General features: G+C 38.6%; 3 protein-coding genes and 1 long non-coding RNA gene across 5 annotated transcripts; 3 read left to right on the top strand and 1 right to left on the bottom strand.

Moving 5' to 3' along the window:
• Nucleotides 1–22498: 22498 nt before the first annotated feature.
• On the bottom strand, nucleotides 22499–35169 carry LOC145550412 (uncharacterized). The gene is made up of 5 exons (XM_081604371.1): nucleotides 34492–35169; nucleotides 34126–34299; nucleotides 28881–29054; nucleotides 24487–24533; nucleotides 22499–23464 (listed from the first exon to the last, which is right to left on the bottom strand). Exons 1-5 carry the CDS (start codon nucleotides 34701–34703, stop codon nucleotides 22941–22943), a joined length of 1131 nt encoding a protein of 376 aa, XP_081460497.1. The 5' UTR covers nucleotides 34704–35169; the 3' UTR covers nucleotides 22499–22940.
• Nucleotides 35170–42552: 7383 nt separating this feature from the next.
• LOC145550411 (uncharacterized) lies at nucleotides 42553–43843 on the top strand. Its single transcript, XM_081604370.1, has 7 exons — nucleotides 42553–42570; nucleotides 42762–42855; nucleotides 42955–43022; nucleotides 43111–43332; nucleotides 43428–43490; nucleotides 43568–43699; nucleotides 43784–43843. The coding sequence occupies exons 4-7, from the start codon at nucleotides 43135–43137 to the stop codon at nucleotides 43841–43843; spliced, it is 453 nt and encodes a 150-aa protein (XP_081460496.1). The 5' UTR covers nucleotides 42553–42570; nucleotides 42762–42855; nucleotides 42955–43022; nucleotides 43111–43134.
• LOC145550413 (uncharacterized) lies at nucleotides 43820–55989 on the top strand. Its single transcript, XR_014086315.1, has 3 exons — nucleotides 43820–44115; nucleotides 45215–45260; nucleotides 55783–55989. It is a non-coding gene; the product is annotated as an uncharacterized LOC145550413 (long non-coding RNA).
• Nucleotides 55990–75929: 19940 nt separating this feature from the next.
• LOC145550414 (uncharacterized) lies at nucleotides 75930–133502 on the top strand. Of its 2 annotated transcripts, none has more exons than XM_081604372.1 (13): nucleotides 75930–76262; nucleotides 119134–119239; nucleotides 119361–119464; nucleotides 119542–119814; nucleotides 120007–120100; nucleotides 120214–120281; nucleotides 120370–120591; nucleotides 120687–120749; nucleotides 120828–120959; nucleotides 121044–121088; nucleotides 121266–121376; nucleotides 122481–122526; nucleotides 133306–133502. In XM_081604372.1, the coding sequence occupies exons 1-13, from the start codon at nucleotides 76212–76214 to the stop codon at nucleotides 133440–133442; spliced, it is 1452 nt and encodes a 483-aa protein (XP_081460498.1). In that variant the 5' UTR covers nucleotides 75930–76211; the 3' UTR covers nucleotides 133443–133502. The 2 variants fall into 2 exon arrangements, with proteins under 2 accessions (XP_081460498.1, XP_081460499.1); XM_081604373.1 differs by lacking the exon at nucleotides 75930–76262 and adding an exon at nucleotides 116931–117129.
• Nucleotides 133503–144179: the final 10677 nt, after the last annotated feature.

The following is a 144179-nucleotide window of genomic DNA, read 5'->3' as shown; positions in this document are numbered from 1 at the left end:
GCAGTATGTTGGCAGCTGGGCAACTGAAGTAGAGATTCAAGCTGCAGCTGATTATTTTGGTGTTAATATTTTCACATTTTGCGATGATAAATGGCTTGAATACAGTTGTCTGAGTAGTTTGACAAATCACGGTATCTATCTGCAAAATATTAGTGGAAATCATTATGAGACGGTTGTTTGTGTGAAGCAGCCTAACTCACAAACATGTTATGGTTATTGCATGAAAAGTGATCTTTCTGGGGGGCATAAAACTCGGCAAGCTAAAACGGAACCAAATACTGCACATATAATGAAAACTGAGACTTCTATTGAAGATGAGTGTGTGGGTATTTTACAAGATAACCAAAAAACTTTACTATTTACTCCTCTTTCTGAAGGTAATGCTAGAACTTTGTGTAAGAACTTCAAAATAGACTTTGAAGAACATAATTTCCAAAAAGTAATATTGCGTGGGCCTTTGGGAAATGTGTGTAAGACTAAAAATATTGTAAATGACGGTAACAGTTTTTTCAGAGCTGTAGCTTATGCACTTAGTGGTTCTGAGAAAAATCACCGTAAAATTAGACTTTCTGTTATTTCACACATGACCAATAATAGAGAAGAATGCGAAAAAAGTTTGACTAAAGATTTTATTTCTGTGACAGAATATGTTAAACAGTCACAGATGAAGTATGTGGGTCACTGTGCTACTGAAATTGAGTTTAAATGTGCCGCCAATATGTTAGGATTGGATATATGTGTATTTAATGGCACACAGTGGACCAAATATAGTTCAAAGAGTATACATTTAACCAATGAAGCTATTTATTTGCAAAAACTTAATGAGCATTTTGATGCTGTTATTTGTGCAAAGCAGGGTGATAAAGACTCTTGCTTTGAACTTTGTGGAGAAAATGTTTTGTTAAAAACCCAACATATGGATACAAGATCTTCACAAGGTCAGAAAAATGCAAAGAAACTTGTTTTAAGTGGTAAAGCAAATTACAGTTTTTCAATGTACTTAAGACATAACAAGAATGAGAGACAAGCCATTAAATATAGAAGTCAAATGATACATAGGCAAAAATTAAAATCTAATCAAAGAAATTTGTATAAGACAAATTTGCTATACAAGGAACAAAAAAAAATTGGACGAGAAATAAATATCGTGAAGATGAGATTTACAAAGTAAAGATTAAGCAATTAAGCATTACAAAATATAATGAAGACGAATCTCACAGAGAAAAAGTGAAACAGTTAAGTAGAAAACAATATCTTAATCCACAGCATAAGAATCACATAATATCACAAGTAGAGCTAAAAAGACAAGAAATTAAAATCAAGTCAAATGAGTTTGATTTTGTTGTTGAGCGATTTTTGGACAAAGTAAAAGAGGGGCCCAATTTTGTGTGTTGCGTATGCTTTCGGTTGTTATTCAAACATCAGGTGTTAAATTGTTGTAAAGATTCTTACAGGAAAACTAAAGAAATGTTTTTAATTGCAGATAAATGTATACATGATGATTATCTGCATAGATGTAACAGTGCGTGCATATCACAATGCAATCTTAAAACCTGTCGAAATAAGTTGTATATCTGTTATTGTTGTCATTATAAAATTAGCAGAGGTCAAATGCCACCAGAAAGTTCATGCAATAATTTGACAGTTGATCCCATCCCACATGAGTTGGCATGCTTGAATACTCTGGAGCAACATTTAATAGCTTTACATATACCGTTTATGAAAATGTTGGCGTTGCCGAAAGGTGGGCAAAATGGAGTTCACGGTCCAGTTACATGTGTCCCTGCAAATATTGTAGAAACATGCAGTCTGCTACCTCGTAGCAATATGGAGGGGTCTTTGTTACCTGTTAAGTTAAAGCGTAAATTGACGTATAAAGGTCATTATGATTATCAGTATGTTGACACATTACATGTCCAGGAAGCTCTTTGGTACTTGAAACATTGTAACTTTCATTATAAAGATGTAGAGTTCAATGAATCTTGGATCAATAAGTTTTCTCGAGAAGAAAATAGTTCTGTTTTAAAGAATGAAAGTGTTAAAGAAGATGAGGACATGTCCATAGATGAAAATGATGATGACCTTTTACATGACAGACAGCAACACTGTATGTTTCAGGACAGTTGTCTTATGCCGGTAGATATAGGCCAAGAAGCTTTGGATGTGTATGTTGATAATGTGTTAAATGTAGCGCCAGGTGAAAATAATAACCCCATAAAACTGCTTTCTGATTTAACCAATGAAGCAAAATGTTTCCCTGTATTGTTTCCATCTGGTTTTAACACATACCATGAAAAGCGGCAATATCGTTTGACTTTGAGTCGTTATTTTAATAACCGACTTCTTCATGCCGATGGTAGATTTGCGCGTAATGTGGAATATATATTCTTTGCACAGTACATGTCAGAACTGGAACAGGTTGTGTCTAAAGTATCAATAGCTTTACGTAAAGGAACAAGTTCTACATCTCAAAATATTACTGAGGTTTTGAAGGATGAAAATTCTTTAAATAAGTTGTTGGAATTTGATGAGGGATATCGCTTCTTGAAACCCATTCGAGGCACACCTGCTTTCTGGCAGTCGGCTCAACGCGACTTGCTAGCTTGTGTTAGAATGTTGGGAAAACCCACATGGTTTGCCTCATTTTCTTCTGCTGATATGAGATGGACAAATCTACTTTATAGCATTTTAAAGCAGGAAGGGCGAACACAGACTTTGGAACAGTTGCAGTGGGCAGATAAGTGTGAATTACTGCGTCGTAACCCTGTTACTGCTGCCAGAATGTTTGATTTTAGATGGCATGTTTTTGTAAAGGAAGTTTTAATGTCTCCTGCAAATCCAATTGGAAAAATTGAAGACTACTATTATCGTGTAGAATTCCAGCAGCGTGGTTCTCCCCATTGTCATTGCCTTTTTTGGATTTCTGGTGCTCCAATTCTCGACAAGAACACGGATGAAGAGGTTACTGCATTTATTGATAAGTATGTGTCATGTGAAATTCCAACTGAAGAAGATGCATTGTTTGAAGCGGTTACATCTGTACAGCAGCATTCAAAACGACATTCAAAAACTTGTAAGAAGAAAAAAACTGTCTGTCGTTTCAATTTCCCACGGCCTGCATCTTGTCGAACCTTTATTTGTCGCGGTGAAAAATATCATGATCCCGTTGAGACTTGTACGTGCAATTTGGATAAAACAAACGATAAAGCACATTGCGTATGTAAGGATAAGACTAGGAAAAAAATGGACAGAGATGTAGCAAGTGAGATTTTAACAAATGTCAAGAAAGCCATCTCAGATGAGAACTGTCCATATAGTACTGTTGAAGAAATGTTTAAAGCTTTGAATATAAATCAAGATTTATTTGAAATGGCATACAAGCGATCCAGTAGGAATACTCATGTCGTATTGAAAAGACAAATTAACGAAATCTGGATTAATCAATATAGCAAGCCGCTGTTAATAGCCTGGAATGCAAATATTGATATCCAGTATTGTGTTGATGCGTATGCTTGTTGTGTTTATATAGTGTCTTACATTTCCAAAAGTGAGCGAGAAATTGGCCTTCTTTTGGGAAATGCACAAAGAGAAGCAGCCAAAGATGGAAATGTTAGTGCTAAAGAGGCTTTAAAGAAACTTGGTAGCGTGTATTTACATAACCGGGATGTTTGTGCGCAAGAAGCAGTATACCGACTAACCAACATGCATTTAAAGGAGTGTTCTCGGAAAGTTGTTTTTGTTCCTACGGGCGATAATATCACAAAAATGAGCTTACCGATATCTATTTTGAGACAAAAAGCTGCATCCCAGGATCTTACCTCAGAAGACATGTGGATGACTGGTATAGTTGACCGGTATAAGAACAGACCAAATGATGATGTCTTTTCTGATATGTGCCTGGCTAAGTTTGCTTCAGAGTATCGTGTTTTGACCAAAAATGAAAAGTGTAGAAATTCAGTAAAGTTGAATAAGGATTTTGGGTTTGTTGCGAAAAGAACTCGGACAAAACCAGCAGTTGTTCGATATGCACGTTTCTCTGAAACAAAACAGCCAGAAAAGTTTTATCAAAGCATAATGCAGTTATTTCTGCCTTACCGCTTTGATAGTGAACTTAAACCTGCACATTGTGAAACCTATGGTGACTTTTACAGGACTGGTGTTATTGGATTTGTTGATGGAACAAAACATTCTGTAAAGTCTGTTGTAGATTTAAATAGGAGTGAATTTGAGTTGGAATCTGATCATTTTGAGGCCATGGACAATGTTACTGGTGATGTCATGCTGGAAGATGCATGGGCTGAGTTGTGTCCAGAGGTTGAATTGGAACGCTTGGAGTGTGTGGAATTACGTAAAGAAACACCAAAAGATAATGATGGTCATGAACATATTCCTGATTTAAGTTCTAACCGTAAAGAAATTGCAGTATTTGAGAAAAAGCAAATTAGTAGATCTGAAGGCCTTGCATTAATTAGATCTTTGAATGAAAAACAGTTTTCTGTTTTTTATAAAATACGGCAGTGGTGTTTAGACAAAGTTAATGGAAAAAATCCAGAACCATTGCACATATTTATTACGGGGGGCGCCGGTACAGGGAAAAGTCATTTAATTAAAGCAATTGAATATGAATCCAAACGGTTATTGTCCACTGTGTGTAGGTTTCCTGATAATACATGCGTATTACTCACAGCTCCCACTGGCATTGCAGCGTATAATTTAGAAGCGACAACAATCCACACCACTTTTTCTATTGGAAAGGATGTACGTCTACCGTATACTCCTTTGGGCGAAGATAAAATAAATTCCTTGCGTGTAAAATACTGTGATCTGCATCTTCTTATTATAGATGAAATATCAATGGTTGATCACAATCTCTTATCATATGTCAACGGTCGATTGCGTCAGATTAAACAAACCACGAACGTCTATGGCGGTATCAGTGTCATAACAACAGGGGATCTCTTCCAACTCCCGCCCGTTAGAGGGAAGCCGATATACACGGAGGGTGTTGCCACAAATATATGGTCAGAGTTATTTCAAATTGTAGAATTAACTGAAATTGTGAGGCAAAAAGATGCTGTATTTTCTCAACTGCTTAACAGGATGAGAACTCGCTCCAAAGATAAACCAATCCTTGCTGATGATTTAAAGATTTTAAAACGTTGTGAAACAGGTGAGGTTAGGTCAGCCTTGCACATTTTTGCAACTAATAACCAAGTAAATGAGCACAATATTAATCGTTTATATGAGATTTGTCCTGAATTTTTAAGGATTGGGGCACAGGATTATGTAAATGACAAAAAAACAGGAAAACTGAGGTTGTTAGATGGGAGTCATGTAAAAGCTTCAAATACTTGTTTATCGGAAGTGCTATTGTTGGGTAAAGGAGCACGTGTTATGCTGTGTAAAAACGTGGACATTAGTGATGGTCTGGTTAATGGTGTTGTTGGTACTGTTACAGAAATATTAATACCAGAAAAGACAAAGTTTCCCAAAGTTGTCTATGTTAAATTTGATGATGATCGAGTAGGCATGAAGAAGAGGAAGAGCCGTCTCAACACATCATCAGATTTTGCTGGATCCACACCTATTGAACCTGAGGAGGACAGAGCCACTGTTAAAGGTGGCTTGCGGCGGCAATTTCCTCTGAAGTTAGCATGGGCATGTACTGTGCACAAAGTTCAAGGAATAACTGTTGATGAAGCTGTTGTTTCTTTTAGTAAAATATTTTCACCGGGACAAGCTTATGTCGCTGTAAGTCGTGTTAGAAGTCTTTTAGGTTTGACGATTCAAGATTTTGATGAAAAAGGATATATTGTAAAGATGACATTGCTGTTGCTCTAAAGAGTATGACGCCCCTTTCGAGTGGATCTTTTCGGTTGGATAGATTTAACACATCTCTTTTTACTGTATTCTTGATGAATGTGCAAAGTTTAAATCGGCATGTAAAAGATTTGGCCTGCTTTACAGAACACTGGAAACCTAAATGTGTTGCTGTCACAGAAACATGGTTGTCTTCAACCCAAACGGATACAGTAATGATAGATGGTTATAGTTTTTCCAACCGACCACGACATTTTTCATATACCAGAATGCATCCTGAATTGATTGCGTTGCAAGACCAACAGCATGGTGGTGTTGGCATGTATTGTGCACATGATGTGGAATTTGAAATTCTACCACAACCAGAGCTCAATTTGGAATGTTTAGTGTATCGGTTTTGTCGTTTTAACATGGTCCTGGGTGTGATTTACAGACCACCATTATATCCTTTGTCACTATTTAAGAAAAATTTAGCAAAGTTACTTGATTGGCTTGAGAAACAAAATGACACAATAGCACTGATTGGAGATTTTAATGATGATATTTTGAAGTCATCAAGTATATCAAAATTTGTTTCTGATAAAGGATACCAGCAAATGGTTGGGGAAGCAACCACTGAAAAGGGTACTTTGATAGATCATGTTTATATTAAATCTCAGATATATGAAGTTGAGGCAGTAGTTGTGCCAACATATTTCAGTGATCATGAGGGTATAATGTGTGGTTTTACATCATCATAATTTTAGTAATCTGAGGGTGTAATGTGTGGTTTTAAGCTGTTGTAATCATGTAACATAATGAACATTAAAAAAGGTTTTGTTTTCTTGATTCGAATGAACATATTTATAAGACATTGAAAATTTCAATATATTATGAAATTTTATTTATAAAATATAAATACAATACGTTATTAGTGAAATATTTCTATTCCAATTTCTTTAAAAGTATAATAGTAGTTGTTAAAGCATCTTTATGTGAAAAGTTAACAAAACCTTTGTAGTTATTTAAAATTAATTTACTTTAAGGGTTTCGTTTCTTGCATTAAGACAGCATTTTTTAAAATTAGACAGTTAAAGTGTTGGATACATACCCAATCTAATAATGAGACATGAAGATTACATTAAGATTTTAGCAATTGGTATATTGTCATTTACATTGATATCTCATTTCCCATTGGGATCAATAAAATATTATGGAAATTCAATAGTTAATCTATATCTTTATTATCTTTGAAGCTGTTCTTAATGCAGGGTTTGCTTTACCTTATCACATAGCACAAAAAAAGCAAAGGCAGGTGTAATGGTACTTCCACTTGGAACAAGGTTCGATTCCTTGAGCTGCCCTACTATTTGTGCTGACAATTTAAGGTAAAAGTATGAAACCTCTTATGCTTTCTTCATTTTCTTGAATTTTTTTACAAATGTAGTTTTAGTTTTCTTCAATTTAAATATAGTATTTAAATAGAAAAATATGAGATTTTTGTTGTATGTAATTTGTTGAAGTCATTACAAAAAGTGAAAAATCTTTAAAGCTCCTCATATGTTAATATAAAAAAAATGTGTTGGGAACTTGGGTTTTGGGGGATTGTTCTCTGCTGTTTTCTGTAGTTATCCACAAGATGCAGCCAGGGGACCACAATTACCTTGAGGATGGACCTTACTCCTGAACCTTTACACAGCTGTAAGTTCTTTACTCCCATCAGTGTTAAGTATAAGAGAAGAAGTCTGCTAGCACGTCAGTGCCTGAGTGTTAACCTATCTAGGTACCTTGCACCGCTCTGAGCTTTTATGTGACATCACATAGCAAATCTGGAAATTTAGCAGGTTCTCTTGTGGAATTCCCCTGTGGCGCCTTGGACCATTCCCTTTTTGTAATTTTTGCATTTCAGCTTCCAATCCAGTAAGTTATCCAGTGTGGTCATCAGATTCCCAGTATGGCGTATATCTGAACTTTCTTTCATCTCTCCCTAGTGTCCTGGCAAGCGTGGTTTGCAGACCGGTATTCAAGAACCCCTTTCATTTGTTTCCCCAATTTCTTAAGTTGTACAATAATTAACGTTTTTCTGATTTTCTGTGTTTCTGTATTTGAGTCAGGCATCTAGCTTCCAATATTACTATATCTCTAAACATGATTTTGTGATGGGCTGCACAGTCGCACAGTTGGTGGAGCAGAGCAAAAATGTGAATAGCGCAAAGAAAGAATTTCACAATTATTCTCCAATGTGCAGAAATATTTTCACAGGCAGCAGTACATGTATTTTAGGGGCTGGGGTTTTTTCTAAACAACCATTATGAATGAAGCAGTACAGATTATTTAGGTGTCACAGCGTACTTCTTATTTATAATGATATACAGAAAGAGGAAAATAAAACATGAGTGTACTTCAACTGTCATGTTCACCCAGAGGTTTTCTTATAAGGCCGTCATATGGTCACTGCACAAAACTTGCCCTCAGGAAGTCAATGTGAAAGAGATAAGTTGGTGACATTTAAAATGAAAGCATAAAAAATAACAAATATTTAGCTGTTCATCATCAGGTCATATTTCTCAGGTGGTAGAAGATTAATTCCATATGTATTACTCAGTAAAAATAAGATATACAGTAGAAAAAACAGCTGAATTCCTGTCAAAAGTGGGGGAGCTAAGGTTACGTCATCATCTGACCATGAGAATGTAATGAGCATTGGTCAGTAGTGAGACATAGGAAGTCTGAAGCAGCTGTGACCTTGTATGTGGAAGTTATTTAAATCTGATGTTTTATGGCGAATAGTCAAAGTTTGGCACTTAGCCACGCACACATGCTTTGTCATACAAAAATACCTGTGATAACTTTAGACCTTTAATCTCTCAACTCTCTGCTGACTGAGTTTGAAGTCTGTATTGAAACGCTGTAGGAGGAGTTCGATCAATACGACGTCTGTGAAAAACAGCAAATGGCGAATTTATCCAAAATGGCCGACTTCTGTTGGTTTGGACCATGGCTCCAAGAGGCTTTTTTGTAGGTCCTGACACATACAAAGTGTACCAAGTTTCATAATTCTAGGTTAAAGAATGGCTTGGGGCTGATTATTTAAAATCTTCAAGGGGGCGCTGTTGAGACATTAGGCCACGCCCACAAAAATAACACTGGATTCCTGTCGAGGGCCCACAAGGATCAAACCTAGTGAGTTTGGTGCAGCTGGGCTTTAAACTGTGGAATTCAAGGCCAAACGTAAGGAGACGGCGTTAAAGGTCACTTCGCCACGCCGCCACGCCCACCTGCTGCATCCAAACCAAAGGGGTTGGACACCCTGACACACCAACATGTCTTCTGTCTGTCGACAGTTTCATGTTGATTAGGTGAAAGGGGTCAGATAGTGAACGTTCGCAGTAAAACATGACACTTCCTGTTCTAAGGGGGCGTGGCTTAGGTAATCTCAAATTTCACAACTGGGTGTCGTAGGTCATCCAAAGGTGATCACACACAGAAAGTTTGGTGGCTCTGTGAGTTTATTTGTAAGAGATATAACAGTTTATTACATTCTGGGAGTCGGTGAACTTTGACCCCTGGTACGACCCCTTGAGCATGCTCGAAAACTCACGAATTTGATAACTTTGAATCGGCCATGCCTTATGAACAATCTGACCGAGTTTGAAGCCGATCGATCGAAATCCCTAGGAGGAGTTCGATCAAATGCGACGTCTGTAAACGGCCAAAAGGGGCAAAATCGGAACTTCAATCCAAAATGGCCGACTCCTAGGATACTTGCACTATGACATTAATTGTAAATTCTGAGTGTCTTGGGGAGCTCTAGAACTGTACCGAATTTCAAGTCTCTACGATAAAGTAAGTGAATAGGAAAGGGTCTTTTGAAAGTTTCTAGGGGCGCCCTTGAGCCGTTTCTTGTGCGATTTTTGCGAGACCTTAAAATACGTAAATTTCACAGGCTCTATGCGGCCGCAAGTTTGGTGAGTTTTTGAATATGATAAAGCCCCCAAAAAGCCATTTATTTACGTTAGAATCATAATAATAATTAAAGCTCCGCGGAGCCTCAAGCGGCCCGAGCAGCCAAGCGCCGCTCCGGCCTATAGCCACCGCGGGGGACCCAGCACCGCCGCCCGCCTGCCACCGCGTACACTTTCGCACAGTTGAGCGCGCCTCCGCCAGGCAGTTCGCACTGTTCACTTCGGCATGGTTCCCTGAGGACACACCACAATTTGGTGCAGATCGGTCGATGTAGAGAGGAGATATTGATGATGGGATAGTCTAGGGGGCGCTGTAGAGTAAAATCACAATTCAAACCCGTTGGGCTCTTTAGCATTTAGCACAGGTCAAACATATCCAGTTTGGTGCCAATCGGAAGATGCGTGTGTGATTCAGAGACAGTTGTATGCATACATGAGCAGAACAGTAGAAAAAACAGCTGAATTCCTGTTAAAAGTGGGCGGAGCTAAGGTTACGTCATCATCTGACCATGAGAATGTAATGAGGGTTGGTCAGTAGTGAGACATAGGAAGTCTGAAGCAGCTGTGACCTTGTATGTGGAAGTTATGTCACTTTGATGTTTTATGGCGAATAGTCAAAGTTTGGCACTTAGCCACGCCCACATGCTTTGACATACAAAAATTCCTGTGATAACTTTAGACCTTTAATGTCTCAACTCACTGCTGACTGAGTTTGAAGTCTGTATCTGAAACGCTTTAGGAGGAGTTCGATCAAACATGACATCTCTGAAAAACAGGAAATGGCAGTTTTGATCCAAAATGGCCGACTTCCTGTTGGGTTTGGACCATGGCTCCAAGAGACTTTTTTGTAGGTCGTGACAGGATAAACAAGTGTACCAAGTTTCATAATTCTAGGTTAAAGAATGGCTTGGGGCTGATTATTTAAAATCTTCAAGGGGGCGCTGTTGAGACATTAGGCCACGCCCACAAAAAATTACACTGGATTCCTGTCGAGGGGCCCACAAGGATCAAACCTAGTGAGTTTGGTGCAGCTGGGCTTTAAACTGTGGAATTCAAGGCCAAACGTAAGGAGACGGCGTTAAAGGTCACTTCGCCACGCCGCCACACCCACCTGCTGCATCCAAACCAAACGGGGTTGGACACCCTGACACACCAACATGTCTTCTGTCTGTGGACAGTGTTTCATGTTGATTAGGTGAAAGGGGTCAGATAGTGAACGTTCGCAGTAAAACATGACACTTCCTGTTCTAAGGGGGCGTGGCTTAGGTAATCTCAAAATTTCACAACTGGGTGTCGTAGGTCATCCAAAGGTGATCACACAGAAAGTTTGGTGGCTCTGTGAGTTTATTTGTAAGAGATATAACAGTTTATTACATTCTTGTGAGTCGATGAACTTTGACCCCTGGTACGACCCCTTCAGCATGCTCGAAAACTCACGAATTTGATAACTTTGAATCGGCCATGCCTTATGAACAATCTGACCGAGTTTGAAGCCGATCGATCGAAATCCCTAGGAGGAGTTCGATCAAATGCGACGTCTGTAAACGGCCAAAATGGGGGCAAAATCGGAACTTCAATCCAAAATGGCCGACTTCCTAGGACAGTTGCACTATGACATTAATTGTAAATTCAGAGTGTCTTGGGGAGCTCTACAACTGTACCGAATTTCAAGTGTCTACGATAAAGTAAGTGAATAGAAAAGGGTCTTTTAAAAGTTTCTAGGGGGCGCCCTTGAGCTGTTTCTTCTGCGATTTTTGCGAGGCCCTTAAAATACGTAAATTTTCACCGGGCTCTATGCGGCCGCCAAGTTTGGTGAGTTTTTGAATATGATAAAGCCCCCAAAAAGCCAATTTATTTTACGGAAGAATAAGAATAATAATAATAATTTACAGCACAATTACAATAGGCCTTCGCAGCGCTTAGCTGCTCGGGCCTAATTAAAGCTCCGCGGAGCCTCAAGCGGCCCGAGCAGCCAAGCGCCGCTCCGGCCTATAGCCACCGCGGGGGACCCAGCACCGCCGCCCGCCTGCCACCGCGTACCCTTTCGCACAGTTGAGGCGCGCGTCCGCCAGGCAGTTCGCACCGTTCACTTCGGCATGGTTCCCTGGCGACACACCACAAATTTGGTGCAGATCGGTCAATGTAGAGAGGAGATATTGATGATGGGATAATCTAGGGGGCGCTGTAGAGTAAAATCACAATTCAAACCTGTTGGGCTGTTTATCATTGAACACAGGTCAAACGTTTCCAGTTTGGTGCCAATCGGAAGATGCGTGTGTGATTCAGAGATAATTGCATGCATATGGCGTAGGACAGCCAGTTGGCCACGCTCCCATGAGTCAGAGGTCATCATCACAGTTCATCATCAGGTCATATAATTTCAGGTGGTAGAAGATTAATTCCATATGTATTACTCTGTAAAAATAAGACATACAGTAGAAAAAACAGGTGACTTCCAGTCAAAAGTGGGCGGAGCTAAGGTTGCGTCATCATCTGACCATGAGAATGTAATGAGTGTTGGTCAGTAATGAGACATAGGAAGTCTGAAGCAGCTGTGACCTTGTATGTGGAAGTTACGTCACTTTCATATTTTTTGGGGAATAGTCAAAGTTTTGCACTTTCCCACGTCCATATACTTTTACATACAAAAATTCCTGTGATAAGTTTAGACCTTTAATATCTGAACTCTCTGCTCACTGAGTTTGAAGCCTGTAAGTCAAACGCTGTAGGAGATCGATCAAACACGACATCTCTGAACAACAGCAGATGGCGGCTTTGATCCAAAATGGCCGACTTCCTGTTGGGTTTGTACCATAGCTCCAAAAGAGTTTTTTGTAAATATTTACAAGATACACCAGTGTACCAAGTTTCATAATTCTAGGTGAAAGCATGGCTTGGGGCTGATCATTTAAAAAATTCTAGGGGGCGCCGTAGAGTGAGATCACAATTCAATCCTTTTGGGCTCTTTAGCATTGAGTACAGGTCAAACGTATCCAGTCTGGTGCCAATCGGAAGATGCGTGTGTGATTCAGAGACAATTTCATGAATATGGCGAAGGACAGCCAGTTTGCCACGCCCCCATGAGTCAGAGTTCATAATCACAATTCATCATCAGGTTATATTATGTCAGGTGGTAGAAGATTAATTCCATATGTATTACTCTGTAAAAATAAGACATACAGTAGAAAAAACAGGTAACTTCCAGTCAAAAGTGGGCGGAGCTAAGGTTACGTCATCATCTGACCATGAAAATGTAATGAGGGTTGGTCAGTAGTGAGACATAGGAAGTCTGAAGCAGCTGTTACCTTGTATGTGGAAGTTATGTCACAGGAATTCAGCTGTAGAAAAAAACAGCTGAATTCCTGTTAAAAGTGGGCGGAGCTACGGTTGCGTCATCATCTGACCATGAGAATGTAATGAGGGTTGGTCAGTAGTGAGACATAGGAAGTCTGAAGCAGCTGTGAACTTGTATGTGGAAGTTATGTCACTTTGATGTTTTATGGCGAATAGTCAAAGTTTGGCACTTAGCCACGCCCACATGCTTTGACATACAAAATTCCTGTGATAACTTTAGACCTTTAATGTCTGAACTCTCTGCTGACTGAGTTTGAAGTCTGTATGTCAAACGCTGTAGGAGGAGTTCAATCAAATACAACGTCTGTGAAAAAAGCAAATGGCGAACTTAATCCAAAATGGCCGACTTTCTGTTGGGTTTGGACCATGGCTCCAAGAAGTTTTTTGTAGGTCCTGACAAGATACACAGGTGTACCAAGTTTCATAATTCTAGGTTAAAGAATGGCTTGGGGCTGATTATTTAAAATCTTCAAGGGGGCGTTGTTGAGACATTAGGCCACGCCCACAAAAAATAACACTGGATTCTTGTCGAGGGGCCCACAACGATCAAACCTAGTGAGGTTGGTGCAGCTGGGCTTTAAACTGTGGAATTCAAGGACAAACGTAAGGAGACGGTGTTAAAGGTCACTTCGCCACGCCACCACGCCCACCTGCTGCATCCAAACCAAACGGGGTTGGACACCCTGACACAACCCCTAACCCCTTCAGAATGCTCGAAAACTCACGAATTTGATAACTTTGAATCGGACATGCCTTATGAACAATCTGACCGAGTTTGAAGCCGATCGATCGAAATCCCTAGGAGGAGTTCGATCAAATGCGACGTGTGTAAACGGCAAAATGGGCTCAAAATCGGAACTTCAATCCAAAATGGCCGACTTCCTAGGATAGTTGCACTATGACATTAATTGTAAATTCAGTGTGTCTTGGGGAGCTCTACAACTGTACCGAATTTCAAGTCTGTACGATAAAGTAAGTGAATAGAAAAGGGTCTTTTGAAAGTTGCTAGGGGGCGCCCTTGAGCTGTTTCTTCTGCGATTTTTGCGAGGACCTTAAAATACGTAAATTTTCACCGGGCTCTATGCGGCCGCCAAGTTTGGTGAGTTTTTGAATATGATAAAGCCCCCAAAAAGCCAATTTACTTTACGGAAGAATAAGAATAATAATTTACAGCACGAAAACAATAGGCCTTCGCAGCGCTTAGCTGCTCGGGCCTAATTAAAGCTCCGCGGAGCCTCAAGCGGCCCGAGCAGCCAAGCGCCGCTCCGGCCTATAGCCACCGCGGGGACCCAGCACCGCCGCCCGCCTGCCACCGCGTACCCTTTCGCACAGTTGAGGCGCGCCTCCGCCAGGCAGTTCGCACCGTTCACTTCGGCATGGTTCCCTGAGGACACACCACAAATTTGGAGCAGATAGGTCGATGTAGAGAGGAGATATATATGATGGGATAGTCTAGGGGCGCTTTAGAGTAAAATCACAATTCAAAGCCGTTGGGCTCTTTAGCATTGAGCACAGGTCAAACGTATCCAGTTTGGTTCCAATCGGAAGATGCGTGTTTGATTCAGAGACAATTTTATGCATATGGTGAAGGACAGCCAGTTGGCCACGCTCCATGAGTCAGAGTTCATCATCACAGTTCATCATCAGGTCATATAATGTCAGGTGGTAGAAGATTAATTCCATATGTATTACTCAATAAAAATAAGACATACAGTAGAAAAAACAGTTGACTTCCTGTAAAAAGTGGGCGGAGCTAAGGTTACGTCATCATCTGACCACGAGAATGTAATGAGGGTTGGTCAGTAGTGAGACATAGGAAGTCTGAAGCAGCTGTGACCTTGTATGTGGAAGTTATGTCGGTTTGATGTTTTATGGCGAATAGTCAAAGTTTGGCACTTAGCCACGCCCACATGCTTTAACATACAGAAATTCCTGTGATAACTTTAGTCCTTTAAAGTCTGAACTCTCTGCTGACTGAGTTTGAAGTCCGTATCTCAAACGCTGTAGGAGGAGTTAGATCAAATATGATGTCTCTGAAAAGCAGCAAATGGCGGTTTTCATCCAAAATGGCCGACTTGCTGCTGGGTTTGGACCAGGGCTCCAAGAGACTTTTTTGTAGGTCTTGACAATATACACAAGTGTACCAAGTTTCATAATTCTAGGTTAAAGAATGGCTTGGGGCTGAGTATTTAAAATATTCAAGGGGGCGCTGTTGAGACATTAGGCCACGCCCACAAAAAATAACACTGGATTCCTGTCGAGGGTCCTACAAGGATCAAATCTAGTGAGTTTAGTGCAGCTGGGCTTTAAACTGTGGAATTCAAGGCCAAACGTAAGGAGACGGCGTTAAAGGTCACTTCGCCACGCCGCCACGCCCACCTGCTAAATCCAAACCAAACGGGGTTGGACACCCTGACACACCAACATGTCTTCTGTCTGTCGACAGTGTTTCATGTTGATTAGGTAAAAGGGGTCAGATAGTGAACGTTCGCAGTAAAACATGACACTTCCTGTTGTAAGGGGGCGTGGCTTAGGTAATCTCAAAATTTCACAACTGCGTGTTGTAGGTCATCCAAAGGTGATCACACACAGAAAGTTTGGTGGCTCTGTGAGTTTATTTGTAAGAGATATAACAGTTTATTACATTCTGGTGAGTTGGTGAACTTTGACCCTGGAACGACCCCTTGAGCATGCTCGAAAACTCACGAATTTGATAACTTTGAATCGGCCATGCCTTATGAACAATCTGACCGAGTTTGAAGCCGATCGATCGAAATCCCTAAGAGGAGTTCGATCAAATGCGACGTCTGTAAACGGCCAAAATGGGGGCAAAATCGGAACTTCAATCCAAAATGGCCGACTTCCTGGGATACTTGTACTATGACATTAATTGTAAATTCTGAGGTCTTGGGGAGCTCTACAACTGTACCGAATTTCAAGTCTCTACGATAAAGTAAGTGAATAGAAAAGGGTCTTTTGAAAGTTTCTAGGGGGCGCCCTTGAGCCATTTCTTGTGCGATTATTGCGAGAACCTTAAAATACGTAAATTTTCACCGGGCTCTATGCGGCCGCCAAGTTTGGTGAGTTTTTGAATATGATAAAGCCCCCAAAAAGCTGATGATGAACTGTGAGGATGAACTCTGACTCATGGGGGCGTGGCCAACTGTCTGTCCTTCGCCATATGCATACAACTGTCTCTGAATCACACACGCATCTTACGATTGGGAAAAAACTGGAAACGTTTGAGCTGTGTTCAATCCTAAAGAGCCCAGGTTTGAATTGTGATTTTACTCGCCCCCTAGGTTATCCCATCACCAATATCTCCTCTCTACATCGACCGATCTGCACCAAATTTTTGGTGTGTCGCCAGGGAAGCATGCCGAAGTGAACGGTGCGAACTGCCTGGCGGAAGCGCGCCTCAACTCTGTGACAGCTTACGCGGTGGCAGGCGGGCGGCGGTGCTGGGTCCCCCGTGGTGGCTATAGGCCGGAGCGGCGCTTGGCTGCTCGGGCCGCTTGAGGCTCCGCGGAGCTTTAATTATTATTACGATTCTGCCCCCCAAATGAATTGCCTTTTTGGGGGCTTTATCATATTCAAAAACTTACCAAACTTGGCGGCCGCATAGAGCCTGGTGAAAATTTACGTATTTTAAGGTCCTCGCAAAAATCGCACAAGAAACGGCTCAAGGGCGCCCCCTAGCATCTTTCAAAAGACCCTTTCCTATTCACTTACTTTATCGTAGAGACTTGAAATTTGGTACAGTTGTAGAGCTCCCCAAGACACTCTGAATTTACAATTAATGTCATTGTGCAAGTATCCCAGGAAGTCGGCCATTTTGGATTGAAGTTCCGATTTTGCCACCATTTTAGCCGTTTACAGACGTCCCATTTGATCAAACTCCTCCTAGAGATTTCGATCGATCGGCTTCAAACTCGGTCAGATTGTTCATAAGGCATTGCCAATTCTAAGTTATCAAATTCGTGAGTTTTCGAGCATGCTGAAGGGGTCGTACCAGGGGTCAAAGTTCACCGACTCACCAGAAAGTAATAGACTGTTAGATCTCTTACAAATAAACTCACAGAGCCACCAAACTTTCTGTGTGTGATCACCTTTGGATGACCTACGACACCCAGTTATGAAATTTTGAGATTACCTAAGCCACGCCCCCTTAGAACAGGAAGTGTCATGTTTTACTGCGAACGTTCACTATCTGACCCCTTTCACCTAATCAACATGAAACACTGTCGACAGACAGAAGACATGTTGGTGTGTCAGGGTGTCCAACCCCGTTTGGTTTGGATGCAGTAGGTGGGCATGGCAGCGTGGCGAAGTGACCTTTAACGCCGTCTCCTTACGTTTGGCCTTGAATTCAACAGTTTAAAGCCCAGCTGCACCAAACTCACTAGGTTTGATCCTTGTGGGCCCCTCGACAGGAATCCAGTGTGATTTTTTGTGGGCGTGGCCTAATGTCTCAACAGCGCCCCCTTGAAGATTTTAAATAATCAGCCCCAAGCCATTCTTTAACCTAGAATTATGAAACTTGGTACACATTTGTATATTGTCAAGACCTACAAAAAAGTCTCTTGGAGCCATGGTCCAAACCCAACAGGAAGTCGGCCATTTTGGATGAAAGCCGCCATTTGCTGTTTTTCAGAGACGTCATATTTGTTCGAACTCCTCCTATAGCGTTTGACATACAGACTTCAAACTCAGTCAGCAGAGAGTTCAGACATTAAAGGTCTAAAGTTATCACAGGAATTTTTGTATGTCAAAGCATGTGGGCGTGGCTAAGTGCAAAACTTTGAATATTTGCCATAAAACATTAAAGTGACATAACTTCCACATATAAGGTCACAGCTGCTTCAGACTTCCTATGTCTCACTACTGACCAACCCTCATGGTCAGAAGATGACGTAACCTTAGCTCCGCCCACTTTTAACAGGAATTCAGCTGTTTTTTCTACTGTATGTCTTATTTTTACTGAGTAATACATATGGAATTAATCTTCTACCACCTGACATAATATGACCTGATGATGAACTGTGATGATGAACTCTGACTCATGGGGGCGTGGCAAACTGGCTGTCCTTCGCCATATGCATAAAATTGTCTCTGAATCAAACACGCATCTTCCGATTGGAACCAAACTGGATGCGTTTGACCTGTGCTAAATGCTAAAGAGCCCAAGAGGTTTGAATTGTGATTTAACTATACAGCGCCCCCTAGGTTATCCCATCACCAATATATCCTCTCTACATCGACCGATCTGCACCAAATTTGTTGTGTCGCCAGTGAACCATGCCGAACTAAACGGTGCGAACTGCCTGGCGGACGCGCGCCTCAACTGTGCCAAAGGGTACGCGGTGGAAGGCGGGCGGCGGTGCTGGGTCCCCCGCGGTGGCTATAGGCCGGAGCGGCGCTTGGCTGCTCGGGCCGCTTGAGGCTCCGCGGAGCTTTAATTATTATTAGGCCCGAGCAGCTAAGCGCTGCGAAGGCCTATTGTAATCGTGCTGTTTATTATTATTATTATTATTCTTGTGCCAAATGAATTGGCTTTTTGGGGGCTTTATCATATTCAAAAACTCACCAAACTTGGCGGGCGCATAGAGCCCGTGTGAAATTTACGTATTTTAATGTCCTCGCAAAAATCGCACAAGAAACGGCTCAAGGGCGCCCCCTAGCAACTTTCAAAAGACCCTTTCCTATTCACTTACTTTATCGTAGAGACTTGAAATTTGGTACAGTTGTAGAGCTCCCCAAGACACTCAGAATTTACAATTAATGTCATAGTGCAACTATCCTAGGAAGTCGGCCATTTTGGATTGAAGTTCCGATTTTGCCCCCATTTTAGCCGTTTACACACGTCGCATTTGATCGAACTCCTCCTAGGGATTTCGATCGATCGGCTTCAAACTCGGTCAGATCGTTCATAAGGCATGGCCGATTCAAAGTTATCAAATTCGTGAGTTTTCGAGCATGCTGAAGGGGTCGTACCAGGGGTCAAAGTTCACCAACTCACCAGAATGTAATAAACTGTTATATCTCTTACAAATAAACTCACAGAGCCACCAAACTTTCTGTGTGTGATCACCTTTGGATGACCTACGACACCCAGTTGTGAAATTTTGAGATTACCTAAGCCACGCCCCCTTAGAACAGGAAGTGTCATGTTTTACTGCGAACGTTCACTATCTGACCCCTTTCACCAATCAACATGAAACACTGTCGACAGACAGAAGACATGTTGGTGTCTCAGGGTGTCCAACCCCGTTTGGTTTGGATGCAGCAGGTGGGCGTGGCGGCGTGGCGAAGTGACCTTTAACGCCGTCTCCTTACGTTTGGCCTTGAATTCCACAGTTTAAAGCCCAGCTGCACCAAACTCACTTGGTTTGATCCTTGTGGGCCCATCAAGCAGAATCCAGTGTTATTTTTTGTGGGCGTGGCCTAATGTCTCAACAGCGCCCCCTTGAAGATTTTAAATAATCAGCCCCAAGCCATTGTTTAACCTAGAATTATGAAACTTGGTACACTTGTGTATCGTGTCAGGACCTACAAAAAAGCCTCTTGGAGCCATGGTCCAAACCCAACAGAAAGTCGGCCATTTTGGATTAAATTCGCCATTTGCTGTTTTTCACAGACGTCGTATTTGATCGAACTCCTCCTACAGCGTTTGACATACAGACTTCAAACTCAGGCAGCAGAGAGTTGAGACATTAAAGGTCTAAAGTTATCACAGGAATTTTTGTATGTCAAAGCATGTGGGCGTGGCTAAGTGCAAAACTTTAAATATTTGCCATAAAACATTAAAGTGACATAACTTCCACATATAAGGTCACAGCTGCTTCAGACTTCCTATGTCTCACTACTGACCAACCCTCATTAGATTCTCATGGTAAGATGATGACGTAACCTTAGCTCCGCCCACTTTTAACAGGAATTCAGCTGTTTTTTCTACTGTATGTCTTATTTTTACTGAGTAATACATATGGAATTAATCTTCTACCACCTGACATAATATGAGCTGATGATGAACTGTGAGGATGAACTCTTACTCATGGGGGCGTGGCCAACTGTCTGTCCTTCGCCATATGCATACAACTGTCTCTGAATCACACACGCATCTTCCAATTGGCACCGAACTGGATACGTTTGACCTGTGCTAAATGCTAAAGAGCTCAACGGCTTTGAATTGTGGTTTTACTCTACAGCGCCCCCTAGACTATCCCATCATCAATATCTCCTCTCTACATCGACCGATATGCACCAAATTTGTGGTGTGTCCTCAGGGAACCATGCCGAAGTGAACGGTACGAACTGCCTGGCGGAGGCGCGCCTCAACTGTGCGAAAGGGTACGCGGTGGCAGGCGGGCGGCTGTGCTGGGTCCCCGCGGTGGCTATAGGCCGGAGCGGCGCTTGGCTGCTCGGGCCGCTTGAGGCTCCGCGGAGCTTTAATTATGCTTCTAACGTAAAATAAATTGGCTTTTTGGGGGCTTTATCATATTCCAAAACTCACCAAACTTGGCGGGCGCATAGAGCCTGGTGAGAATTTACGTATTTTAGGGACCTCGCAAAATCGCACAGGAAACGGCTCAATGGCGCCCCCTAGCAACTTTAAAAAGACCCTTTCCTATTCACTTACTTTATCGTAGAGACTTGAAATTTGGGACAGTTGTAGAGCTCCCCAAGCTACTCAGAATTTAGAATTAATGTCATAGTGCAAGTATCCCAGGAAGTCGGCCATGTTGGATTGAAGTTCCGATTTTGCCCCCATTTTAGCCGTTTACACACATCGCATTTGATCGAACTCCTCCTAGGGATTTCGATCGATCGGCTTCAAACTCGGTCAGATTGTTCATAAGGCATGGCCGATTCAAAGTTATCAAATTCGTGAGTTTTCGAGCATGCTGAAGGGGTTGTTCCAGGGGTCAAAGTTCACCGACTCACCAGAATGTAATAAACTGTTCTATCTCCTAAAAAGAAACTCACAGAGCCACCAAACGTTCTGTGTGTGATCACCTTTGGATGACCTACAACACCCAGTTGTGAAATTTTGAGATTACCTAAGCCACGCCCCCTTAGAACAGGAAGTGTCATGTTTTACTGCGAACGTTCACTATCTGACCCCAGGACTTTATCAGTCTGTTATCATATTGTACTGAATTTTAATCCTGCATGTTTTCTGTCTTCCTCAGACGTTTCACCAACATCTTTAACCACAAAATTGTGAAACTGAGCAAAAACACGAAAACTGAAGGCAAGAAAAGTGTCACTTGTTCTTGTTAAAAACCAACAGCATATCCCATTATCAGACCCTTTCTTAACAGATTTTACCTAAATAGTTTGAAGATGTTGCTTCTTTCAAAACAGAAAAGATTTCAATGAACTTCTAAACCATCATGTTCCTCCTGCACTGTAAAAAGAAATGAGTTGAACCAACTTCATTTAATTGCTTCAACTGGTAACAATTGAATTATGTCTATCCAGCCTCATTTATTAAGTTTATTCAACTCTGTATATAGTGATCATCTGACTCAATGTTTTTATTTTTAAAAAATCTGAATTCATTAAGTTGGTTTAACTACAAAATGTTTATATTTATTAAACTTTCTAACTTGTTTCCTGCAGTTCCAGGGTGAGTCTTTCTTCATGACTCTTTAAGGAACGAGAAGCTCAATGTTTTTATCCAACCTTGTTATTAATCAGTGAAATAAGTTGGAGGAGAGACGTTTGGTTCCTGCTGCAGCTCAGTGTTAATCTGGTTAATCTGAGAGATGAGCTCCAGTCTAACACTGCAGTGAGGATTAAAAGCGGCCAGACAAGGTGAGGGACGGAGGAGAGGTCACCATCAGGAAGTTTGAACCTCTGCAACAAACTGCATTTTAATCACAGCCAGCTGCTGATTTTACTGAGTTTTGGGATTTCCAGTTAAATCCTTTATTTTCCGGTTTGGGTTGAATCAGGTGTGGCCCACGTTGGGCTGTGGTGGGTCATATCCATGTTGGTTTATTCTCAGCTAAAATAGGTTTACTGTTGTTATCAAATGTAAAATATGTCAGAGATGCAGCGATCAGAGCTTTTCTGTCCATCACTGATCTCCAGTTTTCATTCTGCTCTGATCTTCCAGTTCCTGGATTTCTTTTGTCCAGAGAGAAAAATGTTCTGCAGGTTCTGAGTTTCAGGTAGAAGTTCTGAATGAAACAGAGAATATTAAGATTTTATCACTTTATGCTTCAAAGCATTGACCTCTGACCTTCATGGGATGGGAATGTTTTACTTTAATTAGGACTTTCTGAAAGGCAGAGTTGATAAAAAATATTTTTAATGCAAATATTTAAATTTAAACAGAAAAGAACAGAATGAGCAGCAAATGCCGAAGAAAATGCAAAAGAAAATGTTTTTATTTCTCTAAAACACATGAAGAAAAACTGCAGCAAATAAACAAAAAGATTTAATATTCAAATCTGAAGAGTTTAGAAAAATAGGAGCCGACAGAAACAGAAAATGTTCAGTGAGAGAAACTGATCAACATTTCAATGAAATCTGATGAATGAGAGGAAAAAATAAGAGAAACAACATCTTGATATTCAGTGTGAAGCTTTGACTGGAAACAAACAGGAAAACATGAGGATCCTGGAATAATCCTGGAATCATCCTGGAATAATCCTGGAATAATCCCAGCTTCCATCTTTAAAGGACTGGAAGAAGAAAAAGTTTCCAAGGACTCAATCAGAAAAGTTTCACCAAGAAATAGATTGTAGAGATGAACTATCTGTTCAACAGTGAGAGAGTTTCTCTGACAGGAGGAAAATATTTAGACTCAAATCAGCAAAGAAACACTGAGGAATCAAACCAGACTGTAAATCCAGGAATCAGAGGTTCAGTGAATGTGGTGTTGAAGGTGTGGAGGTGGATCAGTGAGTCAGAGGAGACTCTGTCGAAGGACAGAATGCCAGCAGGACAGTCCACACACACTGATACTCTGTTAGAGTCAGAGGAGGAAGAGAGACGAGTTTCTATATTATTGTGATAGACAGAGTAACCATCATTATCAGAGCAGAACAGACTCCAGGAATGATCATTATATCCAAACCAACAGTCTCTACTGTCTCCTTTCCTCCTGATTCTTCTGTAACTCACTGATATATAAACCAATCCTCTCCACTCAACCTCCCAGTAACAGCGACCAGTCAGACCAGTTCTACACAGCAGCTGAGGATAATAATCAAATCTGTCTGGATGATCAGGATATGACTGAAGCTCCATCACTAATGTCACCTTCCTGTTGTCTTCAGACAGTTTGAGTTTTCTGCTCACTGTGTTTGTGTCGATGGTGAGTTGACAGGAATCTGATGGAGAGAACAAACACAATCCAGCTGCAGTTATTGATCATTTATTGATCTTTGATTGTCAGGGTCTGTTTTTTCTCCCCTTTTTCTCTAGTTCCTTAGTTTGTTTTCTATAGTTAGTTTTATTTCCACCTATCCCTGGAACCACCACTTCTCAGGACATCCAGTAGATGTCACCCATGCTCCACCCCTGAGAAGTGATCAGGTTCAACCCGGACACACACCTGCAGCTTGTTTAGAGGGCATGGACCTTCGATATAAGCGGCAGCTTCACTCCGTCTCACCGCCTGAGTGTTTGTTTATCACGGTAATCATCGTTTCAGAAAGAGGCCTTCTGTGACTTGCTCTAGTCTAATCCCTTGTTGTCTCCCTCGTCAGATTCTCCCGCCGTCTCCTCGTTGATCCCAGGAAACCAGCTGTCCCGCGTTCGTGTGAGTCTGTCTCCCCGCTGTGGATCACCTCCCTGCTGTGTGGTTCCCCGACGCTGCCGGTGTTGCCGGTCAGACGCCACCCCTCGTGTGTGTGTGCGTTATCCCCCCTTCGTCGATCCCTCTCCGGGATTTCCCCTTCGGGATGCTACGGGTCAGGAGACCCACACCCGAACTCCCCGGAGAACCGCCTGGACGGATCTAGTTCCAGGCCGTGCCGTCATCGGTGCTACAGACCGCTCGCCAACGAGCTCATTGCCTGCGCTCCGCTTCGCCCATATTACCTCCACCCCAAGTAAGCCCTCCTCAGCCACTTCCTGGACAATCTTTGTTGATTCCCTCTAACCCTGTTTTTCCCTGTTGGCAGTAAGAGGAACCGGTCCGCCAATTCGGCTTTCACCACCAGCTGCCTAACCCTTCAATAAACCATCATTGTATTTGACTCGCTCTGACTGATTGTGTTCTTGCATGTGGGTTCGCAAACTTAATACCAACATGACATTGATGATGATCCTGAATGAGTGATGTGACAGTTTGAAGATGGTTGAATGTGAGCTGCTTTGTTGTCATGAATCAGATGAAAAACACACTTACACTTCCTCAGACCTGGTGTCAAGAATCGGCCTCCAGCAGGCTCCACCCTGAAAGGAGGAGGGGGGTCAGACCATCAGTCTCTTTCAGCAGCAAACATGGACATTACATGTCTCTCAGACATACATTGTCCTCCACTGAGACAGGAACAGTCCAACATCTGGACTGCAAACTGCAGTGGATGTAGGAAGGACAGTTGGTGCTGCAGCACAACTCATTTCTCCAAACACAGGAAAAGCTCCAACAGAGAGGAGAAAGGAAATCCCTCAGTAACAGCCTGAAGAAACTCACTGAAGCCTAAAAGGACATCAGGAAACTAAGGAAACATTTCTGGAAGCTCAACCTGATTTAATAATCAGCATTAAAATCCATGTTGTGTTCAGTTTATTTTCATGATAAGTGAATTTACAATTATATGTTCAGCATAATTTACATGATGATTATTATTGATATGAACATGATTGTATATAATTACAAAGGTGAAGTGAAATATATTTAAGTGGTTCATTTGAATAGAGGAAGTCTTTTATTTTGAAGAATATAAAAACTTCAAATTAAAAGTCTTATATATGTATTGTTATTAATATTTCATATTAAAAACAATATGAATTATTGTTTTTAACTTGCATTGTTTCAAAATGAGCTTCATGTATCACCGAGGCTTAAATACAATTTCTTACTGTAGTTAATTATTTTCACGTCTTTCATTCTCCTGATAATTGATATTCATTACTGATACACATATCAATTGACATGCATTGTGTCCAGAAAACCATTTTATACAGGACAAGGAGAAATCTGTCACAAAAATATTAGTAGCGCCATCATTTGTTATTAGTTATATCTATTAAATACGACTTAAAATAAAGATTAGAAAACTGATGTTTGATCAATTCTCCATGATATAAATCTATAAACAGTTTAGTTTCTGTTAGTTCTGTCAAGATACAAGAAAGGGTGAATATCTACTTATATTGGTCAGTCGTTTTATTTTAAATATGCTGTAGGAGCCGTAGTTTGACGACTGTTATAAATATCACCATGTTTTTAGAACTCAGGGGATTAGCTCAGTTTTTGTCGCTTGTTTTAGGAATTGCAGCTTCTGCAGTGGCGCCACAATAAAGGTACAATAAAGCTGATAAACAGGTGAAGAACCAAACAGATCCACTTCTGACTGTTCGCAAAGCCAAACATCCAGTAAAAGTTCCACCAAGCCACTACTGAGGCACTGGGGTCATGACAAAACAAGGTTCAATGTCCAAACTTATTGATAGTTCTTGGTGATTTATTTTCCTCTTTCACCAAAACAATTACAGACATCAAACTTTCATTTGTTCTCCTGCTACCACTCTTAAAAACCATCGGCCCCAAACCCAAATGCCTGCTGGTTTTTCTCCAGGCCCCTGCACTGATCTATGTGGACTGACCCACATTACTTCCTGTCTGAATTTAGAAAATAAGAAAATAATAAATAAAATCAACAATTATCAACCTACAAATAAACTCTGTAAATAATACAAAAAATATAAATTTAAGAATAAAGTAACAAAATTCAAATGGATAAAGAAATAAAGGAAAAGTAGCTCCAACAACTTTTATTCTCCCTTTTCTCGCTCTGTGTCGCTTTACGCGGAACCGTTGCCATGGCAACCGACAGACAACAGCTCAACGAGCACATAGAGCAGAGATTACCGATCAGGGGAATCAACACCAAAAAACAAACATTTCCCACACAAAAAAGTAGCAAAAACACTAAAACAGAACATCCAGTCTGTTACATTATGCTGTCAGGCTTAATGTCTATATTGTGATTATTAAGTTTTTGCCTGAGCAGAGCGGCGGTTGATCAGCTGATTTAATAAACAGCTGCTCTGCTGATGACGTGGTGGGCGGGTTGACCTGTTTTAGTGCCAACGGAACCAAAACACACCGAACTGCGCAGCACATGCTAAGGTTATCAAAGTCAGTAGCAGGCTAACAGTTAGCCTAGCATAACTGACCCACTGCTCACTTGTTCAATGTTTTCTTTAAATTAAAAGTTTTCCTCACCTGTGAAATCTGAAGCCCTTATTACCATTATCTATGGTTGAATTAACTACTAAACATCGCGTCCGTTGTTCTGATTCTTTGCGTGATTGTAGTATTTTCCTGACCACCGATATTCCTGACTCAATGGACAGAAATGGCGCATCATGTGTGACTTACGATAAATCACATAATGTCCAGTAACATATACATCTATCAATGCTGCTGCCTCGCGCTCTGTCCTTCTCTCACTTCCTGCTACTCAGCAGTAGGTGTCAGGTTACATTGTGTTGCATTCAATGTTGTCGGGGAAAAAAGAGTTTCATGCGCTTAATGTCCGATTTGCCATAACTATTTATTGAATTCATTGTCGCTAGCTGGGGTGGCAACAGGGGTGGCGAGGCTCTGGTTTGGGGTGGCAACTGCCACCCCGCTAGATCCGCCCTTGGACACCATCCATGTTGTTGGACCTATGGAAATTTCGCGCATGCGTACAACGCTGGGGGGCAAAAAGACTAATCTTTTACATTCATCCATAGCCGCGTTAACTCAGTGAAACTTAGAAATGTAGGTATTAATTTCGTGCTATGATCCACAGCAAAGTGATCTGTAGTCGCCAAGCTACGCAGACTCGTTGCCATAGCAACTGACAACAATGCCACTTCATGTTTTAGGATTTAACACCAAAAAACATTCAAGAATTTTGCACACAGATCAGAACATTTAGTTTGTTGTTGTAGTACGTTTTAGGCTTAATGTTTTATTAATAAATAATTGCTGTGGTAGATTAGCTACCGCTTCTACTTTACTGAATTATTTAAACATTAACTGTAGCCCACAAAACGCACATTTAATTAAAAAACTAAACAAAAACATCTTATTGCTGTCTTACCTTTACGTATCAATGAAATCCATGCACCGCTAATTCTGCACAAAAATATCCGTTCATCCAAAGCCAAGTTTATTGAATTGTTTGTTGACAATTGACAAATTGATTGTCAATCAGTGTTGCTTCCTAAGTGGACAGTTTGATTTCACAGAAGTTTGATTTACTTGGAGTTATATTGTGTTGTTTAAGTGTTCCCTTTATTTTTTTGAGCAGTGTACATAAGCAAAATTATGGAAAATCAGTCCATATATTAAATGTTTTTTAACCATTTTATTGCCGGCGTACAGACAGGACGAACATGCTGTCATAATGGCAGCCAGTGCAGTTAGCGAGAGGTTGCCTACCCTGACCCCATGTCACTGATATATATATCAGTTATACATAAATTATTAAGTGACTAAAACATTCTACGGTGTTTAAAAACGTCGTTTAAACTTTGTCTTTGTTTTCCCGTGTTTTTAGATCAGTTTTTGTCTCCTCCGGGAACCGACGGTTTGGGCCATTAACTGAATCTCACACTGGTGGGACGTTATAGTTCCAGGTTTCACCGATTCACAGTGACTCCAGAACTTTCTGATGTCTGAAGACACAATAAATTATCTGTGTGCAAGATTACGCCACGTTTTGGAGTGAACAGATACTACCTTTCTAAAATGTTTAACATTGGAAAAAAAGACTCTCAATTGCTTTATGGAAGCTACAGGCTTGGAATACCGGAGCATCGGACACCTTTTGGAGAGAGTCTTACAACAGTGTGTCCAGGAGTTCAGTGCTGCAATACAAACTGTATTAGTGCCTGAGCTGATTAAAATCCCTTAAGTTCAGGAACAAAGTTCTTGTCCCAACAACCAGGATCAGGTGAAGGACCTCTGCAGTCCATGATGCTTCCTCTCCCTCTTCTAAACCATCTGATGGGCTGATATCATCCCTCTACTTTACAAATAAAATGTTTTTCTTTCTCTTATTACGACTCCATTATTTTTCCTGAATGTGACGTCAGAGCTGTGGATCTGGAATCTGATTGGTCAGATGGATATTTCCCTGGTTTTCCAACATGAAGGGTCTCTGCCTTTTTCCAAGATGTTGGGAATTTTTCCCAAACTTTATTGAACAATCCCAAAAGCTCCTTGGGGCTGATTGGTCTGGAGATCCATCAAATATTGTTTTAAAGTCCTTTCTGTCATCAGTAGATCATCATGGAAATCTAACTGAACTTCACTTTTATTAATTTAGTCAGAGTCCCTATTAAACTCTATTAAATCCATCCCACTCTTTAATTTTCCTTGTGAGCCGTTCTTAGTCAGGAGAATATTCCAGAAAACTGGGTAATGATCTCTGCCTCCAGATGAGGAGTCTAAATATTTAATTATCAAACTAAATATTTATCTTCAAACTAAACATTTCCCATCAGACTGACTAAAGTCGTTTCTCCTCTTCCTCCTCTATCAGACCTTCTCTGCTCCTGCAGCAGGTTCCTCCATACCTGAGAGCTTCCAGTCTCCAGTCTGGATCCTTCAGTCCAGCCGACAGCAGCTTCACTCCTGAGTCTCCTGGATGATTGTAGCTCAGGTCCAACTCTTTCAGATGGGAGGGGTTAAAGGTCAGAGCTGAGGCCAGAGAAGCACAGCCTTCCTCTGAGACCAAACAGCCTGATAAGCTGCAGACACACAATTCATCACATGATGAGAAGATGAGAACATTGAGGTAGAGCCCAAGGTCTGAACTGGACATTTATAGGAGAGGAAAAATGTAATAAATTCTGCTCAACCTGTCAATAAGATGAAATAGTAGTAACACTCTAATTTTGTTCCCTGCGTAATAAAAATCAACTTTTTTCACATGTAGAATGGATCAGCAACAAGTTGAAGGTAAATGGAAAAATCAGACATTGAAGAAAAGGTAAAAACAAAAAATAATAGACTGTAGAGTAATAACACATTTACGACAGAGGAATAATAATGCTGTACATTTACTAAAAACAGCATCATCAATTTGAAAGACGTGAAGCTGAGAAGGGCAATTTATAATCATGTATAAGATGTATATATTTGTATGTTGAAATAGCAATAGAATATTTAAAAGAAACTTAAAAAGACTGCATGTAACAGCCAGGATGTAAATAATTATTGAGTTTGTTGGGAGCAGTTCTGGTTAGAAAGTCTAACAACTGCTGGGAGGAAGGATCTGTAATAATGTTCATTTGTGCACCAAGGATGCAGCAATCTGTCAAGTATCCAGAGTTACACTATCAATGGCAGCCTGACCTCTGCCTTTCTAAATATCTCTGTTCTTGGTTCTCTCAGCCTGCAGTAAATGAAAACCAGCAACGTTTATGTGTAGAGACTTGTTAGCCACTTGTTAGTGACAGGAGGCCACTTGTTGCACATCCTGTCACAGATCCATACTGGAATTCACTAAGTTACTGAGAGTAACCCATTCTTTCACAAATGTTTGTATAACCAGTCTGCATGCTTAGTCTGAACATGGAAGTTATTGAAACACCTGATTCTGATCATGTGGATCATTGGTCAAAAACAGAGCCTTGCTAAAGTATTCAGCCCCCTTGAACTTTTCAACCTTTTGCTGGTTTTCAGGCTTCAGACATAAAGATCTAAGATTTTTATTATTTGTGAAGAATCACCAAGTGGGACACAAAGGTCAGGTGAAGCAAAATTTATTGCATATTTTAAACTTTTTAACAAATAAACTGCAAAGTGGGGCGTCATTTGGTTTTGTCTCTATCAGTTTTGCCCATTCTGGATGGAGACGCTTATGAACAGCAATTTTCAGCTCTTTCTACAGTTTTGTCAATTGGATTCAAGTCTGGACTTTGACTAGGCCATTCTAACACCTGGATTTGTTTATTTGTGAACCATTAAATTGTAGATTTTGCTTTATGTTTGTGTGATGGACCGAGTTAAAACAGGAGGAGTCACAGGATATCAATTAGAAAAATAGGGTTTTTTATTTTAACCCAAAGATTATAAAATGACAAAAAGATAAACTGAGCTCATAAAAGAAGTCAAAGAAAAAAAACTGAACTCAGGAAAAAATGCCAACAAACTGGCTGCACAAACAAACATAACCAACCTAACAAAGAAATGACACACAGGGGTTTATATACAGGCTGATCAGACCAATTAAGACACAATAGGGGTAGCTAAACAGAATACAATTACAAATAACACAAAAACAAATAACAGTACAGCTCAGTTTGGCTAAACTAAAGATTCTCAAATGAAAATCAAAAATATTAAAGTTTAAATACTAATATTTACTTAAATGCAAAACTTATCTAAACAAAGAAATTACAAATTTCCCCTGCCAGCAGGAACTAGTGGTGTAGTCCAATCAGCATTTAAGCCTGCTGAGCCCTGGCCCCCATCTTTTGTCTGGCCACTCCAAGGCAGGTAAGTACCGGCAAAACACAAACAAAAGGTCAGTCTGAAGCAAACAAATAAACTTAAGTTGATACAAATACACATGCTAACTAAATGTGCGCGCCAACATAAAGAACAAATGTATCCAAATCAACTAATAAATGTTTTACTGAAACTAAAGAGTTTGAATGAAAAACAAATTGTGCATAAAAGTTACCGACTTCAGAGTGTGGCCATGGATTTGGCCATCACAGTTTGGGATCTTTGTCTTGTTGGAAGATAAATCTCCGTCCCAGTCTCAGGCAGTTTTAAAGTAGTTTTAAATTCTTGGGGGTACTAGCAATTGAATTGCTACAAAATAAAGCTGTATTTCCTCCTTCAGCCCACTGGCTGCAATGTTGACACCTTGAGATGCCATGAGACCTAAATTCTGAACATCATGGCATGGAGTGCATCCCAGTTTTCCATGTCTGGCATATAACCATTCATTTTAGCTTTTAAACTGGTTCTATTGATCCTGTGTCCAGACAGAGGGATAATCAGTAGCCCAGCATCATGACCTGTTTGTTCTGAAGATCCAACAGCTTCCACTTCTCTTCCTAACATGGCGCCTCCTCACCCTGACTCTCATACTGACAGGAGGAACCACAGAGCTGTTAGGTTAAAGCTCATCTTCTGAAGTTGGGATATTTTTCCTCCAACAGGTTCCAGAGGAATCACCTCAAACCAGATGTTGGACTGGATTTTATTTCACTGTCATTTGTGAATGTTAGAGCCTTATTTTCAACAGTGGAGCTATAAAGGTTGAAAAAGGTTATTATTTTGGACAAAGTCTAATCAACATCAATATTTCCACTAAATAAGAAGTAAAACATTTTTGATATAGGAAAAATGTGTGACTCTGAGCTCAAAGTGAGATGCCAGGGAGCAATAAACAATTATTTTTAAATTACAAAATTTAATTTCACGTAATTATTGCAGTAAAAGCCATTTGTTAGTTAAATACTTAAGACATAATTACCGTGTTTGATGTTTGTTGTGAATGACTTATAGCTACACAGACTAATGAGATAATTAGTCCAACTTTGTCGTTTATTGAATGTTCAGAAATTACAGCGGCTGTGATGTGCCACAGCAAAGGTAACAAAAGGTAAAATAACCTGTACAGGTGATCAACTCTAAACTCAAAACCAGTCGCACCTTTTTACTCTCTGTCTCTCTGTCATTTAAGCACACTCGTTGCCATGGCAACCTCCTGAGCTCCACCAGCCGACCCAAGATTACGTTAAAAACATAACATTCAGTCTGTTACGATATCAGGTTTTCATGCTTGATATTTATTTTGCGATCATTAATAAACCTCCACTGAACACAGCGGTGGTTGATTAGTTAATTTTAAACTGCTCTGCTCCATTATTTTGGTAATGGAATTGCGCAACACTTTGTTGAAACAATAATCACTGAGATTATTATTGTTGTTGGGTCATTAATTTGAACACGTTTTGTTTACTTTTTTGTTGTAGTTCTTTAATAAAATTACGAACGTTTTAAGCAAGTCAGAGGAGGTCGTGCAGGTCTCAGCCTCCTGGCGGCGTTCAGTTTGTCACTTAAAGCCGAGATCGACTCAAAACCTTCTGCAATCGACGTATTGCTCCGCTGCTCTAGCGAAGCACGAACAGTTCAGAAACAATATGAAATAGGAAAAATTTTATTTATTAACTGATTAAGTCGTGTTTTAGATTGTTCTAGAAGAGCTAATCAGTCACGGCTGATTAGTGGGTGAACTCATGGCTGCACAGTGAACCCACTGATTTTATACAGCAGACAGCCGCTCCCCTCTCTCTTGCAGGTACTGCGTACCCCTCCTAAATCTTTTAGGGGTACTCAGTACCCTGCCATACCCCCCTACTTTCACCCCTGGTCTGAGGTCTTTAATGACTCCAACAGGTTTTCTTCCAGAATGCTGCTTCTATATTTGGCTCCATCCATCATCCTTGTCCCTGCTGGAGAAAAGCAGCCCAAACCATGATGCTGCCACCACCATGTTTGACAGTAGGGATGGTGTGTTCAGGGTGATCAGCTGTGTTGCTTTTACACTAAAACATATGATTTTGCATTGTGGTCAGAAAGTTTGATTTTGGTTTCATCTGACCAGAGCTCCTTCTTCCACATGTTTGTGTCTGCCAGGTGGCTTGTGTTAAACTTTAAACCAGACTTTTTATGGACATGTTTGAGAAATGGCTTTCTTCTTCTTACCACTCTTCCTTAAAGGCCAGATTTGTGCAGGTTACCACTGATTGTTGTCCTATGGACAGACTAACACCTGAGCTGTAGATCTCTGCAGTTCATCCAGAGAGATCCTGGGCCTCTTGGCTGCATTTCTGATGAGTTACCGATAAAAGTTTAGAGGGACGGCCAGGTCTTGATAGGTTTGGTCTGATGCTCCTTCCTTTTCAATATGATCTCTTGCCCATAGCTCCTCGAGATGATTAAAGCTTGAGAAATATTTTTGTGTCCAAATCCAGCTTTAAATTCTCCAACAGTATCTGGGACCTGCCTGGTGAGTTCCTTGGTCTTCATGATGCTCTCTGTGCTTTAAACACAACCGGAGACCATCACAGAGCAGGTGCCTTTTTATGGGACTTGATTACACACACGTGGATTCTACTGGATGGGCCATAAGTTTACATACATAGCAGAATGTAAAATATATATTTCTTTTATATTTCAGATTCCCAAGAAGATACGTTTGACAAAAGAGCAAAGAACTGATATTACTGATGGCTGGATCAGGAATCAGTCGCATGGTTACACAAAACTTTAACAGAAAACCTGGATTGAGCATCACACACGACACTGTGGCAAAACTTATCTGCAAGTTTCAGAAAACTGGAAATGTTGCACAACAACCACAAAGTGGTTCAAGACCTGTAGCGATTACAGAGTCCCACAAAAGTACAAAAGGTCCAATATGAAATATTTTTTCTTTTATCATTTAGGACAACATTGGATCATTCATAGATCCTCAATGAACCTCTGGACTTTGCTGCACTGAAAGTAAAGAAGCAGAATAATATTGCTCACCCCACTTTGCAGTTTTAATTTGTTAAAGTTTAAAATATCCAATAAATTTAATTTAACCTCATGATTGTGCCCACTTGTTGTTGATTCTTCACAAAATAATAAAAATTAGATCTTTATGTTTTAAGTCTGAAAAGCGGCAAAAGGTTGAAAAGTTCAAGGACGTTGAATACTTTAGCAAGGCTCTGTACCTTTGGTAGTATAGTTTATCTCTGTTAGCAGCTAATGGACTGAAATCTGGTTTCACCAGCATTGAGAACATTTTACCTGAGAGTTTCCAGGTTGCAGTTTGGACTCTTCAGTCCAGCAGAGAGAAGCTTCACTCCTGAATCCTGCAGGTTGTTGTTACTCAGGTCCAGTTTTCTGAGACTGGAGGACTGGGAGCTGAGAACTGAGGACAGAGCTTCACAGCTTCTCTCTGAGAGGTTACAGCCACTCAGTCTGAGGAGACAGGGAGGAAAATCTGTTATTAAACAATTCTTCAAAATGCATGTTTTACCTTTAAGTTATTGTACTTTTCAGAAATAAAGAAGGAATCTATTGTTCAATCCACTTTTTCAATAGCATTTATAGCATTTCTGATAGCAGCTAGTGGACAGAAATCTGGTTTCACCAGCATTGAGAACATTTTACCTGAGAGTTTCCAGGTTGCAGTTTGGACTCTCCAGTCCAGCAGAGAGAAGCTTCACTCCTGAATCCTTCAAGTTCTTGTTACTCAGGTCCAGTTTTCTGAGACTAGAGGACTGGGAGCTGAGAGCTGAGGACAGAGCTTCACAGCTTCTCTCTGAGAGGTTACAGACACTCAGTCTGAGGAGAAAGAGGGGAAAATGTCTTAAAAAGTTCATCAAAATGAATGTTTTACTTCGAGTCGACAATGTTCTTGTAAAGGTTTAAGTAACTGTTTTATGTCTTTATGTTGCCTTTCGTTGTGAACTGGTTCAGTCTATAGATGGGCCTCCAGCCATGAAGGACCGAACTACAGACAACAAGGAGGCTGGCAGGAGAAACATTAAATTCCTCTATGAACTAAATTAATCCAGTGTCAGTTTTAACAGAAAGAGTCAAATGGAAACCTGAGAATAAAGTCTAGGCTGAGGATCAGCATCAGAGATGGTTTGAGGGAAAACACCAGAATCAATCAAAGCTGAGAGAATCTGATTCCATCTCTCCACTTTTGTAACAGAAATCTGAATCCTGCATGTTGTTGTTAGCAGAAATTGATAAAAGCTGTTCCTTTGTACAACAATCTAATTGCTCAATAGTCAGATTGTCCTAAAACTCCCACAATCTAAACTCAATTTTGTTTGAGAAAATATACATTAGTACATGAGAAAAGTTGAGCAAATGGAAATTTACTGTAGCTTTTATTGTATGAGCTTCTGAAAACATCAACATGACACTAAAGGTGTCACTGAAAAAGGTTTTACCAAACACATGGAAAACAAACTTTCTGAAGCCACCACAAGAAAAACTGAACTCATGAATATCACGTCACTGAATGGTCCTACAAATATGTTTTTAAACATTTCTTTGGAATAGGATGAGAACCCAATATGTCACAGTCCTTATGTCATCACACAGTCCAGACCAGATAATGTTTTATTAAACCCAAGTCTGGACACAAAGTGGTTCTGGAGTCTTGGCTAAATAAATGAGTGAGACGAAACAAACCAGGCAGCAGTTGGTCGTCGGATTCAGGCCGCTGTGGGGCTCACACTGATTCTAATACAACTTTTATATTTATCTCTCGTTAATGTCAGATAATTTATTTTTCTTTCTATTGTTATAAATTTAAATTCAATTCATTTTCTTTTATTGATCCCAAAAGAAAATTAAATCTTGTTGTAACTCATATTAATTAAAAGTGTTCAAAGATTTATTGTAGATAGTTTTGGCTGTTAACGTTAAAGATCTCTTGCGGTTTGTGTAACAGTGAATTTGAAGAAGCCTTTGATTTAATATTATTTACATTTCAGATAATTTCCTCTGCTTGTTTCTCTGAATGTAGACGATCATTTCTAGATGTCTTCTTGTTCATACCTTCCTGTCCTTCCTGAAACATTTCTAATTATTCTAGAATCTTCATTTGCTCTCAGCCATACCTCTTCAATGCCAATAATATCTACTTTATGATGTCATTTATCTTCATATTTTAACTTCCTGTCCATCAGCCAATCAGCTTCTTGTATTCTCTCAGTAGACCAATCAGTGGAAGCCCAGCCCATGATGCTCCTGGTTTGTGAAGACAGAGAGAAACTGAACTCTGATAGGAAAAAGTTTAAACTGATTTTCTCTCTCCAACTTCTTGGTTCCACATGGAGCTATATTTGGCCCCCTGCTGCTCTGACTACCAGGTCATTGTGGTTCCAGTAGATGGGTTGGTTTCCCAGGTTCATTCAGCACCACGGGAAAAATGGTGCTATATCGTATTAGGCTGTTCTTTGCAAAGTTACACAGTCAGAATTAACAGAAATAACTTTAAATGTCATAAGAGACAAAAGGATATTCAGAATATCAAGTTATATTTCACCATGTTATTCCTTTATTTATAAATCAAATGGCTCCAAACTAAATATTTAATTGTAAAACTACATATTTAGCTTCAACTAAACATTTCCCATCAGACTGACTAAAGACATTTCTCCTCTTCCTCCTCTATCAGACCTTCTCTGCTCCTACAGCAGATTCCTCCATACCTGAGAGCTTCCAGTTCTGTAGGTAACAAAAATCAACATCAATCACATGTAGAATGGATTAGGAAGTCTAACAACTGCTGGGAGGAAGAATCTACAAAGGATCTGTAATGATTCTCCTTGTGTCCACCAGGATGCAGCAATCTGTCAAGCCTCCAGATTTAAACTATCAATGGAAACCTGACCACCACCTTTCTAAATATCTCTGTTCTTGGTTCATTCAGGCTGCAATAAAGGCAAACCAACCATGTTTATGTGTCAAGACTTAGCAAGGTTACCCACCGCACAGTAAGACATCTATTGTTAATTAATTATTATATCAATGTTATCATATGTGTTTATATAGACTATCTGGTTTAATTAGAACTGACTGTATTTATTCTCTAATCACAGACTTGGTGGCTGTAAACTCAGAGAGGTTGAATTTGAAGTTGTGGCTTCTGCTCTGAAGTCCAACCAACATCTGACTGAACTGGAAATAAGTCAGATCCAAGTAAATGGAACTAATAGCATCATGGACATGGATTTTGATTTTGTGCTGCAGCTTTAATAAGCCATCTAGCATCATGTCTGCCCGTCTTGATATTGTGCTGCAGGTTCCGCAGCCTGACCACGGCGTTCTTCAGGGACGCCATGGGCTTCCTGCTGATGTTCGACCTGACCAGCCAGCAGAGCTTCCTCAACGTTCGCAACTGGATGAGTACGAAACATTCATCTGACCCAGCAGAGCTTAAAACACATCAGAGGTTTAATATTTCACTTTATAGTTCAGGAATATCCTGTAAATATTTTTATAGATCTATTTTAAGACATTTTTACTAAGTTGATGTTCTAGTTTATGAATTTATTCAGGAAAGAGATTGACTAGAGTAAAATCATCTCCATCCTCGGTGCACAAATCAGCATAAACTCAGATCCTTCCTCCAGAACCATCTCTGCTCACATAAACTCCATAAATATTCACATCCTGACTTTTATTTAGTTTTATTTTCACCTATTTTACATGATATAAAAACACATGAACATTTTCGACAATTTTATATTATTCAGTCTCACATGTATTTCATATAATTTTTCTGTTATTTTACTTCTTTAAATTTATCAAACTTTTATTTTTGTATGAATCTAAATTCCTCAGTTGCTCTTAGTTCTGGGCGACGTGGCTTAACATGTCATCAACAAAAAGGTGTAAAAAGAAAAAGTTAATATTTAAAAGCCATTTTGTTTATATTGAATAATGGCAAACATCTAAATCCATCCATCCATTTTCCTGCACCCTTGTCCCTTAGTGGGGTCGGGAGGGTTGCTGCGCCCATCTCCAGCTGGCATGCAAACATCTAAAAGTATAATTAAAATACTTTGTTGTACATATTTTGCAAATTTACAAAAAATAATTGTAAGAAAAACATGGGGACATGGAATGTTGCCACAAAAAAGAATCAACTTACATATTTTTAAATAAATCTTATTACATTTTGAACTGATGACCAAATCTGCTGCATTTTTAATGAAATTGTAACTTTTACATGTCATGAACACACTTCTAAATTGAACACAATTGAACACAGGTCCTCAATATTTTAATTAAACTTTTCCATAACACTGCCATGTTGCTACAGACATCTGGTATTGGCTTCCTTATTAGTGAGAAGACTGGCATTGCATACAGTGATACAATTAAAATGCAGGAATTAAACAATTTTGTTTTATTTTCTTCAAACGTCTTATTCATATGTATTTATGCTAATTCTGATGTTTTATCCATCTTATTAGTTTCTCCTATGCTGCTTTACGTGAATGATGTGCGCGATTTATGTGTCAAGCCGGAACGCCTATTTTTTTTTACGTTACCCTAACGCTGTTCCGCTTTTGCCATCCCCAATCACTAGACTTTAAATCGTTTGCAGAGCTCCCTGGCAATGCACAAAAAAATCTGGTGCAGATAGGGCCATGTACTGAGATACAGCTGTTTGATTAACCTAGTGGGCACAAGTGTGGACCCTTTTTTATAAGGCAAATTAAGACAAAATGAATTCTGATAATCATAGATCGAGAAAAGTACATTATAGTCGATGTTAAGTAGTCATAGTTTAAAAAGTAGTCATTATTTCATATGCATGTCCAACAGGACTGGTTATATGCCATAATATATTTCACAAAGAAATTGTTATTCAGTAATGCAAACATGAGTCAAAGTTATTAGAGCCAAAAGATCACATAGAAACTCCCGTTTACTTATTTATAGCAGTCTTTCCTCCAGTTAAAAAAATCATCATAATATTTCCACTAAAGTAACATACTCCTAAAGATCTATCATTTATAATATTATTATGGAAATTTAAAATACAAAGGTTGATATTTCAATCGTCAGATTCATGAGATCATTTCCCAACTTTGATATTTAATTATCTAAATAAGCAATTCTCCATTATGAGATGCATAGTAAGGAGCCTAATGAAAGAAAATAAAGGTTAGTTCAAACTTTGAGACCAAAGGTTGTAACAATGTTTTTAATGCATGTGATATTAAAAACATGCAGAATAATCTAACATATCAGATTATTCTGCATATAATCTGATATATTATTTACAGAAGCTCTTAGCATGACTGTTCCAGAAAGGAAGGTTAATAGCTGGAAAAATCACAGTATGACTAGATACATAATTTTATTAAACATGAAAACAAACTTTTATTATTAGTATATAAAAATAGCTAGTTAATTTAATAAAAGAAGTATGACTTGTATAAAAGGAAATGTACATAAATAATGAGGAAAAGTAAAGGTAATTATCAGAATTATATAAATAACTTTTTAAAATTGTTTAGAAGTTTTTTGTGTTTTTCATGATTCTATAAACAGAAATTTCTTTGGAGATTTCTGAAGTAGTATTCCAAAGCACAAACGTATTTCTTTACAATATATGGCATATTCAAAGGTCTTTTAGTCTTTTACAGTTACTAACAATTTTGTGCATGTAATCTGTAATTCTTCAGGCAATTGAATGTTTTTAATGATAGTCATATGAAATGGAATGTATGTTACAACAGCTTTCCAGAGAACCTAAAATTTTCAGGTAACTTTATAGATTGCTTCATGGCATTAGGGAGGGCTCACAAGGAATTTAAGAGATATTGAATTCTTAGTCTTACTAGTCAACGCATATATCGTAAATGTTCATTCTAGATAGTCAAAATGTTGCTTTTTAAAGTGAAAATGCTTTGTAAGATACCTAGAATGTTACACATGAAACCGAATGTATGATAAAACTGCTTACCATAGCCGTTGCTATGCTGTTGCCTTCAAATATGGTTTGCAGCGAATGAGGAACGTGTATAGTCCGGTGACATCATGCACAGTTTGCTCTATTGGTTGAAGTAGAGTTATGCTGTATGTCATTGGTTGGTTTTTTTAAACAATCGGTTGAGTGGCCATTTTTACGGTCTTCCTTGAGAAATGAGTCAGTCTGTACAGACACGCTCTGAGTTAGCTTCGTGTGAGCTTCGAGTTAGCAAACTTTTCAAACACCAGACGGAACTTTACTGAATAGCTTTTAAGCATATTTTGTTGGTTCATCAATTCTTCGAGGATATTTTCGTCGAGGTAAGTCCTTGCAGGTGTTTGTTAAAGATGTTATGACTGACGTTTGTTGCATTTGAAACAAAGTGAATAGCTTTATTCATTTGCATTAACTTAAAGGCTGGTGGCGGCTAGCTACTTGAATGTAGTCGGCTCGTAGCCGCTAGTTACTTCGATGGAGTCGGCTTGTAGCGGCTAGCTACTTTGATGTAGTCGGCTTGTAGCCGCTAGTAGCCGCTAGTTACTTGGATGGAGTTGGCTTGTAGCGGCTAGCTACTTGGATGTTTTCGGCTTGTAGCGGCTAGCTACTTGGATGTATTTGGATTGTAGCGGCTTGCTACTTGGCTGTTTTTCGCTTGTAGCGGCTAGCTACTTGGATGTTTTCGGCTTGTAGCGGCTAGCTACTTGGATGTTTTCGGCTTGTAGCGGCTAGCTACTTGGATGTTTTCGGCTTGTAGCGGCTAGCTACTTGGATGTTTTCGGCTTGTAGCGGCTAGCTACTTGGATGTTTCGCTTGTAGCGGCTAGCTACTTGGATGTTTTCGGCTTGTAGCGGCTAGCTACTTGGATGTTTTCGGCTTGTAGCGGGCGGGCTAGCTACTTGGATGTTTCGGCTTGTAGCGGCTAGCTACTTGGATGTTTTCGGCTTGTAGCCGCTAGTTACTTGCATGGAGTTGGCTTGTAGCGGCTAGCTACTTGGATGTAGTTGGCTCGTATCCGCTAGTAGCCGCTAGTTACTTGGATGGAGTTGGCTTGTAGCGGCTAGCTACTTGGATGTCGTTGGTGTCCAGTGTAGTTGTATCTATTTCTACTATAATATAGAAGTTAATTCAGAATATTGTACACCAAGCACCTTTTGTAGTGTTGGATTTCAGAGTACAGTAAATATTTATCCTTTTGCTTAGGGTTCGAGTGGATTAAATGGAAGAAAAGTTTCTTCAGAGCTACCGTAGACTTCCATATTACTGGGTTGCAGACAAGTGTTATTTACCAGGCGGAGAATTCAGATGTTGCTCAGGAAGAGGATTTATGCAGTTTAAAAAAATGCTTGCTAATAACATTAGCATTCAGGCCTTTGAAAATGTTCATTAGTCTTATTGTATAAGATGAAGTTTGTAACACCAAATGGTTATTTATAATCATTTAATGCTGGGTAAATCCCCAATATTATATCAAGTCATTTTTGCCAAAACATTATGGATCATATGTTAAATTGACACCCTTACTTAACTATAATTTAACTACACTGACCCATTTAGGGCTTAAGCACATAGCTATGATCCATTTTGCTCCGTTTTAACTGAAAAAAACCAGTTACTGATTACCATCTGCATTTTGTTTCATTCAGGTTGTGTATCTGTAGTCGATATTTTTAATTAGTATAATACGTGATATTCACGAGAAACATGGTAGTTTCCTCATTCAAATTTGAGACTTGATGGTATTTTTTGGATTTAATTCATTTTAAGGAACATTAGGGGTTTAAGCTGTGAAAGCTGCATTTTGAGGTTGCTTTTTGTTTGCTTTTAGAATTAACTATTTAGTTGGTACATTTCTACTGCTGGATTCTTTAGTGATTGTCATTTTTACATAATGTAAATTATGAAAGCTATGATTAAAAAAATACATTTTATTTTTATAAAAGCAATGGCCAAAATCTTTAAATTTGTGGAGTGATTAATATTTTTGTTTTTAATACATTTTTCAATTATATTGCTGTCATCATCTATAAATCTGTATGCCACTGAATCCTTTAATGTTTAAATGCAGATGCCTAGAGGAAAATCTTATCGAAGATCTCTGGCTGCTCTCCGACGAATGGAAACAGCTCGAGTCCGAGTAGGAATCCCAGTGACTTCCAGTGATTTTGTTTCACGTCGGTGTTTATTTTAATTACATTTTTAAATGTGATATATTTGTATCATATGAAATATTCAGAGTACATATTTAACTTGTTTAAAATACTTATTTCTATTTTGCTTGTTCTTCACCAGGGAGTGAACCGGCTGGCGACATCGAGTTAAAGACAGGCCCTCTAGTTCATTTACCAATCATTGTCACAAGCTTGTAATTCCGGAGGAGCGCTCTGATGGAAAAGTAAGTGTAATTAGAATTCATTTCAAATGGAATGTTTACATATTTCTCATCTTTCTATGTTTTCTCTGTTTTAAAGTTTGTGCTGCTGATTGGCGCGTCTCATCTGCGATCGTTGCTGATGGGATTGTTAAGATTCGGATGGGTGCATTGATTTTGGAGTGATGTGCACTCCTGGTGCGTCTGCAGCTGACTTGCGCATTGAGGCCTACCACGCTGTTGTTCCCCGTCAGCCTGATGCTGTCTGTGTCACAGCTCCTTCAAATAATCTTACTGCATCCCTTAATCCAGAGGAAGCGGGAGAGGAATTTGAAAAGTACCTTTGACCGTCTTGTATCGTTGGCCTAAGGTATGTACTGTGTTTTCAGCATGAATGTAAAGCAGTGTTCATTAATTTTAGTTTGCAGAGACCACTTTCTAGCATGTTTTAGGTATTTCCCTCTGCTAGACATATGTAAAATGCAGAGCAATGGTCACTGAGGTGTGGAATTGAGAAACGGTGATATAAGCATAAATGTCTAAATGGGTTGTTTTTCTTAGGTTTTTTGTACTGGCTTCCCCCTGCGCTTGACTGAATCCCTAGAGAAGCAAAATTTGTTTCAGCAAGAATTTCATCGCAGGGCAGCAAAGCTTGGTAGGTATTAATACGTTTCTCTTTGGTAAAATGTATTATAGGTCTTTGTTGTGTTTGGTGAACGGAATGTATGATTTTTTTTTATCCTGGTCTTTTCAGGTATCCCCTATTTTCCTGTAGCTGACTACTTTCCTCTGAAGCGTCTCAATCTGTGGAGCCCTGATGGCGTGAGTACATAGTCATTTTCAAAATAGGAAGGTAAAATTGTGCATTTCTATGGAATGTTAATTTTATCTCTCATTGTAATGTGTGCAGATCCACCTCAGCGATGACCACGGCATGCCCATTCTCCAGAAACTCATGTGGATGTTTGCTTATCGATATCTCGAAATGTCAACTCCAAAGCCACCGGTACAGAGTCAGGCAGCTACTGGTTACAAGCCAAGATTTGTTCCTCGCATTGTCGTGAAAGGGGAGGAAAGAAGAGTCCCATCTTTGCCATCTTCAGAGTGGACTCTTGTGAGATCTGGCAGAAAGGTATCGATATATTTGCAGTTTCCTTGCAGTAGAAGAAAGATGTTTCTTTAACTGTTAAATATCTTAAACAACTCATATGTGCTCTATCTTTACAGAGGAACCACTCAGGGGAATTGGAATCTTCTGATTCACTGAAGACAAGGGTGGTTCATCACAAGGTATTTGAGGCTTGTAGCGATTTATAAGATCTAATTGTAAATGTCACTGGTATCTTAATTAAAGTTTTATTTTGCAGATTGATGGGACTCCAGTATCGTTAAGAAAGTGTTCCGTTCTGTTGAATCCTTTACGTTTTTCACCTGATATCTTGGTTGCCATGGAAACGGTCTCTCCATCAGACCTTTCAGATGTTCACACAGGCAATGAGGTAATTTGCAGAAGACTGGAAGTACCATTTACCATTTTAGTATTTTCTTTTATAAAGAATCCAAACCTGAAATGTTTTTTACAGACAAAGTCTGTGGAACATCAAAGAAGTCAGCTGGGAGACAGCAGGTTTGTGAAAGCATAAGTTAATAATTTGTTATTGTAGAATAAAAGTATTTTGCAAATGAAGGTTTAATGTATAACAAATATTGAGTTGTGTTTTAACTGAAAACACGTTATATTGAATCTTTGTTGACTTTGTGCAAAGCAAGTTTAATATTTTGCTTTGGTCTCATTTGGTTTTAGGTTGAGGCTAAAGCTAAAGCAGCCAAGATGTCTGTCTGCAATGTGCTGCCTTGTGAATCTCAGGAGATGTTGAACTGTCTTGGTCTGTCGGCGAGTCCTCCCAGCCAGTTGGTATGTATTGTGATGTTTATCGTTCTGTGTAATAAGAAAAATATTTTCTAATAGTCATAAAATCTAATTTATTTGGAATAATACAGTATAACTTATTTGTTTAATGTGTTATGCATAATGTTGGATATGTTTCAATCCATAAGATTGAAACGTTACATGTAAATATTTTGCAGGGACAGATTATCTGTACAAAAAGTAACAAAGTGTAAGCAATTAATCAGAATCCCCTCAATGAATTACTGAAATGTCAATTGACTATTTAAGATAATGCAAAAGATATTTCTTTGGATTGTAACAATGTTTCAGATGTAGTGTTAGCTTGAGTAGATGTAGAATCTCTAAAATAAAGAGGAAATCTTAGTATATATTTTAGGCCAAAAATGCTCAAGAGATCATGCTTATTTTGATTTGAACATGAATGCAGCAGAAAAGGGTGAGGTTTTCAATTGTGTGGAAGTGTTTGTACATTTTTATTTTTTGGATGTAGCAGTTGTGCATGTCTACTTTCTTAAATACGTTTGAAGGTAATATGCTAAATGATGTCATAGTTTACTGCAAATGCATCATTTGTTTGGAGCTTAATGGTGACTGCTGTGTTGGCACAAATATTTATATAAAAAGTAATGGTACATGTGGTATACTATGTACAAAATGAATATAGATGAGTATCATGTTTAATGTTATCTGATTTGTCTTTTGGAGAAAAAAGTAATGCAAGCTTGCTTTCTAACATATTTTAGGAAAAGAACCAGACTGTAGATGAGAGTTAGACTGTAGGCAATGTTTGTGTCTTCTGACATTATAACCAATTAACAGAATGCAAAGAAAAACACTGATTGCAGGACCACTGTAATACACATTTTAGCTGGAACCTCTCTACAATAATCTTTAATTGCTTGCACATGTTACTTATTTATGTTGTAATAAATGCTAAAATGAAACATTCAAATTATGTGCATATATTTTACAATTATTTGAGATTATTGAATAACTTAAGTAATTGTTTTGTGCAGTTCCGCTAAGCATTTTTCATTTAAGGAAAAAGACTAAATAAAGTGAAAATATAGAAGTCTTAATGTTTTTAAAATTTCCATTCTAGACGCTTGAGAGGAATGATTGCCAGTGCACGCCGACGTCATCCAAAGGTAAAAATGATCTGCTTTGTAGGAGTTCGGAGGGGTTGCAGTCGGCTCTTGTCCCAGGGACATTTATTGGTAGTAATCGGTCTACATCTGGGACCCTCATGTCATGCAGTATTGTAGCCGCAATAAAACATCACATTTCTCCATTTGTACCTGGAAGACGTCAGATGTAGATGAAGTCTCTGTGCAAGGTCGCAAGTTGGCGGAATATATTGCTCGAGAAAGACCCAGCATAGGCTTAAAGCCAGAGTTGTGCAAGTTGGTTCAAGATCAGACTATTTTTGGTGGAAAGTGGAATGTAGGAATTTGTGACATGGTGACATGTGATTTTGACCAGGAGGGGGAACTCTTTGAACTATTACAAATGTATTTGATGAGAAATGGAATGTGTATCTTTTGTCTTCATGATGCAACTACCTTGGTAATCCAGCATGGAGAGTACTTTGCTGTTGTAGACTTTGGAACACGGAATTCGGAGGGCTTAGCATCAGAATCTGGTACGCCTGTAGTGGTGTTTAACACAAGCTTACTTGATTTAATGGTTCATTTGAACAAACTTGGGGAATCCTTATATGCAACCGAATATGCAATCTATGCCATTTCTGTAAAAGAGATGTGCAGTAATATGGAAACATGCACAGCACTGACTGAAGACACACACTCTACAGATGCATGCCATGCTTCCAGTAGCCATGTTGCATCATTCAGTGGGTCATTTCATCAGGGTGAGGATCGCTTTACATATGGTGGACTTCAGTGTGCAGCCATTAGTCTTGTTGCTTTAACAAAGCACACACTGACAAGTGTGTGCTTGTCAGTGTGTGCGTTTTTTCGTGGAATATTGAGATATTGGACAATGTAGTTACTGCAGGTGATAAGCTGTACACAGCTTTGCATGACGGCCATTTAATCAGTGGTGGACATGAGCTTCTTGCTATTCCAGACTTGCCTGAAAATATTCATGTTGATGGACAGCATTTTGAATGTTTTTATCATGCAGATTATGCTTCTGGAGATGTGGATATAATGGGAGGACAGTTAATAGAGGAGGATGTGCTTACTACTCTCTGGGATGGATTGAGTAAGATGTGTGGAAAGTATGAAACGTGCTTTATGACAGTATGTGGCAGTACTTGTGCTCTCATCAGTAATAGTGGGCGTTATGCTATTGTAGACTCCCATGCACGTAACAATGAGGGCATGGTAGATGCACATGGTAAGAGCGTTGTTCTTTACTTTAACTGTATAGATGATGTCTTTGCATATCTTACAAGGCTTTCTGCTGAACTGAATGTCACTCGGAGGTTTTTTGAGATCAGTGGAGTTGATATTGTTCAGATGGACTCAAGTAAAAGTGTATCTGAACATTCAGCTGCTTTTCCAAGTAGCACTAGTCTGTTTGAAGGGAGCAATGGTGATATACAGGAGGATTCTTATGGAGGACCTTCATTCCAACTGCAAACATCAAACAGGGATGATGATGGTGATGATGATGTGGTTGTTACTGATGTCCAAAATAAGGAATTGTATTTTAACCCCATCTCTGAAGACATTGCACGGTCATTGTGTGGCAAGTTTAATGTAGAGTTTGAACGGGCACATTCTGTATCTTGCGTGGTTGGTGAACTGGGTGTGCCATGTATGACAGAAAAAATAGTAGGTGATGGAACTGCTTTTTTAGAGCACTTAGTCAAGCTGTCAGTGGCAATCAGAAATCTCATCGCAAAATTCGGCTTGCTGTCACAAACCAGTTAAAAAAGAATTTCCAAATGTATACAAGTATTCTCAGAAATGAGTATTCTTCCATGTCAGAATATATTAGGACTTCAAGGATGCAATATGTTGGCAGTTGGGCAACTGAAGTAGAGATTCAAGCAGCAGCTGACTTTTTTGACATAAATATCTTTACTTATTGTAGTGATAAATGGCTTAAATATACATCTACAAACAGTTTGTGCAATCATGGTCTCTATTTGCAAAATATTAATGGTAATCATTATGAGAATGTTCTTTGTGTAAAGCAGCCCAAGTCACAAATATGTTATGGTTATTGCACAAATCAAGATGTTTCTGGGAAATGTAAAACTCGGAAAGCTATTGCAAAACAAAAAATCGCTCTTGTAGAGATGGTCAAAACTGAGAGTTTTGTGCAAGAGGAGTGTGTGGGTATTTTGCAAGATGATCAAGAGACTTTGCTATTTACTCCCTGTCTGAAGTTACTGCTAAAACTCTGTGCAACAAACTAAAATAGACTTTGAAGAACACAATTTCCAACCAGTAAAATTGGGAGGGCCTTTAGGAAGTGTGTGTAAAACTAAAAATATTGTAAATGATGCCAACAGTTTTTCAGAGCTATATCTCATGTACTCAGCGGTTCACAGAATAATCACCGTAAAATTAGACTTGCTGTAGTTTCATATATAACCAAGAATATAGAAGAATGTGAAGAGTTTCTGGAAGAGATTATGCTTCTGTGTCAGAATATGTTAACCAGTCACAGATGAAGTACTTGGGTCACTGTGCTACCGAAATTGAGTTTAAATCTGCTGCAATCATGTTGGGATTGGACATTTATGTATTTAATGGCACACAGTGGAGCAAATACAGTTCAAATAACAGTAATTTTACTCATCAAGCTCTGTATCTTCAAAACTGTAATAATCATTTTGATGCTGTTATGTGTGTAAAGCAGGCTAATAAAGACTGTTGCTTCGAACTTTGTAATCCAAATGGTTCATTACAGACAAAATCCATTCAAACAAGATCTTCCCAAGTACAGAAAGATACAAAACAAACTGTAACGAGCAATAAAAGAAACTACAGTTTTTCTATGTATTTAAGACAAAAAGGAATGGGAAGAAAATGATCAAATACAAAACTCAAATGACATATATGCAAAAAGTAAAATTTAAGCAGAATAACAAATACAAGACAAATTTTTTATACAAGGAAAAGAAGAAAAACTCGAGTAGAACAAAATATCATGATGATGAGACTTATCAAAAAAAGGTTCAGCTGAGGACTATTAATAAATATACTAAAGACGAATCTCATCGAGAGAAACTGAAGCAAATTGGCATTGCGAAATATAAGAAAGACGAATCTTATCGAGAAAAACTGAAGCAAATTGGCATTGCGAAATATAAGAAAGACGAATCTTATCGAGAAAAACTGAAGCAAATTGGCATTGCGAAATATAAGAAAGACGAATCTTATCGAGAAAAACTGAAGCAAATTGGCATTGCGAAATATAAGAAAGACGAATCTTATCGAGACAAACTGAAGCAAATGAGCATTAAAAAGTATAATGAAAATGAATCTCATAGACAAAAAGTAAAAGAATCGAGTAAAAAGCAATACCTTTATCCAGGACATAAGTTGCACATAATATCAGATGTAAAGCTAAAAGACGGGAGATTAAAGAAAGTCAAAGGAGTTTGATTTTGTTGTTGCACAATTTTTGGAGAAGGTAAAGAGGGGCCAAATTTTGTTTGTTGCGTTTGCTTTCGTCTGTTGTTCAAGCATCAGATATTGAATTGTCACAAAGACCAGTACAGAAAAACTAAAGAAATGTCTTTAATTGCAGATAAATGTATAAGTGACGATTATGTGCATAGGTGTGATGATGTGTGTGCATCTCCATGCACTCTTAATACCTGTCGAAATAGGCTGTATATCTGTTATTCTTGCCATTATAAAATGAGCAAAGGTCAAATACCCTCAGAAAGTTCATGTAATAATTTATCTGTTGATCCCATCCCACCTCAGTTGGCATGTTTGAATACTTTGGAGCAACACTTNATTGCTTTACATATACCATTTATGAAATGCTGGCTTTGCCCAAAGGTGGACAAAATGGAGTGCATGGACCTGTTACATGTGTCCCTACAAATATAGTTGAAACTTGCAGCCTGTTGCCAAGAAGTAATATGGAAGGCTCTTTGTTACCTGTGAAGTTGAAGCGTAAATTGACATACAAAGGTCATTATGATTATCAGTATGTTGATACAATGCATGTCCAGGAAGCTCTTCGGTACTTGAAACATTGTAATTCTCATTATAAAGATGTGGAGTTCAATGAATCTTGGATCAATGAGTTTTCTCCAGAAGAAAATAGTTCTGTTTTAATAAAGAATAAAGTGTTAAAGAAGATGAGGACATGTCCATAGATGAAAATGATGATGACCTTTTACATGACAGACAGCAACACTGCATGTTCCAGGACACTTGTCTTATGCCAGTAGATATAGGACAAGAAGCTTTGGATCAATATGTTGATAATGTGTTGAATATTGCACCAAGTGAAAATAATAACCCGGTAAAATTGCTTTCTGATTGTACAAATGAAGCAAAATGTTTCCCTGTTTGTTTCCTTTGGGGTATAATACATACCATGAAAAGCGGCAATATCGTTTGACCTTAAGCCGCTACTTTAATAACAGACTTCTTCATGCTGATGGTAGATTTGCACGTAATGTAGAATACATCTTCTTTGCTCAATACATGTCAGAACTGGAGCAAGTTGTCTCTAAAGTGTCTATAGCATTGCGTAAAGGCACAAGTCCTACATTTCAAAATATGACTGAGGTATTAAAAATGAGGACTCTTTAAATAAGTTGTTACAGTTTGATGATGGGTATCGCTTCTTGAAACCTATTCGAGGCACACCTGCCTTCTGGCAGTCGGCTCAACGCGACTTGCTAGCTTGTGTTAGAATGTTAGGAAACCCACATGGTTTGCCTCATTTTCTTCTGCTGATATGAGATGGAAAAATTTACTTTACAGCATTTTGAAGCAGGAAGGGCGAATGCAGACTTTGGAACAGTTGCAGTGGGCAGATAAGTGTGAATTGCTGCGTCGTAACCCTGTTACTGCTGCCAGAACGTTTGATTTTAGGTGGCATGGTATTGTAAAGGAAGGTTTAATGTCTCCTGCAAATCCAATTGGAAAAATTGAAGATTACTATTATCGTGTAGAATTCCAGCAGCGTGGTTCTCCCCATTGTCATTGCCTTTTTGGATTTCTGGTGCTCCAATTCTGGACAAGAACACTGATGAAGAGGTTACTGCATTTATTGATAAGTATGTAACATGTGAAATTCCAACTGAAGAAGATCCATTGTTTGAAGTTGTTACATCTGTACAGCAGCATTCAAAACGACATTCAAAAACTTGTAAAAAGAAAAAAACTGTCTGTCGTTTCAATTTCCCACGGCCTGCATCTTGCCGAACCTTTATTTGTCGCGGTGAAAAATATCAAGATCCAGTGAAGACTTGCAAATGCAATTTGGATAAAACTGATAAGGCAGATTGTGAATGTCTTAGCAAGGACAAGAAAAGTTGGGCACAAATTGAGAGAGATAGAGCAAGTGATATTTTAACTAGTGTAAAGAATGCCATCTCGGATGAGAACTGTACATATACTACTGTGGAAGAAATGTTTCAAGCTTTGGGGATAAGTCAAGGTTTATTTGAAACTGCATATAAGCGATCCAGTAGGAATACTCATGTAGTGTTGAAAAGACAAATTAATGAAGTCTGGATTAATCATATAGCAGGCCGCTGTTAAAGCTTGGAATGCAAATATTGATATCCAGTACTGTGTTGATGCATATGCATGCTGTGTTTATAGTATCTTACATGTCCAAAAGTGAGCGTGAAATTGGCCTTCTGTTGGGAAATGCGCAGAGAGAAGCAGCTAAAGATGGTAATGTTAGTGCTAAAGAGGCTTTAAAGACACTCGGTAGTGTCTATTTACATAACCGGGATGTTTCTGCTCAAGAAGCCGTGTACCGACTGACTAACATGCATTTAAAGGAGTGCTCTCGGAAAGTTGTTTTTATTCCAACAGGTGATAATATTGTGAAAATGAGTTTACCCATCTCTGTTTTGAGAGAAAAAGCTTCTTCTCAGGATCTTACCCAGAAGACATGTTTATGACGGTATAGTTGACCGCTATAAGAATAGGCCGAATGAAGATGTGTTTTCTGATATGTGCCTGGCTACATTTGCTTCAGAGTATCGTGTTTTGTCAAAAATGAGAAATGTAGAAATTCAGTAAAGTTGAACAATGGCTTTGGGATTGTTGTAAAAGAACTCGGACAAAACCAGCAGTTGTTCGATATGCACGTTTCTCTGAAACGAAACAGCCAGAGAAGTTTTATCAAAGTATAATGCAGTTATTTCTGCCTTACCGCTTTGATAGTGAACTTAAACCTGCACATTGTGAAACCTATGGTGACTTTTACAGACTGGTGTTATTGGATTGTTGATGGAACAAACATTCTGTAAAGTCTGTTGTAGATTTGAATAGGAGTGAATTTGAGTTGGAATCTGATCATTTTGAGGCTGTGGACAATGTTACTGGTGATGTAATGCTGGAGGATACATGGGCTGAGTTGTGTCCTGAGGTTGAATTGTAACGCTTGGAGTGTGTGGAATTACGAAAGAGAAACCAATAGAAATGATGCTCAGGAACATATTCCTGATTTAAGTTCTAACCCTAAGACATTTCAGTATTTGAGAGAAAACAAATGAGTAGATCTGAAGGCCTTGCGTTGATTAGATCTTTGAATGAAAAACAGTTTTCTGTTTTTTATCAATCCGGCAGTGGTGTTTAGATAAAGTTAATGGAAAAATCCAGAACCATTGCACATATTTATTACAGGGGGGGCCGGTACAGGAAAAAGTCATTTAATTAAGGCAATTGAATATGAATCAAAACGGTTATTGTCCACTGTGTGTAGGTTTCCTGATAATACATGCGTATTACTCACAGCTCCCACTGGCATAGCGGCGTATAATTTAGAAGCGACAACATCCACACCACTTTTTCTATTGGAAAGGATGTACGCCTACCGTATACTCCTTTGGGCGAAGATAAACTAAATTCCTTGCGTGTCAAATATAGTGATCTTCAACTTCTTATTATAGATGAAATATCAATGGTTGATCACAATCTCTTATCATATGTTAACGGCCGATTGCGTCAGATTAAACAAACCACGAAAGTATATGGGGGTATCAGTATAATTACTGTCGGCGATGTCTATCAGCTCCCCTGTTCGAGGTAAGCCGATATACGCTGAGGGTGTTGCCACAATATATGGTCGGAGTTATTTCAAATTGTAGAATTAACTGAAATTGTGAGGCAAAAGATGCTGTATTTTCTCAACTGCTTAACAGGATGAGAACTCGCTCCAAAAGTACACCAATGCTGGCGGATGATATAAGATTTTAAACATTGTGAAACGGGTGAGGTTAGCTCAGCCTTGCACATATTTGCGACTAATAAACAAGTGAGCGAGCATAATATTCATCAATTATATCAGACTTGTCCTGAATTTGTTAGAATTGGGGCACAGGATTATGTAAATGATAAAAAAACGGAAAATTGAGGTTGTTAGAAGGGAGTCATGCAAAAGCTTCAATACCTGCTTATCAGAAGTGTTGTTATTGGCAAAGGAGCACGTGTTATGTTGTGTAAAAATGTGGATGTTAATGATGGTTTAGCTAATGGTGTTGTTGGTACTGTGACAGAAATATTAATGCCTGAAAAGGACAAGTTTCCTAAAGTGGTGTATGTTAAATTTGATGATGAACGAGTAGGCATTAAGAAGAGGAAGAGTTGCCACTATACATCATCAGATTTGGCTGGATCCACACCTATTGAACCTGAGGAGGACAGAGCCACTGTTAAAGGCGGCTTGCGGCGGCAATTTCCTCTCAAGTTAGCATGGGCATGTACTGTACACAAAGTTCAAGGAATGACTGTTGAGGAAGCTGTTGTTTCTTTTAGTAAAATCTTTGCCCCGGGACAAGCTTATGTGGCCGTGAGTCGTGTTAAAGTCTTTCAGGATTGACAATTCAAGATTTTGATGAAAAGAGGATATATTGTAAGGATGACATTGCTGTTGCTCTTGAGGATATGAGACCCTTTTGAGTGGATCTATTCAGTTGGACCGATTTAACAAATCTCCTTTTACTGTATTCCTGATGAACGTGCAAAGTTTATCTCGGCATGTAAAGATTTGACTTGTTTTACAGAGAAATGGAAACCTAAATGTGTTGCTGTTACAGAAACATGGTTGACTTCAACTCAAACTGATACAGTAAAAATTGATGGTTACAGTTTCTCCAACCGTCCACGACATTTATCTTATTTAACAGGCATCCACAATTGAGTGTGTTGCAAGACCAACAACATGGTGTGTTGGCATTTATTGTGCAAATGACATTGAATTTGAAGTTCTGCAGCAGCCAGAGCTGAATTTGGAGTGTTTGGTGTACCGGTTTAGTCATTTAAAAATGGTCCTTGGGGTAATTTATCGCCCACCATTATATCCCCTGTCACTATTTAAAATAAATTTACAAACTTTGTTTGATTGGCTTGAAAAACAAAGTGACACAATAGCACTGATTGGAGATTTTAATGATGATATTTTGAAGTCATCAACTATCTCAAAATTTATGTCTGATAAAGGATACCTACAAATGGTTGATGAGCCAACCACTGAAAAGGTACATTAATAGATCACGTTTATGTTAAATCAGAGATGCATAAGTTGAAGCCGTAGTTGTGCCTACATATTTTAGTGATCACGAGGGAGTAATGTGTGTTTTGAGCGGTTGTAATCATGTGATGTTTTGAAATATTTGGTTTTTCTTGATGAAAATGAATTAAAAAATGTTTAAGACTGCAAGACATTGAGCTACATTTGAAAGAGTGATGGCACTTACAAAAATTGGGCACTTTAAACACTAAGCAAAGCCACTAACTACATCTTTATTTCTGTTGCTCAAAACATTTTGATGGTTAGTCTGTGAAGCAGTTGTTCCATATGCCGCACTTAAACGGGCAGTGGGATGCTGTTTTCACATGGATGGCCAAATAGGTATCCTTAGGCTTGAAAAGTGAAGCAGTTGTTCCATATGCCGCACATAAACGGGCAGTGGGATGCTGTTTTCACATGGATAGTCAGGGAATAATTAGAAGATACCCACTCCAAGACGACTGCAGCTGTCTCCGAACTACTGCCTCCTCAATTAAATTTGGTTAAGCACATTAATAAGAGGGAAAGACAGGGAGCAAAACAAGGGATGCCACATCCCACTTACACACACCTGACATACAAAGGAAATGGGGAAGATAACCAACCAAGGGTCTTTGAGCCCCGCTTGCACTCACAACACTTGCATATCTACACCACACAATAAATCAGATTCAAGTTCACTGATCAAAGGAGGACAGTTCCTACATAAAATTGGAATTTAAAACTCTCCTTAGAAAAGGTTCGTTTCTTGCATTAAGTTATTTATTAAGCTTTGACAGATGAACAATTGGATACAGACCTAAAGGAATAATGAAAGCAACATTTTAATAATTGGCATATTGATATTTAATATCCTTTGGGATCAATAAAGAATTTTGAATTTGAATATGATTAATATGTACGTGTGTTAAATCTTTGAAGCTGTTCTTAATGCAGGGTTTGCTTTACCTTGTCACATAGCACAAAAAAGCAAAGGCAGTTTATTGGTACTTCCATTTGTGGAACTGGGTTCAATTCCAGGACTGCCCGACTACATTTGTGCTGACGATTGAAGGTAAAAAAAATTAAGTATGAATCCTGATAAGCTTTAAATATTTTTAAAAAATTATATAAATGAACAGTTTAACATTTTTTCCTTAATCTAAAATTGGGAGTTAAATAGAAAATATCTGCATTTGCTTTATGCAATGAGTCCAGATAATTTTGCAAATTATCATGTTAAAGTGCCTCATATTTAAATGTACAAAAATGAAATCCAGGTGTAACTAGAGCTTTTTAACAAACATTTTAGCATTGTACTATTTGTTTTGAAATCATAATTTATGGCTACATTTATTACAAGCAAAACAAATTTGAAGGAGCATTTTAGCAAGATGGTAATGTAAATCATACAGAGGAAAATAGTTGAAATGTACAATTCCACAAATTGGTGATCCAATTCTAGCTTTCTCCTGTTATGTTTAACCTACTATTGTTCAAATAATTGACAGGTAAAGAGTGTATAATTTTTAAAAATGGTTTGTATGATGTGACTTTTATTGCACAACCATGGAACACATTGAAAACAGGCATGAAATTTGAAACCTCTTCTTAATAAATATATATTTTTTTGCATTAAGAAAGTGTAGCCAGGACACAGTATTTCATTTTTGTTAGATTCACGTTAATTTATTTTTATTAAAGATTTGCTTGAGAATAGAATCTTTTTTCTGTAATTCTTTAGCAAAAAATAAACGAAATAATAATCTTGTTTTTGTTCAAATATGGGTTGAGTTCATCTGACCAACTGCACTAAAATGTCTTAATGGACATGGTTAGTACACAGTCCATTCTATGTTGAAATGTATGAGTATTCAAAGGAGTTTAATTATAATATAAAGGCATTTCACTAAAGTGAGGGGAAAATGTTTAAATTTAAGATTTATTTATTTTTATAGACACCCTGGGTTGATAAGGTCTGTTTTTTTTTAACAGGTCAGATTTCTCTTCGGAGTTCAGTTCCAGATTCTGTTTCCAGGTCCAGGACTCTCTCTCTGCTGCAAGTGGACCAGACTGATGAGCTGGACCCATACAGCGCATCAAAGGAACATCACCTCATATCAACTAACAACCAATGAAGCAGTTAAACTGAAACTACTTGAATTGTAGAATACAGTCCATTCTATGTTGAAATGTATGAGTATTCACATGAGTTTCATTATATATAAATGTATTTCACTACAGTGAGGGGAAGAATGTGTTAATGTAAGCTTTTTTCTTTTTATAGAGTACCCCAGGTTAAGGTCTGTTTTTTAAACAGGCAGATTTCTGTTACAGATTCCGTTTCCAGGTCCAGGACTCTCTCTCTCTGTTGCCAAGTCGACTAGACTGATGAGCTAGACCATATGCGCATCAAAGGAACTCACCTCCTGTCAACTTCAACCTGATGGAAGACATTCAGGCAACTGTCAAACATCTTCACTCTGGAGTGGACCATTGTGAATGCAACTGGATTATTTCTGTTTTCATCATTTGTCTCATAATCCATCAATCAACTGATTAATTCCTTCTAGAAAAGGAAAAACATATTGGATTTCAGAACCGATTTAAAGAATTTCTCTTTACAAAATCTCTTTACCAATTGCATTATTAAATTAGGTAAGTTATTTCATTAAAAGTAAAATTTAAACAGTAATGATTTATTGGTTAATGTCAAGTTGTCATAAGGATATTTTGAATGTCAACTTGTATTAAAAGTGTCATAATTTACTGAATCACACTTTAACAAGTTATAATATTCATGAAGGTTTATTTATGTTCATTACAGGTGTTATGTAATGTTTATGAAAGTTTCATGACAGTCTTATTCACCCCCTTCAAATAAAGTGTTACTAATCTTCATCCATCCATCCATTTTCTTCCACTTATCCGGGGTCGGGTCGTGGGGGCAGCAGCTTCAGATGGGAGGCCCAGACTTCCCTCTCCCCAGCCACTTCTTCCAGCTCCTCCGGGGAATCCCAAGGCGTTCCCAGGCCAGCCGAGAGACGTAATCCCTCCAGTGTGTCCTGGGTCTTCCCGAGCCTCTCCCGGTGGGACGTGCCCGGAACACCTCACCAGGGAGGCGTCCAGGAGGCATCCGATGGGCTCACACCTGTCCGAGGGGCCAAAGGGGTCGGGTGCATTGTGCTATGGGCGGCGCCAAGGGAGGGGACCCTGGCGGTCTGATCCTCGGCTGCAGAAGCTGGTTACTAATCTTATTTCATCAATTCATTGGTTATTTTTATATCACTAATATATATATATTAGTGATATTATATTAGTCAATATTTATTGAACTTTGAGCAAAATCATTGAGATCCTTCTCTGCAATGGGGTAATTTTCAAATGAATTTCCCTACTACTCTCGAATTGTTATTAAATAGTGACACTAGATATATTTTAAATATTTTGTTAAAACACTGACATGTTTAACATGAGAAATTAATAGTGTCAAGCTCAGGAATAGATAAATTAATAATTACATGTGTTTTTTTTCACCATTGTCTCTGAATGTGTTCCACCCTGTTATGAACATTTACATATGAACCACAAATAGTTGAACATTTAAATTTTGAAAAATGACTTTTTCTTACAAAGAGTGTGTCCCTTTTACTATATAATGTTTTATTCTTGAAATGGTACACATCATGAAGTTACAAATCATTTATGACTGTATTGTAAAGAAAAATCTGTTTTACTCATTATTACTGAATGCATTGAAAATATTGGTAATTTAAAAACTTATACCAATATTTGCATTTATTGGTCTTCAACTCCCAACATGGTTCAGAAAAATCCACAGTACTTAATGTTTCTGTAACAATATTTAATATTGTTACAGAAACACGTGTGGAATGGAACATAACATGCTGGATGTACCATAACAGGTGGAAAATCAAAGTACTTGATTCTAAAATCTGATGATTTCATTATTAGTTGCAGGATTGGCTCAGTCAAGTACAGGTAGAGTGTTTGTCCTGGTTCTTTTTGGCAAGAACAATTGATATCCCTGTAGTTGATTTTCCCATGACATATACTCATTGTTCCCCTCACAGGAGTCAATGGGGTAAATAGTGAAATGAAAACAGACAAATGGCAAGACATCTGATAGTACCTCAGACTACTCTGCAACTCTATTCCATCAACTCAAATTTTTTATTTGACTTAAAATTATTTATTTTCACCCTAATTTCTACCTTATTTGGTTCATGAACATAACAGGGTGGAAGATAACAGGGTGGAACTTCTCTAACTAATCTACATGTTGCTCTTTATGTGGTCAATATTTAGCTAGCTAACATTAACCGAATAACAAACCTTTAGTGACTAAATCTAGCCATATGTTTTTTAAATTCTGAATAAACATTTTTCACAATCTTTCCTAACAGCGTGGAACTTTAAGCCTAACATATACAGGTTAATATATTTAAGACAGGAAAAAGTACAGAGATGGTGACATTTGAAGCTCACTTTGTTTCCATGTTGAATTCACATCAGAACCATTTGATGTCACTCACTTTAAATGGTTTTTATGGAATTTTAGACTTTTTCAAGGCAGAAATAAAAATAACAGGGTGGAAAGTATTACTGGGACATGTATAATATGAAGAAAATATCAAATGTGAAAATAGTTTCAGTAGATTAAATTGTATATTAAAATAAGGTGTAGTAGTCCAGTCAATCAACTTATTGAGAAAAAAATATTATATATTTTATAGTTTAAATGTCTTGAGGAAGTCTATTACGCTGCACTGTGGGCACATGAAATTGAACATGTGAGTCAATTAAAAGGTGTATAAAGAACAAGTTAATATTTAAAAGCCATTTTGTTTATATTTGAATAATGGCAAACATCTAAATCCATCCATTCTTTTCCTGCACCCTGTCCCTTAGTGGGGTCGGAGGGTTGCTGGCGCCCATCTCCAGTTGGCATGCAAACATCTAAATGTATAATTAAAATACTTTTTTGTACATATTTGGCACATTTTACAAAAAATAATTGTGAGCAAAATATGGGGACATGGAATGTTGCCACAAAAAAAGAATCAACTTACATATTTTTAAATAAATCTTATCACATTTTGAACTCATGACCAAATCTGCTGCATTTTTAACAAAATTGTAACATGTCATGAACACACTTCTAAATTGAACACAATTGAACACAATTCCTCAATTTTTTAATTAAACTTTGCCATGACACTGCCATGTTGCTACTGACATCTGGTATTGGCTTCCTTATTAGTGAGAAGACTGGCATTGCATGCTGTTCACCAGTGCTCTGTAATCCGGTGTGTAACTTGAAACTGCAACTGTGAGTGCGTCTTTCAGATGTGCATCAGTGAGACATGTTCTGTGTTTGTTCTTGATGAAGTTCATGTCAGAAAACACTGATTCACAGAGATCGGTTGAACCAAACAGGCTGGTAACCTTCATAGCTGCTGTGCTTACACCACTGCACCATCTATTTTACTTTCAATACCAGCGGATCTAGTTTTAAATTGTATGTTTAATTTTTTATTATGTTGTGTTTAATTACAGCACTTTGTATCAGCTGTGGTTGTTTTAAAGTGCTTTGTAAATAAAGTTGGTTGGTTGGTTTGGATTGATTCCATTTAACCTACAGGGCACAGTAGAGTCAAGTTATAATGTGTAATATGTTGCTGTAACATTCAGTCTTCAGTTTTTCAGTGGCTACCTGTATTAGATGTGTGCAGGTTTTCCTCCTGTTGCCCATATTGTACTGTGTTGAGATTCTCTTTATAAATATAATCATCATCATCATCATCTTGTCTCCAGCGTTCATCCTCACCACCAACAACAACAACAGTTTATGACAGTTTAAGTTTTGGAAGAAAATATGTGTGTCTGAACAGCTGGATTGATACTTTATATCTATCACTTACGTTGGCATTAGCTGCATTGTTTACAGCAGAACTCCTTGGTGAAGCACACAACATCTCAGGCAGATAGCCAATGTAGAGAGGAGATACAGCTATTTATAACCGAAAGGGTGCAGTAGAGTCAAGTTATAATCTAATCTTTAGAGGTCCACCAGTCGATCATAGAAAATCTGGTGCAAAACGGATGAAGCCTGGTTGATTTAGAGGCAGACAAAAACAGGTGACTTCCTGTTGGAGGGGGCGTGGCTAAGGTGATGTCATCATATGACCTTGTGAATGTGATCAAGGCTGGCCAATAATGATACATGGAAGTCTGATGAAGTGTCACTTTCCTGTAGAAGTTATTGCATTTTAGTATTTCATGGCACACAGCCAAAGTTTGACACTTAGCCACGCCCACACGCTTTGATGTACGAGAATTCTTTTGATAACTTTTCGCCTTCAATGTCTTAGGTGTGTGCTGAGCAAGTTTGAAGTCTGTATCTCAAAAGCTGTAGGAGGAGTTCGATCAGATGCGACGTCTATGAAAAACAGGAAATGACAGCTTTGATCCAAAATGGCCGACTTCCTGTTGGGTTTGGACCATGGCTCCAAGAGACTTTTTTGTACATCCTGACAAGATACACATGTGTATCAAATTTCATAATTCTAGGTTAAAGCATGGCTTGGGGCTGATGATTTAAAATATTCTAGAGGGCGCTGTTGAGACATTAGGCCACGCCCACCAAATATTGCACTGGATTACTGTCCGGATTGGATCAGGATCCATCTCAGTGAGTTTGTGCAGCTGGACCAAAATTGTGGAATACAGAGCCAAACGTAAGGACAGGTATATTCGCCACGCCGCCACGCCACCTGCTGCATCCAACCAAACGGGGTTGGACACCCTGACACACCAACATGTCTTCTGTTTGTGGACACAGTTCATGTTGATTATGTTAAAGAGTCAGATAGGGACCGATCACAATAAAACATGACACTTCCTGTTCTAAGGGGCGTGGCTTAGGTAATCTCAAAATTTCACAACTGGTGTCGTAGGTCATCCAAAGGTGATCACACACAGAAAGTTTGGTGCTCTATGAGTTCTTTGTAGGAGATATAATTGCTGATTATTTTATGGTGAGTCAGTGAACTTTGACCCCTGGTATCACCCCTTCAGCATGCACGAAAACTCACCGTTTTGATAACTTTTAATCGGGCATGCCTATGAACCAACTAACCAAGTTTGAAGCCGTTCCATCAGAAGCCCTAGGAGGAGTTCGATCAAATGCGACGTGTGTAAACGGCCAAAATGGGCTCAAAATCGGAACTTCAATCCAAAATGGCCGACTTCCTAGGATACTTGCACTATGACATTAATTGTAAATTCTGAGTGTCTTGGGGAGCTCTACAACTGTAGCGAATTTCAATCTCTACATAAAGTAAGTGAATAGGAAAGGTCTTTTGAAAATTTCTAGGGGCGCTGTTGAGCCATTTTTTATGCGATTTTTGCGTAGACCTTAAAATACGTAAATTTTTCACAGTCCTATGGGACCACCAATTTTGGTGAGTTTTGAATATGTTAAAGCCCCCAAAAAGGCAATTCATTTGAGGCGAGAAAAATAAAAAATAAAAATTAAAGCTCCGCGGAGCCTCAAGCGGCCCGAGCAGCCAAGCGCCGCTCCGGCCTATAGCCACCGCGGGGGACCCAGCACCGCCGCCCGCCTGCCACCGCGTACCCTATCGCACAGTTGAGGCGCGCCTCCGCCAGGCAGTTTGAACTGTTCACTTTTGCATTGTTCCCTGAGGACACACCACAAATTTGGTGCAGATCGGTTGATGTAGAGAGGAGATATTGATGATGGATAGTCTAGGGGCGCTGTAGAGTAAAATCACAATTCAAACCCGTTGGGCTCTTTAGCATTGAGCACAGGTCAAACATATCCAGTTTGGTTCCAATCAGAAGATGCGTCTTTGATTCAGAGACAATTTATGCATATGGCGAAGGACAGCCAGTTGGCCACGCCCCCATGAGTCAGAGTTCATCACCAGTTCATCATCACTCATATTATGTCAGGTGTAGAAGATTAATTCCATATGTATTACTCAGTCAAAATAAGACATACAGTAGAAAAAACAGCTGATTCCTGTTAAAAGTGGGCGGAGCTAAGGTTACGTCATCATCGACCATGAGAATCTAATGAGGTTGGTCAGTATTGAGACATAGGAAGTCTGAAGCAGCTGTGACCTTATATGTGAAGTTATGTTACTTTAATATTTTATAGCAATATTCAAAGTTTTGCACTTAGCCACGCCCACATGCTTTGACATACAAAAATTCCTGTGATAACTTTAGACCTTTAATATCTGAACTCTCTGCTGACTGAGTTTGAAGTCTGTATGTCAAACGCTGTAGGAGTTCGATCAAATACGACGTCTCTGAAAAACAGCAAATGGCTTTCATCCAAAATGGCCGACTTTCTGTTGGGTTTGGACCATGGCTCCAAGAGACTTTTTTGTAGGTCCTGACAAGATACACAAGTGTACCAAGTTTCATAATTCTAGGTTAAAGAATGGCTTGGGGCTGATTATTTAAAATCTTCAAGGGGGCGCTGTTGAGACATTAGGCCACGCCCACAAAAAACTACACTGGATTCCTGTCGAGGGGCCCACAAGGATCAAACCTAGTGAGTTTGGTGCAGCTGGGCTTTAAACTGTGGAATTCAAGGCCAAACGTAAGGAGACGGCGTTAAAGGTCACTTCGCCACGCCGCCACGCCCACCTGCTGCATCCAAACCAAACGGGGTTGGACACCCTGACACACCAACATGTCTTCTGTCTGTGGACACAGTTTCATGTTGATTAGGTAAAGGGTCAGATAGTGAACGTTCGCAGTAAAACATGACACTTCCTGTTCTAAGGGGCGTGGCTTAGGTAATCTCAAAATTTCACAACTGGGTGTCGTAGGTCATCCAAAGGTGATCACACACAGAAAGTTTGGTGGCTCTGTGAGTTTATTTGTAAGAGATATAACAGTTTATTACATTCTGGTGAGTCGGTGAACTTTGACCCCTGGTACGACCCCTTCAGCATGCTCGAAAACTCACGAATTTGATAACTTTGAATCGGCCATGCCTTATGAACAATCTGACCGAGTTTGAAGCCGATCGATCGAAATCCCTAGGAGGAGTTCGATCAAATGCGACGTCTGTAAACGGCCAAAATGGGTGCAAAATCGGAACTTCAATCCAAAATGGCCGACTTCCTGGATAGTTGCACTATGACATTAATTGTAAATTCTGAGTGTCTTGGGGAGCTCTACAATGTACCAATTTCAAGTCTCTACGATAAAGTAAGTGAATAGAAAGGGTCTTTTGAAAGTTGCTAGGGGGCGCCCTTGAGCCGTTTCTTGTGCGATTTTTGCGAGGACCTTAAAATACGTAACATTCCGTCTTCAGTTCCTTCAGTTGCTACCTGTATTAGATGTGTGCAGTTTTTATTTCCGTGTTGCTCATATTGTACTGTGTTTGAGATTCTCTTTATTAAATTATAATCATCATCATCATCATCTTGGTCTCAGCGTTCATCCTCACCACCACCAACGACAGTTTATGACAGTTTAAGTTTTGGAAAAAAAATATATGTCTGAACAGCTGGATTGATACTTTATATCTAGTCACTTACATTGGCATTAGCTGCATTGTGTTTACAGCAGAACTCCTTGGTGAAGCACACAACATCTCAGGCAGATTAGCCAATGTAGAGAGGAGATACAGCTATTTTATTAACCGAAAGGGTGCAGTAGAGTCAAGTTATAATCTAATCTTTAGAGGTCCACCAGTCGATCATAGAAAATCTGGTGCAAAACGGATGAAGCCTGGTTGATTTAGAGGCAGACAAAAACAGGTGACTTCCTGTTGGAGGGGGGCGTGGCTAAGGTGATGTCATCATATGACCTTGTGAATGTGATCAAGGCTGGCCAATAATGAGACATGGAAAGTCTGATGAAGTTGTCACTTTTCCTGTAGAAGTTATTGCATTTTAGTATTTCATGGCACAAAGCCAAAGTTTGACACTTAGCCACGCCCACATGCTTTGATGTACGAGAATTCTTTTGATAATTTTTCACCTTCAATGTCTTAGGTGTGTGCTGAGCAAGTTTGAAGTCTGTATCTCAAAAGCTGTGGAGGAGTTCGATCAGATGCGACGTCTATGAAAAACAGGAAATGGCAGATTTGATCCAAAATGGCCGACTTCCTGTTGGGTTTGGACCATGGCTCCAAGAGACTTTTTTGTACACCTGACAAGATACACATGTGTATCAATTTCATAATTCTAGGTTAAAGCATGGCTTGGGGCTGATGATTTAAAATATTCTAGAGGGCGCTGTTGAGACATTAGGCCACACCCACCAAATATTGCACTGGATTACTGTCTGGAGTTGGATCAGGATCCATCTCAGTGAATTTGGTGCAGCTGGACTCAAATTGTGGAATAGAGAGCCAAACGTAAGGACAGGTATATTCGCCACGCCGCCACGCCCACCTGCTGCATCCAAACCAAACGGGGTTGGACACCCTGACACACCAACATGTCTTCTGTTTGTGGACACAGTTTCATGTTGATTATGTTAAAGAGGTCAGATAGGGACCGATCACAATAAAACATGACACTTCCTGTTCTAAGGGGGCGTGGCTTAGGTAATCTCAAAATTTCACAACTGGGTGTCGTAGGTCATCCAAAGGTGATCACACACAGAAAGTTTGGTGGCTCTATGAGTTTCTTTGTAGGAGATATAATTGCTGATTATTTTATGGTGAGTCAGTGAACTTTGACCCCTGGTATCACCCCTTCAGCATGCACGAAAACTCACCGTTTTGATAACTTTTAATCGGGCATGCCTTATGAACCAACTGACCAAGTTTGAAGCCGTTCCATCAAAGCCCTAGGAGGAGTTCGATCAAATGGACGTGTGTAAACGGCCAAAATGGGGTCAAATCGGAACTTCAATCCAAAATGGCCGACTTCCTGGATACTTGCACTATGAATTAATTGTAAATTCTGAGTGTCTTGGGGAGCTCTACAACTGTAGCGAATTTCAAGTCTCTACGATAAAGTAAGTGAATAGGAAAGGGTCTTTGAAATTTCTAGGGGGCGCTGTTGAGCCATTTTTTATGCGATTTTTGCGTAGACCTTAAAATACGTAAATTTTTCAGTCTCTATGGGCCACCAATTTTGGTGAGTTTTTGAATATGTTAAAGCCCCAAAAGGCAATTCATTTGAGGCGAGAAAAATAAAAAAATAATAAACATTTGAAAAACAATAGGCCTTCGCAGCGCTTAGCTGCTCGGGCCTAATAATAAACAGCATTACAATAGGCTGCTCGCCTAATTAAGCTCCGCGGAGCCTCAAGCGGCCCGAGCAGCCAAGCGCCGCTCCGGCCTATAGCCACCGCGGGGACCCAGCACCGCCGCCCGCCTGCCACCGCGTACCCTTTCGCACAGTTGAGGCGCGCCTCCGCCAGCAGTTTGCACCGTTCACTTCGGCATGGTTCCCTGAGACACACCACAAATTTGTGCAGATCGGTCGATGTAGAGAGGAGATATTGATGATGGGATAATCTAGGGGGCGCTGTAGAGTAAAATCACAATTCAAACCCGTTGGGCTCTTTAGCATTGAGCACAGTCAAACGTATCCAGTTTGGTGCCAATCGGAAGATGCGTGTGTGATTCAGAGACAGTTGTATGCATATGGCGAAGGACAGACAGTTGGCCACGCCCCATGAGTCAGAGTTCATCTCACATTCATCATCAGGTCATATTATGTCAGGTGGTAGAAGATTAATTCCATATGTATTACTCAGTAAAATAAGACATACAGTAGAAAAAACAGCTGAATTCCTGTTAAAAGTGGGCGGAGCTAAGGTTACGTCATAATCTGACCATGAAGGTTGGTCAGTAGTGAGACATAGGAAGTCTGAAGCAGCTGTGACCTTGTATGTGGAAGTTATGTCACTTTGATGTTTTATGGCGAATAGTCAAAGTTTGGCACTTAGCCACGCCCACATGCTTTGACATACAAAAATTCCTGTGATAACTTTAGACCTTTAATGTCTCAACTCTCTGCTGACTGAGTTTGAAGTCTGTATGTCAAACGCTGTAGGAGGAGTTCGATCAAATACGACGTCTCTGAAAAACAGCAAATGGCGAATTTAATCCAAAATGGCCGACTTTCTGTTGGGTTTGGACCATGGCTCCAAGAGACTTTTTTGTAGGTCCTGACAAGATACACAAGTGTACCAAGTTTCATAATTCTAGGTTAAAGAATGGCTTGGGGCTGATTATTTAAAATCTTCAAGGGGGCGCTGTTGAGACATTAGGCCACGCCCACAAAAATACACTGGATTCCTGTCGAGGGGCCCACAAGGATCAAACCTAGTGAGTTTGGTGCAGCTGGGCTTTAAACTGTGGAATTTAAGGACAAACGTAAGGAGACGGCGTTAAAGGTCACTTCGCCACGCCGCCACGCCACCTGCTGCATCCAAACCAAACGGGGTTGGACACCCTGACACACCAACATGTCTTCTGTCTGTCACAGTTTCATGTTGATTAGGTAAAGGGGTCAGATAGTGAACGTTCGCAGTAAAACATGACACTTCCTGTTCTAAGGGGGCGTGGCTTAGGTAATCTCAAAATTTCACAACTGGGTGTCGTAGGTCATCCAAAGGTGATCACACACAGAAAGTTTGGTGGCTCTGTGAGTTTATTTGTAAGAGATATAACAGTTTATTACATTCTGGTGAGTCGGTGAACTTTGACCCCTGGTACGACCCCTTCAGCATGCTCGAAAACTCACGAATTTGATAACTTTGAATCGGCCATGCCTTATGAACAATCTGACCGAGTTTGAAGCCGATCGATCGAAATCCCTAGGAGGAGTTCGATCAAATGCGACGTCTGTAAACGGCCAAAATGGGTGCAAAATCGGAACTTCAATCCAAAATGGCCGACTTCCTGGATACTTGCACTATGACATTAATTGTAAATTCTGAGTGTCTTGGGGAGCTCTACAACTGTACCGAATTTCAAGTCTCTACGATAAAGTAAGTGAATAGAAAGGGTCTTTTGAAAGTTTCTAGGGGGCGCCCTTGAGCCGTTTCTTGTGCGATTTTGCGAGGACCTTAAAATACGTAAATTTCACCGGGCTCTATGCACCTGCCAAGTTTGGTGAGATTTTGAATATGATAAAGCCCCCAAAAAGCCAATTAATTTGGCGTAAGAAAAATAATTAAAGCTCCGCGGAGCCTCAAGCGGCCCGAGCAGCCAAGCGCCGCTCCGGCCTATAGCCACCGCGGGGACCCAGCACCGCCGCCCGCCTGCCACCGCGTACCCTTTCGCACAGTTGAGGCGCGCCTCCGCCAGGCAGTTCGCACCGTTCACTTCGGCATGGTTCCCTGAGGACACACCACAAATTTGGTGCAGATCGGTCGATGTAGAGAGGAGATATTGATGATGGGATAATCTAGGGGCGCTGTAGAGTAAAATCACAATTCAAACCTGTTGGGCTCTTTAGCATTGAGCACAGGTCAAACGTATCCAGTTTGGTGCCAATCGGAAGATGCGTGTGTGATTCAGAGACAGTTGTATGCATATGGCGAAGGACAGACAGTTGGCCACGCCCCCATGAGTCAGAGTTCATCCTCACAGTTCATCATCAGCTCATATTATGTCAGGTGGTAGAAGATTAATTCCATATGTATTACTCAGTAAAAATAAGACATACAGTAGAAAAAACAGCTGAATTCCTGTTAAAAGTGGGCGGAGCTAAGGTTACGTCATCATCTGACCATGAGAATGTAATGAGGGTTGGTCAGTAGTGAGACATAGGAAGTCTGAAGCAGCTGTGACCTTGTATGTGGAAGTTATGTCACTTTGATGTTTTATGGCGAATAGTCAAAGTTTGGCACTTAGCCACGCCCACATGCTTTAACATACAAAAATTCCTGTGATAACTTTAGACCTTTAATATCTGAACTCTCTGCTGACTGAGTTTGAAGTCTGTATGTCAAACGCTGTAGGAGGAGTTCGATCAAATAGACGTCTTGAAAAACAGCAAATGGCGATTAATCCAAAATGGCCGACTTCCTGTTGGGTTTGGACCATGGCTCCAAGAGCTTTTTTGTAGGTCCTGACAGATACACAAGTGTACCAAGTTTCATAATTCTAGGTTAAAGAATGGCTTGGGGCTGATTATTTAAAATTTTCAAGGGGGCGCTGTTGAGACATCACGCCACGCCCACAAAAAGAGACACTGGATCCCTGTCGAGGCGCCCACAAGGCTCAAACCTAGTGAGTTTAGTGCAGCTGCGATCTAAACTGTGGAATTCAAGGCAAACGTAAGGAGACGGCGTTAAAGGTCACTTCGCCACGCCCCACGCCCACCTGCTGCATCCAAACCAAACGGGGTTGGACACCCTGACACACCAACATGTCTTCTGTCTGTCGACACAGTTTCATGTTGATTAGGTGAAAGGGGTCAGATAGTGAACGTTCGCAGTAAAACATGACACTTCCTGTTCTAAGGGGCGTGGCTTAGGCAATCTCAAAATTTCACAACTGGGTGTCGTAGGTCATCCAAAGGTGATCACACACAGAAAGTTTGGTGGCTCTGTGAGTTTATTTGTAAGAGATATAACAGTTTATTACATTCTGGTGAGTCGGTGAACTTTGACCCCTGGAACGACCCCTTCAGCATGCTCGAAAACTCACGAATTTGATAACTTTGAATCGGCCATGCCTTATGAACAATCTGACCGAGTTTGAAGCCGATCGATCGAAATCCCTAGGAGGAGTTCGATCAAATGCGACGTCTGTAAACGGCCAAAATGGGCTCAAAATCGGAACTTCAATCCAAAATGGCCGACTTCCTAGGATATTGCACTATGACATTAATTGTAAATTCTGAGTGTCTTGGGGAGCTCTACAACTGTACCAATTTCAAGTCTCTACGATAAAGTAAGTGAATAGAAAGGGTCTTTTGAATGTTGCTAGGGGGCGCCCTTGAGCAGTTTCTTGTGCGATTTTTGCGGTGACTTTAAATACGTAAATTTCACACGGGCTCTATGCGCCCGCCAAGTTTGGTGAGTTTTTGAATATGATAAAGCCCCCAAAAAGCCAATTCATTTGGCACAAGAATAATAATAATTAAAGCTCCGCGGAGCATCGAGCGGCCCTCGCAGCCAAGCGCCGCTCGGCCTATAGCCACCGCGTGTGCCCAGCACCGCCTTCCCCCAGCCACCGCCGATGCTCTGACGGAGCAGCCGAACCCGCCCTCCTTGAATTTACTCAGTGTGTCATGTTTGGCTTTGCTCACAGACAATGCACAGAAATCTGTTGCTGATTGGCTGCAGCGAGTAAATCAGGGGTCACCAACCTTTTTGAAACTGAGAGCTACTTCATGGGTACCGAGTCATATAAAGGCTACCAGTTTGACACGCTCTTCTGAAATAACAAATTTACTCAGTTTGCCTTATGCATTATCAATAATGATTAATGATTCTCATCTATGGGAAGAAACGGATCACGTTAATGATTTCTCACAATAAATAGCAATGAAACCAAGGTGGGAAACAGATAATCAATATTCATCACTTTATCTTTTAATCTCAATAATTGTTACATTTTAGATAGCCACTTATATCACTACATTTTGTAGGAAAAATTCCAATTTTACCTTGCCACTCACAAACATTTCTTTTAACAAATTATGAACTATGTTGCACCATATTTCAAAAAGTTATCAGTTATGTAATGTTAAAGAAAAATCAACTTACATGTTTTTAAATAAATCTTACCACATTTTGAACTCATGACTGTAGCATTTTTAACAAAATTATAACTTATATGTAATGAACACACTTTTAAATTGTACACAATTCCTCAATATTTTAATTGAACTTTGCCATGACACTGCCATGTTGCCACTGACATCTGGTATTGGTATCCTTATTAGTGAGAAGACTGGCATTGCATGCTGTTCACCAGTACTCCATAATCTGGTGTGTAACTTGAAACTGCAACCTGAGTGCATCTTTCAGATGTGCATCAGTGAGACATGTTCTGTGTTTGTTCTTGATGAAGTTCATGTCAGAAAACACTGATTCACAGAGATCGGTTGAACCAAACAAGCTGGTAACCTTCATAGCTGCTGTGCATACACAACGGCACCATCAATTTTACTTTCCTTTCAACACCAGAGGGATCTAGTTTTAATTTGAATGTTTTGGTTTTTAACTGTATGTTTTAATATTTTTAATAATATTGTGTTTTAATTTACAGCACTTTGTATCAGCTGTGGTTGTTTTAAAGTGCTTTGTAAATAAAGTTGGTTTGGTTTGGTTTGATTCCACTTAATTTACAGGGCTAAGTGGAATCAAGTTATAATGTAGCTGTCACATTCAGTCTTCAGTTGTTTCAGTGGCTACCTGTATTAGCTGTGTGCAAGATTTCCTGCTGTGTTGCCCGTACTGGACTGTGTTTGAGCTTCTCTTTATTAAATTATAATAAACATCATCATCATCACCTGGGTCTCAGTGTTCATCCTCACCACCAACAACCACAAATCATGGCAGTTTAAGTTTTGGGAGAATGTTTGTGCATCTGAACAGCTTTATTGATACTTTATCTTTTCACTTGTGTTGACATTAGCTACATTATGTTTACAGCAGTGCTCCCTGCTGCAGCCTGCAACATCTCATGCAGATTGGCCAATGTATAGAGGAGATACAGCTATTTCATTAATCAAAAGGGTGCAGTGGAGTCAAGTTATAATCTAATCTTTAGAGGTCCAACAGAGTCGATCATAGAAAATCTGGTGCAAATCACATGAAGCCTGGTTGATTTAGAGTCGATTGTAGACATGGCTGGCATTGCTATTTGCTAATAAGGCATGCCCACATGCTTCAGCTAGCAGTCAACATACACAGAGTTCATCATCATGTCATTTTATATCAATTTGCACATCATAGAACCCATTTGATTGAGAGTAAAAGAAAGACTTCCTGCAGACAAAAACAGGTGACTTCCTGTTGGAGGGGGGCATGGCTAAGGTGATGTCATCATATGACCTTGTGAATGTGATCAAGGCTGGCCAATAATGAGACATGGAAAGTCTGATGAAGTTGTCACTTTTCCTGTAGAAGTTATTGCATTTCAGTATTTCATGGCACAAAGCCAAAGTTTGACACTTAGCCACGCCCACATGCTTTGATGTACGAGAATTTTTTGATAACTTTTCATCTTCAATGTCTTAAGTGTGTGCTGAGCGAGTTTGAAGTCTGTATCTCAAAAGCTTAGGAGGAGTTCGATCAGATGCGACGTCTATAAAAACAGGAAATGGCGGCTTTGATCCAAAATGGCCGACTTCCTGTTGGGTTTGGACGATGGCTCCAAGAGACTTTTTTGTACATCCTGACAAGATATACATGTGTATCAAGTTTCATAATTCTAGGTTAAAGCATGGCTTGGGGCTGATGATTTAAAATATTCTAGAGGGCGCTGTTGAGACATCAGGCCACGCCCACCAAATATTGCAATGGATTACTGTCCGGAGTTGGATCAGGATCCATCTCAGTGAGTTTGGTGCAACTGGACTCAAAATTGTGGAATACAGAGCCAAACGTACGGACAGGTATATTCGCCACGCCGCCACGCCCACCTGCTGCATCCAAACCAAACGGGGTTGGACACTCTGACACACCAACATGTCTTCTGTTTGTGGACACAGTTTCATTTGATTAGTTAAAGAGGTCAGATAGGGACCGATCACAATAAAACATGACACTTCCTGTTCTAAGGGGGCGTGGCTTAGGTAATCTCAAAATTTCACAACTGGGTGTCGTAGGTCATCCAAAGGTGATCACACACAGAAAGTTTGGTGGCTCTATGAGTTTCTTTGTAGGAGATATAATGCTGATTATTTTATGGTGAGTCAGTGAACTTTGACCCCTGGTATCACCCCTTCAGCATGCACGAAAACTCACCGTTTTGATAACTTTTAATCGGGCATGCCTTATGAACCAACTGACAAAGTTTGAAGCCGTTCCATCAAAAGCCCTAGGAGGAGTTCGATCAAATGCGACGTGTGTAAACGGCCAAAATGGGGTCAAATCGGAACTTCAATCCAAAATGGCCGACTTCCTAGGATAATTGCAATATGATATAAATTGTAAATTCTGAGTGTCTTGGGGAGCTCTACAACTGTAGCGAATTTCAAGTATCTACGATAAAGTAAGTGAATAGGAAAGGGTCTTTGAAAATTTCTAGGGGGCGCTGTTGAGCCATTTTTTATGCGATTTTTGCGTAGACCTTAAAATACGTAAATTTTCACAGTCTCTATGGGCCCACCAATTTTGGTGAGTTTTTGAATATGTTAAAGCCCCCAAAAAGGCAATTCATTTGAGGCGAGAAAAAAAAAAAAAAAAAAAAATAATAAACATTTGAAAAACAATAGGCCTTCGCAGCGCTTAGCTGCTCGGGCCTAATTAAAGCTCCGCGGAGCCTCAAGCGGCCCGAGCAGCCAAGCGCCGCTCCGGCCTATAGCCACCGCGGGGGACCCAGCACCGCCGCCCGCCTGCCACCGCGTACCCTTTCGCACAGTCCGCCAGGCAGTTTGCACCGTTGAGTTCGGCATGGTTCCCTGGCTACACATCACAAATTTCGTGTAGATCGGTCGATGTAGAGAGGAGATATTGATGATGGGATAATCTAGGGGGCGCTGTAGAGTAAAATCACAATTCAAACCCGTTGGGCTCTTTAGCATTGAGCACAGGTCAAACGTATCCGGTTTGGTTAGAATCGGAAGATGCTTGTTTGATTCAGAGACAATTTATGCATATGGTGAAGGACAGCCAGTTGGCCATGCTCCCATGAGTCAGAGGTCTTCATCACAGTTCATCATCAGGTCATATAATTCAGGTGGTAGAAGATTAATTCCATATGTATTACTCTGTAAAAATAAGACATACAGTAGAAAAAACAGGTAACTTCCAGTCAAAAGTGGGCGGGCTAAGGTGACGTCATCATCTGACCATGAGAATGTAATGAGGGTCGGTCAGTAGTGAGACATAGGAAGTCTGAAGCAGCTGTGACCTTTTATGTGGAAGTTATGTCACTTTGATGTTTTATGGCGAATAGTCAAAGTTTGGCACTTAGCCACGCCCACATGCTTTGACATACAAAAATTCCTGTGATAACTTTAGACCTTTAATATCTCAACTCTCTACTGACTGAGTTTGAAGTCTGTATCTGAAACGCTGTAGGAGGAGTTTGATCAAATATTACGTCTCTGAAAAACAGCAAATGGAGGATTTAATCCAAAATGGCCGACTTTCTGTTGGGTTTGGATCATGGCTCCAAGAGGCTTTTTTGTAGGTCCTGACACGATACATAAGTGTACCAAGTTTCATAATTCTAGGTTAAAGAATGGCTTGGGGCTGATTATTTAAAATCTTCAAGGGGGCGCTGTTGAGACATTAGGCCACGCCCACAAAAAATCACACTGGATTCCTGTCGAGGGGCCCACAAGGATCAAACCTAGTGAGTTTGGTGCAGCTGGGCTTTAAACTGTGGAATTAGAGGACAAACGTAAGGAGACGGCGTTAAAGGTCACTTCGCCACGCCACCACGCCCACCTGCTGCATCCAAACCAAACGGGGTTGGACACCGTAATACACCAACATGTCTTCTGTCTGTGGACACAGTTTCATGTTGATTAGGTGAAAGGGGTCAGATAGTGAACGTTCGCAGTAAAACATGACACTTCCTGTTCTAAGGGGGCGTGGCTTAGGTAATCTAAAAATTTCACAACTGGGTGTCGTAGGTCATCCAAGGTGATCACACACAGAAAGTTTGGTGGCTCTGTGAGTTTATTTGTAAGAGATATAACAGTTTATTACATTCTGGTGAGTCGGTGAACTTTGACCCCTGGAACGACCCCTTCAACATGCTCGAAAACTCACAAATTTGATAACTTTGAATCGGTGACGCCTTATGAACAATCTGACCGAGTTTGAAGCCGATTCCTCAAATTCCCTAGGAGGAATTTGATCAAATGCAACATCTGTAAACGGCCAAAATGGGGTCAGAATCCGAACTTCAAACCAAAATGGCCGACTTCCTGTCATACTTGCACTATGACATTAATTGCAAATTCTTAGTGCCTTATGGAGCTCTACAAGTGTACCAAATTTCAAGTCTCCATGATAATGTCAGTGAATAGGAAAGGGTCTTTTGACAGTTGCTAGGGGGCGCCCTTGAGCCGTTTCTCATGCGATTTTTGCAAGGACCTTAAAATACATAAATTTCACACGGGCTCTATGAGGCCGCCAAGTTTGGTGAGTTTTTGAATATGATAAAGCCCCCAAAAAGCCAATTCATTTGGCGGAAGAATAATAATAAACAGCACGATTACAATAGGCCTTCGCAGCGCTTAGCTGCTCGGGCCTAAAAATAATAAACATTCGAAAAACAATAGGCCTTCGCAGCGCTTAGCTGCTCGGGCCTAATAAACATTTGAAAAACAATAGGCCTTCGCAGCGCTTAGCTGCTCGGGCCTAATAATAATAAACATTTGAAAAACAATAGGCCTTCGCAGCGCTTAGCTGCTCGGGCCTAATAAACATTTGAAAAACAATAGGCCTTCGCAGCGCTTAGCTGCTCGGGCCTAATAAAAAAAATAATAAACATTTGAAAAACAATAGGCCTTCGCAGCGCTTAGCTGCTCGGGCCTAATAAACATTCGAAAAACAATAGGCCTTCGCAGCGCTTAGCTGCTCGGGCCTAATAATTTACAGCACGATTACAATAGGCCTTCGCAGCGCTTAGCTGCTCGGGCCTAATAATAATTTACAGCACGATTACAATAGGCCTTCGCAGCGCTTAGCTGCTCGGGCCTAATAAACAGCACGATTACAATAGGCCTTCGCAGCGCTTAGCTGCTCGGGCCTAATTTACAGCATGATTACAATAGGCCTTCGCAGCGCTTAGCTGCTCGGGCCTAATAAACATTCGAAAAACAATAGGCCTTCGCAGCGCTTAGCTGCTCGGGCCTAATAAAAAAATAAACATTTGAAAAACAATAGGCCTTCGCAGCGCTTAGCTGCTCGGGCCTAATAATAAACAGCACGATTACAATAGGCCTTCGCAGCGCTTAGCTGCTCGGGCCTAATAAACAGCACGATTACAATAGGCCTTCGCAGCGCTTAGCTGCTCGGGCCTAATAAAAAAAAATAAACATTTGAAAAACAATAGGCCTTCGCAGCGCTTAGCTGCTCGGGCCTAATAATTTACAGCACGATTACAATAGGCCTTCGCAGCGCTTAGCTGCTCGGGCCTAATACACATTTGAAAAACAATAGGCCTTCGCAATCACCTGAGTGAAGTTGGCCCTCCCACCTTCTTCAAATCATACACAATTGATGTCAAACGTTTTTGCTAGTTTGTGCAGCAAAGATTTTTGTTTGTGCCACTATCATTTTAAAGATATAATGAAATGTTTCTAGAGGTCATCCAAGGTCAACCTCTTCAAATCATACAAAATGGGTGTCAATCAACTCAGCTACGTTTGTGCTGGTTTGTGCAGCAAACACTTTTTTGTGCAGTTTTGGCTTTGAAGATATTAATGAAACTGTAAATGGCAAAAGGTCAACCAGCCCCTCAACTTTTATGAAATCCAACTTTCTTTATATCTTTAAAATGATAGCGGCACAAACAAAAAAATTTGCTGCACAAACAAGCACAAACAGCACAAACGTTTGATACCAATTTTGTCTGATTTGAAGAAGGTTGGGGGAGGGGGGGTAAACTTCACTCAGGTTCAAAAATCTGGTGCAGATTGGGCCATGTAGCAAGGAGATAGAGCTGTTTGATTAACTCATTGGGCGCAGTGGAATCCAATTATAATGTAATGCTGTTGGGTTCTTTAGAGATTTAGCAGTCATCTGTAATGTAAAACTCATCAGACCTTTTATGAAAGTCTGATGACTTTTTATGACTTTCATAAAAGTTTGTACTTTTACGAAAGTCATAAAAAGTCTGATTTACACAAGATTTTTTATGAGTCTGATGACTCATAAAAATCTCGTGCAAACCAAACTTTTATGAGTCTCATGACTCATAGAAAGTTTGATTTCTACCAGTTTTGTATAAGTCTGATGACTGCAAATTGGATGATGCATTTGTGTATTATGTCCCTTTCCTCCAGCTCTATTTTAAAAACCTGGCTTGGCTTTGCTCTGTTTTGACGTGACCATGTTTACACCGGCCCAACTTGGCTCGGTAGCATGGTGCTGCTTCTTGGCAGCGGGGTGTTGTAGCGCTAAGTGCTGTGCTTTGTTACTTGCGACCTAACATAAGTTGTTTTTTTCTGATACAGAAGAAGACAGACCTGTGCTATTTTATAGTCTTTCTGTGATTTTCTGAGACTTCAAGAAAATGTGCTGGTGGGATGCATGCTGCAATGTGGTCAGGAGGAAATCAGGTGGCTCAAACGGTGCAGGTAAGCTAGCAATGATTTTGTATTAAACTACTATAAAATGGCGCCGAATATAAAGGAACTATAGTTTGTCAGAATGTTGCAAATAACTTAAAAATGTCATAATTAATTCATAATATATTCCAATGTGTTTTCATGTTGGTAAACTGCCACCCTAGACCATCCTTGTTGTTCGTGCAGCCTCTTTGTTGTAGGATGTCTCATCAGCATTCATCTTAATGCCAGTCAGTCTTTACCTTCAAGCTGTCCAGAGACCTTCACCTTCCTGGAGCAGGGATCCCATTAGCTCAATATGCTAATAAAACATTTCTGATTAAAGAAGGTGTCTGATGTTCTGACAGAGTTGAAGTGCGTTAACAAGCTGTTGTTTTAACTTCTCAATATGTTTAAAGCTACCTGATGTCACCTGATTCACCTGATGTCTAAGTTATAGCTGAAAACAAATAAAGCCATATTCCTTCCAATCTTACTTGTTCCACTTCCACGTTTTCACATTTTGGACACTAAGAATTAAAAGTTTAAACTCAGTTTAATTTACCAATAATTAAATTCCCAGTTTTTGGACATTTTCTCACTTTCTAACATTGAAGATTCTCCAAAAAGACAGATAAACAGTGAGTGGATAGAATGATGACATATAAACTAAAAACTAACAAACATGATTTGTGTTTTCATTTCTTGATAGCAGCCCTGATAATATCAAAAAATTTTGGTTTGCTGAATAATGTATTCAGTTTTGGATACATTCATAGGTAATCTACAATGTTAAGTGTCAATATAATATAATGTTATTTTCCAGATGTTCTGATGGTTCTTATCAATCACCATCATGTCAGTCATGTTCCTCTTCTGTTCGTTGGGAAAATTAATGAGATCTTTTAGATTATAGCATATAAATGTAGATAAATAACAGTTACTAATGTGGAAGTTACATACACATAAGGAATGACTTAAAAGAGACATTTACTATATTCCCTTCCCTTCTCACCCTCTGCGGGTGGTCTGTTTCATCCTCTGAGCTCGGGTCCTCTACCAGAGGCCCGGGAGCTTGAGGGTTCTGCGCAGTATCTTGGCTGTGCCTAGAACTGCACATTTCTGGACTGAGATGTCTGATGTTGTTCCTGGGATCTGTTTGAGCCACTGCTCCAGTTTGCGGGTGACTGCCCCGATGACCACAGGCACCACTGTGGTCTTCACCTTCCAGGTCTTTTCCAGTTCCTCCCTGAGGCCCTGGTACTTCTCCAATTTCTCATGCTCCTTTTTCCTGATGTTGTAATCACTTGGTATTGCTACATCCACCACAACGGCTTTCCTCTGTTCTTTATCCACCACCACAATGTCCGCTTGGTTCGCCATTACCATCTTGTCTGTCTGGATCTGGAAGTCCCACACGATCTTAGCTCGGTCATTCTCCACCACTTTGGGGGTGTTCCCCACTTTGATCTCGGGGCTTCCAGTCCATATTCTGCACAGATGTTCCTGTACACTATGCCCGCCACTTGGTTATGTCGTTCCATGTACGATTTCCCTGCCAGCATCTTGCACCCTGCTATTATGTGCTGGACTGTCTCAGGGGCCTCCTTGCACAACCTACACCTTGGGTCTTCTCTGGTGTGGTAGATCTGAGCCTCTATTGCTCTGGTGTTTAGGGCCTGTTCCTGGGCGGCCAGGATGAGAGCCTCTGTGCTGTCCTTGAGTCCAGCTTTCTCCAGCCATTGGTAGGTTTTCCTGACATCAGCCACTTCAGTTATTTGTCGGTGGTACATCCCATGTAGGGGCTTGTCCTCCCATGATGGTACTTCCAGCACCTTGTCTTCTGTTCCCCATTGCCTGAGACATTCGCTGAGCACATCGTCCGTTGAGGCTTTGTCCTTGATGTATTTATGGATCTTGGATGTTTCATCCTGGACAGTGGCTCTCACACTCACTAGTCCTCTGCCTCCTTCCTTACGGCTCGTGTACAGTCTCAGGGTGCTGGATTTGGGGTGGAATCCTCCATGCATGGTTAGTAGCTTCCTAGTCTTAACATCCGTGGCCTTCATCTCTTCCATTGGCCAGCTAATTATTCCGGCAGGGTATCTGATTACTGGTAAGGCATAGCTGTTTATTGCACGGATCTTGTTCTTGCCATTGAGCTGGCTTCTCAGGACTTGCCTTATTCGTTGGAGGTATTTGGCTGTGGCTCCTTTCCTTGTGACCTCATTGAGGTTGCCATTTGCTTGTGGTATTCCCAGGTACTTGTAGCTGTGCTCTATGTCTGCTATTGTTCCTTCTGGGAGTGAGACCCCTTCTGTGTGGGCGACCTTCCCTCTCTTTGTAACCATCCGACCACACTTCTCTAGTCCGAATGACATCCCAATGTCAGTGCTGTAGATCCTGGTGGTGTGGATCAGTGAGTCGATGTCTCGCTCGCTCTTATATATATATATATATATATATATATAATATATATATATATATATAAACAAGGTAAACAATATATAATATATATATATATAAACAAGGTAAACAAGGTTGGGCTACCAAGGTTGGGTATATGACTAGGTACTTCATGGGTACAGTCATATAAAGGCTACCAGTTTGACACTCTCTTCTGAAATAACAAATCTACTCAGTTTGCCTTTAGTTATATATAATCAATAATGATTAATGATACTCATCCATGAGAAGACACTGATCACGTTAATGATTTCTCACAATAATTAGCAATGAAAACAAGGTGGGAAAAAGATATCAATATTCAGCACTTTATCTCTTAATCTCAGTAATTGGGTGATTCTTTTTTGTGGCAACATTTCGGCCTCAGGATTTTTGAAAAAAAAGTATTGTTTTATGTTTTGAATATTTTGTTACAACACTGACATGTTTAACAATAAGAAATTAATAATGGGCCAGCTCAGGATTGGATGAATTAATAATTACATCTGGGTTTTTTCACCATTGTCTCTGAATGTGTTCCACCCTTTTATGAACATTTACATATGGACCACAAATTGTTAAACATTTAAATTAAAAAAATAATTATTTTTTTCTTAGAAAGAGTGTGTCCCGTTTACTATATAATATGTTTTTTTCTTGAAATTGTAACACATCATGAAGTTACGAATATTTTATTACTATATTGCAAAGAAAACACTGTTTTTTAACTCATTATTACTGACAGTATTGAAAATATTGGTAATTTCAAAAACTTATACCAATATTTGCATTTATTGGTCTTCAACTCCCAACAGGGCTCAGAAAAATCCACAGTACTTAATGTTTCTGTAACAATATTTAATAAAAACATGTGTGGAATGGAACATAACATGGTGGATTGTCCCATAACAGGGTGGAAAATCAAAGTCTTTGATTTTAAAATCTGATGATTTTCATTATTAGTTGCAGGATTGGCTCTTTCAAGTCAAAGTATATGTAGAGTGTTTGTCCTGGCTCTATTTGGAAAGAACATGTGATATCCCTGTAGTGGATGTTTCCATGACATGTACTCAATGTTCCCCTCACAGGAGTCAATGGGGGTAACTAGTGAAATGAAAACAGACAAATGGCAAAGACATCTGATAAAACCTCAGACTACTCTGCAACTCTATTCCATCATCTCAAAATTTTTTATTTGACATAAAGTTATTTATTTTCACCCTAATTTCTACCTTATTTGGTTCATGAATATACAGGGAGGAACATAACAGGGAGGAACTTTCTAACTAATCTACCTGTAGCTCTATATGTGGTCAACATTTAGCTAGCTAACCTTCAACAGAATAACAAACCTTTAATGACTAAATCTAACATTATGTTTTTTAAATTCTACTGAAAAAACATTGTTCACAATCTTTCCTAACAGAATGGAACATAACAGGGTGGAACATAACAGGTTGGAACTTTTCTAACTAATCTGACTGTCACTGTTTATGTGGTCAACATTTAGCTAGCGAACCTTCAACAGAATTACAAACATTTAATGACTAAATCTAACTTTATTTTTTTATATTATACTGAATAAACATTTTTCACAATCTTTCCTAACAGGGTGTAACATAACAGGGTGGAACTTTTCTAACTAATCTACCTGTAGCCCTTTATGTGGTCAACATTTAGCTAGCTAACCTTCAACGGAATTACAAACCTTTAATGACTAAATCTAACATTTTGGGTTTTTTTTAATTCTACTGAATAAACATTTTTCACAATCTTTCCTAACAGTGTGGAACATAAAAGGGTGGAACTTTCTAACTAATCTACCTGTAGCTCTTTATGTGGTCAACATTTAGCTAGCTAACCATCAACAGAATTACAAACCACTAACCCATGGGATTCAGTGTTCTAAATGGCCGTTTTTTTATTAATTTTGATTTTACCTTTATATTTCTTAATAAAAAACATGAATATTTCTTTATGTGCTATCATTTTTTAGGACAACCTGAACTTTGTCAATTTACATGTATTTTTGCCATTTGGACCTACTGACATTGCATTTTGGGCCTAAAATCACACAAAAAAAGAACATTTGAGTAGAAAAAGTTTTTGTTTTTGTCACTGTGAAACCCACAAATATGTATAACAATTATGTTTTATGGTTTGGAATTCTAAAGTATACTCTATATTTCAAAATTAATATGTACAAATATAGCAAACAACTCATGTATATTAAATTATTATCAATAAAATGTAGGTAATCCATTTGTTCCTGTGCTACTATTTACAAAATATCAAATCGAGATTCCAAAAAATGTTTACTTTCCTCAATATATTTAAATCCTGGCAATTACTTCTCCTGGCAATTTTAGAACACTATAAATCTCAAAATCTATATGTACAAATACAGGAAACAACTCATGTTTAGAAGATTATCATCAACAAAATGTATGTAATTCATTCATTTGTGCACAAACACATCACTTTGCATGGAAGGGGCACAGACAAAATATTGTTTTGCTTCCAATATTCCTGAATACTGGGCAGTGAAAATAAAGACATATATATCAGTAGACCAAAAAAATGTTCAGATCTTCCATTTCAATGTCATTCCATTTGTACTTTTTCTCTAATGTATTTTTTGCTGCATTTTTGTTTGTGTTGAGGCAAATTGTTTTCACTGTGTCAGTGGAAAAATATAATAAAAAAATATCTTTTGGACTATGAGAAGACAGGTTGTTTATTTGGACACCGGGTGTTCGCTGTGGCTGAAACCTGTTTTACTCCCGGCACACTGTCAGGATCCTCTTCCGTCTTCCAGGAATCACTGTGGGGGAGTGGCTCAGCAGTGATCGAGACCGTGCAGTTGCACAGCGCCACCTACTTCTCAGTTTCAATCTTCGCTTAGCTACGTTTGTCCCTACCTCATCTTCTTCCTGATACCCATGTTCTCTCTCTCTTCCTGATATGAATGACTGAATCGCTACATTGTCATCAGAATCCTCGCTGTCTGCTTCAGACTCAGACTGCGAGTCTCCCTCATCTTAGAGCTCAAAAAAGAGCTTTGCTGCCTGCCCCACATTCATTCTTCTCATCATTCTTTACAGAAAAAAACAAAATACAATGTCCGAAATACAAATTACGAGGTAGATTTTACTGATCGTCTGATATCACAACTATCTGTTGACGTGCCTCTCTTTTTTCTGTTCTCCGTTCCCGCGGTACTTTTTTTTCTATTTTCGCGCCGTTACTTGCGTCACTGTCCTTCGTTTATCTGCAACAAAATTTCAACTCTTATCAGTTTAATACGTGAGCTCGAGTGATGGGATCTGTTATATTGTATTCTTTGTGTTGAGAGAGCGCTCCGTCTCACTGTGGAAAGGAGCGGGTTTTACAATTTCGCTAATTGAAACAAATATGGTTTACATATTTAAGCATAACTCCGGTTTTACTTGGCCTATTAACACAATTTAAAAACTGTTGTGTAGTTTAACATGTGCACTTTAAACACCAGTAGAAAGTGAGACTGGGGGAGGCGGAGTCTTGCTGCTACGACGCGCAAAATCAGACATGTAAAAAAAACTCGGATACGCGTCAATTTTCTCCGAAGGGACCCTTTAATGACTTAATCTAACATTATGTTTTTAAATTATACTGAATAAACATTTTTCACAGTATTTCCTAACAGGGTGGAACTTTAAGCTTAACATATACAGGTTTAACATATTTAAGATAAGAAAAAGTACAGACATGGTGACAGTTGAAGCTCGCTTTGTTTTTCATGGTTGAATTCACATCAGAACCAATTGATGTCACTTACATTAAATGGTTTTTGTGGAATTTCAGACATTTTGAAGGCAGAAATGAAACATAATAACATTTTGGAAAGTTAGTACTGGGACATGTATAATAATAAGAAAATATCAAATGTGAAAATAGTTTCAGTAGATTAAATTGCATATTAAAATAAGGTGTAGTCCAGTCAATCAACTTATTGAAGAAAAACATAAATATATATATATTTTACAGTTTAAATGTCATGAGGAAATCTATTACGCTGCACTGGGGAAACATAAAATTGAACATGTCAGTCAACAAAAGGGTGTGTAAAGAACAAGTTAATATTTAAAAGCCATTTTGTTTATATTTGAATAATGGAAAACATCTAAATCCATTCATCCATCCATTTTTCTGCACCCTTTTCCCTTAGTCAGCAGGGGAGGGTTGCTGGTGCCCATCTCCAGCTGGCGTGAAAACATCTAAATGTGTAATTAAAATACTTTGTTGTACATATTTGGCACAATTTACAAAAAATAATTGTAAGCAAAACATGGGGTCATGGAATGTTGCCGCAAAAAAAGAATCAACTTACAGATTTTTAAATAAATCTTATCACATTTTGAACTCATGACCAAATCTGCTGCATTTCAAACAAAATTATAACTGTTATATGTAACGAACACACTTTTAAATTGAACACAATTCCTCAATATTTTAATTGAACTTTGCCATGACACTGCCATGTTGCCACTGACATCTGGTATTGGTTTCCTTATTAGCGAGAAGACTGGCATCCTTATTAGTTAGAAGACTAGCATTGCTTGCTGTTCACCAGTACTCCACAGTACTGTGGTTGTTTTAAAGTGATTTGTAAATAAAGTTGGTTTGGTTTTGTTTGATTCCACTTAACCTACAGGGCTAAGTGGAATCAAGTTATAATGTAGCTGTCGCATTCAGTCTTCTGTTGTTTCAGTGGCTACCTGTATTAGATGTGTGCAAGTTTTCCTGCCGTGTTGCCCGTTCTGGACTGTGTTTGAGCTTCTTTTTATTAAATTATAATAAACATCATCATCACCTGGGTCTCAGTGTTCAGCCTCACCACCAACAACCACAAATCATGTCAGTTTAAGTTTTGGGAGAATGAATGTGCATCTGAACAGCTTGATTGATACTTTATCTTGTCACTTGTGTTGACATTAGCTGCATTGTGTTTACAGCAGCGCTCCCTGCTGCAGCCCACAACATCTCATGCAGATTAGCCAATGTAGAGATAAGATACAGCTGTTTGATTAACCTAGGGAGTGAAGTGAAGTCAAGTTATAATCCAATCTTTAGAGGATCACCACAGTCGATCATAGAAAATCTGGTGCAAATTGGATGAAGCCTGGTTGATTTAGAGATGATCGTAGACATGGCTAGCAGTGCTATTTGCTAATAAGGAACGTCCACATGCTTCAGCTAGCAGCCAACATACACATAGTTCATCATCATGTCATTTTATATCAATTTGCACAGCACTGAACCAATTTGAGTCAGAGTAAAAGAAAGACTTCCGGCAGACCAAAACAGCTGACTTCCTGTTGGAGGGGGGCGTGGCTAAGGTGATGTCATCATATGACCTTGTGAATGTGATCAAGGCTGGCCAATAATGAGACATGGAAAGTCTGATGAAGTTGTCACTTTTCCTGTAGAAGTTATTGCATTTTAGTATTTCATGGCACAAAGCCAAAGTTTGACACTTAGCCACACCAACATGCTTTGATGTACGAGAATTCTTTTGATAACTTTTCATCTTCAATGTCTTAAGTGTGTGCTGAGCGAGTTTGAAGTCTGTATCTCAAAAGCTGTAGGAGGAGTTCGATCAGATGCGACGTCTATGAAAAACCGGAAATGGCGGCTTTGATCCAAAATGGCCGACTTCCTGTTGGGTTTGGACCATGGCTCCAAGAGACTTTTTTGTAGGTCGTGACAGGATAAACAAGTGTACCAAGTTTCATAATTCTAGGTTAAAGAATGGCTTGGGGCTGATTATTTAAAATCTTCAAGGGGGCGCTGTTGAGACATTAGGCCACACCCACAAAAAATTACACTGGATTCCTGTCGAGGGGCCCACAAGGATCAAACCTAGTGAGTTTGGTGCAGCTGGGCTTTAAACTGTGGAATTCAAGGCCAAACGTAAGGAGACGGCGTTAAAGGTCACTTCGCCACGCCGCCACGCCCAGCTGCTGCATCCAAACCAAACGGGGTTGGACACCCTGACACACCAACATGTCTTCTGTCTGTGGACACAGTTTCATGTTGATTAGGTGAAAGGGGTCAGATAGTGAACGTTCGCAGTAAAACATGACACTTCCTGTTCTAAGGGGGCGTGGCTTAGGCAATCTAAAAATTTCACAACTGGGTGTCGTAGGTCATCCAATGGTGATCACACACAGAAAGTTTGGTGGCTCTGTGCGTTTATTTCTAAGAGATATAACAGTTTATTACATTCTGGTGAGTCGGTGAATTTTGACCCCTGGAACGACCCCTTCACCATGCACGAAAACTCACCGTTTTGATAACTTTTAATCGGGCATGCCTTCTGAACCAACTGACCAAGTTTGAAGCCGATCCATCAAAAGCCCTAGGAGGAGTTCGATCAAATGCGAAGGCTATGAACGGCCAAAATGGGGTGAAATTTGCAAATTCAATCCAAAATGGCCGACTTCCTGTTTGACATGCACTATGAGAACAATTATAAATTCTGAGTGCCTTGGGGAGTTCTACAAGTGTACCAAATTTCAAGTCTCTACAATAAAGTAACTGAATAGGAAAGGGTCTTTTGAAATTTTCTAGGGGGCGCCGTTGAGACATTTTTTTTGCGATTTTTGCGTAGACCTTAAAATACGTAAATTTTTCAGAGTCTCTATGGGCCTACCAATTTTGGTGAGTTTTTGAATATGTTAAAGCCCCCAAAAAGGCAATTCATTTGAGGCGAGAAAAAAAAAAAAAAAAAAAAAAAAAAAAAATTAAAGCTCCGCGGAGCATCGAGCGGCCCGAGCAGCCAAGCGCCGCTCGGCCTATAGCCACCGCGTGGTCCCAGCACCGCCTTCCCAGAGCCACCGCTGATGCTCTGACGGAGCAGCCGAACCGACCCTCCTTGAATTACTCAGTGTGTCATGTTTGGCATTGCTCACAGACAATGCACAAAAATACGTTGCAGATTGGCTGCAGCAAGTAGATCAGGGGTCACCAACCTTTTTGAAACTGAGAGCTACTTCATGGGTACTGAGTCATACAATGGGCTACCAGTTTGCCACTCTCTTCTGAAATAACAAATTTACTCAGTTTGCCGTTAGTTATATATTATCAATAATGATTAATGATACTTATCCATGAGAATACTCATCCATGAGAAGGCACTGATCACGTTAATTATCTCACAATAATTAGCAATGAAAACAAGGTGGGAAACAAATATCAATATTCAGCACTTTATCTCTTTTAATCTCAGTAATTGGATGATTCTTTTCTTGCGGCAAAATTTCGGCCTCCGGATTTTTGAAAAAAAAGTATTTTAAGTTGTGATTATTTTGTTACAACACTGACATGTTTAACAATAAGAAATTAATAATGGGCAAGCACAGGATTGGATAAATTAATTATTACATGTGGGGTTTTTCCACCATTGTCTCTGAATGTGTTCCACCCTTTTATGAACATTTACATATGGACCACAAATAGTTAAACATTTAAATTGAAAAAATAATGAATTTTTCTTAGAAAGAGTGTGTCCCTTTTACTATATGTTTTTTTATTGAAATTGTCACACATCATGAAGTTACAAATCATTTATGACTGTATTGTAAAGAAAACCCTGTTTTTTTTACTCATTATTACTGACATCATAGAATATATTGGTAATTTCAAAAACTTAGACCAATATTTGCAATTATTGGTCTTCAACTCCCAACATGGCTCAGAAAAATCCACAGTACTTAATGTTTCTGTAACAATATTTAATAAAAACATGTGTGGAATGGAACATAACATGGTGGATTGTCCCATAACAGGGTGGAAAATAAAAGTATTTGATTCTAAAATCTGATGATTTTCATTATTAGTTGAAGGATTCCTAACAGGGTGGAACTTTAAGCTTTCAATATACAGGTTTAACATATTTAAGATAAGAAAAAGTACAGAGACGGTGATTGTTGAAGCTCACTTTGTTTTCCATGGTTGAACTCACATCAAAACCAATTGATGTCACTTACATTAAATGGTTTTTAAGGAATTTTAGACTTTTGAATGCAGAAATGAAACATCCTAACAGGGTGGAAAGTTAGTACTGGCACATGTATAAGATGAAGAAATATCAAATGAGAAAATGGTTTCAGTAGATTAAATTGCATATTAAAATAAGGTGTACTCCAGTCAATCAACTTATTGAAGAAAAACATAAATATAAATATATTTTATAGTTTAAATGTAATGAGGAAGTCTATTACGCTGCACTGGTCAAACATGAAATTGAACATGTTCGTCAACAAAAGGTGTGTAAAGAACAAATATTTGAAAGGCATTTCGTTTATATTTGAATAATGACAAACATCTAAATGTATAATTAAAATACTTTGTTGTAAATATTTGGCACATTTACAAAAATTAATAGTAAGCAAAACATGGGGACATGGAATGTTGCCACAAAACAATCACCCAATTGTTACATTTTTAGATAACCACTTACATCTCTACATTTCATAGGAAAAATATCCAATTTTCACTAGCCACTCAAACAATTTTTTCAACAAATCATGAACTATGTTGCACCATGCTTCAAAAAGTTATCAATTATGTAATGTTAAAGAAAAATCAACTTACATATTTTTAAAAAAATCTTGTCACATTTTGAACTCATGACCAAATCTGCTGCATTTTTAATAAAATTGTAACTGTTATATGTCATGAACACACTTTTAAATTGAACACAAGCTAGCTAACCTTCAACAGAATAACAAACCTTTAATGACTAAATCTAACATTATGCTTTTTAAATTTTACTGAATAAACATTTTTCACAATCTTTCCTAACAATCTTTCCACTGTCCAACGGCGCAACAAGTAACCAAGCAGAAGGAGCATCGTGACTGTTTTTATCCTCCCTCCCACTGCAATGTTTGCCATTATATAGGAGACGAAATCAATTAGCAATGAGCATGCTATGTGTTCATACGTTCAACTTTTACTTATTCAGCGATTAAATAAATGTGTGTGTGTGTATATATATATATATATATATATATATATATATATATATATATATATATATAAACAAATAAGGGCTCTAAGTGAGGCTTCAGTCCTTAGGAATTAGTAAAGATCCGTCCAGAAGAATCAGATCGTTCCTGAATGTTATATCACTATATTGCAGACTTTGGTCACAGCGTTGTCCCATATATGCGACACCTCAGTCAACACCGTATAATTCAGCGCATAGTGACAACTTTTTTTAATCAGATGCAACATTTGTCTCTGTACAGCTAGCTTAGCTAGCATCACGTCCACAGATCTTACCTTTCTTTAAGCTATCCTTCCAAGTGATGCTAAAAGTTGGATGAAGTCCTCACCGTCTGTGAAAGCGAAGCGCTGCTTATTTTACATATCGCCATATATTTTGATTTATGCAGCGCTTTTATATTACTGATGATTAGACAGCTTCACCCGCTCAGAGGAAACCACTGCGCATGTCTTGGAGCTCTGCGTGCGAGTAAAGGTGGAGCCGATGGGTGATAACAGACACTAAGTCACGTTATTGCTCGGATTTTACGGCGCCACCTTAAATCCCTGAACTTCACATTTTAACGGAAGAAAAGAGCAACGCGACTTGGATGTAACAGTAACGCTGCAGTTTTGTAGAAATGTAGTGAAGTAGAAAGTACAGATACTTACTATAAAATGTAGTGGAGTAAAAGTAGAAAGAACCAATTATTAGATCTGCTTAAGTAACGGACAGAAACACGAAAACTCTACTTAAGTACAGTACTTCCCACCACTGTTTACAGCAGCGCTCCCTGCTGCAGCCTGCAACATCTCATGCAGATTAGCCAATGTAGAGAGGAGATATAGCTATTTGATTAACCGAAGGGGGGAAGTGGAGTCAAGTTATAATCTAATGCTATTGGGGTCTTTAGAGGTTCACTGAAGTCAGCCATAAATATCTGGTGGAAATCACATGAAGCCTGGTTGATTTAGAGACGATCGTTGACATGGCTGGTATTGCTATTTGCTAATAAGGCACGCCCACATGCTTCAGCTAGCAGCCGAAGCATGTGGCTTCGGCTGCTAGCTGAAGCCACATGCTTCAGCACGCTTCAGCTGAAGCACACTTGAAATCAGCAGTTGGAAACGGGGGGTGACATCACCATTAGAGATGGGGTTTTTTTTTACTGAGTAAAAAACTCAGTAAAAAACTGAGTTTTTTACTCAGTTTTTTACTCAATAAAAAAACTGAGACTCAGTTTGTGTTTTACACAAAATGAGTCTGTGTAAAACACAGACTCAAAACTGAGTCTTTGTAAAACTCAGTTATACACAGAGTTGATCATCATGTCATTTTATATCAATTTGCACAGCATTGAACCCATTTGAGTCAGAGTAAATGTAAGACTACAGAGATGGTGACAGTTGAAGCTCACTTTGTTTTCCATGGTTGAATTCACATCAAAACCAATTGATGTCACTTACATTAAATGGTTTTTGTGGAATTTTAGACTTTTTGAAGGCAGAAATGAAACATCATAACAGGGTTTAAAGTTAGTACTGGGACATGTATAATATGAAGAAAATATCAAATGTGAAAATGGTTTCAGTAGATTAAATTACATATTAAAATAAGGTGTAGTCCAGTCAATCAACTTATTGAAGAAAAAAAAAAAAAATATATATATTTATATATATATATATATATTATATATATATATATATATATATATATATATATATATATATTTTAAAAGAGATTAAAAAGTATATTACACTGTACTGGGGACACATGAAAATGAACATGTCAGTCAACAAAAAGATGTGTAAAGAACAAAATAATATTTAAAAGGCATTGTGTTTATATTTGAATAATGGTAAACATCTAATTCCATCCATTTTCCTGCACCCTTGTCCCTTAGTGGGGTTGGGAGGGCTGCTGGTGCCCATCTCCAGCTGGCGTGCAAACATCTAAATGTGTAATTAAAATACTTTGTTGTTCAGTTGTTTCAGTGGCTACCTGTATTAGCTGTTTGCAAGTTTTCCTGCCGGTGTTGCCCGTACTGGACTGTGTTTGAGCTTCTCTTTATTAATTTATAATAAACATCATCATCATCACCTGGGTCTCAGTGTTCATCCTCACCACCAACAACCACAAATCATGACAGTTTAAGTTTTGGGAGAATGTATGTGCATCTGAACAGCTTCATTGATACTTTATCTTGTCACTTGTGTTGACATTAGCTACATTGTGTTTACAGCAGCGCTCTCTGGGGCAGCCCACAACATCTCATGCAGTTTGGCCAATGTAGAGAGGAGATACAGCTGTTTGATTAACCTAGGGAGTGAAGTGGAGTCAAGTTATAATCTAATGCTATTGGATCCTTTAGAGAATCACTGAAGTCAGCCATAAATATCTGGTGGAAATCACATGAAGCCTGGTTGATTTAGAGACGATTGTAGACATGGTTGGTATTGCTATTTGCTAATAAGTCACGCCCACATGTTTGAGCGAGCAGACAATATTCAGAGTTCAGCATGTCATTTTATATTAATTAGCACAGCATTGAACCCATTTGAGTCAGAGTAAAAGCAAGACTTCTGGCAGACAAAAACAGGTGACTTCCTGTCGGAGGGGGGCGTGGCTAAGGTGATGTCATCATATGACCTTGTGAATGTGATCAAGGCTGGCCAATAATGAGACATGGAAAGTCTGATGAAGTTGTCACTTTTCCTGTAGAAGTTATTGCATTTTAGTATTTCATGGCACAAAGCCAAAGTTTGACACTTAGCCACACCAACATGCTTTGATGTACGAGAATTCTTTTGATAACTTTTCATCTTCAATGTCTTAAGTGTGTGCTGAGCGAGTTTGAAGTCTGTATCTCAAAAGCTGTAGGAGGAGTTCGATCAGATGCGACGTCTATGAAAAACCGGAAATGGCGGCTTTGATCCAAAATGGCCGACTTCCTGTTGGGTTTGGACCATGGCTCCAAGAGACTTTTTTGTACATCCTGACAAGATACACATGTGTACCAAGTTTCATAATTCTAGGTTAAAGCATGGCTTGGGGCTGATGATTTAAACTCTTCTAGGGGGCGCTGTTGAGACATTAGGCCACGCCCACCAAATATTGCACTGGATTACTGTCCGGAGTTGGAAAAGGATCCATCTCAGCGAGTTTGGTGCAGCTGGACTCACAATTGTGGAATTAACAGCCAAACGTATGGACACGGCGTTACAGGTTTATTCGCCACGCCGCCACGCCCACTTGCTTCCTCCAAAACAAACAGCGTTGGAAACCATAAGACACCAACATGTCTTCTGTCTGTGGACACAGTTTCATGTTGATTAGGTTAAAGAGGTCAGGTAGGGACCGATCACAATAAAACATGACACTTCCTGTTCTAAGGGGGCGTGGCTTATGTAATCTCAAAATTTCACAATTGGGTCTTGTAGGGCATGCAAAGGTGATCACACAGAGAAAGGTTGGTGGCTCTGTGAGTTTCTTTGTAGGAGATATAACTGTTTATTATTTTATGGTGAGTCAGTGAACTTTGACCCCTAGTATCACCCCTTCAGCATGCACGAAAACTCACCGTTTTGATAACTTTTAATCGGGCATGCCTTCTGAACCAACTGACCAAGTTTGAAGCCGATCCATCAAACGCCCTAGGAGGAGTTCGATCAAATGCGAAGGCTATGAACGGCCAAAATGGGGTGAAATTTGCAAATTCAATCCAAAATGGCCGACTTCCTGTTTGACATACACTATGAGAACAATGATAAATTCTGAGTGCCTTGGGGAGTTCTACAAGTTTACCGAATTTCAAGTCTCTACAATAAAGTAAGTGAATAGGAAAGGGTCTTTTGAAATTTTCTAGGGGGCGCCGTTGAGCCAATTTTTTTGCGATTTTTGCGCGGACCTTAAAATACGTAAATTTTTCACAGTCTCTATGGGCCTACCAATTTTGGTGAGTTTTTGAATATGTTAAAGCCCCCAAAAAGGCAATTCATTTGACGGAAGAAAAATAAAAAAAAAAAAAAAAAAAAAAAAAATAAACATTTGAAAAACAATAGGCCTTCGCAGCGCTTAGCTGCTCGGGCCTAATTAAAGCTCCGCGGAGCATCGAGCGGCCCTCGCAGCCAAGCGCCGCTCGGCCTATAGCCACCGCGTGGTCCCAGCACCGCCTTCCCCCAGCCACCGCTGATGCTCTGACGGAGCAGCCGAACCCGCCCTCCTTGAATTTACTCAGTGTGTCATGTTTGGCTTTGCTCACAGACAATGCACAAAAGTCTGTTGCTGTTTGGCTGCAGCGATTAGATCAGGGGTCACCAACTTTTTTGAAACTGAGAGCTACTTCATGGGTACTGTTTTATATAAAGGCTACCAGTTTTACACTCTGTTCTGAAATAACAAATTTACTCAGTTTGCCTTATACATTATCACTAATGATTAATGATTCTCATCTATGAAGAAACTGATCACGTTAATGATTTCTAACAATAATTAGCCATGAAAACTATGTGGGAAACAGATATCAATATTCAGCACTTTATCTCTTTTAATCTCAGTGATTGGGTGATTCTTTTTTTGCGGCAACATTTCGGCCTGAGGATTTTTGAAAAAAAAGTATTGTTTTACGTTTGGAATATTTTGTTACAACACTTACATGTTTAACAATAAGAAATTAATAATGGGCAAGCTGAGGATCGGATAAATTAATAATTACATGTGTTTTTTTCACCATTGTCTCTGAATGTGTTCCACCCTTTGATGAACATTTACATATGGACCACAAATAGTTAAACATTTAAATTAAAAAAATTATGACTTTTTCTTAGAAAGAGTGTGTCCCTTTTACAATATAATGTTTTATTCTTGAAATTGTAACACATCATGAAGTTACAAATCATTTATCACTATTGTAAAGAAAAATCTGTTTTTTTACTCATTATTACTGACAGCATGGAAAATATTGGTAATTTTAAAAACTTATACCAATATTTGCATTTATTGGTCTTCAACTCCCAACATGGCTCAGAAAAATTTACAGTACTTAATGTTTCTGTAACAATATTTCATAAAAACGTGTGGAATGGAATATAACATGGTGGTTTTTCCCATAAAATGGTGGAAAATCAAAGTCTTTGATTCTAAAATCTGATGATTTTCATTATTAGTTGCAGGATTGGCTCAGTCAATGTACTGGTAGAGTGTTTGTCCTGGTTCTGTTTGGCAAGAACATTTGATATCCCTGTAGTTGATTTTCCCATGACATGTACTCATTGTTCCCCTCACATGAGTCAATGGGGGTAACTAGTGAAATGAAAACAGACAAATGGCAAAGACATCTGATAATACCTCAGACTACTCTGCAACTCTATTCCATCAACTCAATTTTTTTTATTTGACTTAAATTTTTTTCTTTTCACCCTAATTTCTACCTTATTTGGTTCATGAACATAACAGGGTGGAAGATAAATTCTAACTAATTTACCTGTAGCTCTTTATGTGGTCAACATTTAGCTAGCTAACATTAAACCGAATAACAAACCTTTAGTGACTAAATATAACATTATGCTTTTTAAATTCTACTGAATAAACATTTTTCACAATCTTTCCTAACAGCATGGAACTTTAATTCTAACATATACAGGTTTAACATATTTAAGAAATGAAAAAGTACAGAGATGGTGACAGTTGAAGCTCACTTTGTTTCACATGGTTGAATTCACATCAGAACCAATTGATGTCACTCACTTTAAATGGTTTTTATGGAATTTTAGACTTTTTCAAGGCAGAAATGAAACATCATAACAGGGTGGAAAGTTAGTACTGGGACATGTATAATAAGAAAATATCAACTGTGAAAATAGTTTCAGTAGATTAAATTGCATATTAAAATAAGGTGTAGTCCAGTCAATCAACATAATGAAGAAAACATAAATATATATATATATATTTTATAGTTTAAATGTCATGAGGAAGTCTATTACGCTGCACTGGTCAAACATGAAATTGAACATGTTCGTCAACAAAAGGTGTGTAAAGAACAAAATATTTGAAAGGCATTTCGTTTATATTTGAATAATGACAAACATCTAAATGTATAATTAAAATACTTTGTTGTAAATATTTGGCACATTTTACAAAATTAATAGTAAGCAAAACATGGGGACATGGAATGTTGCCACAAAACAATCACCCAACTGTTACATTTTTAGATAACCACTTACATCTCTACATTTCATAGGAAAAATATCCAATTTTCACTAGCCACTCAAACAATTTTTTCAACAAATCATGAACTATGTTGCACCATGCTTCAAAAAGTTATCAATTATGTAATGTTAAAGAAAAATCAACTTACATATTTTAAAAAAAATCTTGTCACATTTTGAACTCATGACCAAATCTGCTGTTATATGTCATGAACATACTTTTAAATTGAACACAATTCCTCAATATTTTATTTGACTTTTGCCATGACACTGCCATGTTGCCATTTACATCGGGTATTGGTTTCCTTATTAGTGAGAAGACTGGAATGGCATGTTGTTCACCAATGCTCTGTAATCTGCACAATAACAATAGGCCTTTGCAACATGGTGGAACTTTTCTAACTTATCTACCTGTAGCTCTTTATGTGGTCAACATTTAGCTAGCTAACCTTCAACAGAATAGCAAACTTTTAATGACTAAATCTAACATTATGCTTTTTAAATTTTACTGAATAAACATTTTTCACAATCTTTCCTAACAATCTTTCCACTGTCCAACGGCGCAACAAGTAACCAAGCAGAAGGAGCATCGTGACTGTTTTTATCCTCCCTCCCACTGCAATGTTTGCCATTATATAGGAGACGAAATCAATTAGCAATGAGCATGCTATGTGTTCATACGTTCAACTTTTACTTATTCAGCGATTAAATAAATGTGTAAATAAGGGCTCTAAGTGAGGCTTCAGTCCTTAGGAATTAGTAAAGATCCGTCCAGAAGAATCAGATCGTTCCTGAATGTTATATCACTATATTGCAGACTTTGGTCACAGCGTTGTCCCATATATGCGACACCTCAGTCAACACCGTATAATTCAGCGCATAGTGACAACTTTTTTTAATCAGATGCAACATGTGTGTCTGTACAGCTAGCTTAGCTAGCATCACGTCCACAGATATTACCTTTCTTTAAGCTATCCTTCCAAGTGACGCTAAAAGTTGGACGAAGTCCCCGCCGTCTGTGAAAGCGAAGCGCTGCTGATTTTACATGTCGCCAGTTATTTTGATTTATGCAGCGCTTTTATATTACTGATGATTAGGCAGCTTCACCCGCTCAGAGGAAACCACTGCGCATGTCTTGGAGCTCCGCGTGCGAGTAAAGGTGGAGCCGATGGGTAACAACAGACACTACGTCACGTTATTGCTGGGATTTTACGGCGCCACCTTAAATCCCTTAACTTCACATTTTAACGGAAGAAAAGAGCAACGCGACTTGGATATAACGAGTAACGAGACAGTTTTGTAGAAATGTAGTGAAGTAGAAAGTACAGATACTTACTGTAAAATGTAGTGGAGTAAAAGTAGAAAGAACCCATTATTAAATCTACTTAAGTACAGAAACACGAAAACTCTACTTAAGTACAGTACTTCCCACCACTGTTTGCAGCAGCGCTCCCTGCTGCAGTCTGCAACATCTCATGCAGATTAGCCAATGTAGAGAGGAGATATAGCTATTTGATTAACCGAAGGGGGGAAGTGGAGTCAAGTTATAATCTAATGCTATTGGGGTCTTTAGAGGTTCACTGAAGTCAGCCATAAATATCTGGTGGAAATCACATGAAGCCTGGTTGATTTAGAGACGATCGTAGACATGGCTGGTATTGCTATTTGCTAATAAGGCACGCCCACATGCTTCAGCTAGCAGCCGAAGCATGTGGCTTCGGCTGCTAGCTGAAGCCACATGTTTCAGCTAGCATGTGCTGAAGAATGCTAGCTGAAGCCACAAGCTTCAGCACGCTTCAGCTGAAGCACACTTGAAATCAGCAGTTGGAAACGGGGGGGAGGGGGGGGGTGACATCACCATTAGAGATGGGGTTTTTTTACTGAGTAAAAACTCAGTAAAAAACTGAGTTTTTTACTCAGTTTTTACTCAATAAAACTGAGTCTTTTACACAGACTCAGTTTGTGTTTTACACAAAATTAGTCTGTGTAAAACACAGACTCAAAACTGAGTCTGTGTAAAACTGTTTTACACAGAGTTGATCATCATGTCATTTTATATCAATTTGCACAGCATTGAACCCATTTGAGTCAGAGTAAATGTAAGACTACAGAGATGGTGACAGTTGAAGCTCACTTTGCTTTCCATGGTTGAATTCACATCAAAATCAATTGATGTCACATATATTAAATGGATTTTGTGGAATTTTAGACTTTTTGAAGGCAGAAATGAAACATCATAACAGGGTGGAAAGTTAGTTCTGGGACATGTATAATATGAAGAAAATATCAAATGTGAAAATAGTTTCAGTAGATTAAATTACATATTAAAATAAGGTGTAGTCCAGTCAATCAGCTTGTTGAAGAAAAAATAAATATAAATATATTTTATAGTTTAAATGTCATGAGGAAGTCTATTACGCTGCACTGGGGACACATGAAATTGAACATGTCCAGCAACAAAAAGGTGTGTAAAGATCAAAATAATATTTACAAGGCATTTTGTTTATATTTGAATAATGGTAAACATCTAAATCCATCCTTCCTTTTTCCTGCACCCTTGTCCCTTAGTGGGGTCGGGAGGGTTGCTGGTGCCCATCTCCAGCTGGCGTGCAAACATCTAAATGTATAATTAAAAAACTTTGTTGTTCAGTTGTTTCAGTGGCTACCTGTATTAGCTGTGTGCAAGAATTCCTGCCGGTGTTGCCCGTACTGGATTGTGTTTGAGCTTCTCTTTATTAAATTATAATAAACATCATCATCGTCATCATCATCACCTGGGTTTCAGTGTTCATCCTCACAATCAACCACAAATCATGACAGTTTGAGTTTGGGGAGAATGTTTGTGCATCTGAACAGCTTGATTGATACTTTATCTTGTCACTTGTGTTGAAATTAGCTACATTGTGTTTACAGCAGCGCTCCCTGCTGCAGCCCACAACATCTCATGCAGATTAGCCAATGTAGAGATAAGATACAGCTGTTTGATTAACCTATGGAGTGAAGTGGAGTCAAGTTATAATCTAATCTTTAGAGGATCACCACAGTCGATCATAGAAATCTGGTGCAAATTGGATGAAGCCTGGTTGATTTAGAGATGATCGTAGACATGGCTAGCATTGCTATTTGCTAATAAGGAACGTCCACATGCTTCAGCTAGCAGTCAACATACACAGAGTTCATCATCATGTGATTTTATATTAATTAGCACAGCATTGAACGCATTTGAGTCAGAGTAAAAGCAAGACTTCCGGCAGACAAAAACAGGTTACTTCCTGTCGGAGGGGGGCGTGGCTAAGGTGATGTCATCATATGACCTTGTGAATGTGATCAAGGCTGGCCAATAATGAGACATGGAAAGTCTGATGAAGTTGTCACTTTTCTTGTAGAAGTTATTGCATTTTAGTATTTCATGGCACAAAGCCAAAGTTTGACACTTAGCCACGCCCACATGCTTTGATGTACGAGAATTCTTTGATAACTTTCATCTTCAATGTCTTAAGTGTGTGCTGAGCAGTTTGAAGTCTGTATCTCAAAAGCTGTAGGAGGAGTTCGATCAGATGCGACGTCTATGAAAACCGGAAATGGCGGCTTTGATCCAAAATGGCCGACTTCCTGTTGGGTTTGGACCATGGCTCCAAGAGACTTTTTTGTACATCCTGACAAGATACACATGTGTACCAAGTTTCATAATTCTAGGTTAAAGCATGGCTTGGGGCTGATGATTTAAACTCTTCTAGGGGGCGCTGTTGAGATATTAGGCCACGCCACCAAATATTGCACTGGATTATGTCCGGAGTTGGATAAGGATCGATCTCAGAGAGTTTGGTGCAGCTGGACTCACAATTGTGGAATTAACAGCCAAACGTATGGACACGGCATTACAGGTATATTCGCCACGCCGCCACGCCCACCTGCTGCATCCAAAACAGACAGCGTTGGAAACCATAACACACCAACATGTCTTCTGTTTGTGGACACAGTTTCATGTTGATTAGGTTAAAGAGTCAGATAGGGACCGATCACAATAAAACATGACACTTCCTGTTCTAAGGGGGCGTGGCTTATGTGATCTCAAAATTTCACAATTTGGTCTTGTAGGGCATCCAAAGGTGATCACACCCAGAAAGGTTGGTGGCTCTGTGAGTTTCTTTGTAGGAGATATAACTGTTTATTATTTTATGGTGAGTCAGTGAACTTTGACCCTAGTATCACCCTTCAGCATGCACGAAAACTCACCGTTTTGATAACTTTTAATCGGGCATGCCTTCTGAACCAACTGACCAAGTTTGAAGCCGATCCATCAAAAACCCTAGGAGGAAAATGAACAAATGCAAAGGCTATAAACGGCCAAAATGGGGTGAAATTTACAAATTCAATCCAAAATGGCCGACTTCCTGTTTGACATACACTATGAGAACAATTATAAATTCTGAGTGTCTTGGGGAGTTCTACAAGTGTACCAAATTTCAAGTCTCTACAATAAAGTAAGTGAATAGGAAAGGGTCTTTTGAAATTTTCTAGGGGGCGCTGTTGAGCCATTTTTTTGCGATTTTTGCGCGGACCTTAAAATACGTAAATTTTCACAGTCTCTATGGGCCTACCAATTTTGGTGAGTTTTTGAATATGTTAAAGCCCCCAAAAAGGCAATTCATTTGACAGAAGAAAAATAAAAAAAATTAAAGCTCCGCGGAGCATCGAGCGGCCCTCGCAGCCAAGCGCCGCTCGGCCTATAGCCACCGCGTGTTCCCAGCACCGCCTTCCCCCAGCCACCGCTGATGCTCTGACGGAGCAGCCGAACCCGCCCTCCTTGAATTTACTCAGTGTGTCATGTTTGGCATTGCTCACAGACAATGCACAAAAATCTGTCGCAGATTGGCTGCAGCGATTAGATCAGGGGTCACCAACCTTTTTGAAACTGAGAGCTACTTCATGGGTACCGTTTCATATAAAGGCTACCAGTTTTACACGCTGTTCTGTAATAAACAATTTACTCAGTTTGCCTTATACATTATCACTAATGATTAATGATTCTCATCTATGAAGAAACTGATCACGTTAATGATTTCTAACAATAATTAGCCATGAAAACTAGGTGAGAAACAGATATCAATATTCAGCACTTTATCTCTTTTAATCTCAGTGACTGGGTGATTCTTTTTTTCGGCAACATTTCGGCCTCAGGATTTTTGAAAAAAAGTATTGTTTTAAGTTTTGAATATTTGTTACAACACTGACATGTTTAACAATAAGAAATTAATAATGGGCAAGCTCAGGATTGGATGAATTAATGATTACATTTTTTCACCATTGTCTCTGAATGTATTCCACCCTGTTATGAACATTTACATATGGACCACAAATAGTTAAACATTTACATTTTGAAAAATAATCACTTTTTCTTAGAAAGAGTGTGTCCCTTTTACTATATAATATGTTTTATTCTTGAAATTGTAACACATCATAAAGTTACAAATCATTTATGACTGTATTGCAAAGAAAATCCTGGTTTTTTACTCATTATTACTGACAGCATTGAAAATATTGGTAATTTTAAAAACTTATACCAATATTTGCATTTATTGGTCTTCAACTCCCAACAGGGCTCAGAAAAATCCACAGTACTTAATGTTTCTGGAAGAATATTTCATAAAAACATGTGTGGAATGGAACATAACATGGTGGATTGTCCCATAACAGGATGGAAAATCAAAGTATTTGATTTTAAAATCTGATGATTTTCATTATTAGTTGCAGGATTGGCTCTTTCAAGTCAAAGTACAGGTAGAGTATTTGTCCTGGCTCTATTTTGCAAGAACATGTGATATCCCTGAAGTGGATTTTTCCATGACATGTACTCAATGTTCCCCTCACAGGAGTCAATGGTGGTAACTAGTGAAATGAAAACAGACAAATGGCAAAGACATCTTATAAAACCTTAGACTACTCTGCAACACTATTCCATCATCTCAAAATTTTTATATCACATAGTTATTTATTTCACCCTAATTTCTACCTTATTTGGTTCATGAATATACAGGGAGGAACATAACATGGTGGAACTTTTCTAACTAATCTACCTGTAGCTCTTTATGTGGTCAACATTTAGCTAGCTAACCTTCAAAAGAATTACAAACCTTTAATGACTAAATCTAACATTATGTTTTTAAAATTCTACTGAATAGATATTTTTCACAATCTTTCCTAACAGAGTGGAACTTTAAGCTTAACATATACAGGTTCAACATATTTAAGATAAGAAAAAGTACAGAGATGGTGACAGTTGTAGCTCACTTTGTTTTCCATTGTTGAATTCACATCAAAATCAATTGATGTCACTTACATTAAATGGTTTTTATGGAATTTTAGACTTTTTAAGGCAGAAACTAAACATTCTAACAGGGTGGAAAGTTAGTACTGGGACATGCATAATATGAAGAAAATATCAAATGAGAAAATAGTTTCAGTAGATTAAATAGCATATTAAAATAAGGTTTAGTCCAGTCAATCAACTTATTGAAGAAAAACATAAATATAAATATATTTTATAGTTTAAATGTCATGAGAAAGACTATTATGCTGCACTAGGGACACATGAAATTGAAAATGTCCATCAACAAAAGGTGTGTAAAGAACAAAATAATATTTAAAAGGCATTTTGTTTATATTTGAATAATGGTAAACATCTAAATCCATCCATTCTTTTTCCTGCACCCTTGTCCCTTAGTGGGTCGGGAGGGCTGCTGGTGCCCATCTCCAGCTGGCGCGCAAACATCTAAATGTATAATTAAAATACTTTGTTGTACATATTTGGCACATTTTACAAAAAATAATTGTAAGCAAAACATGGGGACATGGAATGTTGCCGCAAAAAAGAATCAACTTACATATTTTTAAATAAATCTTATCAAATTTTGAACTCATGACCAAATCTGCTGCATTTTTAACAAAATTGTAACATGTCATGAACACACTTTTAAATTGAACACAATTCCTCAATATTTTAATTAAACTTTGCCATGAAACTGCCATGTTGCTACTGACATCTGGTATTGGTTTCCTTATTAGTGAGGAGACTGGCATTGCATGCTGTTCACCAGTGCTCTGTAATCTGGTGTGTAACTTGAAACTGCAACTGCGAGTGCATCTTTCAGATTTGCATCAATGAGACATGTTCTTTGTTTGTTCGTGATGAAGTTCATGTCAGAAAACGCTGATTCACAGAGATAGGTTGAACCAAGCAGGCTGGTAACCTTCATAGCTGCTGTGCATACACCACTGCACCATCTATTTTACTTTCAATACTAGTGGGATCTAGTTTTAAATTGTATGTTTTAAATTTTTTATTGTTGTGTTTTAATGTACTGCACTTTGTATCAGCGGCGGTTGTTTTAAAGTGCTTTGTAAATAAAGTTGGTTTGGTTTGATTCCACTTAACCTACAGGGCTAAGTGGAATCAAGTTATAATGTAGCTGTCACATTCAGTCTTCAGTTAGCAATGAGCATGCTCTGTGTTCATACGTTCAACTTTTACTTATTCAGCGATTAAATAAATGTGTGTGTGTGTGTGTGTATATATATATATATATATATATATATATATATATATATAATATATATATATATATATATATATATATATATGGGCTCTAAGTGAGGATTCAGTCCTTAGGAATTAGTAAAGATCCGTCCAGAAGAATCAGATCGTTCCTGAATGTTATATCACTATATTGCAGACTTTGGTCACAGCGTTGTCCCATATATGCGACACCTCAGTCAACACCGTATAATTCAGCGCATAGTGACAACTTTTTTTCATCAGATGCAACATTTGTCTCTGTACAGCTAGCTTAGCCAGCATCACGTCCACAGATCTTACCTTTATTTAAGCTTTCCTTCCAAGTGATGCTAAAAGTTGGACGAAGTCCTCACCATCTGTGAAAGCGAAGCGCTGCTGATTTTACATGTCGCCATATATTTGATTTATGCAGCGCTTTTATATTACTGATGATTAGACAGCTTCTCCCGCTCAGAGGAAACCACTGCGCATGTCTGGAGCTCCGCAGCGAGTAAAGGTGGAGCCGATGGGTAACAACAGACACTACGTCACGTTATTGCTGGGATTTTACGGCGCCACCTTAAATCCCTGAACTTCACATTTTAACGGAAGAAAAGAGCAACGCGACTTGGATGTAACAGTAACGCTGCAGTTTTGTAGAAATGTAGTGAAGTAGAAAGTACAGATACTTACTGTAAAATGTAGTGGAGTAAAAGTAGAAAGAACCCATTATTAAATCTGCTTAAGTAAAGTACAGATACACGAAAACTCTACTTAAGTACAGTACTTCCCACCACTGTTTACAGCAGCGCTCCCTGCTGCAGCCCGCAACATCTCATGCAGATTAGCCAATGTAGAGAGGAGATGCAGCTATTTGATTAACCGAAGGGGGGAAGTGGAGTCAAGTTATAATCTAATGCTATTGGGGTCTTTAGAGGTTCACTGAAGTCAGCCATAAATATCTGGTGGAAATCACATGAAGCCTGGTTGATTTAGAGACGATCGTAGACATGGCTGGTATTGCTATTGCTAATAAGGCACGCCCACATGCTTCAACTAGCAGCCGAAGCATGTGGCTTCGGCTGCTAGCTGAAGCCACATGTTTCAGCTAGCATGTGCTGACGCATGCTAGCTGAAGCATGCTTCAGCACGCTTCAGCTGAAGCACACTCATAACAGGGTGGAAAGTTAGTACTGGGACATGTATAATATGAAGAAAATATCAAATGTGAAAATAGTTTCAGTAGATTAAATTACATATTAAAATAAGGTGTAGTCCAGTCAATAAACTTATTGAAGAAAAACATAAATATATATATATAATATATATATTATAATATATATATTATATATATATATATATATATATATATATATATATATATATATAGAGCAGACAAAAACAGGTGACTTCCTGATGAAAGGGGGCGTGGCTAAGGTGATGTCATCATATGACCTTGTGAATGTAATCAAGGCTGGCCAATACTGAGACATTGAAAGTCTGATGAAGTTGTCACTATTCATGTAAAAGTTATTGCATTTTAGTATTTCATGGCACAAAGCCAAAGTTTGACACTTAGCCACGCCGACATGCTTTGATGTATGAGAATTCTTTTGATAACTTTTCATCTTCAATGTCTTAAGTGTGTGCTGAGCGAGTTTGAAAAAGGTATCTCAAAAGCTGTAGGAGGAGTTGGATCAGATGCGACGTCTATGAAAAACCGGAAATGGCGGCTTTGATCCAAAATGGCCGACTTCCTGTTGGGTTTGGACCATGGCTCCAAGAGACTTTTTGTACATCCTGACAAGATACACATGTGTACCAAGTTTCATAATTCTAGGTTAAAGCATGGCTTGGGGCTGATGATTTAAACTCTTCTAGGGGCGCTGTTGAGACATTAGGCCACGCCCACCAAATATTGCACTGGATTAATGTCCGGAGTTGGATAAGGATCGATCTCAGAGAGTTTGGTGCAGCTGGACTCACAATTGTGGAATTAACAGCCAAACGTATGGACACGGCGTTACAGGTATATTCGCCACGCCGCCACGCACACCTGCTGCATCCAAAACAAACAGCGTTGGAAACCATAACACACCAACATGTCTTCTGTTTGTGGACACAGTTTCATGTTGATTAGGTTAAAGAGGTCAGATAGGGACCGATCACAATAAACATGACACATCCTGTTCTAAGGGGGCGTGGCTTATGTGATCTCAAAATTTCACAATTGGGTCTTGTAGGGCATCCAAAGGTGATCACGCACAGAAAGGTTGGTGGCTCTGTGAGTTTCTTTGTAGGAGATATAACTGTTTATTATTTTATGGTAAGTCAGTGAACTTTGACCCCTGGTATCACCCCTTCAGCATGCACGAAAACTCACCGTTTTGATAACTTTTAATCGGGCATTCCTTCTGAACCAACTGACCAAGTTTGAAGCCGATCCATCAAAAGCCCTAGGAGGAGTTCGATCAAATGCGAAGGCTATAAACGGCCAAAATGGGGTGAAATTTACAAATTCAATCCAAAATGGCCGACTTCCTGTTTGACATACACTATGAGAACAATTATAAATTCTGAGTGTCTTGGGAGTTCTACAAGTGTACCAAATTTCAAGTCTTTGTTACAACACTGACATGTTTAACAATAAGAAATTAATAATGGGCAAGCTCAGGATTGGATAAATTAATAATTACATGTGTTTTTTTTCACCATTGTCTCTCAATGTGTTCCATCCTGTTATGAACATTTACATATGGACCACAAATAGTTAAACATTTAAATTGAAAAAATAATGACTTTTTCTTAGAATGAGTGTGTCCCTTTTACTATATATGTTTTATTCTTGAAATTGTAACACATCATGAAGTTACGAATCATTTATGACTGTATTTTATAGAAAACCCTGTTTTTTTATTCATTATTACTGACAGCATTGAAAATATTGGAAATTTTAAAAACGTATACCAATATTTGCATTTATTGGTCTTCAACTCGGGCTGAAAAGTGGCGCAGTTTGTAGAGTTGTTGCCTTGCAGCAAGAAGGTTCTGGGTTCGAGTCCCGGCCCCGATCTTTCTGCATGGAGTTTGCATGTTCTCCCTGTGCATGCGTTGGTTTTCTCCGGGTATTCTAGTTTCCTCCCACAGTGCAAAAACATGACTGTCAGGTTAATTGTTCTGTCTAAATTGCCCTAGGTGTGAGTGTGTGTGTGCATGCATAGTTGTTTTTCCTGTGTTAACCTGTCACAGACTGGCAACCTTTCCAGGGTGTACCCCGCCTCTCGCCCAGCGCGCCAGCTGGAAATGGGCACCAGCAACCCTACCGACCCACTGAGGGTCAAGGGTGAAAGAAGATGGATGGATGGATGGTCTTCAACTCCCAACATGGCTCAGAACAATCCACAATACTTAATGTTTCTGTAACAATATTTAATAAAAACGTGTGGAATGGAACATAACATGGTGGAAAATCAAAGTATTAGATTCTAAAATCTGATGATTTTCATTATTAGTTGCAGGATTCGCTCTTTCAAGTCAAAGTATAGGTAGATTATTTTTCCTGGCTCTATTTGGCAAGAACACATGATATCCCTGTAGTAGAATTTTCCAGGAGAGGTACTCATTTTTCCTTCACAAGAGTCAATGGGGGTAACTAGTGAAATGAAAACAGACAAATGGCAAAGACATCTGATAATACCTCAGACTATTCTGCAATTCTATTCCATCTTCTCAAATTTTATATTTCACTTAAAATTATTTCTTTTCACCCTAATTTCTACCTTATTTTCTTCATGAACATACCAGGGTGGAACATAAGAGGGTGGAACTTTACTAACTAATTTACCTGTAGTTCTTTATGTGGTCAACATTTAGCTAGCTAACATTAAACCGAATAACAAACTTTTAGTGACTAAATCTACCATTATATTTTTTAAATTCTACTGAATAACCATTTTTCACAATCTTTCCTAACAGGGTGGAACATAACAGGGTGGAACTTTCTAACTAATCTACCTGTAGCTCTATATGTTGTTAACATTTAGCTAGCTAACCTGTAAAAGAATTACAAATCTTTAATGACTAAATCTAACATTATGTTTTTAAATTCTACTGAATAAACATTTTTCACAATCTTTCTTAACATGGTGGAACATAACAGGAGGAACAGGTGATCACACACAGAAAGTTTGGTGGCTTTGTGAGTTTCTTTGTAGGAGATATAACTTTACTATTTTATGGTAGTCAGTCAACTTTTACCCTTGCATTACCCCTTCAGCTTCTATGAAAACTCACCAGGCCATATGCTTTGATGCGTTCGGCAGCCCTCCCAGGCAATGCCCCAAAAATCTGGAGCATATTGGGACATGTAGCAAAGATATCCAGCTGTTTTTTTAAAGTAGGGGGTGCACTGGAGTCAAATTACAATTAAACTGTATTTGGATGTTGGGATTATGTATTTTTGAATAAGAGACGATCATAAGCATATGGCGAGGGATTTCCATTTTTCCACGTCCCCACGGTCAGTAGTCATTCACTGAGAGTTCATCATCATGTCATTTTATCTCAGTTAGCAGAGGATTAAACACATATGAATTAGACAGTAAAAGTAAGGCATAAAGCAGAAAAAACATGGGAATTCCTTTTGGAAGTTGGCGGGGCTAGGGTGATTTCAGCATTGACCACCTAAGTGTTATGAGCAACTTTTCAGAAGTGAGACATAGGAAGTCTGATGCAGCTGTGACCTTTTATGTGGAAGTTATTTCACTAATGTTTTATGGCGAATAGTCAAAGTTTGGGACGCCCATATTTTTTGATATACCGACATTTCTGTTATAACTTTTTACTTTAATGTTTCAACTTTCTGCTTACTGAGTTTGAAGTTTTTATTTCAAAAGCTGAAGGAGTTCGATCAGATGCGACACTGTTTGAGACACAATTTAACTGCTAACTAATTTTATCCCTCACCCAGCAGTGCAAGAAGCCAGGTTTCTCAAAAAACATCACAAAAGGCATTGCTCGTTGAACTTGCATTTTACTAATTTGCATCCAAATACACTCTATGTGTTACTGGGTGTGACTTTGTGTTGGGGGTGGGAGTTGCTTAATGTCCGGCCCCCTGCTAATTGGAACCTTTTAGACTTACATACAAACAGGCAGGTTTCCTCACTCAGAGGTCAAACATTCTTGGTGATATTTGGAAGGAGTTTTTCAGACAGAAAATCTTTTCAACAAGATGAGGTAAGTGTTCAATGTAAACACTTTTTATTGTATGAAAAGGTATATGCTGACAAAGTGTCCTACTTCCTAATTTTTTATCTTTTTTTAGCAAAGTCAAGTCAGTTGTTCACGTTGTAGTTCCTAAACAACAACAACAAGTACCATTTAGGAGAACATTCACACAGCTGAAGAAAGGTATGTTTTTGGACAATATTTTTAATAAGTTGCATACTGAAAAGAAAATAAGAGTTCCAGTAGTTTAAGAGTGGTTGCTAGTTTAAAATATAACATGCAGTTTCTTTTTTTAAATTTAGTTTACATTTTTTATGTATATTATGATGCTATTCATGAGTGAGAAATGAAACACTGGAACCATCACACATTACTTTTCATCTAAATTAAGCAAGTATTTATGTTACTTTCTTTTTTATCAACACCCAACTCAGTCTGGATTCTTGGTGACAGTTATATCCGACGAAGTAATCACTGTGCAAGGGATACTATTGGGAGCAACCTTTGCATAACCGCCCATGTTGAGTGGTTTGGCCGAGGGGGCATGTGTTGGAACTCCCTACTTGACGTTTTCCACCAGTGCCTTGAAGGAAGAACTGTTGCAGATGTACTGGTAATTCATTGTGGTGGCAATGACTTGGGCAAGATGAAAAGTGTGCTGCTTGTCAAAGCAATGAAGAAGGATCTGGAGTACCTTCAGAAAAACTTTCCACTGATGAAGATTGTGTTTTCTTTAATAAACCAAAGACGTCATTGGAGATACGGATCTCCTGGGAAGATGGAAAAGCAAGGAAATTTGTTAATAGTGTCATGCATGCTTTTGTTTTGGCTTCTAATGGAATATCTGTACGTCATTCAAATATAGTTTTTGACAAGCCAGGGCTATTTTTGGAAGACAATGTTCACTTAACTGATGAGGGGCATGATTTGTTTTTAAGTGGTATTGTTAAGGGTCTGAAAGACCATGGTCTTTGAAGTGTGTTAGATGTTATATTGTATGTCTTTGGTTTTACGACAGACTTGTGACCTTTCCAGGGGCACCCCGCCTCTTGCTCGGAGTGTTAGTTGAAGATGGGCACTAGCACATCCCGACCCCAGTAAGGGACAAGGGTGTATAGAAAATGGATGAATGTACTTTTTTCAGGTTTTTCAGATGTAATCTCAGCTGGAATAATTGTCTAGGTTTTTGTGATGTTTGTTAACATGTATTATAATTGATTTTGGATTACATGAAGCAATACTTTATTAAACAAAGCAAACTTCTCTAATTTTGTCTTTTCTGCACTCTAAAAAGAAAAAGTTGAACCAACTTAATGGAATTGCTTCTATGGGTAACAATCAATTGAATTAAGTTTATCCAACTTAATTTATTAAGTTTAACCAATTCAATATATTATAATCATCCAACTCAATTTGTTAATTTTAAAACAAATGTATTAAGATTGAAATAACTAATTTAAGGCAGTTACTTCACATTAGAGTCACATTCATACAGCAATATCCATATTGGCAGGAGGGAGCTGGAATTGAACCTAGAACCTTCTGATTATGAGACAACTGCTCTACCCACAGAGCCACAGTCACTGGGGAATGTTTCCTTTGTAAGTTTGAGTCATGGTCAGAGGTGGGATGCAAATATTTAACTTAAGTATTTAAAGTAAAGTCAAAGCAAAAAGGTCCTTTAAGGAAAAGATTTGTAACTTTTAAATGATTCTCTAAAAAGTGGTTTTTGAGCTGAAGTTCATCTTATGCACTTAATTACATTAATTTATCTTAATTCTTTTGCTATGCTAACTAACTTTTTTCAGGTCATGTAACTCAAAACTTACACTAAATAGTTGAACCAACTTAATAGAATTCCTTCGATACGTAACAAGCAATTGAATGAAGTTTATCAAACTTAATTTATTAAGTTTAACCAATTCAATATATTCTAATTCTCCAAGTCAATTAGTTAATTTTATTTAAGAAATGTATTAAGTATGTTTAAGATAACAGATTTAAGTCGCTCTTACTCAAATCATTTATTTTCTTCTAATAAACATTCAAAATATTTTTGTCTTGATTCTACAGAACGTCAACTCAAACTTTTAAGTAGTTCCAAACTAAATATTCTAAAAACTCATTTTACAGTTTCCTGTATTCTAATTTAAAAGTTACAAATCTTTTCCTTAACGGATCTTTTTATTTTTACTTTATTTGAAATACTGTCGTCTTGTAATGGAAAGGTTCTAGGTTCAATTCCAGCTCACTTCTGCCATGTATTGATATGGATAGTGGTGTGTGAATGTGCCTGTAATGTGAAGTGCTTTGAGTAGTCAAAGTTATTGGAAAAGTGTTGTGTAAGTTCAATGATTTGAGTAAGACTGAGTTTAATATTTTATCTTAAACATACTTAATACATTTTATTAAAATACTTAGTTGGATGATTAGAATATATTGAATTGGTTAAACTTAATAAATTAAGTAGGATAAACTTAATTGAATTGCTTGTTATCCATAGAAGTAATTCATTTAAGTTGGTTCAACTTTTTCTTTTTAGAGTGTGTTTTAGAAATGTGTTGCATTTAAGGAAATCGGAAAAATGGATTTCATATTTCATTCAAGCATTTACTGGTGACAAAACATTTACGGAATGAGTTGCAAATGCGCACAAACTTATAGCAAAACTCATGGGTTATATTTTGTGCTTTATATAGAAGTAAATAAAAACAAAACCAATATGAAATAGTGCTTTTATAAAGTTTTGAAGTGAGTGCTGTACAACAAAATTGAAGTGAACACTCGACATGTTGTCAGTGTTTTCACAGAAGCCTTTTAAATGCGTCACACGCTTCCCTGATCCACACCTGGACTACTTAGGGTAATCAGTACATGTGCCATCTAACATTTTGTTTAGTTGGAGTTCCGTCGAGTTTAGTTGCAGAGGACACGTAGAGGTGAGTGTGTTTAATTATTTTTTTGTTATTTGAAAATAAGTGTTCAGTCTGTTCTTTTTTCTTCGTCACTTTTATTTACTTCTAATCTTTTCTTTTCTAGAAGATGGCTCACTGTTCCCCTGCAAAGTTTACAGTGTTCTCCAATCCTGAACTTCACTGTTTGAAGCAAGAGGCTCAGGTCGCTTGCGTATGTATTTGAGATGTACAAAGTATTTTTTCGAAAGGATTGTTATCAGGTCATGTATTTGATGCTCATTTTAGATAGAATTATCTTAGTAATTGTTGGACATAAATCATTTTTAAAATGTGTTTTCAAGAAAATAGGTGAGGGGTTCTGGTGAGGGGATAGAAGCTGTTATTGTTGAAATGTCTCCCAGTTTAGTTGGTGGGGAGGAGATTTTACCGTTTGAGTATTCCTGCTTAGATGGGTAAAATGTCATAGGTTTTTTAACAATACTTTAGATTTTCTATGTTTGTAATGTATATTTATTACATTAATTTTATGTTTTCTTATTATATAAAGATGTAAGAATAACATGTACATGATAGTTGTAGGAGTACAGGTGGTATCTAGATCTCTTTTATAAACTGTAAAATTACATTCTTTATTAAAACAGTATTTATCTCTAAATATTTTATTTTAGGTAGAAGAGTAAGAAATGGTAATGGTTTTAATGGAATAAAAATAGTTTTTAAAGATTTAGTAAGTAGTATAATAATTTTTTGGAGAGGAATTAAGCATATTGACAAATAGTTAATGTTATTTGAACTATTTAATATAATTGTATTAGAGGTTTTCTTTATTTGTGTATTTCAGATTACATAGGTTGTTTTAGAAGAATTGCTGGCAATCTTCAAATGGATAACCCAAGCACTTATTTCTGTTTATTTGTACAGTCATGGCCAAAGGTTTTCAGAATGACAAATATTATATTTTCACATGATCTGCTGTCCTCTTGTTTTAATGTGTGTATTTAAGATGTTTTCATCACATACAGAAATACAATTGCACTCATGAGTAACAAAAGCTTTTATTGACAGGTAGAATGAGTTAATGCACCAAGTCAGTATTTGCAGTGTTGACCCCTCTTCTTCAGGACCTTTGCAATTCTCCCTGGCATGCTCTCAATCAACTTCTGGACCAAATCCTCACTGATGGCAGTCCATTCTTGCACAATCAATGCTTGCATTTTGTCAGAATTTCTAGGTTTTTGTTTGTCCACCCGTCTCTTGATGATTGACTACAAGTTTTCAATGGTATTAAGATCTGGGGACTTTTTAGGCCATGGACCCAAAATTTCTGTTTTGTTCCCTGAGCCAGTTAGTTATCACCTTTGCTTTATGGCAAGGTGCTCCATCATGCTGGAAAAGGCTTTGTTCATCACCAAACTGCTCTTGGACGGTTGGGAGAAGTTGCTCTCGGAGGACATTCTGGTACCATTTTTTATTCATGGCTGTGTTTTTAGGCAAGACTGTGAGAGAGCCGACTCCCTTGGCTGAGAAGCAACCCCACACATGAATGGTTTCAGGATGCTTTACAGTTGGCATGAGACAAGACTGGTTGTAACAGTCACCTTTTCTTCTCCCAACAAGCTTTTTTCCAGATGTCCCAAACAATCGGAAAGGGGATTCATCAGAGAAAATTACTTTACCCCAGTCCTCAGCAGTCCACTCCCTGTACCTTTTGCAGAACATCAGTCTGTCCCTGATGTTTTTCTTGGAGAGAAGTGGCTTCTTTGCTGCCCTTCTTGAGATCAGGCCTTGCTCCAAGAGTCTCCGCCTCACAGTGCATGCAGATGCACTCACACCTGCCTGCTGCCATTCCTGAGCAAGCTCTGCACTGCTGGTAGTCCAATCCCGCAGCTGAAACAGTTTTAAGAGACGGTCCTGGCGCTTGCTGGTCTTTCTTGGGCGCCCTGGAGCCTTTTTAGCAACAATGGAACCTCTCTCCTTGAAGTTCTTGATGATGCGATAGATTGTTGACTGAGGTGCAATCTTTCTAGCTGTTGTACTCTTTCCTGTTCGGCTATTTTTCTGCAGTGCAATGATTACTGCACGTTTTACTTTAGAGATAACCATGGTTCACAGAAGAGAATTACCAGCCTCTTTTTAAAGTGTCCAGTTGTGTCATTCTTTCTTAATTGTGATAGATTGATTTCCATTTCTTTCCTCAAACACCACACCTGTGTTAATGGAGCGAAGACTGAAACAATGTTAGCTGGTGCTTTTTAGGGAGGGCTGCAATGAATTTTAAATGTGTTTTGGGGGATACAGTACATTTTCTAGGCAAATATTGACTTTACAATTAATTGCTGTTAAGCTGATCACTTTGTATAACATTCTGGAGTTTATGCAAAGTCTCGTTAGACTTTGTAAATATTAACTTGTGAATTGTTCTGAAAACTTTTGGCCATGACTATATTTATGCAATTCTTTAATTATCATTATTTAAATGTTTTAATCATGGAATAGATATTGGAGAGTACTTTATGCTTTTTTGATATATGTTCCTTGTTAATTCAAGTGGATTGCAGTGTTTCAATAGTACAGTGTCAATGTATTATCTGCAAGTCTAGTTGTGTGGAAGTTTTTCAGCTTCTGTTATGTTTATAAGTTTTCTTCAATAATTCATAATGACAGGTACACTTATTGGGTTTTTTTGCAAATGTTTATATTATTTGTTTATGCTCTTGTATTTTCTTACTATTTTTCATAATCAATTTAAGTACATTTCATATACAGCTGTTAGAGTTATGGAGTATAGCCTATGCCAGTCATTTCATTTCTATATTTTTTATCATTGTGATGATTTGTTCAACATTAGTGTTTTAAAGTCGAAATATGTTAAATATTTACATATATATTGTTTTTATTTTCAGTACCTTGTGAATGATGGTGTCAGTACCAGAGAAGACGTCTTCAAAAATGTGTGTCATGTCTTTGACAAGACATTTACTGCCTTGTCTCAAAGGGAGAGGAAGTGCAAGACTTTAGAAAAGAAGGTGGAATTTCTTAAGGAACAGTTGGAGAAAGCTGAAAGGCAATATTCAAATGTTCAAAAGGATTTCGACATTTTGCATGCGTGTGTGGCATTTTTTGATGACGGTAGGCATTTAAGTAATTTTTAATGTTTATGAAAGGTATAATTTTAGCGTGTATAAGAAAAAAAATAATTTATAAGATATCAATTAATAAGTGTCATTCACAGATGAGTTCTTTTTGTGGATGAAAAATTGGCTAATTGAATGGGATCTTTGGTATTTGCAGTGCTCATGAAAAATATTTTTCTTAGATTCTTTCTGTTTCTTCATGTAAAAAAATCCTTTCTTAAGAAAGAGTTTTATCATAAGAATTTTTATAATTTGAAAATATAGAAGTGAAAGTTTATCTACAAAATAACAATTGCATATATTTAGTACTTTTATAATAATGATAGTGTAAGTCGGATTCTTTTCATATATCTTAATTAGATAGAGATTATTTTTCCAAAAGGTCAAATGCTTGAATATATTTAGGTGTATTATATGTTTTTGTGAAATGAATTAAAAAAATTAACATTTTGCAATGTTATTTGTGTTCACTTCACAAAAAAGTACTCAAGGATAAGGTGCATAACCTCCGAAGATCAGGAGAATTTCATGTTTAACTAAAATAATATGCGTAATTTCCAGGGATTCAAATATTGTAATTGCCTTACTTTATACCTAATTTTTTATTGTAAAAAATTTAGAAATACATGTGAGAAAGTTGCTGTTTGTACATATGAATTATTTATTTGTTTTGGATATTAATTTAGAAATAGTTGCGTTTGTTTGAAGATACAACATATTTGTAAGAAAGTAGTTCTTTAATTTTGGTCAATTGTTTTTGTATAGTTTGTGCTATATTTGATCCGATGTAGCCCATAATAATGTTATAGTTTATATAATATCTGTGTGAATTTTATTATTGTTATGAATATGTCTTTTAAAACAACAAGCAAATAGTCAAGTGTTAGTCATTTATGAAAGGTTTAAAAATTACAGCAGGTGCATTTTTACATAGGTCATAAAAAATCAACTGATCAGCAGGTTTAAAGCAACTTTGCTATGTTTTGGATGTGGTTTTTGTGAGTAGTAAATCATGTTTTTTTTTTTTTAGAATTCAAATTATTTTGGAAATATATGCATTAGTTTTCAAATAAATTAAACATTATCTAATACTTTTTGTAAAGTTAATGTTAGAAAGCAAGAACATTGTAAGACATGCACATATGTTAAGGAATAAATTTTTCTTGCTTAGTACTTCCTATTTTTTCATGTTGTTGAGTGTTGGAATAGGTTTGTGTAGTATATTCAATACAGCATTTAATCTGTCTTTATTTTGTTTTTATGTTAATATTTTGCAGAAAAAAAGGATTTCTTCACTCAGACTGAAGATTTTTCTGTGGATGATGTTGAAGGCTTGATGGAAGCAGAGGCAACGTGTGATCAAGATAATTAACGTAGTGACATTTTTTTTCTGTAAATAGTTTTGGTGTGAATTTGTTTTTTGGTGTGTTTTTACTATTATAACTTAAGTATTTATAATAAAAGTGGTTTGGTGTGGAGTTGTCTGTTTAGTAATTTGTTTTGCTTTTTAAATATTTGTGTAATATTATAAAAGAACATCGTCTTTCAAGGTTGGAAACAACAGTTTTTAAGGCAAGCATTTTAGTTTCAGGGACAGATAAAGTGAGATATTTCTAGATTAGTGAGTTTTTCATAAATGGTGAGAGATTAACTGTTTTAAGAGTTTTTTTATGTCGGATTTGCCATTTTTTTGTGAATGTTAAGTATGTAGTGCATATGAATAGCTGTTCATAATCTTGTGGATATTTCTAATTTCATTGTGGAACAGGATATAGTTTAGGACATTTTCTAGGTGGTTTCTTTGTTTACTGGGGATCTATTTTTTGAGTGGTGTAAAGAAGTTTTTACGAATGATTAGTAGATCACAGCAGGTAATGGAACAAATTCATTAGTAATTTTCACAATGTTTTACAATCATTTCTAAAATAATTGTAATATTAGAAACATTATTCATAAACCATTTTTTAAGAGGGTTAAAATTTAGGTGGTACATTCTTATTAGGTGGTAGGTTTTGTAATGCACTTTAAAGGTACCGTAATGTTTTATGGAAAATGGGTTAGATCAACCAACAAAGAATACGTATTTTATTATCTTGCTATTTTTTTTGTCTTGATTTGTAATGTTCATTTTTGAATATTAAGTAATAGTTTGCATTGTTCAATATAATTAAGGTATTGGGTTAAATCAACAAAGAAGAATACTTTAAATTGTTATAGTGTACAAGGTGTTTTTTTACACAATACAAAAATTATTTGTAAGGAGTAAATAGTTTTCATTTGCTAAGATAGTGAAGGATTTTGTTTGGTGAGTAATAACATTTCACTTTTTAAATATGGGCTCACTTCATAAAATCTGCTTTATTCATTCAATGTAAAATGTATAATAAGTTGAGGGTGAAGTACATGAATGTGATTAGGATACACTGATACAATTAAAATGCAGTAATAAAACAATTTTGTTTTATTTTCTTCAAACGTCTTATGTCATATGTATTTATGCTAATTCTGATGTTTTATCCATCTTATTAGTTTCTCCTATGCTGCTTTACGTGAATGATGTGCGCGATTTATGTGTCAAGCCGGAACACCTATTTTTTTTACGTTACCCTAACGCTGTTCTGATTTTGCCATCCCCAATCACTAGACTTTAAATCGTTTTGCAGAGCTCCCTGGCAATGCACAAAATATCTGGTGCAGATAGGGCCATGTACTGAGATACAGCTGTTTGATTAACCTAGTGGGCACAAGTGTGGACCCTTTTTTATAAGGCAAATTAAAGACAAAATGAATTCTGATAATCATAGATCGAGAAAAGTACATTATAGTGGATGTTAAGTAGTCATAGTTTAAAAAGTAGTCATTATTTCATATGCATGTCCAACAGGGACTGGTTTATATGCCATAATATATTTTCACAAAGAAATTGTTATTCAGTAATGCAAACATGAGTCAAAGTTATTAGAGCCAAAAGATCACATAGAAACTCCCGGTTTACTTATTTTATAGCAGTCTTTCCTCCAGTTTTAAAAAAAATCATCATTAATATTTCCACTAAAGTAACATACTCCTAAAGATCTATCATTTATAATATTATTATGGAAATTTAAAATACAAAGGTTGATATTTTCAATCGTCAGATTCATGAGATCATTTCCCGACTTTGATATTTAATTATCTAAATAAGCAATTCTCCATTATGAGATGCATAGTAAGGAGCCTAATGAAAGAAAATAAAGGTTAGTTCAAACTTTGAGACCAAAGGTTGTAACAATGTTTTTAATGCATGTGATATTAAAAACATGCAGAATAATCTAACATATCAGATTATTCTGCATATAATCTGATATATTATTTTCCAGAAGCTCTTAGCATGACTGTTCCAGAAAGGAAGGTTAATAGCTGGAAAAATCACAGTATAACTAGATACATAATTTTATTAAACATGAAAACAAACTTTTATTATTAGTATATAAAAATAGCTAGTTAATTTAATAAAAAGAAGTATGACTTGTATAAAAAGAAATGTACATAAATAATGAGGAAAAGTAAAGGTAATTATTATCAGAATTATATAAATAACTTTTTAAAATTGTTTAGAAGTTTTTTGGGTTTTTCATGATTCTATAAACAGAAATTTCTTTGGAGATTTCTGAAGTAGTATTCCAAAGCACAAACGTATTTCTTTACAATATATGGCATATTTCAAAGGTCTTTTTAGTCTTTTAAAGTTACTAACAATTTTGTGCATGTAATCTGTAATTCTTCAGGCAATTGAATGTTTTTAATGATAGTCATATGAAATGGAATGTATGTTACAACAGCTTTCCAGAGAACCTAAAATTTTTCAGGTAACTTTATAGATTGCTTCATGGCATTAGGGAGGGGCTCACAAGGAATTTAAGAGATATTGAATTCTTAGTCTTACTAGTCAACGCATATATCGTAAATGTTCATTCTAGATAGTCAAAATGTTGCTTTTTAAAGTGAAAATGGTTTGTAAGATACCTAGAATGTTACACATGAAACTGAATGTATGATAAAACTGCTTACCATAGCCATTGCTATGCTGTTGCCTTCAAATATGGTTTGCAGCGAATGAGGAACGTGTATAGTCCGGTGACGTCATGCACAGTTTGCTCTATTGGTTGAAGTAGAGTTATGCTGTTATGTCATTGGTTGGTTTTTTTTAAACAATCGGTTGAGTGGCCATTTTTACGGTCTTCCTTGAGAAATGAGTCAGTCTTGTACAGACACGCTCTGAGTTAGCTTCGTGTGAGCTTCGAGTTAGCAAACTTTTCAAACACCAGACGGAACTTTACTGAATAGCTTTTAAGCATATTTTGTTGGTTCATCAATTCTTCGAGGATATTTTCGTCGAGGTAAGTCCTTGCAGGTGTTTGTTAAAGATGTTATGACTGACGTTTGTTGCGTTTGAAAATAAGTGTAGAGCTTTATTCATTTGCATTAACTTAAAGGCTGGTGGCGGCTAGCTACTTGAATGTAGTCGGCTCGTAGCCGCTAGTTACTTGGATGGAGTTGGCTTGTAGCGGCTAGCTACTTGGATGTTTTCGGCTTGTAGCGGCTAGCTACTTGGATGTTTTCGGCTTGTAGCGGCTAGCTACTTGGATGTTTTCGGCTTGTAGCGGCTAGCTACTTGGATGTTTTCGGCTTGTAGCGGCTAGCTACTTGGATGTTTTCGGCTTGTAGCGGCTAGCTACTTGGATGTTTTCGGCTTGTAGCGGCTAGCTACTTGGATGTTTTCGGCTTGTAGCGGCTAGCTACTTGGATGTTTTCGGCTTGTAGCGGCTAGCTACTTGGATGTTTTCGGCTTGTAGCCGCTAGTTACTTGGATGGAGTTGGCTTGTAGCGGCTAGCTACTTGGATGTTTTCGGCTTGTAGCGGCTAGCTACTTGGATGTTTTCGGCTTGTAGCGGCTAGCTACTTGGATGTTTTCGGCTTGTAGCGGCTAGCTACTTGGATGTTTTCGGCTTGTAGCGGCTAGCTACTTGGATGTTTTCGGCTTGTAGCGGCTAGCTACTTGGATGTTTTCGGCTTGTAGCGGCTAGCTACTTGGATGTTTTCGGCTTGTAGCGGCTAGCTACTTGGATGTTTTCGGCTTGTAGCGGCTAGCTACTTGGATGTTTTCGGCTTGTAGCGGTTAGCTACTTGGATGTTTTCGGCTTGTAGCCGCTAGTTACTTGGATGGAGTTGGCTTGTAGCGGCTAGCTACTTGGATGTAGTCGGCTCGTAGCCGCTAGTAGCTGCTAGTTACTTGGATGGAGTTGGCTTGTAGCGGCTAGCTACTTGGATGTAGTTGGCTCGTAGCCGTTAGCTACTTGGATGGAGTCGGCTTGTAGCGGCTAGCTACTTGGATGTAGTTGGTGTCCAGTGTAGTTGTATCTATTTCTACTATAATATAGAAGTTAATTCAGAATATTGTACACCAAGCACCTTTTTGTAGTGTTGGATTCCAGAGTACAGTAAATCTTTATCCTTTTGCTTAGGGTTCGAGTGGATTAAATGGAAGAAAAGTTTCTTCAGAGCTACCGTAGACTTCCATATTACTGGGTTGCAGACAAGTGTTATTTACCAGGCGGAGAATTCAGATGTTGCTCAGGAAGAGGATTTATGCAGTTTAAAAAAATGCTTGCTAATAACATTAGCATTCAGGCCTTTGAAAATGTTCATTAGTCTTATTGTATAAGATGAAGTTTGTAACACCAAATGGTTATTTATAATTCATTTAATGCTGGGTAAATCCCCAATATTATATCAAGTCACTTTTGCCAAAACATTATGGATCATATGTTAAATTGACACCCTTACTTAACTATAATTTAACTACACTGACCCATTTAGGGCTTAAGCACATAGCTATGATCCATTTTGCTCCGTTTTTAACTGAAAAAAACCAGTTACTGATTACCATCTGCATTTTGGTTCATTCAGGTTGTGTATCTGTAGTCGATATTTTTAATTAGTATAATACGTGATATTCATGAGAAACATGGTAGTATCCTCATTCAAATTTGAGACTTGATGGGTATTTTTTGGATTTAATTCATTTTTAAGGAAAATTAGGGGTTTTAAGCTATGAAAGCTGCGTTTTGAGGTTGCTTTTTTGTTTGCTTTTTAGAATTAACTATTTTAGTTGGTACATTTTCTACTGCTGGATTTCTTTTAGTGATTGTCATTTTTACATAATGTAAATTATGAAAGCTATGATTTAAAAAATTACATTTTATTTTTTATCAAAGCAATGGCAAAAATCTTTAAATTTGTGGAGTGATTAATATTTTTTGTTTTTAATACATTTTTCAATTATATTGCTGTCATCATCTATAAATCTGTATGCCACTGAATCCTTTAATGTTTAAATGCAGATGCCTAGAGGAAAATCTTATCGAAGATCTCTGGCTGCTGTCCGACGAATGGAAACAGCTCGAGTCCGAGTAGGAATCCCAGTGACTTCCAGTGATTTTGTTTCACGTCGGTGTTTATTTTAATTACATTTTTTAAATGTGATATATTTGTATCATATGAAATATTCAGAGTACATATTTAACTTGTTTTAAAATACTTATTTCTATTTTTGCTTGTTCTTCACCAGGGAGTGGAACCGGCTGGCGACATCGAGTTAAAGACTGGCCCTCTAGTTTATTTACCAATCATTGTCACAAGCTTGTAATTCCGGAGGAGCGCTCTGATGGAAAAGTAAGTGTAATTAGAATTCATTTCAAATGGAATGTTTACATATTTCTCATCTTTCTATGTTTTTCTCTGTTTTAAAGTTTGTGCTGCTGATTGGCGCGTCTCATCTGCGATCGTTTGCTGATGGGATTGTTAAGATTTCGGATGGGTGCATTGATTTTGGAGTGATGTGCACTCCTGGTGCGTCTGCAGCTGACTTGCGCATTGAGGCCTACCACGCTGTTGTTCCCCGTCAGCCTGATGCTGTCTGTGTGACGGCCCCTTCAAATAATCTTACTGCATCCCTTAATCCAGAGGAAGCAGGAGAGGAATTTGAAAAGTACCTTTTGACCGTCTTGTATCGTTGGCCTAAGGTATGTACTGTGTTTTCAGCATGAATGTAAAGCAGTGTTCATTAATTTTAGTTTGCAGAGACCACTTTCTAGCATGTTTTAGGTATTTCCCTTCTGCTAGACATATGTAAAATGCAGAGCAATGGTCACTGAGGTGTGGAATTGAGAAACGGTGATATAAGCATAAATGTCTAAATGGGTTGTTTTTCTTAGGTTTTTTGTACTGGCTTCCCCCTGCGCTTGACTGAATCCCTAGAGAAGCAAAATTTGTTTCAGCAAGAATTTCATCGCAGGGCAGCAAAGCTTGGTAGGTATTTAATACGTTTCTCTTTGGTAAAATGTATTATAGGTCTTTGTATGTTGTGTTTGGTGAACGGAATGTATGATTTTTTTATTTTTATTTTGTCCTGGTCTTTTCAGGTATCCCCTATTTTCCTGTAGCTGACTACTTTCCTCTGAAGCGTCTCAATCTGTGGAGCCCTGATGGCGTGAGTACATAGTCATTTTCAAAATAGGAAGGTAAAATTGTGCATTTCTATGGAATGTTAATTTTATCTCTCATTGTAATGTGTGCAGATCCACCTCAGCGATGACCACGGCATGCCCATTCTCCAGAAACTCATGTGGATGTTTGCTTATCGATATCTCGAAATGTCAACTCCAAAGCCACCGGTACAGAGTCAGGCAGCTACTGGTTACAAGCCAAGATTTGTTCCTCGCATTGTCGTGAAAGGGGAGGAAAGAAGAGTCCCATCTTTGCCATCTTCAGAGTGGACTCTTGTGAGATCTGGCAGAAAGGTATCGATATATTTGCAGTTTCCTTGCAGTAGAAGAAAGATGTTTCTTTAACTGTTAAATATCTTAAACAACTCATATGTGCTCTATCTTTACAGAGGAACCACTCAGGGGAATTGGAATCTTCTGATTCACTGAAGACAAGGGTGGTTCATCACAAGGTATTTGAGGCTTGTAGCGATTTATAAGATCTAATTGTAAATGTTACTGGTATCTTAATTAAAATTTTTATTTTGCAGATTGATGGGACTCCAGTATCGTTAAGAAAGTGTTCCGTTCTGTTGAATCCTTCCCGTTTTTCACCTGATATCTTGGTTGCCATGGAAACGGTCTCTCCATCAGACCTTTCAGATGTTCACACAGGCAATGAGGTAATTTGCAGAAGACTGGAAGTACCATTTACCATCTTAGTATTTTCTTTTATAAAGAATCCAAACCTGAAATGTTTGTTATAGACAAAGTCTGTGGAACATCAAAAGAAGTCAGCTGGGAGACAGCAGGTTTGTGAAAGCATAAGTTAATAATTTGTTATTGTAGAATAAAAGTATTTTGCAAATGAAGGTTTAATGTATAACAAATATTGAGTTGTGTTTTAACTGAAAACACGTTATATTGAATCTTTGTTGACTTTGTGCAAAGCAAGTTTAATATTTTGCTTTGGTCTCATTTGGTTTTAGGTTGAGGCTAAAGCTAAAGCAGCCAAGATGTCTGTCTGCAATGTGCTGCCTTGTGAATCTCAGGAGATGTTGAACTGTCTTGGTCTGTCGGCGAGTCCTCCCAGCCAGTTGGTATGTATTGTGATGTTTATCGTTCTGTGTAATAAGAAAAATATTTTCTAATTGTCATAAAATCTAATTTATTTGGAATAATACAGTATAACTTATTTGTTTAATGTGTTATGCATAATGTTGGATATGTTTCAATCCATAAGATTGAAACGTTACATGTAAATATTTTGCAGGGACAGATTATCTGTACAAAAAGTAACAAAGTGTAAGCAATTAATCAGAATCCCCTCAATGAATTACTGAAATGTCAATTGACTATTTAAGATAATGCAAAAGATATTTCTTTGGATTGTAACAATGTTTCAGATGTAGTGTTAGCTTGAGTAGATGTAGAATCTCTAAAATAAAGAGGAAATCTTAGTATATATTTTAGGCCAAAAATGCTCAAGAGATCGTGCTTATTTTGATTAGAACATAAATGCAGTAGAAAAGGGTGAGGTTTTCAATTGTGTTGGAAGTGTTTGTACATTTTTATTTTTTTGGATGTAGCAGTTGTGCATGTCTACTTTCTTAAATACTTTTGAAGGTAATATGCTAAATGATGTCATAATTTACTGGAAATGCGTCATTTGTTTGGAGCTTAATGGTGACTGCTGTGTTAGCACAAATATGTATATAAAAAGTAATGGTACATGTGGTATACTATGTACAAAATGAAATATAGATGGGTATCATGTTTAATGTTATCTGATTTGTCTTTTGGAGAAAAAAGTAATGCAAGCTTGCTTTCTAACATATTTTAGGAAAAGAACCAGACTGTAGATAAGAGTTAGACTGTAGGGAATGTTTTGTGTCTTCTGACATTTATAACCAATTAACAGAATGCAAAGAAAAACACTGATTGCAGGACCACTGTAATACACATTTTAGCTGGAACCTCACTACAATAATCTTTAATTGCTTGTACATGTTACGTATTTATGTTGTAAGAAATGCTAAAATGAAACATTCAAATTATGTGCATATATTTTACAATTATTTGAGATTATTGAATAACTTAAGTAATTGTTTTGTGCAGTTCCGCTAAGCATTTTTCATTTAAGGAAAAAGACTTAATAAAGTGAAAATATAGAAGTCTTAACGTTTTTAAAATTTCCATTCTAGACGCTTGAGAGGAATGATTGCCAGTGCACGCCGACGTCATCCAAAGGTAAGACTGATCTTTTATGTAGGTGTTCGGAGGGGTTGCAGTCGGCTCTTGTCCCAGGGACATTTTTTGGTAGTAATCGGTCTACATCTGGGACCCTCATGTCATGCAGTATTGTAGCCGCAATAAAACATCACATTTCTCCCATTTGTACCTGGAAGACGTCAGATGTAGATGAAGTCTCTGTGCAAGGTCGCAAGTTGGCGGAATATATTGCTCGAGAAAGACCCAGCATAGGCTCAAAGCCAGAGTTGTGCAAGTTGGTTCAAGATCAGACTATTTTTGGTGGAAAGTGGAATGTAGGAATTTGTGACATGGTGACATGTGATTTTGACCAGGAGGGGGAACTCTTTGAACTATTACAAATGTATTTGATGAGAAATGGAATGTGTATCTTTTGTCTTCATGATGCAACTACCTTGGTAATCCAGCATGGAGAGTACTTTGCTGTTGTAGACTTTGGAACACGGAATTCGGAGGGCTTAGCATCAGAATCTGGTACGCCTGTAGTGGTGTTTAACACAAGCTTACTTGATTTAATGGTTCATTTTAACAAACTTGGGGAATCCTTATATGCAACCGGATATGCAATCTATGCCATTTCTGTAAAAGAGATGTGCAGTAATATGGAAACATGCACAGCACTGACTGAAGACACACATTCTACAGATGCATGCCATGCTTCCAGTAGCCATGTTGCATCATTCAGTGGGTCATTTCATCAGGGTGAGGATCGCTTTACATATGGTGGACTTCAGTGTGCAGCCATTAGTCTTGTTGCTTTAACAAAGCACACACTGACAAGCGTTTTTTCGTGGAATATTGAGATATTGGACAATGTACTGACTGTAGGTGATAAGCTGTACACAGCTTTGCATGACGGCCATTTAATCAGTGGTGGACATGAGCTTCTTGCTATTCCAGACTTGCCTGAAAATATTCATGTTGATGGACAGCATTTTGAATGTTTTTATCATGCAGATTATGCTTCTGGAGATGTGGATATAGTGGGAGGACAGTTAATAGAGGAGGGTGTGCTTACTACTCTCCGGGATGGATTGAGTAAGATGTGTGGAAAGTATGAAACCTGCTTTATGACAGTATGTGGCAGTACTTGCGCTCTCATCAGTAATAGTGGGCGTTATGCTATTGTAGACTCCCATGCACGTAACAATGAGGGCATGGTAGATGCACATGGTAAGAGCGTTGTTCTTTACTTTAACTGTATAGATGATGTCTTTGCATATCTTACAAGGCTTTCTGCTGAACTGAATGTCACTCGGAGGTTTTTTGAGATCAGTGGAGTTGATATTGTTCAGATGGACTCAAGTAAAAGTGTATCTGAACATTCAGCTGCTGTTCCAAGTAGCACTAGTCTGTTTGAAGGGAGCAATGGTGATATACAGGAGGATTCTTATGGAGGACATTCATTACAACTGCAAACATCAAACAGGGATGATGGTGATGATGATGTGGTTGTTACTGATGTCCAAAATAAGGAATTGTATTTTAACCCCATCTCTGAAGACATTGCACGGTCATTGTGTGGCAAGTTGAATGTAGAGTTTGAACGGGCAAATTCTGTATCTTGCGTGGTTGGTGAACTGGGTGTGCCATGTATGACAGAAAAAATAGTAGGTGATGGAAACTGCTTTTTTAGAGCACTTAGTCAAGCTGTCAGTGGCAATCAGAAATCTCATCGCAAAATTCGGCTTGCTGTCACAAACCAGTTAAAAAAGAATTTCCAAATGTATACAAGTATTCTCAGAAATGAGTATTGTTCCATGTCAGAATATATTAGGACTTCAAGGATGCAATATGTTGGCAGTTGGGCAACTGAAGTAGAGATTCAAGCAGCAGCTGACTTTTTTGACATAAATATCTTTACTTATTGTAGTGATAAATGGCTTAAATATACATCTACAAACAGTTTGTGCAATCATGGTCTCTATTTGCAAAATATTAATGGTAATCATTATGAGAATGTTCTTTGTGTAAAGCAGCCCAAGTCACAAATATGTTATGGTTATTGCACAAATCAAGATGTTTCTGGGAAATGTAAAACTCGGAAAGCTATTGCAAAACAAAAAATCGCTCTTGTAGAGATGGTCAAAACTGAGAGTTTTGTGCAAGAGGAGTGTGTGGGTATTTTGCAAGATGATCAAGAGACTTTGCTATTTACTCCCCTGTCTGAAGTTACTGCTAAAACTCTGTGCAACAAACTAAAAATAGACTTTGAAGAACACAATTTCCAACCAGTAAAATTGGGAGGGCCTTTAGGAAGTGTGTGTAAAACTAAAAATATTGTAAATGATGCCAACAGTTTTTTCAGAGCTATATCTCATGTACTCAGCGGTTCACAGAACAATCACCGTAAAATTAGACTTGCTGTAGTTTCATATATAACCAAGAATGTAGAAGAATGTGAAGAGTTTCTGGGAAGAGATTATGCTTCTGTGTCAGAATATGTTAACCAGTCACAGATGAAGTACTTGGGTCACTATGCTACTGAAATTGAGTTTAAATCTGCTGCAATCATGTTGGGATTGGACATTTATGTATTTAATGGCACACAGTGGAGCAAATACAGTTCAAATAACAGTAATTTTACTCATGAAGCTTTGTATCTTCAGAACTGTAATAATCATTTTGATGCTGTTATGTGTGTAAAGCAGGCTAATAAAGACTGTTGCTTTGAACTTTGTAATCCAAGTGGTTCATTACTGACAAAATCCATTCAAACAAGATCTTCCCAAGTACAGAAAGATGCAAAACAAACTGTAACGAGCAAAAAAAGAAACTACAGTTTTTCTATGTATTTAAGACAAAAAAGGAATGGGAAGGAAATGATCAAATACAAAACTCAAATGACATATATGCAAAAAGTAAAATTTAAGCAGAATAACAAATACAAGACAAATTTTTTATACAAGGAAAAGAAGAAAAACTCGAGTAGAACAAAATATCATGATGATGAGACTTATCGAAAAAAGGTTCAGCTGAGGACTATTAATAAATATACTAAAGACGAATCTCATCGAGAGAAACTGAAGCAAATTGGCATTGCTAAATATAAGAAAGACGAATCTTATCGAGAGAAACTGAAGCAAATTGGCATTGCGAAATATAAGAAAGACGAATCTTATCGAGACAAACTGAAGCAAATTGGCATTGCGAAATATAAGAAAGACGAATCTTATCGAGAAAAACTGAAGCAAATTGGCATTGCGAAATATAAGAAAGACGAATCTTATAGAGAAAAACTGAAGAAACTTGGCATTTTGAAATATAAGAAAGACGAATCTTATAGAGACAAACTGAAGCAAATTGGCATTGCGAAATATAAGAAAGACGAATCTTATCGAGAGAAACTGAAGCAAATGAGCATTAAAAAGTATAATGAAAATGAATCTCATAGACAAAAAGTAAAAGAATCAAGTAAAAAGAAATACCTTTATCCAGGACATAAGTTGCACATAATATCAGATGTAAAGCTAAAAAGACAGGAGATTAAAGAAAAGTCAAAGGAGTTTGATTTTGTTGTTGCACAATTTTTGGAGAAGGTAAAAGAGGGGCCAAATTTTGTTTGTTGCGTTTGCTTTCGTCTGTTGTTCAAGCATCAGATATTGAATTGTCACAAAGACCAGTACAGAAAAACTAAAGAAATGTCTTTAATTGCAGATAAATGTATAAGTGACGATTATGTGCATAGGTGTGGTGATGTGTGTGCATCTCCATGCACTCTTAATACCTGTCGAAATAGGCTGTATATCTGTTATTCTTGCCATTATAAAATGAGCAAAGGTCAAATACCCCCAGAAAGTTCATGTAATAATTTATCTGTTGATCCCATCCCACCTCAGTTGGCATGTTTGAATACTTTGGAGCAACACTTAATTGCTTTACATATACCATTTATGAAAATGCTGGCTTTGCCCAAAGGTGGACAAAATGGAGTGCATGGACCTGTTACATGTGTCCCTACAAATATAGTTGAAACTTGCAGCCTGTTGCCAAGAAGTAATATGGAAGGCTCTTTGTTACCTGTGAAGTTGAAGCGTAAATTGACATACAAAGGTCATTATGATTATCAGTATGTTGATACAATGCATGTCCAGGAAGCTCTTCGGTACTTGAAACATTGTAATTCTCATTATAAAGATGTAGAGTTCAATGAATCTTGGATCAATGAGTTTTCTCCAGAAGAAAATAGTTCAGTTTTAATAAAGAATGAAAGTGTTAAAGAAGATGAGGACATGTCCATAGATGAAAATGATGATGACCTTTTACATGACAGACAGCAACACTGCATGTTCCAGGACACTTGTCTTATGCCAGTAGATATAGGACAAGAAGCTTTGGATCAATATGTTGATAATGTGTTGAATATTGCACCAAGTGAAAATAATAACCCGGTTAAATTGCTTTCTGATTGTACAAATGAAGCAAAATGTTTCCCTGTTTTGTTTCCTTTGGGGTATAATACATACCATGAGAAGCGGCAATATCGTTTGACTTTAAGCCGCTACTTTAATAACAGACTTCTTCATGCTGATGGTAGATTTGCACGTAATGTAGAATACATCTTCTTTGCTCAATACATGTCAGAACTGGAGCAAGTTGTCTCTAAAGTGTCTATAGCATTGCGTAAAGGCACAAGTCCTACATTTCAAAATATGACTGAGGTATTAAAAAATGAGGACTCTTTAAATAAGTTGTTACAGTTTGATGATGGGTATCGCTTCTTGAAACCCATTCGAGGCACACCTGCCTTCTGGCAGTCGGCTCAACGCGACTTGCTAGCTTGTGTTAGAATGTTAGGAAAACCCACATGGTTTGCCTCGTTTTTGTCTGCTGATATGAGATGGAAAAATTTACTTTACAGCATTTTGAAGCAGGAAGGGCGAACGCAGACTTTGGAACAGTTGCAGTGGGCAGATAAGTGTGAATTGCTGCGTCAAAATCCTGTTACTGCTGCCAGAATGTTTGATTTTAGATGGCATGTTTTTGTTAAAGAAGTTTTAATGTCTCCTTCAAATCCAATTGGAAAAATTGAAGACTACTATTATCGTGTAGAATTCCAGCAGCGTGGTTCTCCCCATTGTCATTGCCTTTTTTGGATTTCTGGTGCTCCAATTCTGGACAAGAACACAGATGAAGAGGTTACTGCATTTATTGATAAGTATGTAACATGTGAAATTCCAACTGAAGAAGATCCGTTGTTTGAAGTTGTTACATCTGTACAGCAGCATTCAAAACGACATTCAAAATCTTGTAAAAAGAAAAAAACCGTTTGTCGTTTCAATTTCCCACGGCCTGCATCTTGCCGAACCTTTATTTGTCGCGGTGAAAAATATCAAGATCCAGTGAAGACTTGCAAATGCAATTTGGATAAAACTGATAAGGCAGATTGTGAATGTCTTAGCAAGGACAAGAAAAGTTGGGAACAAATTGAGAGAGATAGAGCAAGTGATATTTTAACTAGTGTAAAGAATGCCATCTCGGATGAGAACTGTACATATACTACTGTGGAAGAAATGTTTCAAGCTTTGGGGATAAGTCAAGGTTTATTTGAAACTGCATATAAGCGATCCAGTAGGAATACTCATGTCGTGTTGAAAAGACAAATTAATGAAGTCTGGATTAATCAATATAGCAGGCCGCTGTTAAAAGCTTGGAATGCAAATATTGATATCCAGTACTGTGTTGATGCATATGCATGCTGTGTTTATATAGTATCTTACATGTCCAAAAGTGAGCGTGAAATTGGCCTTCTGTTGGGAAATGCGCAGAGAGAAGCAGCTAAAGATGGTAATGTTAGTGCTAAAGAGGCTTTAAAGACACTCGGTAGTGTCTATTTACATAACCGGGATGTTTCTGCTCAAGAAGCCGTGTACCGACTGACTAACATGCATTTAAAGGAGTGCTCTCGGAAAGTTGTTTTTATTCCAACAGGTGATAATATTGTGAAAATGAGTTTACCCATCTCTGTTTTGAGAGAAAAAGCTTCTTCTCAGGATCTTACCCCAGAAGACATGTTTAGGACCGGTATAGTTGACCGCTATAAGAATAGGCCGAATGAAGATGTGTTTTCTGATATGTGCCTGGCTACGTTTGCTTCAGAGTATCGTGTTTTGTCAAAAAATGAGAAATGTAGAAATTCAGTAAAGTTGAACAATGGCTTTGGGATTGTTGTAAAAAGAACTCGGACAAAACCAGCAGTTGTTCGATATGCACGTTTCTCTGAAACGAAACAGCCAGAAAAGTTTTATCAAAGTATAATGCAGTTATTTCTGCCTTACCGCTTTGATAGTGAACTTAAACCTGCACATTGTGAAACCTATGGTGACTTTTACAGGACTGGTCTTATTGGATTTGTTGATGGAACAAAACATTCTGTAAAGTCTGTTGTAGATTTAAATAGGAGTGAATTTGAGTTGGAATCTGATCATTTTGAGGCTGTGGACAATGTTACTGGTGATGTAATGCTGGAGGATGCATGGGGTGAGTTGTGTCCTGAGGTTGAATTGGAACGCTTGGAGTGTGTGGAATTACGAAAAGAGAAACCAATAGAAAATGATGCTCAGGAACATATTCCTGATTTAAGTTCTAACCCTAAAGACATTTCAGTATTTGAGAAAAAACAAATGAGTAGATCTGAAGGCCTTGTATTGATTAGATCTTTGAATGAAAAACAGTTTTCTGTTTTTTATCAAATCCGGCAGTGGTGTTTAAATAAGGTTAATGGAAAAAATCCAGAACCATTGCACATATTTATTACAGGGGGGGCCGGTACAGGAAAAAGTCATTTAATTAAGGCAATTGAATATGAATCAAAACGGTTATTGTCCACTGTGTGTAGGTTTCCTGATAATACATGCGTATTACTGACAGCTCCCACTGGCATTGCTGCGTATAATTTAGAAGCGACAACAATCCACACCACTTTTTCTATTGGAAAGGATGTACGCCTACCGTATACTCCTTTGGGCGAAGATAAACTAAATTCCTTGCGTGTCAAATATAGTGATCTTCAACTTCTTATTATAGATGAAATATCAATGGTTGATCACAATCTCTTATCATATGTTAACGGCCGATTGCGTCAGATTAAACAAACCACGAAAGTATATGGGGGTATCAGTATAATTACTGTCGGCGATGTCTATCAGCTCCCCCCTGTTCGAGGTAAGCCGATATACACGGAGGGTGTTGCCACAAATATATGGTCAGAGTTATTTCAAATTGTAGAATTAACTGAAATTGTGAGGCAAAAAGATGCTGTGTTTTCTCAACTGCTTAACAGGATGAGAACTCGCTCCAAAAGTTCACCAATGCTGGCTGATGACATAAACATTTTAAAACGTTGTGAAACGGGTGAGGTTAGCTCAGCCTTGCACATATTTGCGACTAATAAACAAGTGAGCGAGCACAATATTCATCAATTATATCAGACTTGTCCTGAATTTGTTAGAATTGGGGCACAGGATTATGTAAATGATAAAAAAAACGGAAAATTGAGGTTGTTAGAAGGGAGTCATGCAAAAGCTTCAAATACCTGCTTATCAGAAGTGTTGTTATTGGGCAAAGGAGCACGTGTTATGTTGTGTAAAAATGTGGATGTTAATGATGGTTTAGCTAATGGTGTTGTTGGTACTGTGACAGAAATATTAATACCTGAAAAGGACAAGTTTCCTAAAGTTGTCTATGTTAAATTTGATGATGATCGAGTAGGCATGAAGAAGAGGAAGAGCTGCCACTATGCATCATCAGATTTAGCAGGATCAACACCTATTGAACCTGAGGAGGACAGAGCCACTGTTAAAGGCGGCTTGCGGCGGCAATTTCCTCTCAAGTTAGCATGGGCATGTACTGTACACAAAGTTCAAGGAATGACTGTTGAGGAAGCTGTTGTTTCTTTTAGTAAAATCTTTGCCCCGGGACAAGCTTATGTGGCCGTGAGTCGTGTTAAAAGTCTTTCAGGATTGACAATTCAAGATTTTGATGAAAAAAGGATATATTGTAAGGATGACATTGCTGTTGCTCTTGAGGATATGAGACCCTTTTTGAGTGGATGTATTCAGTTGGACCGATTTAAGAAAGCTCCTTTAACTGTATTCCTGATGAACGTGCAAAGTTTATCTCGGCATGTAAAAGATTTGGCTTGTTTTACAGAGAAATGGAAACCTAAATGTGTTGCTGTTACAGAAACATGGTTGACTTCAACTCAAACGGATACAGTAAAAATTGATGGTTACAGTTTCTCCAACCGTCCACGACATTTATCTTATTCTAATAGGCATCCACAATTGAGTGTGTTGCAAGACCAACAACATGGTGGTGTTGGCATTTATTGTGCAAATGACATTGAATTTGAAGTTCTGCAGCAGCCAGAGCTGAATTTGGAGTGTTTGGTGTACCGGTTTAGTCATTTAAAAATGGTCCTTGGGGTAATTTATCGCCCACCATTATATCCTCTGTCACTATTTAAAATTAATTTACAAATTTTGTTTGATTGGCTTGAAAAACAAAGCGACACAATAGCACTGATTGGAGATTTTAATGATGATATTTTGAAGTCATCAACTATCTCAAAATTTATGTCTGATAAAGGATACCTACAAATGGTTGATCAGCCAACCACTGAAAAAGGTACATTAATAGATCACGTTTATGTTAAATCAGAGATGCATAAAGTTGAAGCCGTAGTTGTGCCTACATATTTTAGTGATCACGAGGGAGTAATGTGTGTTTTTGAGCGGTTGTAATCATGTGATGTTTTGAAATATTTTGTTTTTCTTGATGAAAATTAATTTAAAAATGTTTAAGACTGCAAGACATCGAGCTACATTTGAAAGAGTGATGGCACTTAGAAAAATTGGGCACTTTAAACACTAAGCAAAGCCACTAACTACATCTTTACTTCTGTTGCTAAAAACATTTTTGATGGTTAGTCTGTGAAGCAGTTGTTCCATATGCCGCACTTAAACGGGCAGTGGGATGCTGTTTTCACATGGGTGGCCAAATAGGTATCCTTAGGCTTGAAAAGTGAAGCAGTTGTTCCATATGCCGCACATAAACGGGCAGTGGGCAGCTGTTTTCACATGGATGGCCAAATAGGTATCCTTAGGCTTGAAAAGTGAAGCAGTTGTTCCATATGCCGCACATAAACGGGCAGTGGGATGCTGTTTTCACATGGATAGTCGGGGAATAATTAGAAGATACCCACTCAAAGACGACTGCAGCTGTCTCCGAACTACTGCCTCCTCAATTAAATTTGGTTAAGCACATTAATGAGAGGGAAAGACAGGGAGCAAAAACAAGGGATGCCCACATCCCACTTACACACACCTGACATACAAAAGGAAATGGGGAAAGATAAACCAAACCAAGGGGTCTTTGAGCCCCGCTTGCACTCACAACACTTGCATATCTACACCACACAATCAAATCAGATTCAAGTTCACTGATCAGAGGAGGACAGTTCCTACATAAAATTGGAATTTAAAACCTCTCCTTAGAAAAAGGTTTCGTTTCTTGCATTAAGTCGCCATTTATTAAGCTTTGACAGATGAACAATTGGATATACACCTAAAAGGAATAATGAAAAAGCAACATTTTAACAATTGGCATATTATTGATATTTAATGTCCCTTTGGGATCAATAAAGAATTTTTGAATTTGAATAATGATTAATAGCTTTAAATCTTTGAAGGTGTTCTTAATGCAGGGTTTGCTTTACCTTGTCACATAGCACAAAAAAAGCAAAGGCAGTTTATTGGTACTTCCATTTGTGGAACTGGGTTCAATTCCCAGGACTGCCCGACTACATTTGTGCTGACAATTGAAGGTAAAAAAAATTAAAGTATGAAACCTCATAAGCTTTAAATATTTAAAAACATTATATAAATGAACAGTTTAACATTTTTTTTCTTAATCTAGAATTGGGAGTTAAATAGAAAAATATCTGCATTTGCTTTATGCAATGAGTCCAGATAATTTTGCAAATTATCATGTTTAAAGTGCCTCATATTTAAATGTACAAACATGAAATCCAGGTGTAACTAGAGCTTTTTAACAAACATTTTAGCATTGTACTATTTGTTTTGAAATCATAATGTATGGCTACATTTATTACAAAGCAAAAACAAATTTGAAGGAGCAGTTTAGCAAGATTTTAATGTAAAATACACAGGAAAAGAGTTGAAATGTACAATTCCACAAATTGGTGATCCAATTCTAGCTTTCTCCTATTATGTTTAACCTACTATTGTTCAAATAATTGACAGGTAAAGAGTTTATCATTTTAAAAAAATAGTTTGTATGATATGACTTTTATTGTACAACCATGGAACACATTGAAAACAAGCATGAAATTTGAAACCTCTTCTTAATAAAATATATATATATATATATTATATATATATATATATATATATATATATATATATATATATAGCATTAAGAAAGTGTAACCAGGACACAGTATTTCATTTTTGTTAGATTCACGTTAATTTTTTTTAGCAAAAAAAATAAACGAAATAAATAATCATTGTTTTTGTTCTAATGTGGGTTGAGTTTCATCTGACCAACTGCACTAAAATGTCTTAATGGACATGGTTAGTACACAGTCCATTCTATGTTGAAATGTATGAGTATTCAAAGTAGTTTAATTATAATATAAAGGCATTTTACTAAAGTGAGGGGGAAAATGTTTAAATTTAAGATTTATTTATTTTTATAACCCTGGGTTGATAAGGTCTGTTTTTTTGTTTTAAACAGGTCAGATTTCTCTTCGGAGTTCAGTTCCAGATTCTGTTTCCAGGTCCAGGACTCTCTCTCTCTGCTGCAAAGTGGACCAGACTGATGAGCTGGACCCATACAGCGCATCAAAGGAAACATCATCTCATATCAACTAACAACCAATGAAGCAGTTAAACTGAAACTACTTGAATTGTAGAATACAGTCCATTCTATGTTGAAATGTATGTATTCACATGAGTTTCATTATAATATAAATGTATTTCACTACAGTGAGGGGGAAAAATGTGTTGATGTAAGCTTTTTTTTCTTTTTATAGAGAACCCCAGGTTAAGGTCTGTTTTTTAAACAGGCAAGATTTCTGTGACAGATTCCGTTTCCAGGTCCAGGACTCTCTCTCTCTGTTGCCTAGTCGACTAGACTGATGAGCTAGACCCATAGTGCGCATCAAAGGAAACATCACCTCCTGTCAACTTCAAACCTGATGGAAGACATTCAGGCAACTGTCAAAACATCTTCACTCTGGAGTGGACCATTGTGAATGCAACTGGATTATTTCTGTTTTTCATCATTTCTCTCATAACTCCATCAATCAACTGATTAAATTCCTTCTGGAAAAGGAAAAAAACATATTGGATTTTCAGAACTGATTTGAAGAATTTCTCTTTACAAAATCTCTTTACCAATTGTATTATTAAAATTAGGTAAGTTTATTTTATTAAAGTAAAATTTAAACAGTAATAATTTATTGGTTAATGTCAAGTTGTCATAAGGATATTTTGAATGTCAACTTTGTATTAAAAGTTTCATAATTTACTGAATCACACTTTGACAAGTCATAAATATTCATGAAGGTTTATGTTCATGACAAGTGTTATGTAATGTTTATGAAAGTTTCATGACAGTCTTATTCACCCCTTCAAATAAAGTGTTACTAATCTTATTTCATCAATTCATTGGTTATTTTTATAATATCACTAATATATGTTACAACAGCATTTATTGAACTTTGAGCAAAATCATTGAGATCCTTCTCTGCAATGGGGTAATTTTCAAAATGAATTTCCCCTGCTACTCTCAAATTGTCATTAAATAGTGACACTGGATACATTTGTAAAAACAAGAGGGAGGTTATCCCAAGCAAAAGTTATAAATTATGTAATAAAAATGGAAGAGAAAGCTATCCAATAGACACTGTAGAAGACTGTGAGTCTAACTTGCGCTATTTTTTTCAGAATTCTCATCAGTTGAATCTTCCTCAGTCAGAAGGAACCGGCCAACTCCACTGGTGCAGCTTAGGTTTATTGATGGAATAATAACGGGTACATAGGATGGTACAGATGAGGTGGCGATAGGAATGATGTGGTTATATTGGTTTTGTATATGTGTGTGTGGCTATATAATAAAAACGCACACAGGTCTCATACACACGGGATTAAAAATGATTAATATTGGATGCTATCCGTGGATGGATTTTTTTTATGCCACCCAGGTGGTCGGAAGCAAAGAAATGACTCGCTCATCTTCGTGACATTCGAAAAAACGAACAGATGCAACATGGGTAATGTATAGCTAACCGAACAGACGGACTTTCAGCAGACAGCCAACTTACAACTTCTACACCATTGTCTCTGAATGTTTTCCACCCTGTTATGAACATTTACATATGGACCACAAATAGTTAAACATTTACATTTTGAAAAATAATCACTTTTTCTTAGAGTGTGTCCCTTTTACTATATAATGTTTTATTCTTGAAACTGTAACACATCCTGAAGTTATGAATCATTTATGACTGTATTGTAAAGAAAAATCTGTTTTTTTTTCTCATTATTACTGACAGCATTGAAATATTGGTGATTTTAAAAACTTATACCAATATTTGCATTTATTGGTTGATTTAGAGACGATCGAAGAGATGGCTGGTATTGTCACTTTTCCTGTAGACGTTACTGCATTTTAGTATTTCATGGTGCAAAGCCAAAGTTTGATACTTAGCCACGCCCATATGCTTTGATGTCCGGCAGACAAAAACAGCTGACTTCCTGTTGGAGGGGGGCGTGGCTAAGGTGATGTCATCATATGACCTTGTGAATGTGATCAAGGCTGGCCAATAATGAGACATGGAAAGTCTGATGAAGTTGTCACTTTTCCTGTAGAAGTTATTGAGTTTTAGTATTTCATGGTACAAAGCCAAAGTTTGACACTTAGCCACGCCCACATGCTTTGATGTACGAGAATTCTTTTGATAACTTTTCATCTTCAATGGCTTAAGTGTGTGCTGAGCGAGTTTGGAGTCTGTATCTCAAAAGCTGTAGGAGGAGTTCGATCAGATGCGACGTCTATGAAAACCGGAAATGGCGGCTTTGATCCAAAATGGCCGACTTCCTGTTGGGTTTGGACCATGGCTCCAAGAGACTTTTTTGTACGTCCTGAAAAGATACACATGTGTACCACGTTTCATAATTCTAGGTTAAAGCATGGCTTGGGGCTGATGATTTAAACTCTTCTAGGGGGCGCTGTTGAGAAATTAGACCACGCCCACCAAATATTGCACTGGATTACTGTCCGGAGTTGGAAAAGGATCCATCCCAGTGAGTTTGGTGCAGCTGGACTCAAAATTGTGGAATACAGAGAAAAACGTATGGACACGGCGTTACAGGTATATTCGCCACGCCGCCACGCACACCTGCTGCATCCAAAACAAACAGCGTTGGAAACCATAACACACCAACATGTCTTCTGTTTGTGGACACAGTTCCATGTTGATTAGGTTAAAGAGGTCAGATAGGGACCGATCACAATAAACATGACACTTCCTGTTCTAAGGGGGCGTGGCTTATGTGATCTCAAAATTCACAATTGGGTCTTGTAGGGCATCCAAAGGTGATCACACACAGAAAGGTTGGTGGCTCTGTGAGTTTCTTTGTAGGAGATATAACTGTTTATTGTTTTATGGTAAGTCAGTGAACTTTGACCCTGGTATCACCCCTTCAGCATGCACGAAAACTCACCGTTTTGATAACTTTTAATCGGGCATGCCTTCTGAATAAACTGACCAAGTTTGAAGCCGATCCATCAAAAGCCCTAGGAGGAGTTCGATCAAATGCGACGTGTGTAAACGGCCAAAATGGGGTGAAATTTGCAAATTCAATCCAAAATGGCCGACTTCCTGTTTGACATACACTATAAGAACAATTATAAATTCTGAGTGGCTTGGGGAGCTCTACAAGTGTACCAAATTTCAAGTCTCTACAATAAAGTAACTGAATAGGAAAGGGTCTTTTGAAATTTCTAGGGGGCGCCGTTGAGCCAATTTTTTTGCGATTTTTGCGCGGACCTTAAAATACGTAAATTTTTCACAGTCTCTATGGGCCTACCAATTTTGGTGAGTTTTTGAATATGTTAAAGCCCCCAAAAGGCAATTCATTGACAGAAGAAAAATAATAAAAAAAAAAAAAAATAATAAACATTTGAAAAACAATAGGCCTTCGCAGCGCTTAGCTGCTCGGGCCTAATTAAAGCTCCGCGGAGCTCAGCGGCCCGACAGCCAAGCGCCGCTCGGCCTATAGCCACCGCGGGGACCCAGCACCGCCGCCCGCCTTCCACCGCGTACCTTTTCGCACAGTCGAGGCGCGCCTACGCCAGGCAGTTTGCACCGTTCACTTCGGTATGGTTCCCTGAGGACACACCAAAATTTGGTGCAGATCGGTCGATGTAGAGAGGAGATATTGATTATGGGATAGTCTAGGGGGCGCTGTAGAGTAAAATCACAATTCAAACCGTTGGGCTCTTAGTATTTAGCACAGATCAAACGTATCCAGTTTGGTGCCAATCGGAAGATGCGTGTGTGATTCAGAGACAGTTGTATGCATATGGCGAAGGACAGACAGTTGGCCACGCCCCATGAGTCAGAGTTCATCTCACAGTTATAATCAGCTCATATTATGTCATGTGGTAGAAGATTAATTCCATATGTATACTCAGTAAAATAAGACATACAGTAGAAAAACAGCTGAATTCCTTTAAAAGTGGGCGGAGCTAAGTTACGTCATCATCTGACCGTGAGGGTTGGTCAGTAGTGAGACATAGGAAGTCTGAAGCGCTGTGACTTGTATGTGGAAGTTATGTCACTTTGATTTTATGGCGAATAGTCAAAGTTTGGCACTTAGCCACGCCCACATGCTTTACAGACAAAAATTCCTGTGATAACTTTAGACCTTTAATTCTGAACTCTCTGCTCACTGAGTTTGATGTCTGTATCTGAAACGCTGTAGGAGGAGTTCGATCAAATATGACGTCTATGAAAAACAGCAAATGGCGGCTTTGATCCAAAATGGCCGACTTCCTGTTGGTTTGGACCATGGCTCCAAGAGACTTTTTTGTAGGTCTTCACAATATACACAAGTGTACCAAGTTTCATATTCTAGGTTAAAGAATGGCTTGGGGCTGATTATTTAAAATCTTCAAGGGGGCGCTGTTGAGACATTAGGCCACGCCCACAAAAAATAACACTGGATTCCTGTCGAGGGGCCCAAGGATCAAACCTAGTGGTTTGGTGCAGCTGGGCTTAACTGTGGAATTCAAGGCCAAACGTAAGGAGACGGCGTTAAAGTTCACTTCGCCACGCGCCACGCCCACCTGCTGCATCCAAACTAAACGGGGTTGGACACCCTGACACACCAACATGTCTTCTGTCTGTTGACAGTGTTTCATGTTGATTAGGTGAAAGGGGTCAGATAGTGAACGTTCGCAGTAAAACATGACACTTCCTGTTCTAAGGGGGCGTGGCTTAGGTAATCTCAAAATTTCACAACTGGGTGTCGTAGGTCATCCAAAGGTGATCACACACAGAAAGTTTGGTGGCTCTGTGAGTTTATTTGTAAGAGATATAACAGTTTATTACATTCTGGTGAGTCGGTGAACTTTGACCCCTGGACGACCCTTCAACATGCTCGAAAACTCACGAATTTGATAACTTTGAATCGGCCATGCCTTATGAACAATCTGACCGAGTTTGAAGCCGATCGATGAAATCCTAGGAGGAGTTCGATCAAATGCGACGTCTGTAAAGGCCAAAATGGGCTCAAAATCGGAACTTCAATCCAAAATGGCCGACTTCCTAGGATAGTTGCACTATGACATTAATTGTAAATTCGATGTCTTGGGGAGCTCTACAACTGTACCAAATTTCAAGTCTCTACGATAAAGTAAGTGAATAGAAAAGGGTCTTTTGAAAGTTGCTAGGGGGCGCCCTTGAGCCGTTTCTTGTCGATTTTTGCGAGGACCTTAAAATACGTAAATTTCAACGGGCTCTATGCGCCCGCCAAGTTTGGTGAGTTTTGAATATGATAAAGCCCCAAAAGCCAATTCATTTGGCACAAGAATAATAATAAACAGCACGATTACAAAGGCCTTCGCAGCGCTTAGCTGCTCGGCCTAATAAACATGAAACATAGGCCTCGAGCGCTAGCTGCTCGGCCTATTAAAGCTCCGCGGAGCCTCAAGCGCCCGAGCAGCCAAGCGCCGCTCCGGCCTATAGCCACCGGGGGATCCAGCACGCCGCCGCCTGCCACCGCGTACCCTTCGCACAGTTGAGCCGCGTCAGCCAGGCAGTCGCACCGTTGATTCGGCATGGTTCCCTGGCGACACACCACAAATTTGGTGCAGATCGGTCGATGTAGAGAGGAGATATTGGTGATGGGATACCTAGGGGCGCTGTAGAGTAAATCACAATTCAATCCCTTGGGCTCTTTAGCATTGAACACAGGTCAAACGTATCCAGTTTGGTGCCAATCGGAAGATGCGTGTGTGATTCAGAGACATTGTATGCATTGGCGAAGGACAGCAGTTGGCCACGCCCCATGAGTCAGATTTCATCCACAGTTCATCATCAGGTCATATTATTCAGGTGGTAGAAGATTAATTCCATATGTATTACTCAGTAAAAATAAGACATACAGTAGAAAAAACAGGTGAATTCCTGTTAAAAGTGGGCGGAGCTAAGGTTACGTCATCATCTGACATGAGAGTAATGAGGTTGGTCAGTAGTGAGACATAGGAAGTCTGAAGCAGTGTGACCTTGTATGTGGAAGTTATTCACTTTGATGTTTTATGGCGAATAGTAAAGTTTGGCACTTAGCCACGCCCACATGCTTTACATACAAAAATTCCTGTGATAACTTTAGACCTTTAATATCTGAACTCTCTGCTGACTGATTTGAAGTCTGTATCTAAACGCTGTAGGAGGAGTTCGATCAATATGACGTCTCTGAAAAACAGCAAATGGCGGTTTATCCAAAATGGCCGACTTCCTGTTGGGTTTGGACCATGGCTCCAAGAGCTTTTTTGTAGGTCCTGACACGATACACAAGTGTACCAAGTTTCATAATTCTAGGTTAAAGAATGGCTTGGGGCTGATTATTTAAAATCTTCAAGGGGGCGCTGTTGAGACATTAGGCCACGCCCACAAAAAATACACGGATTCCTGTCGAGGGCCCACAAGGATCAAACCTAGTAAGTTTGGTGCAGCTGGGCTTTAAACTGTGGATTCAAGGCAAACGTAAGGAGACGGCGTTAAAGGTCACTTCGCCACGCCGCCACGCCCACCTGCTGCATCCAAACCAAACGGGGTTGGACACCCTGACACACCACATGTCTTCTGTCTGTGGACACAGTTTCATGTTGATTAGGTGAAAGGGGTCAGATAGTGAACGTTCGCAGTAAAACATGACACTTCCTGTTCTAAGGGGCGTGGCTTAGGTAATCTCAAAATTTCACAACTGGGTGTCGTAGGTCATCCAAGGTGATCACACACAGAAGTTTGGTGGCTCTGTGAGTTTATTTGCTAAGAGATATAACAGTTTATTACATTCTGGTGAGTCGTGAACTTTGACCCCTGGAACGACCCCTTCAACATGCTCGAAAACTCACAATTTGATAACTTTGAATCGGCCATGCCTTATGAACAATCTGACCGAGTTTGAAGCCGATCGATCGAAATCCCTAGGAGGAGTTCGATCAAATGCGAGTCTGTAAACGGCCAAAATGGGCTCAAATCGGAACTTCAATCCAAAATGGCCGACTTCCTGGAACTTGCACTATGACATTAATTGTAAATTCAGATGTCTTGGGAGCTCTACAACTGTACCGAATTTCAAGTCTCTACGATAAAGTAAGTGAATAGAAAAGGGTCTTTTGAAAGTTGCTAGGGGGCGCCCTTGAGCCGTTTCTTGTGCGATTTTGCGAGGACCTTAAAATACGTAAATTTTCACCGGGCTCTATGCGGCCGCCAAGTTTGGTGAGTTTTTGAATATGATAAAGCCCCCAAAAAGCCAATTATTTTCGGAAGAATAGAATAATTTACAGCACGATTACAATAGGCCTCGCAGCGCTTAGCTGCTCGGCCTAATAATTTACAGCACATACAATAGGCCTTCGCAGAGCATAGCTGCTCGGGCCTAATCAAAACCCCGCGGAGCCTCAAGCGGCCCGAGCCGCCAAGCGCCGCTCCGGCCTATAGACACCGCGGAGGACCCAGCACCGCCGCCCCTTGCACCGCGTACCCTTTGCACAGTTGATGCGCGCTCCGCCAGGCAGTTCGACCGTTTACTTCGGCATGGTTCCCTGGGACACACCACAAATTTGGTGCAGATCGGTCGATGTAGAGAGGAGATATTGATGATGGGATAATCTAGGGGGCGCTGTAGAGTAAAATCACAATTCAAACCCGTTGGGCTCTTTAGCATTTAGCACAGGTCAAACGTATCCAGTTTGGTGCCAATCGGAAGATGCGTGTGTGATTCAGAGACAGTTGTATGCATATGGCGAAGGACAGACAGTTGGCCACGCCCCCATGAGTCAGAGTTCATCCTCACAGTTCATCATCAGGTGATATTATGTCAGGTGGTAGAAGATTAATTCCATATGTATTACTCAGTAAAAATAAGACATACAGTAGAAAAAACAGCTGAATTCCTGTTAAAAGTGGGCGGAGCTAAGGTTACGTCATCATCTCACCATGAGGGTTGGTCAGTAGTGAGACATAGGAAGTCTGAAAGCAGCTGTGACCTTGTATGTGGAAGTTATGTCACTTTGATGTTTTATGGCGAATAGTCAAAGTTTGGCACTTAGCCACGCCCACATGCTTTGACATACAAAAATTCCTGTGATAACTTTAGACCTTTAATGTCTGAACTCTCTGCTCACTGAGTTTGAAGTCTGTATGTCAAACGCTGTAGGAGGAGTTCGATCAAATACGACGTCTGTGAAAAACAGCAAATGGCGAATTTAATCCAAAATGGCCGACTTTCTGTTGGGTTTGGACCATGGCTCCAAGAGGCTTTTTTGTAGGTCCTGACACGATACACAAGTGTACCAAGTTTCATAATTCTAGGTTAAACAATGGCTTGGGGCTGATTATTTAAAATAATCAAGGGGGCACTGTTGAGACATTAGGCCACGCCCACAAAAAATCACACTGGATTCCTGTCGAGGGGCCCACAAGGATCAAACCTAGTGAGTTTGGTCCAGCTGGGCTTTAAACTGTTGAATTCAAGGCCAAACGTAAGGAGACGGCGTTAAAGGTCACTTCGCCACGCCACCACGCCCACCTGCTGCATCCAAACCAAACGGGGTTGGACACCCTGACACACCAACATGTCTTCTGTCTGTCTACAGTGTTCATGTTGATTAGGTCAAAGGGGTCAGATAGTGAACGTTCGCAGTAAAACATGACACTTCCTGTTCTAAGGGGGCGTGGCTTAGGTAATCTCAAATTTCACAACTGGGTGTCGTAGGTCATCCAAAGGTGATCACACACAGAAAGTTTGGTGGCTCTGTGAGTTTATTTGTAAGAGATATAACAGTTTATTACATTCTGGTGAGTCGGTGAACTTTGACCCCTGGAACGACCCTTCAACATGCTCGAAAACTCACGAATTTGATAACTTTGAATCGGCCATGCCTTATGAACAATCTGACCGAGTTTGAAGCCGATGATCGAAATCCCTAGGAGGAGTTCGATCAAATGCGACGTGTGTAAACGGCCAAATGGGCTCAAAATCGGAACTTCAATCCAAAATGGCCGACTTCCTAGGATAGTTGCACTATGACATTAATTGTAAATTCTGAGTGACTTGGGGAGCTCTACAACTGTACCGAATTTCAAGTCTCTAAGATAAAGTAAGTGAATAGAAAAGGGTCTTTTGAAAGTTCTAGGGGGCGCCCTTGAGCCGTTTCTTGTGCGATTTTGCGAGGACCTTAAAATACGTAAATTTCACACGGCTCTATGCGCCCGCCAGTTTGGTGAGTTTTTGAATATGTTAAAGCCCCCAAAAAGGCAATTCATTTGACAGAAGAAAAATAAAAAAAATTAAAGCTCCGCGGAGCCTCAAGCGGCCCGAGCAGCCAAGCGCCGCTCCGGCCTATAGCCACCGCAGGGACCCAGCACCGCCGCCCGCCTGCCACGCGTACCCTTTCGCACAGTTGAGGCGCGCCTCCGCCAGGCAGTTCGCACCGTTCACTTCGGCATGGTTCCTTGAGGACACACCACAAATTTGGTGCAGATCGGTCGATGTAGAGAGGAGATATTGATGATGGGATAGTCTAGGGCCGCTGTAGAGTAAAATCACAATTCAATCCTTTTGGGCTCTTTAGCATTTAGCACAGGTCAAACATATCCAGTTTTGTGCCAATCGGAAGATGCGTGTGTGATTCAGAGACAGTTCTATGCATATGGCGAAGGACAGACAGTTGGCCACGCCCCATGAGTCAGAGTTCATCCTCACAGTTCATCATCAGGTCAGATTAATTCCATATGTATTACTCAGTAAAAATAAGACATACAGTAGAAAAAAACAGCTGAATTCCTGTTAAAAGTGGGCGGAGCTAAGGTTACGTCATCATCTGACCATGAGGATCTAATGAGGGTTGGTCAGTAGTGAGACATAGGAAGTCTGAAGCAGCTGTGACCTTGTATGTGGAAGTTATGTCACTTTGATGTTTTATGGCGAATAGTCAAAGTTTTGCACTTAGCCACGCCCACATGCTTTGACATACAAAAATTCCTGTGATAACTTTAGACCTTTAATATCTGAACTCTCTGCTCACTGAGTTTGAAGCCTGTAAGTCAAACGCTGTAGGAGATCGATCAAACACGACATCTCTGAACAACAGCAGATGGCGGCTTTGATCCAAAATGGCCGACTTCCTGTTGGGTTTGTACCATAGCTCCAAAGAGTTTTTGTAAATCTTTACAAGATACACCAGTGTACCAAGCTTCATAATTCTAGGTGAAAGCATGGCTGGGGCTGATCATTTAAAAAAATCTCGGGGGCGCCGTAGAGTGAGATCACAATTCAATCCTTTTGGGCTGTTTAGCATTGAGTACAGGTCAAATGTATCCAGTCTGGTGCCAATCGGAAGATCTGTGAGTGATTCAGAGACAATTGCATGAATATGGCGAAGGACAGCCAGTTTTCCACGCCCCCATGAGTCAGAGTTCATCATCACAGTTCATCATCCTGTCGAGGGGCCCACAAGGATCAAACCTAGTGAGTTTGGTGCAGCTGGGCTTTAAACTGTGGAATTGTGCCTGTAACGTAAGGAGACGGCGTTACAGGCAGTGGTGGAGCCAGAGGGGAGGCTAGGGGGGCTAGTGCCCCCCCTGTCATCTGATTGGCCCCCCCAGTTGCCTCACCTGATGATTTACATGTAACAGCACCAGGTTATTCCTGTACATTATTTGGAATCATTCTAAGTCAACCTAATATCTAAAGAAGAAAAACAATAATAATAAAAATATATGAAAAGAAAATGTATAAAACTTTATATAAGTCCATGTGATGACATAAATAAATAGATTTAGATCAGGCACGATACCAGCCTTCTTTCTC

The sequence above is a fragment of the Poecilia reticulata genome, unplaced genomic scaffold (assembly GCF_904066995.2).
Source record: "Poecilia reticulata unplaced genomic scaffold, P_reticulata-male-v2 Scaffold_42, whole genome shotgun sequence".
Classification (NCBI taxonomy): Eukaryota; Metazoa; Chordata; class Actinopteri; order Cyprinodontiformes; family Poeciliidae; genus Poecilia; species Poecilia reticulata.
This window is presented reverse-complemented; position numbering and strand designations above follow the sequence as displayed.

What these genes read in the sequence shown, in the direction of transcription:
- LOC145550411 (XM_081604370.1), top strand. Translation starts at nt 43,135, where the DNA reads ATGCCCATTCTCCAGAAACTCATGTGGATGTTTGCTTATCGATATCTC. An exon ending in TTGTGAGATCTGGCAGAAAG is followed by an intron (nt 43,333 to 43,427) that starts GTATCGATATAT and finishes CTATCTTTACAG; the next exon opens with AGGAACCACTCAGGGGAATT. An exon ending in ATGTTCACACAGGCAATGAG is followed by an intron (nt 43,700 to 43,783) that starts GTAATTTGCAGA and finishes TGTTTTTTACAG; the next exon opens with ACAAAGTCTGTGGAACATCA.
- LOC145550412 (XM_081604371.1), bottom strand. Translation starts at nt 34,703, where the DNA reads ATGAACTTTTTAAGACATTTTCCCCTCTTTCTCCTCAGACTGAGTGTC. An exon ending in TGGAGACTGGAAGCTCTCAG is followed by an intron (nt 24,534 to 28,880) that starts GTATGGAGGAAC and finishes TCCTCCTTTCAG; the next exon opens with GGTGGAGCCTGCTGGAGGCC. An exon ending in GACACCAGGTCTGAGGAAGT is followed by an intron (nt 23,465 to 24,486) that starts GTAAGTGTGTTT and finishes TCTCTCCATCAG; the next exon opens with ATTCCTGTCAACTCACCATC.
- LOC145550414 (XM_081604372.1), top strand. Translation starts at nt 76,212, where the DNA reads ATGCATGCTGCAATGTGGTCAGGAGGAAATCAGGTGGCTCAAACGGTG. An exon ending in CAAGGGTGGTTCATCACAAG is followed by an intron (nt 120,750 to 120,827) that starts GTATTTGAGGCT and finishes TTTATTTTGCAG; the next exon opens with ATTGATGGGACTCCAGTATC. An exon ending in CGAGTCCTCCCAGCCAGTTG is followed by an intron (nt 121,377 to 122,480) that starts GTATGTATTGTG and finishes TTTCCATTCTAG; the next exon opens with ACGCTTGAGAGGAATGATTG.